This window comes from Ruditapes philippinarum, unplaced genomic scaffold, assembly GCF_026571515.1.
Source record: "Ruditapes philippinarum isolate M1 unplaced genomic scaffold, ASM2657151v2 ctg172_1_1_1_1, whole genome shotgun sequence".
Classification (NCBI taxonomy): domain Eukaryota; kingdom Metazoa; phylum Mollusca; class Bivalvia; order Venerida; family Veneridae; genus Ruditapes; species Ruditapes philippinarum.
Genome location: NW_026851682.1, coordinates 1 through 103,024, shown reverse-complemented (window position 1 = coordinate 103,024; position 103,024 = coordinate 1). Strand labels below are relative to the sequence as shown.

General features: G+C 32.3%; 4 protein-coding genes across 9 annotated transcripts; 1 reads left to right on the top strand and 3 right to left on the bottom strand.

The window, feature by feature from the left end:
* Positions 1-4,645: 4,645 nt before the first annotated feature.
* Positions 4,646-24,482, bottom strand: LOC132736744 (cadherin EGF LAG seven-pass G-type receptor 1-like). 6 transcript variants are annotated; one of them, XM_060723950.1, is made up of 17 exons: positions 24,421-24,482; positions 22,319-22,422; positions 21,553-21,655; positions 18,966-19,116; positions 18,180-18,249; positions 17,719-17,785; positions 17,258-17,343; positions 16,595-16,721; positions 15,767-15,808; positions 15,262-15,357; positions 14,227-14,281; positions 13,730-13,977; positions 10,598-11,128; positions 9,049-9,108; positions 7,716-7,799; positions 7,049-7,221; positions 4,646-6,630 (listed from the first exon to the last, which is right to left on the bottom strand). In XM_060723950.1, exons 1-17 carry the CDS (start codon positions 24,436-24,438, stop codon positions 6,453-6,455), a joined length of 2,193 nt encoding a protein of 730 aa, XP_060579933.1. In that variant the 5' UTR covers positions 24,439-24,482; the 3' UTR covers positions 4,646-6,452. The 6 variants fall into 6 exon arrangements, with proteins under 6 accessions (XP_060579933.1, XP_060579939.1, XP_060579946.1 ...); XM_060723956.1 differs by having other exon boundaries at positions 7,049-7,218; XM_060723963.1 differs by lacking the exon at positions 9,049-9,108.
* A 2,644-nt stretch (positions 24,483-27,126) lies between these two features.
* LOC132736660 (protocadherin Fat 4-like) lies at positions 27,127-89,133 on the bottom strand. Its single transcript, XM_060723850.1, has 50 exons — positions 88,550-89,133; positions 62,924-63,037; positions 60,458-60,580; positions 56,967-57,146; positions 56,331-56,513; positions 56,032-56,166; positions 55,436-55,683; positions 54,275-54,485; positions 53,838-53,965; positions 53,160-53,358; positions 52,738-52,890; positions 51,802-52,046; positions 51,440-51,668; positions 51,070-51,203; positions 50,482-50,701; positions 50,109-50,255; positions 49,512-49,756; positions 48,760-48,988; positions 48,323-48,469; positions 47,671-47,909; positions 47,125-47,332; positions 46,415-46,527; positions 45,624-45,840; positions 45,270-45,422; positions 44,831-45,081; positions 43,912-44,131; positions 43,651-43,778; positions 43,142-43,355; positions 42,723-42,887; positions 41,603-41,832; positions 41,158-41,359; positions 39,865-39,983; positions 39,288-39,501; positions 37,063-37,221; positions 36,205-36,489; positions 35,562-35,680; positions 34,988-35,046; positions 34,394-34,545; positions 33,746-34,003; positions 33,150-33,371; positions 32,661-32,801; positions 32,091-32,207; positions 31,608-31,699; positions 31,044-31,226; positions 30,494-30,565; positions 29,709-29,817; positions 29,154-29,273; positions 28,846-28,924; positions 28,122-28,239; positions 27,127-27,252 (listed from the first exon to the last, which is right to left on the bottom strand). Exons 2-50 carry the CDS (start codon positions 62,988-62,990, stop codon positions 27,127-27,129), a joined length of 8,307 nt encoding a protein of 2,768 aa, XP_060579833.1. The 5' UTR covers positions 62,991-63,037; positions 88,550-89,133.
* LOC132736735 (uncharacterized) lies at positions 57,821-60,400 on the top strand. The gene is made up of 2 exons (XM_060723937.1): positions 57,821-58,256; positions 58,555-60,400. Exons 1-2 carry the CDS (start codon positions 57,910-57,912, stop codon positions 59,513-59,515), a joined length of 1,308 nt encoding a protein of 435 aa, XP_060579920.1. The 5' UTR covers positions 57,821-57,909; the 3' UTR covers positions 59,516-60,400.
* An 8,590-nt stretch (positions 89,134-97,723) lies between the features above and the next one.
* On the bottom strand, positions 97,724-102,545 carry LOC132736860 (ferredoxin-fold anticodon-binding domain-containing protein 1 homolog). The gene is made up of 4 exons (XM_060724083.1): positions 102,320-102,545; positions 101,723-101,879; positions 100,140-100,275; positions 97,724-97,780 (listed from the first exon to the last, which is right to left on the bottom strand). Exons 1-4 carry the CDS (start codon positions 102,504-102,506, stop codon positions 97,724-97,726), a joined length of 537 nt encoding a protein of 178 aa, XP_060580066.1. The 5' UTR covers positions 102,507-102,545.
* Between the last annotated feature and the right edge of the window lie 479 nt (positions 102,546-103,024).

Below are 103,024 nucleotides of genomic sequence, written 5' to 3'. Positions count from 1 at the left end.
CAGACCCATTTATTCCAGATGTTATTCGTTATTATTGTCCAATCGTATCAGTAATGAAATTTTTGAAACCAAAGGGTACCACATACAAACGCAAAATATGACTTTATGACAGGGGTGATTACTCTGGCTACAGAAATGAAATTAACTCAGCAGACTGGCAATCCATAATAAACACTAACAATGATATAGATGAAACAGTCAACCGAATAACTAGTACCATATTAAATGCCGCAGACAACAATATTCCTAACATAATAGTAACAATAAGACCACATGATATTCCATGGATGACCAACAAAATACGTAAACTAATAAGAAAACGCAAACAGGCCCACAAAAAAAGCAAAACAGATGAATACCGAGTTATCTTGGCAACAATTTAAAACAATCAGAAATGCAGTTACCAAACAAATAAGAAAAAGTAAAAATGAACATAAAAATAAATTAATTGAACAAATAAACTCATCAAATACTTCAACGAAAAATGGTTTAAACTGACAAATCTTTCACAAAAAAAACAATCAAAACCAACAATCCCAGTCCTCCTTGATAACGGAATTTCTGCAAATACTGACAAAGAGAAGGTAGAACTACTAAATAATTTCTGTTGTACACAATCAAACACTCACGGTCAAAACACACAACTCCCAAATCTGAGTTTGCATACAAACTCATCTCTTCCCCAGAAGAAGATGTCAAAGATGCTATCTCGTTAATCGACCCGTCGAAAGCCTGTGGCCCAGATCTTATTCATCCCCGATTACTAAGAGAAGGATCTACTGTTCTGTCTAAACCTTTGGCTGACTTTTTCAACATATTACTTTCAAAATGTACCTTTCCTACCTCCTGGAAAATAGCCAATGTCACTGCTATATTTAAAAAGAATGACCCATCTAAGCCTTCGAACTACCGATCCATTTCTCTTTTAAGCTGTACAGGTTAACTAATGGAGAGGTGTAGTACAACTATATTATTATCAACAACCTCCTCACATCTTATCAATCCGGTTTCATCAAAGGTGACTCCACCATTAATCAAATTACATACATATATATCGATATTTGCAAGGCTCTTGACGAAGGCTTGGAGGTTCGCGCTGTATTTTGCGATATCTCTAAAGCATTCGACCCAGTATGGCATCGAGGTCTCTTACATAAGCTTACCTCAATTGGAATAAACGGCTCCCTTCTTAACTGGTTCAGGGCTCGATCCTCGGACCTCTGCATTTCTTGATATATATAAACGATATCGTTGACGATGTAAATTAGAGCATCGGTACCTTAATAAAAGCAAAACAAAAGCCTCCCCTTTATTTAATGTAGGAAGTCGTATAGGCCAAATATTGCACGCACGTCTTCGTTTAGATTGTAGCTCCCTGAAATTTGACCTTCATAGAAAGTCCATTATTCAGTCTCCCTTATGTCTATGTGGCGAAATAGAGACAGTGCATCACTTTTTCTTTTCATGCCCTCGTTATGATATCATCAGAAGCATTTATTTACGCCCCATTCTATGTCCCCTGACACTTAACAATCTCTTGTACGGAGACGAGCGCCTGAGCTTTAACACGAACGAAAAAAATCATTCTTAAAGTTCAACATATTATCCTAGCTTCCAAACGTTTTACTAACTAATATCAACTTTTTTCTGTCCATCACTTCCCGATAATATTGTGTACAGATATATATTCTCTATTCTTTATCTAAATTCAAAATCTTATTTAGATATTATTGTCTCTTTTTCTCTTCAAAACATTCTAAACAAAATCATTTGAAAAAAACATACTTAAATTGAATACTAGTTAAAAACAATATTTTACTTTGTAATAGAAATTGTTTGGAGTAATCTCCCAATATTATGAAACAATCTTGAAACAGAAGTTTTCTTATTCTACTACTTTAGATAATAATGTTCTGATAAATTTATTCATTTTAATTATTTATCTGATTTCCCTTTTTTGTATTTTTCTAACCAAATATGTGCATATTTTTTATTGCGGGTACGTTATGTGTGGAAAGGAATTTACATAAGTCACATTTGACTTTTTTTCCAATCCACGAAATATATCATTGTGATTGTATATGCTTACTGTATATATTTATGTGTGAAATAGAAACAAAATATTGTTTAAACTAAAGTGAATGAAGCGGTTGAAACCAAATAAAGACGACAGTCGTGCAGGTAGACCAATGACTCTTACAGATGAAGAAACAAGGCTGCAATTCAGGAGTACATACTCCGAGATAGACGAGAGTAAGTGTGGAGCACGTGGCAGATAAGTTTGCTATTTCATATGGTACAGCTTAGTGCATTATGACTGATACATTAGGAATGCGCCGCGTTTCAGCAAGATGGATGCTTCGTTTGTTAACGTCGGAGCAGATTGGGGTTAAGGTGAAAATGTGTCAGTAGTACGACAGGAGGTATCGTGAAGAAGGTGATTACTTTCTAAATCGAGTGATAACATGTGATGAAACGTGGATTCACTTTTTGAACCGGAATGCAAACGTCAGAGTTCTTTCTGGAAGCATCCTTCCTCGCCTTCCCCTACAAAAGCGATAATTTCCAAGTCAGCCGGGAAGGTTATGACCATTATATTCTGTGATACAAACGGTGTAGTGCTAACCACTGTGTCCTTCCGAAAACGACAGTCACTGGGAACTATTATGCAACATTACTTAGAACGGAACTCATGGCGACAATAAGGAGAATGCGCCTAGACATCTACTTAGGTCCAGATTCATATTACATCACGACAACGCGCCGAGCCATTCAAGCCACGTTTTTATGGATACACAAGAAAAACTCGACGTTGAACTGTTACCGCACCCACCCTACAGCCCGGACCTAGCAATTTGTGACTTCTGGCTGTTTCCAACTTAAAAAAAAAGTCTTCGAGGTACGAAATTTGAGTCAAGAGAGGAACTGAGATGTGCCGTGGACAGACAGCTGCGGGAGATGTCACATGACGGGCTACAACGCTTGTTCGAGTCATGGGTCGAGAGATAGGACAAGTGCAAATCGTGCATGGGACGTTACTTTGAGAATGAGTAATCATTTTAGGTATTTGAATAAAATTATTTCCCTGCTATTGAATTAGTTTACGAATTGATTGATGCACCCTCATATAGAGCTGTAAACATAATTCTGTTTTTTGCAAAATTTGCCCGTCTATACGATTTGGAAGGGCAATTTTGTTTGAATATTGAAGTGATTACATTGGTCGGCAACATAAAAAAAATATTAATATAACATAATGTACATTATGAACCTCTTTATTGTTTTTCGCCATGTTCAGATTTGTATATGAATAATTATTATTAGAGATACAACGATGCGCTAATGATAGATGAGCAAATTCGACGGCTTTTTCTAGACCAACCATCTTTCTGTTTGACTAACATAATAAAAGATTATACCTGTTTCAATCCAATTTTTTTTCAGATATGATTTTGTTTTCTATGGTACTTTCGTACCACTTCTAAAGTTACGTTAAGTAAACCTTTCAACTGATAAAAAAACATTTTTGTTGTTGTTTTTGTTGTTGTTCCATATCACTTATACCAAAGTTTAACTTAAATCGTCAATGGGTTTCTAAAAAGATAATAAACTTTTGCTATTTCTTGTCTTTATGTCAGAATATAACAAACGATAAGAATGAAAAGTATTAGATAGTTTTAAAAAATATCATATTATCCACATGCATCGATCCCCGGGAGATGTTTTGGTTGTTTAGCGCGGAGGAAAGTAGTCTAGTACTGGTGTAACTCTCCAGGAACGATGGTTAGGAAACTACCCGCCTATATGACTGAAATACTGTTGGAAAAAGGCGTAAAATGAAACAAACAAACAAACAAAATACACATGAAAACATGTTCCTTAAAATTGTGTAAATACAACTTAATTTAAGGAGCATCAGTGTATTTATTTTGACAACAGGGTCGAGTCCTAAATCACCAACTCTGCTTACAGTTATAAAGTCACTAGCAGTTTACATAAAAGCGATTTTCACTCCTCACCTGATAACAGAGTTAAAATCAAGCCTGCAACTTTTTATATGTGTCGTTTTTGGGCGTTCTTTAGAGATTATATATCTAGATTCTATATGTAAGCCTTACAAGTACGCGAAGAGAGTAACTTTGAACATTTATAATTAACGTCAACGTGATGAACTTACCACGAAATACTTAAATATACGGGATGATTTGAACCGCCTCATAAGAGGGTTTGGTGCAGTGCCGTCGCAAATGCATATGCGGAGATTGTCTAGGAGGTGATAATTTACACCAAAATTATGACCAAGGTTATGTCCTATCCATGCAACGACGCTGCCAGGTTATTATCAATAGTCTAGATGGGTATAAGCGATATTAGGGAAATTATCAATAATAAAATAAGTTTGCGACATTTACGTATAACATACCATTACATATAATGGGCATATAGTTGTATTGAAAATATCATATCGTGTCGCTATTGACACCTTAGTGCAATAAATGGTTTACTTCCTGTTAGATTTAGAAGACCTTAACCCGTTACTGCACTTGGCTGACGATATGAGGACTTTTTTATACACGCATATTTTTAAGATTTGTTAAGTGTATTTATCACGATATAATGCTGTAAAGATAAAATAAAAAAACACTTTTATAATTTATAAATATATTTTACTTGTAAAACATAATGTATAAAATCTATATATTTGCACATTACATAATTAATTTTCGCAAACAATAACAAAATTGTTTTATTTCATAACAATGTGATACACGTTTTGAGATTCGGACTGTTGAATGAATATATACATATGATAGTATTTAATACAATGCCTTAGTTTTAGAGGCATCATTTTATCCGGTCATGTCCTTTAACGTTGTTAATGAAACAATGCCCATGATTGAAGTGTTATATTTAAGAACTAGAAGTTTGTGTTTGTTTTGACCAAGAGTGGAGAATATTTCTTATTTCAAAAGCCCAAAATCGTAAGTGGAAAAATAAAAATAACTCTCACTTAGAACTTCGAAGATCGATATATTACATATTGATTAAAACCAAACAAAGTTTCATTTTAGTTTACGTCATATTCTTTGTTTTTTATTCATAAATTAACGAAAAATTTGGCGCCATGTGACGTCATGGAATATATCACTTGTGCGTTTTTCTTTGATATCTTTCAATTTATAAAACTTTAACAAAAATTTCTTTTGTTCCACTTAGTTTGTGATCTAGTATGACTTGTATCTCAACGAAATATTTCAATATTTCATAAACACAGCATGAGCTAAATCAAATTTCTATCAATGTTCTGTCAGTTTAAATCGGTATGACTTATTCATCAACTTAACGACAAAACATCATGGCTGCGTTGTAAGAAAATGTATCTGGTGTGGTTATCGTTTGACTTCCATTTTTATTTCACGTTTGTTTAGTTATAGACACAAAAGTACGCAATGTGTTTCAGTTTAAATAGAGACGTCTTAGGGGTCGTGGACGATAGCTTGCAGTAACAACTACCGTCCATGAACAGACTCAATCAAACCGAGCCTGCAACATTTTCAATTTTGCCGTGTTGGGCTTTATGTTAGGATTCTTTTTCACTCCACTAGATAACCAATATGTGGGAGAGTATAAGACATAAAACTATCAAAACTCGGTGAATTTTATAGCACAAAATTGTACTGATAATTACAGTTGGATAGAGTTCTGTATAAGCGCTAGCAGTAACAGTAACAGACCTACACCCTCGATATAGAGCAAGGCTAGCCTACATCCTCTAATCAGGCTGTATATCTATGGCTACTAAATTTTATTATTAAGAATTCTTGCGAGATAAGGTTAAATAAACATTTTGTTACTTCACATTCCGATTAATATACATGTATATAAATAGTCACACAGATAATGAGACTGATGCCCCCGAGAAAAACAGTCGTCCGAGACAATCCACATAAAATTATACAGATTTAAAAAAAAAATAGCAACACTTTCTAGATGAATATTGTTCAACTATGATTAAACACCTCTCAATTTTCAATGTTAAATCTTAAAGTAAAGACACCATTCTTGTAAGATATCTATGCCAATATTTTACCTTGATAAGCTCTGTTTTAGGTAACAAAAGCATTACCTTTTGAAGCCACGTATAAATCATTCCATGATGATTTAAGGATTTCATCCTTTGCAATTAAAAAGTATACCTGGACATTTTTTGTCTTTTTGATTACATTATTCATGATCGACTGAAGACCTGGTTTTGAAGCAATGCTTACAGTAAATCCTTTCAAATTAAAACAAGCATATTTTACAATATTTCACATCATGCAAACAAAGAAGGCATCCTCATAGAAGGTGGTGTTAAGTCCTTTCGTAAATTGTTAACGGCGAATTTTTACCCTTTACCTATTCCTGCTTATTCCCCATATTTCACAACCACAGATAAATTCAAAATTGTTTCACCAATAGTCTCTTCTATAAGGATCTCTTGCATATGGGTCATAATCCCGGGGATCCCGGGGAGTTCGTGGTTCTCTTGGGCCCCTAGCGTATCCAGCGTATTGGTCCCAATGTTGTTGCTGTACTGCAGGGCGTCCGGTCGGATATCCACCATACCCTGGCATTTGTGCGTATGGACTGAAATTAAAAACAAAGCAATAAAAAGCTTTATAAGTATTACCTAAGTTTATTAATTTTATCGAAGGTACGTCCGTCGTATATAAACGGTATTACTTTTTTGTATTTAATGACATATCACGTGATGATTTAGAGCTGTTTACCATATAGAGTCAAATAACAAATAACTCTTTTTTATAATTAAGTTTTGGTACATGTCTGAAATATTCATTTCAAGGAGGCTACAATTATTTTTCAAAATATCATTGCGATTTTATACGTACATGTGCTCTTTATAGTATCAAAACGAACAACAAATGTCTTTTTAAATGAAATTTTGAATAATCTTTTTTCATTTAAAACTATTACAACGATTATTTGGTACACCATTTTCAACTATTATAATATGCAAATGTACTAATATTAGGTAACGACATACCTGTATCCTAGATTTTGCATATTCATATTTTCCAGACTTGCATGTCGAGAATTACCACCCAGGTAAGTAGATTCGTAGGAATACTCATACGCTTTGGATCTGTCTTTTAATGACGACTTTTTCTTGTCTTTCTTCTTCAATGAGCTCTCTGAATGTTTCTTCGCTTCTTTCTGCTGCAAGGAAATTGTTATTTTTTTAAGATCATTTGGACGTATGTGTACGCATGTCTTTCCCAACAAGTAACATTTGATCAATATATTTACATTTTTCTATAATATAAACGAGTATATAATCAATACAAGGTATTAAATATTGTTAATAGAGCGCAGCTAAACCTAAGAGAGCTAAAGAAATCTCTATCATTCTAACTATTATTTTACAATTTACAGCCAAGCAGTATGCCGATTTTCCGTATTATGCCTATTATCTACAAAATGCCAATCTTCCACAATTTGCCCATTTCTGCGATATGCACATTTTTCTATTACGCCAATTTTCCGCAATATGCCCAGCCTGAATACGCCAAAGCTCCAAAGTTTGCCCAGTCCCAACACTTGTTCTTTTCTACGATCTGCCTATTATATACAGTATGACACTCTTCAGCAATTGAACCAGATGAACCTATTGATCACATGAAGTTATAGATCAGATCAGACATCAAACTCACCTGACGTTTCTTTCCCTGATAAAATTCGAATTTTTCTGGTAGTGCTGTATTTATTGACGTGACATTTTGAGCAGACGACCCACTCTGAAAAAGCAGCAACATGCATACAATACAAAGAAGCATTCTGGCGCTCTCTAATGAAAACAAAAGCTTAACAGAAAGAGTGACAGAAAGAGTGATTAGTAATAAAGACAAAAGCAACTTCACAAAGAAAACATAAAACGAAGGTTTCAACTGAAAATGAAAAAAAAGGCTGACATGTTACCATAAAGTAAGTTATGGATGTTGAAAGAACCTGCATGCATAATATATTTATTAGTATGTAAGAATGTAACTTATCACATTTCGCAAACATTAACAACGGTTACTAAGTAATATTCTAATAAAGTTTCCACAATAAAAAATGTGTCCCAATTTTGTCTTTATTCAGTGGAAATTTTTTTATAACCAATGTACACTAAACATACACTTTAACTTAAATGAATTGAACTTATGAATATTAAAAAAAATTGAGTGCATAGAACAGGGCTAAACTTGATTAGAATGGTGATAGGGGCTAGAAATATGATATAACATTGTACTTGATGTCTAGTGGCTTTACATGTTTCTTCCAAATTCAAAAATTCACTTTTCATTTTTAAAATGTTTAAATCTGCTTAAGCTATGGTTGTATCCATCTACCTTTACTGTCTATAAACAGGTTCGATCGGACCGAGCCTGACACATATTTAATTTTGCTGTTTTTGGCTTTTTTAGGGGTCCCGTTTTTCTCCATTTTAGGTATAATAACAAAATCCAACATTTTTAAGAAAAGTCCCATCCATACTAAGAAAACATTCACTTGTGGGAACTACAATTATTTAATGTATATATATACACGTAAAGTCCCCAAATGTGGAGTACATTAATATTAGGAATAGGTGTACTATATAACAGAACAGTCATTTCTAAAACTGGTAAAAATATTGTGCTATAAGATTATAAGATTTGCACTGTTAAAATATTAGCAGTAAAAGTACAAGGACTTGTTATGCAGAATAAATATCAAGAAAGAATAATTATTTAGACTATATAAATCTCAAGTACATGTATCGAAAAAAATGTAACATTCTATCTAATGAAATGTTAAAGTAAGCTTTTGAGAAGATAGTCTTTACCATTCATCACACAGATACATATTAAACATTAAGACTTGGTGACTTGGTTGTCAATGTAAGATTTGCACTAAAAAATATACAAAAAATTGGAGAAAAAAATGTGTTATTAATCAAATGTTTGGGCTAATGGGAAGGAATCACACAGCACACAATTTCACATGAATACGCAAACATACCAATTGCCTACGAGGTAGATAAACTCTGTGCATCCGAATATGTCTTTCGTAAAGCCTGGCCTAGAAAACCACCAAATAGATCTATATAGAGTAAGCTCGAGAGAAAACTAGTAAAGTAATAGATAAACGTATATAAATGGAAATAAAACAGTTATAAGTATGTTTATGGAAAAAAGGAAAGAGAAAAAAGCAGCAAAGCAGTAGGTACTAATAACAATGCGACTAACAATTTTGGTCATAGTGGCTTTTTGGTATTTCTTCAAAATTAAATATTTAAACATTTACCTGCAGCACATTTATGCAGAATATGCATCTTACATAACTGTTGATAAGTAAGGGCACAAAGATGCTTGTTTTACGACAATACCTATTTGATATTGAAATAAAATGACACTGTCTGCCAATCACGACATAGTATTGTATATGCTGTAATTGAAAGTATAATAATCCTACAGAAAGAAAGACCAAATTTGATAGCCTAAAAAATGACCAAATTTGATAGCCTAGATATGGCATTATAATTAAAATTACGATAGTATTGAAAAAAGGCAACAAATACATAGATATAAATTAATTTGGGAAAAAGGCAGGAAATATAGATACATCTGAATAAAGACTAAATACAAAGCTAATATACGTAAGAATTATTTGGATATAGACTAAATACAAAATTATTGTATGTTTAGATATCTTAGAATCAGGAGTGTTACGCATGCATCTGTTGTTACAAAGGCTGCTAGTATGGTATTTTTCCTGAAGCATTTAAATGATCTTTTAGGAACAAAGTGATCTTATGATATTTGTCGTATACTTTAATATTCCAAAAGTTCCTCGTATTTTCAATTATAGCTCCAACATTTTGATGCATGTTAATTTATAGCAGATTTTTCAAAAAGAAAAGTAGCGCTAGTTTTGGCTTCTTCTGCAGTTAAAACGCGTATAAATGCACATTTACACTTAAAGACACTTCTGATACGCATCACTGTTTTCAGGTATGTATTTTATACGTATATTCCTGTTATTAGGAAATTGATATCATTGTTATGTAAATCAACACCTCAAATGTTTTGACTTTTAATTTCAATGAAGTGAATTGACCAAACACAAACGGTATAGAATCTAAAAAAATAAAGCGCGTCTGTAAAAGACAAAATCTAAAAAAAAATTGTATAGCGCATTTACGTTTGTGACAATGAATGATGCATGCCAATGGCGCGCAGACTTTCGGAATTTTATGCCTTCAAAGATAATATTTGGTGGGTTTTGCGCGAAATAATTATTAGATAAACTTGAACTGGTCATTCGTCATGGATGAATGATTTTATTGAAACCAGCTTTGGTGAAATCTAAATATGATATATCGCGATTTCTATGATTTTTGAAAGTGTTGCCTTTGAAGTGTCTTTCAGTTTATTTCTAAAATGAACTTTGTAACAAAGTTATATAATGCGCTTTTGAAAATGCTGAAACATGTATATTCTTTCTTTACAAAATACCATACAAGACAGTGCAATCTTTCTACAAGACAATGAATTAATGATTATATTACCTCGTAGTCGTCGTCTGTTCTACTCGATCGACCTGACCTTGGCTGTGACCTTTCTTGTGATCCCTCCCGGCGTCTATCAACGGTTGCACTAGTGTTATATCCTTCATTAGTATAGCCTATTCTTATAACACCTCCTTCATGATATTTACTTTTATCTCTTTGTTCGCGCTCTTTTCTCTCGCGCTCTTCATTCTCCCTTTCCATTTTTTCGCGCTCTTTCTTTTCCTTCTCAATTCTATCTAGTTTTTCTTTTTCTATCTTCCTCTGTCTTTCCCGTTCTCTTTCTCTCTCCTTTTCACGTTCCTTTTCCCGTTGTTTTTCTTTTTCTCTACTTCTATCACTTCCAGAATGAACACTGTCTTTTGATGCGTAATTTGCAAGACCCGTTGCCTGTAACAATTTTTCATAACCAGGCGGTTTCTCGATCCCTACTGTTTGCGGGGGACTATTCTTGCCCGGACCTTCTCTTGGATCTATATAGTCATAACGGTGACTACCTGAGGAAATTTGTGACCGAAACATTGGAGTTTCCTAAAAACAAACAAACATATAGAATGCTAGCTTATATTCAGGTCAGATCAGTTTTTGCAAAGAATTCAGAACTGACTTTGTCAGTGGTAAAAAGTGGTGATCAATTATTTTTATGTAATTTCAAAAGAAACGATGATTTTGTACTTTTATTAACATTTAAGCATACTATATAACATGAAAATACATGTAAGATAGTCAAAGTCTTAAATTACAGGCACTAAATATAAAATATATTATATTTTAACAAATGATAACTTAGTGGCTTGTTTCTAACACATGTTTTAGCGAATGTGGGAGCTTTCATGAGAAACAAAGACAAAAAGTAATTTGAAGGGCAGGACACACTAAATAAGTCAATTAGTATCATATGTAGATATGAAAGAAAAATGAATATACATAGAGTGACAATGATTATTCTGCAAGTTTGAATCTCTTGTAAATATTTCATATCACAAAATTACATATTACATAAATCGGCTAATACATATACAATGTAACAACAATGTTTACTTAAACATTAAAGGTGTCTTAAAATATAGAAAAGAAAAAAATAAGAGAGTTTTAACATATTTAATTCAGCATAATATTTGAATGGTAATTGATTCACTGATACCTGTGCAGAAATTTATGAAAAATGTTTTTTTTTCTGTTAACTAAATGTAGACTCGCGTTTTTTTTATAAGGTTTCCTAATTGAAGCAGATATCCGGTGTATAAACGAGTTTTATTACCTCTAAATACAAATACACCTATGAAAGATGTAGTGATTGGATGCAACAGGTGTTTGTAATCACAGGACATGGTATACAATGAATTGTGTAGGCTTGCAAGTCATGGTACTGTGATTTCGTTTATCCATTCCAAGATATTGTTTAAGTCTTTAAACCGGATCATTAAATACTAAACTATAGCCGTTCAAGTTCTATGATTTACTGACATGTACTTCTTTTCAGCTTTAATTGACTTTCTGATTTTTTTCTGATAGTTTTATGCCTAGAATCTTTAAGACTTGACATTCAAACTTGCAGATTATCTGTACACATCAAACAATATACAAAGATATATATGTGACTCATATATCTTGGAGACCATCACACACTAAAAAACACCAGTTGAAAACCATAATACCCTGATCACTGTACACTTGTTCATTTGACCCCATTTCCGTGACTTGAAATTTTGATTTCTTACATTTTATGTTATAGTAAATTGAAAAATGATTTTCACTTATTAACTGAAACTAAATACTTGAATCAAAAATCTTTCAATAATCCTAAGTTAAAATGAAACCAAAAGCTTATAATGTTTTAGATAATATACACGGACACATATACATGTACTTCTTAATCGTCATTATTTCTTAGAACATGCCCAATAACAATGTAATGGACATCGCACTTAATCGTGCTGTAGTAAAAGGTGATTTCTTGAAATTTTAACACAGTTTGTATTCACCGTCCTTATACATTTGCATGAATTCTTAAGAAAGAATAAAAACAGTAATGGTTTTGAAGTTTTTATCACTATATTATGACATAACGGTGATTTTAATGTATCAGAATTTTATATTTAAAAAGTAGCAACTTATTGCAATTAGACAAATAGATACATGTGTGACTTTCCTTTAACATTGTGAGTCACTTGCTATAAGTAAAAACAAGAGAATTATTATTATCATTATGTCCCTGATTAAAACAAACTGTGGGTCAACACCGGATACCAAATTACAAAAATGGCACTCAGTTATAGATAATATTTTTTACCAAAAAGCGAACAAATCTAGAGTGACTTGGATAGAAGATCTCTTCCTAAAATTTCAATTTAAATGTTGTCTTAATGTACTCTTCATTTCAAAACAACAATATTAATATAAAATGATTTAGAATAGATTCTAAATGAAAACAATATAACTGAATCTTTGAATTATTACATCGAATTTATGAAGATTTTCTTGTTACAATCTTTATGATAACAACCATTTAGTTCATAATAGCAAAATAATCTGAAATCTATGAGGTGAATTAGATGCAGATTTGCAGTAATTAAATTGAACTGTAAAGAAAAACTGCAAAAGAAATTTACTTATTATTAGAATTTCTACGAAATTATTCAACATTTTTTATGATCATGAAATGTTTATTTGCCTATGTTGAGATCATAATTTTGTATGTGTTTGTTTTGTGAATATTAACCGAAGTAAACTAAAAACAACAACAACAACAACAAAAAGTTGAACTAAATTGAAGATGATTTGTCTTACATTAAATTATACATTTATATACACGAAGGAAATACCAAACAAATATAGTTTAAATAACTCTAAATTCGAAACTATCTACACATATGAACACGAACTTTTAAATACGAAAACAAATTATACATCTGAAAACATCATCAATTGCAAAACTTATTACAAATTTGATCAATATATGTAGCTCCAATACGAAATAATCCGTGTATAAAGTTATTTCAAATGCCAAATAACCTTTTCAGAAAAATACTGTTAAACATGAAAAGGTCTTTACAATAAAATATCTTTAACTTCGAAACTTCTTACACATGTAAACGAAAGGACTATTTTTTTAAGCAGAAAACTACTTACATTAATTTTGTCATCTTCCGTCCTGTTATCTGCCGGAAGTATTGATGATATACCTGCAGTTCCGCCCATAACCTCTGACTCCCTTATAATATTCGATATCTTCACATCATCTAAATCAACAGCTTTACTTCTATTATCAACCTCTACTTTATTATTAGCTTCAAAATTGTCATTAAGGTTTGTACTTTTCTTATTTTTACCGACAAGCTCTTTCATCTGCCTATCAGCCTCAAGGAATGGATTTGTGGCTGAAATATACGAAATAATTCGTTGTTTTTTCTTTAGATTGTCAAATAGCTTAATAATTGTTTGTCACTCATACAAAGTTTCATCATTCTAAAATGAAAGACAAAAACTTTATGGGGTCATTATCAGGACTTATTGGATGACCCTCGTAGGATTGAAAAAATATTATCGTACATAACATAAATGAATATGCCTCTCGAAATTGTCTTATTAAACCACGGAAACATGTATTAAAATTATACCATACTTACATCCCGTGTTAAGATCTTTATTTTGCTGTAATTTATTTTCGTTAGATAGGAAAGCCTGAAAACAAAATGAAAGAATGCATTATTTGTAAAATTTCAAATTGCGCTTGATAAACTTAAATTTTGGTTTAATTAAAAAAAAAATAATATTTATATTTCCGGTAGCTATAACATAATTAAATTCATAAAATATATTCTCTTTCCCTAAGTTGAAATCTATCATCATGAAAATGTTTGTACTTTTGATACGATTCTTGTAAATGGATGCTAAATAATATCTGAATGACTGAACGTTTAAGACATACGAAACATTAAGTAAAAATCTGTTGCAAATTTTTCATAAGTTTTATTGCGTATTTTGATATATAAGTTATATACGTCGCAACAACACTGTTTAAGAAATAATATATCCCAAACTGTGATTTTATTGCTCAATAACATCACTGTTTTGAGTTCGGGTGCGGGGAATTATATCACGAGGGCGTAGCCCGAGTGATATAATGATGCGCATCCGAACGACAAACAGTGATGTTATCAAGCAATAAAATCACCGATTTGGATATATTATTTCTTCTATGTTCAATAGGGAAAAATGCGGGTCGTGTTAGAATAAGGCTTATACGACGACTTATCCAGCTTTATTGCTTGAGGAAGACCTCGTATGCCCCTTCGTGCATTATTTCCGAACGGGCCCCTGGGTAGAACCACAGACATTCCGCATGTTAGCTGTTTAACTTAATCGGTAAAAAAATTCGGATTCAGATTAAAATCCGCAGCGGAGAGAGGATGTTGGTTTGAAGACAACAATATTCACAGTTCGGCCACGACTTTTAATGTCAAAAAAACTTGATGTGCTAAAATCCCTCAAGAACATAAGTTAAAACTACATGTACATATTCAATATGACACTTATTAGCAATACAAAACTTTAAGATATGAGAAACTGTGAAAGTAATGAATGGATTTTCCTTATAAAACAAACACTATTTCGTATTTAAACATGAAACTCATTTTGAAAATTCCATCGTGTATACTCACTGTTGATCCCGTGGTGGAATGTGGATTTTTAAAAGTATTTTCTATAGACTGTAAACTCTTCTTTCTGTCACTTCGCTGCTTTATTGCTTGTCGTAGCTGTAAATTAACATCAAAAAATAGAATTAAACATTTTGTTATGTTTCCAACAGTCAAATGTTGAAAAAAGAATAAGTTTGTGTAAAATAATGGGTACTCACATATTTGCGCATTTAGAGCAATACATAATTATATAAACTTACTGCTTACTTTCAAACGCATGAAAAGTGTTTGTAAATGAACAAAGCTAGCTTAAGATGTTTACTATTCAAAAAACATTACGCTTCATAGTTTGCATGACATATTCTTATTCTAAAAAGGTGTTTTCAACTTAAAACGATATTTTAAAATTTGATTAATTCCTCTAAAAATATGTAGCTTGCGAGATATCAATTTTCTCACAATTTATTTTACATTGAACAGACATATAAAATAATTTAAACGTTTACTGAAAAACTGTCTTACATACCTGCTTATTAAGGATACAGTGGAATAGGAATATGAGGAATCCCTGAAAAAAATGAAAGCAAAATAAATCAATATATCGACCATCTTCGACGTTGCTGACAAACATCTTCGCTGACCATACATATCTCAAACACAAAAAGAGTTATCAAACTTGTATTTGAGATGTTTGACCTTGACCGATGTGACCTGTGCAGGCCAAGATCAGACACACTGTTCGCTGTTCAGCCAGTAGACTTATTTCGAAATTTTCCCTAAAATGATGAGCAATTTGTACAGATTGAACAATGAACATGTATTTTAATAATAATTAGTTATTAAGGGTTGAAACTATAAATTTAGAGCCTACACATCAGGGATATCTGAGCAGGCGTTGTGCTGCTAGCTGCTAAATTTTATTTCTTCGCATACTCATCATCAGTTCTTTATAATTCAACAAAGGGCACGTTCTTCACGCTAATAAACAGTGTATTTGCAAAAAAGTTTATTACTTTTATATCAAGCTGGAAATTTTAAATTTTCAATAAATATTTATATCACATGTACTTCTATACCTATTTTTCTGGGTATAAACTACAATTATTACGAATTTATTGCACGCACCGAACTTCATACTTCAATAAGTATGATTCTTAACAAGTCAATTACGAAAACCTGCTGGAACCGGAAGTGATTAGCTTTTTGGCCACGACGGACAACATCCGGCACTTCCAAAGATTAAACGTTGCTAATATATAAATAATACCCATGTACATCACATAGTGTAAGATTTATATCAATTAAACAATTAAAAACCTGTAATTTACAACTTATTGAAAATTGGTTGCTATACCTGCAAACTATTGCATATTGCAAATATATACTGGAAGACAACTAAATCTTCGTTGACGGAAAATATCCCGAACACCCAGGTGAGGCCTAATATTGGCAAGAGAACACATATACTGCGAACACCCATTCTGGAAAATTGAAATGGTCAATTAACAGTTATGAACATCATGTTTTGTATATAATTATCAAATTCTCATACCTTTTAATACCTTTTGAAAAAATGTTTGTACTTATTCATACTAAAGTATATAACTACCTAAAGAGAATGAAATTAGGGTTTAAAAGGTTCAGGCAATTTCTCGAAGGTAAATTTAACATACTCAATTAAACCCAAACGGATTACAGGATGGGTGCAATTAAATCATTAATGATTCGTTTTGTGGAACTAAACAGCGCCGAGCAAGGTGCTGTAAAGGAAATATATCAGGGACAAAAGTAGGGTTCAAGCACAAGAAACCCTGTGTTGAGAAACCGTTTTAGTTGCTTTCTAGCAGGCATTACTAAACATGAACGAGTTAGAGCAGCCAAGTATGCACACATATTTGTTTACAAAATATGAAAAGAGCCAGGGGAACGAAATCAGAAAAACAATAATGTGTTAAACATTAAAAGATAAAAATTGAAACCAGCGGATGAAAATAAATACACTGAGTTCTAGACTTACACAGCTTTTTCTTTATCTGACTTTGTCATCATCGCTGATGACTTAAACATCTGTCTTAAAACTATCACAACTATAATAAAATTAATCTGAAAATAGAAAAATGATAGTAAAATATATCAAAAAATAAATATGCTTCAATTCGAAATAAAGAGTTATGCCTTTCCCGAAAATCTGCAGAAAGAGTGATCCTTCAAAAGCATTAATTACTACAAAATTACATGAAAATTGCAGACTCGTTTTGATTAAGTCTGTACATAAGGGAAAATGAAAAAATGCGACATTCATAACGCCCCCTAGCACCGGCCTGAGCGGTATTAGATTGTTTAACACTTTAAAGTGCTGGATCAATAATGAAAGTTGAGACTTGGATATAAATGATTATTGAAAAGTTAAAAAACAGAAATCAAGATAAAACAATTGGAAGAGATGGCAACAAATGATGAACCTGTACAGGAACATACCACAATGATCAAAGCAGCAGGACCAACGAAAGCCCATAGAAGCCCATCTTCTATTGACAACCAACAACTGTAAAGAAAACATTATTGTTTAATATTTCAGAGGGAACAACGTTTACAAGAAATAATTTGAATATTGTTGCTTGTTTTATGAATGAATATAAGTTTTGAAATGCTACTATCATTAAATATGAATTGGTCGATCTGCTTTTGATCAATTATTTAAAACATAAACAAAAAACACAAGTTGAATTATGGTTGTACCTTTATCACTTCAGTATTATTTGATTAATGTGCCATGTAATGCTACTTTTAGAGTTTTCAAAATCAAATCTATAAAACATAGCAAATAATTATTGAGATTCAAGGCTTGTTGGGTGGTGCTTAAAAAATTAAAAATATATTAATATATATTTTTTTGTTGAAGTAAAACATACTAATAAAAGTTTTGATAAATTACTTACAAGCTTTCATTGCCGTAGCCTTCTAGCTTTGTAACACCCATAGATATTCCAACAATTACCAATGGAATACCTGTAATATTATGTTAATGTCGTTACATCTTTTTTAATCTGATACTAATATATGATGATTCTTTCCAAGTAATTTCTATAGCGCCATAGAATACATTTTCCATAGAATGCATTTGGTTATTACGACGGTTGATTTAAAATAAGATCAAATTAGATGAAGCGTTGTAGTTGCCATCCTTTACTGTAAAGGTGCTTGTTCTGAACTTCATTTATTTATAATAGATTGATAAACGCGTTTCTTGTTTTCTTAAACAATCGTAGAACAAAACTACTGTAATATTTGTTTTCAACCCATTTAGTGTGGTTTTTGCACAGTCAAATGGACTTGTCAATTATAATGCAAAGGTGATACAAACACTGATTCTTACATCTGAGCAGCCAATGGCTTACTTGTGACATGCTACAACCAAAAGCATTTAGTCTCTGCAGCCAGTATACGGTCATGCCAGCAAAATAAATCAGTCTCTGTACTGGCGTTTTCTCATTTTTGGAATCCCTTATGTTTCGACTGGAATGTCCCCAAATCAAAGCAGTGTAAATTCATTTATGCAACTTCAGTAAATTAAGGGTAAACAGGGGTTCAGGCTAATACTGCAATATGCTATTTTTGTCTCTGATACTCAAAGGTTTGCATGGGCACTAGATAATACGAAAAGAGGAAAATTGTTATAATATTCATATCTATATAATGGATGTTTTTTATCAAAAAATACCTACCCCAGGCAAGTGGCAGTAACCATTTTATTCTGGATCTTGTTACAAAAACATAAACTACGGAGATGGCAATTTCTATACCATATGCCAGCATCAGAAAGAACACAACCAGGTAAAAATAATGCAGCAGTGCAGAAACAGCAGTACATACATCCTACAATATGTATTTAAAAAAAGATAAATCAAAGAATAATTTTTTCATTTCATCATAAAAAATTGGCAATGAAATATAGCTCATATTTCTCACTACATAACATTACGAATCAATGAGAAATTTGCATACAATACAAAAATGTTATTGAATTTAATATACACAATCTATAAATAATATAATTTTGTATTTAATAATTACGAGATCTTGAAATGTTAAAGTTGATTAGCGCTATATTTTTCTAACAGTCCTAACTTTTTTCTCAGTTATATAAATTCAACATGCAGTTATTTTAATATTCATGTCATGCAAAGATAATATAACAAGAGGGCCATGATGGCCCTGAAGTCGCTCACCTGTATATAGGCCCCTGGAGCGGGGCCAGTTTAAACCCCAGGGCTTTTATTTGAACTAACTTGGTAGACACCCATTAGAAGATATTTCATGCTTAACATCCAAGGTCTAGCTGGTCAAGTTTTTTTCTTTACACATATAGTTAAAAACAATGACACACCTGGGGCAGGGCCAGTTTTGACCCAAGGGCTTTTATTTGAACAATCTTTGTAGACACTTACTAGAAAATGTTTCATGCTTAATATCTAAACTCTAGCTATTCGGGTTTTTTCAAAGAAGACTTTTAATTTTTTGCTATACACATATAAGGAAAATCAATGTCAGCCGGGGCGGGGCCAATTTTGACCCCAGGGCTTTTATTTGAACAAACTTTGTAGACACTCACTAGAAGATGCTTCGTGCTTAATATCTAAACTCTAGCTATTTGAGTTTTTTCAAAGAAGATTTTTTTAAAGTTTTTGTATAACACATATAAGGAAAAGGAATGACCCCTGAGGCGGGGCCAATTTTAACCCCAGGGCTTTTATTTGAACAAACTTGGTAGACAATCAGTAGAAGATGTTTCATGCTTAGTATCTAAACTCTAGCTATTTGGTTTTTTTTCAAAGAAGATTTTTTAAGTTTTTTCTATACACATATAAGGAAAATCAATGACCCCCGGGGCGGGGCCAATTTTGACCCCGGGCTCTTATTTGAACAAACTTGGTAGACATCCATTAGAACATGTTTCATGCTAAATATCATAGCTCTAGCTCTTTGGGTTCTTTAAAAGAAGAGTTTGTAAGTTTTTACTATTTGCATATTGGGAAAATCAATGACCCCCCTGGGGCGGGGCCAATTTTGACCCCAGGGCTTTTATTTGAACAAACATGGTAGACACCCATAAGAAGATGTTTCATGGTAAATATCTTAGCTCTAGCTCTTTGGGTTCTTTAAAAGAATTTTTTTTAAGTTTTTACTATATGCATATAGGTAAAATCAAAGACCCCCTGGGGTGGGGCCAATTTTGACCCCAGGGCTTTTATTTGAACAAACTTGGTAGACATCCATTAGAACATGTTTCATGGTAAATATCTTAGCTCTAGCTCTTTGGGTTCTTTAAAAGAAATTTTTTTAAGTTTTTACTATATGCATATAGGTAAAATCAAAGACCCCCTGGGGTGGGGCCAATTTTGACCCCAGGGCTTTTCTTTAAACAAACTTGGTAGACATCCATTAGAACATGTTTCATGCCAAATATCTAAGCTCTAGCTCTTTGGGTTTTTTAGAAGAAGATTTTTTAAGTTTTTACTATATGCATATAGGGAAAATCAATGACCCCCTAGGGCGGGGCCAATTTTGACCCCAGGGCTTTTTTTTTAACAAACTTGGTAGACATCCATTAGAACATGTTTCATGCTAAATATCTTAACTCTAACACTTTGGGTTCTTTAAAAGAAGATTTTTTAAGTTTTTACTATATGCATATAGGGAAAATCAATGACCCCCTGGGGTGGGGCCAATTTTGACCCCAGGGCTTTTATTTGAACAAACTTGGTAGACACTCACTAGAAGATGTTTCATGCTAAATATCTTAGCTCTAGCTCTTTGGGTTTTCTTTTTGTTGCCATGGCAACCAGAGTTCTGCATGGAATTAAATTCTTTGAACAATTTTTAAAGGTGACCACCAAAGGAACATTCCTGTGAAGTTTAGATGAAATTGGCTTAGTGGTTTATGAGGAGATGTCATTTAAAGCAAAAGTTTACGGACGACAGACGGACGGACGACGGACGGACGGACGGACGCCGGACGAAAAGCGATCACAAAAGCTCACCCTGTCACTTTGTGACAGGTGAGCTAAAAACACAATTCGACACTAGAAATGACGTCATCACTTTATAATGAAGTAGAATCATTTTTGCATATAATACCGAAACAGTTTCATTTACAGTTACACATTAGTTTTACGTAAATTCCTTTTCATTAAAGTTTCTAATAATTTTATTCTTGCTAGAAATGTACATCTCATGCGAACCTCAAAAATAACACTACTTTCGGTGACGTCATCTTTTAACATTTTGACCTACTGACCTAGATTTACTTACCTTATTTTCAACTCTGTCTACTCCAGCAAGGAAAACGATGTAAGATATTATCAGAGCCGCACATAAATTTAGTAACAATACTGCACGATCACTTTTCACGAATCTAAAAGATCAAATTTTATCTCTTTATTTTGTTTTATGTCATTCAATCATAATATGCATTTCATCAAAAGTTTTTCTTTTGATTTTCTAGTTTGATTTATTAGCAAATAGCTTGCAAGTTGTACTGAATGATTTATAGAATAACCCTACAAATAAATTTGGCGATGTTTGATTTAATTAATGTACATCTCAAATAAAATCTATAAGTTTACTGAATATGTAATATGCAAATGGATCAACACGCATCCCTCTTCATGCAGAGTTCTTTGAAACGTTTGAAAGTTTTCAAAACTTTGATACTAATAGTATTCAAATACAGTAAAGATTAAAAAAAAATAAAAAAGAAATGTGCCAGTCTAAGGCACCGACATACAATAATGTATCAAATTTTTATTACCAGCCCATATTGCCTGAGCAACGGGTACTACTAAGGAGGACGAAAGATATTACATTAAGAAATAATTTAAAAATTGAAAGATTCAATTGGAACTGTAACATGTGTAAAGAAAAGTTAAGATATGTATTTGACCTTCTTGTTTTCCTTCTTACTATGTGAAACCACGTTATGTAAAACTATAAATATTACAATAAAATGTAAATCGCTGAAATAAAACTAAATAAATATCTATAGATTTAAAAGACAGTTCAGACAAATGCCTCTTACCTCCAAACTATAAAATGTAGAATAACTGTCAGAAGTAGACAAAGGATGGAGATGCCACAACCTACAGCCGATATAATACTTAGAGCCAAAACATCTGCCGGGGGCTGGAAAATAGAAATAAATCCGAGGTAACATTAGCTGCTCATTTTCTAATACAGGTTATGAAAACTTTAAAACACACACCTGGAAATAAGCTAGCACACCCGGCATTTCACATCAATTCTGAGAGACCACAACTGAAAGTTTAAATTTTATTTGGGCAATGGTACTAACCACCTGTAGTCAATTTGCAACAACTGTCACAAGCTCGGCACCAAGAATGGCAAATTTACGTAAAATCGCATTAGACGCCTTACTGCATGGTAGTATGATGAGAAGGGTTGAGGTTATCATCCGAGCACGTGGCGGTTACACTCGTTATTTAACTTTTGGCAAAATAAAGTCATTTTAGGTTACGAAATCGTCAACATTTACCTAACATATCGACAAGTAAATGTTTTGTAAACGCTCCAACACCATACTTATAAACACTTACATTTTTGGTAAAAACACATTTGCTTATGCTTCAATAATTTGCTGAAGAATAAACTAAACTGATAAACATACTGGTTTATGATTACAATGTACTAAATTTGTATCGCTACTTATCAAATTATTATTTCTTAGCTCAATTAAGCTTTCAATCACAATCAATTTTAAATTTCCGGGGTGTGCTTAATTTATTTCCAGATGTATATATTTGGCTTATTTCATGGTTGAAATAAATAATTAAAAAACAACGATCCTTCGGAAGCAATGAAAATAAAAATATAATAGGAAAATTGCAGACTCGGTTTGACCGAGTCCGTTCATGAGAGTTTATATTAAAAGTGCAAACACTGTAAAGCTGTAAAGTATTACTAAAAATGTCAAGCAATATTATATAAATAGTATATAATAAATATCAATCATATCGTGTGCTGCACCTAAATCGATACACAAGATAAATGTCATATTCGAATTAATTAACTTTAGATATGGATATTAACTAAATGAATGAAATTTACACGGAGATTAGAAAATATACACCACGTTTGGATAATCTATACTTATATACTACATAATTATACATATTATAACACAACGTACTTCCAGAATGTTTCTATAAAATCCACTTACTTCCATTTTATATACATATACATATATACAAAAATCCTCAAAAATTAAAATGAACTACAAATATTTTGTTTCGAACGATCGCTACAAGTAAAGGCTGCAGAAACTACATTGTTTACAAATGATTGATATCACTACTCTTTAACATTCGATAGAGCATGAATTATGTCGAGTAAATCACATTGTTTTACCTTATTTTATAACTTTACCAACGATTTATCAATTTCTTACTTTAAACATTCTTTTTTTCTTTTTTTTTGTCATTTGTTGCCATTTCAGTGTTTTTTACCATCGCTTCTCGCCAACCACTCGCTCCGGATGTAACTTTAACATGGCACCTTTTGTTTGTTTGTTATTTGTTTTTACTATTTTATAAATACATTTGTATATATCTTTAGCGAGAAATTTAGACAACGCATCAATTAATTTATACTTACAGAACCTTGATAGAGAAAGTAGTAAACAGAAATCTAAGAGAAACCCATAGGTGTACTTTTTTCTTGATCTCATCGTAAAGAGGGAACATTCTTTTTCATCGTTTCATCTTTCAGACATTCGTTAACGCTACTTATGTTAACACTGAATAAAATTATATTTAATTCCCCGAAAAAAAAACTAAGTGCATGGTTCTGCTAAATCTGGTAGACGGTAGCTTGCATTTACCACTATCGTATATGAACATGCTTAATCAAACAGACCATGAAATTGTCACTTTTGCCATTTAAGTTGTTATTTATGGATTCTGTTTTTTGTTTTAGTTCAACTGTATTGCAAGACATGTGCGGGTTTTGGAAATAGGCTTCCGTAGTGATTAATAATAAATTTAATCTATTCTGTTTCATTGAAATTCTGGCTACGACATAATGCTATATAAAGATGATGGCAATGATTGAAATGCCTTAAGAAACATTTGATTATATTGTTTAAAAAAATGCTGTTCTATTTACCGTTTTTCCAGGGCTCATCAGTACGGCGAAATTTGTAAAGTGATTGCACTGACATACTGTGACGCCCTTTCACCCAAACAAAAACCAGTTACATCCGTCATTTTAAAAAAGCTTTTCCCAGCGAAAGCAAATTATTTTGAAAAAAGGCAAATCAAACAAAAAATTTTACATTTTAACTAAAAGTAAAAAATTATCAGAAAGGACAGAACTTAAACGACAGATCATTCAAATCGAGTTATAAGAAACTAACCTTATAAAGAAAATGTTTATATTTTCGTAATAGATTATCGTTCCTATCAGTTGCCACAATACAAAAGATATAAATAAGAAATTTATCAAACGCAATTAAATGAAACAAGAGGGCCATGATGGCCCTGAGATCGCTCACCTGTATATAGCCCCCCACCCATAAGAAGATGTTTCATGCTAAACATCTAAGCTCTAGCTCATTGGGCTTTTTAAAAGAAGATATTTTAAGTTTTTACTTATAATACACATATAGTTAAAAACATGACACCCCTGGGGCGGGGCCAGTTTTGACCCCAGGGCTTTTATTTGAACAAACTTTGAAGACACTCGCTAGAAGACGTTTCATGCTTAATATCTAAACTCTAGCTATTTGGGTTTTTTCAAAGAAGATTTTAAGTTTTTGCTATACACATATAAGGAAAATCAATGACCCCCGGGAAGGGGCCAATTTTGACCCCCAGGCTTTTATTTGAACAAACTTTGTAGACACTCACTAGAAGATGTTTCATGCTTAATATCTAAACTCTAGCTATTTGGTTTTTTTCAAAGAAATTTTTCTTAAGTTTTTGCTATACACATATAAAGAAAATCAATGACCCCCGGCGAGGGGCCAATTTTGACCCCAGGGCTTTTATTTGAACAAACTTGGTAAACACCTATTAGAACATGTTTGATGCTAAATATCTTAGCTCTAGCTCTTTGAGTTCTTTAAAAGAAGATTTTTTAAGTTTTAACTATATGCATATAGGGAAAATCAATGACCCCCTGGGGCGGGGCCAATTTTGACCACAGGGCTTTCATTTGAACAAACTTGGTAGACACCCATAAGAAGATGTTCCATGCTAAACATCTAAGCTCTAGCTCATTGGGCTTTTTAAAAGAAGATTTTTTAAGTTTTTGCTATACACATATAGTTCAAAACAATGACACCCCTGGGGCGGGGCCAGTTTTGACCCCAGGGCTTTTATTTGAACAAACTTTGTAGACACTCACTAGAAGATGTTTCATGCTTGATATCTAAACTCTAGCTATTTGGGCTTTTTCAAAGAAGAGTTTAACTTTTTGCTATACACATATAAGGGAAATCAATGACCCCCGGGGCGGGGTCAATTTTTACCCCAGGGCTTTTATTTGAACAAACTTTGTAGACACTCACTAGAAGATGTTTCATGCTTAATATCTAAACTCTAGCTATTTGGGTTTTTTCAAAGAAGATTTTTTTAAGTTTTTGCTATACACATATAAGGAAAATCAATGACCCCCGGGGCAGGGCCAATTTTGACCCCAGGGCTTTTATTTGAACAAACTTGGTAGACACCTTTTAGAACATGTTTGATGCTAAATATCTTAGCTCTAGCTCTTTGAGTTCTTTAAAAGAAGATTTTTTTAAGTTTTTACTATATGCATATAGGGAAAATCAATGACCCCCTGGGGCGGGGCCAATTTTGACCCCAGGGCTTTTATTTGAACAAACTTGGTAGACACCCATTAGAACATGTTTCATGCTGAATATCTTAGCTCTAGCTTTTTGAGTTCTTTCAAAGAAGATTTTGTAAGTTTTTACTATATGCATATAGGGAAAATCAATGACCCCCTGGGGCGGGGCCAATTTTGACCCCAGGGCTTTTATTTGAACAAACTTGGTACACACTCATTAGAAGATGTTTCATGCTGAATATCTTAGCTCTAGCTCTTTGGGTTCTTTAAAAGAAGAATTTTTAAGTTTTTACTATATGCATATAGGGAAAATCAATGACCCCCTGGGGTGGGGCCAATTTTGACCCCAGGGCTTTTATTTGAACAAACTTGGTAGACACTCACTAGAAGATGTTTCATGCCAAATATCTAAGCTCTAGCTCTTAGGTTTTTTTAAAAGAAGATATTTAAAGTTTTTTCTTTCGGTTGCCATGGCAACCAGAGTTCTGCATGGAATTAAATTCTTTGAACAATTTTTAAAGGTGACCACCAAAGGAACATTCCTGTGAAGTTTGGATGAAATTGGCTTAGTGGTTTATGAGGAGATGTCATTTAAAGTAAAAGTTTACGGACGACGGACGGACGACGGACGACGGACGGACGCCGGACGAAAAGCGATCACAAAAGCTCACCCTGTCACTTTGTGACAGGTGAGCTAAAAATGAAAAAACGAAAACATTTTGTATTCTCTTACATAAAAGCAATGACTTTGATAAACATATTGGATGGCAAAATAGTTCATCGGATATTAAAAAGGAATAGATGTTCAGGATTTTGTAATCTTAAGAAAACGACTGGCAATTATTGTTTATAAGTCTGCATATTCATTATCCAGATAAATTTGACTATTAGACTTGTCCTGCATAAATTTGGAACAGTAAATTGTTCGATTTTGGGATTCCATAATCAAATAGATATAACTTAGTTGCCTACAATACAGGGCCTGATCAGACTAAATAGATGTTTAGGCTGGAAAGGTTTTCATGTAAATATGAGGAACAGAAAATAATGGCTACTGGCATTGCATTGATGGTAAGTAAAATAATAAGGAAAAACATACTCTTCTTGAAAGTCCCAGTAACAACATATTGGATTTGAATAATTACTCTGTAAATAAAGAATGATACACAATCATACCATAATGAAAAGCTATTCTTTAATTGAAATAGTGTTTTTATATAAAGTTAATTGTTTATATTGCAATTCTTTAACATATATTAAGTAAACATACACTGTAAAGTATAAGTGTAAATCACAAATAATCCTATTTACATTCATCACAAACATGTACCCAAAACGCATACTCCATTGTTATCATTTCCTAAATTATAACCAATTTTTGTTTCAGCGATACCGTTTGTAACAGCATTACAGTAACAGCCTGCCTTAAATGGCGTATGGCGTATTTTTCCTCATTTACTATTGCTGCCAAGCTTAAACATTACTGAACAGTACCGTGCACCGGTACGTAAATTGTAGTTAATAATTTTATAAATCAATTGGTAAATTATTGCCATTTATTTCTTTATATGGTCATTTCAATTTCAATTCATGATTGTGTGAGCGGTTTAATGAACCATCTCGGTCATTAGCCGTAGCTTTAGGAATAATTTTACTCAGTCAATAAATCCAACCTGGTTTTGTCAACGTGTGTCTTAGTAAACTCCTCCCAGACATGTTTAGTATTTGGTATTTTTTTCTTGATTTGCTAAATGTGCTTAATCGGTCAATTCATTCTTAAGACATACCTCAGTTGAGCCCTAGTCAAGTGATGCCTCAATCAACTTCTTATAGACTTTGTTAACTTTTATTTCTAATTCAAGTCTGTGTCAACTCTTACGTTAATGGTTATTTGATACCTGGCATGGTCAATTAATTTCAACAATATTTTAGCTAGTAAATGAGTAAACATATATTTTGTCATTCAGCACTTTGAAATATGTTTATTTTCGGTAGCCTACATTTGTCATACTTACATCAAAATGCTCAAATGTAATTTCTGCTGGAGGATCCACTTTTGACAAAATCTCTTTAAGTTGAAATGAGACGATTGGTGCATTGATATCATACGATGACGACACATCTGTAACTCTTCTGGAAGATAAAAACGACCCAGGTGTTAAAAGAAGATACAAACCTTAACTTAATAGTATGAAGAAAAATCTTTTTACAATCTAAACACGGGGATATCCCTAGGGAGCAACGATCACAACACATTTATATGAAAATTATTGCAAACTTGATTTAATCTAATCTGTTAATATGATATTATGTAAAATTGCAATATTCTCCACGCCCCCTAGCACCGCTTTATACCCCTATAGGAATAATAGTTTAATAATCATTGTTGACATAAATACGAACAAACAATAGCAACATATGTTGACGAAACGAATCATCTTAAACTCTGCTTAAAAACAGAAACTACAGTCCTAAAATGAGAGATATTAATAAACAATGATAACGAAATATTTGCATTACTCTTTCGAGAAATTAACGATATCATTATTCTAACAAATACTTTTTCCCCCTATTTAAAACGGTTTGAAGGTGTTCATTCATCGTTATAATATGCTTGTAATGTACAATCACAAAACTTTCTCAGAATAATGTGTATCTAATATGAAACAAAAATGTTCAAAATATCAATGAACAAGTTTTTTCTTTAGTTTTGATGAAATGTCAATCGAAAATACGAACCCATCCTTTTTCAAAGTTTTAACTAGTATTGGCGTGATGTTTCTGAAGTATGAACTGGCATAGTGTACATTTGGAATATCTGTAATAATAAAACATTTATTGAATAAAACAACACTATTCTTCTATTCAACTACATTATGAGTACGTGAAAACTTTGTCTTTTTGAAACTCTATTATCTATTGCGCGTAAACGATTTTTTTAAAGTAAGAAAATCGTTTTTTGATGTTCTTTTTTCAGGTTAATTATAGATTCTGTATAATTAATGTAAACTGGTATGTTTTATGCAGCAATATAATGTTTGACATACCTTTGAATGCTTCCCCTTGAATAACTATGCTAGTCTTTGTGGACTTGACCCAATCCGGCGCTGTATTGCTCTTATCCGGGAACGTGTACACATCTCTTTTACCCGCTCCAATCGTGATGTCTGCAAGATTGGTCATATAAAACTATGCTTAAAATTAATGAGACCTACTTAAGAAGGGACAGTACTTTAATTGTTTACCAAGTAAACCTTGTCAGAGTTTTGATACGCTGTAAAACATGTCAATACCTCAAAGGATAATAACAATTTCCATTTCCTCTTTCAATCAAGTCACAAAAATTACTTTTAACATTCACCAAATGGAATAATGTTGAAATTAACTGTTTCATTTATCTACTGTTTCGAATGTTTTGTTGGTCAAAATATTACAGCTAGAAGTGTTAAGAAAAGCAGAACGATAAATGAAAACAAAAATTATACTACAATCTATAACATATTTACATTTGATATTCAGATGCAATAAACATTTCAAATACTGGTAGAAAAAGCTTTTAAATTTTGAAAATCCTGTTTATTATTTATAACACATTTACTTACGTATATTTGGCACTGATAAAATTATTTCCTTATTGTCTATAACGCCATCCATTGACTTTGTATTTGACTGCTCAACAAGCCTAGGAATTGAAATAGCTCCTTTCCGCCGCTGTATAAAGACATATTTACACTTTAGAATAATTTACAAACTCTTACATACATATTCTAAGTGAATGTGTAGGACAAAAATAAAATGGAATTAACCATTTGAACTAGATATCAACATGCAAGATGAATTGATTAGACATGAAAATTTTGGTAAAACAACGGTGACATGGTCTCGAGACAAGTTAATATGGATTTCAGAATTAGTGTAAAGATTTTATTTAACATTCATATGTAATGTTTCTCATATTGAATTACATGATTCACTGATACCGATACAAACACATATAAGGGACATGCTTTAGGAGACAAACGAATCGAGGAAATATTCAGAAATAAAATTTGAATTAAACGGTCGAGCATACACGCATATAAATAAACATTCAAACATAAATACAATTTATTGGCTATATTGATTTCCTTCAAATACATTTATAAATACCAGCTTTCCTGATAGCGTTACTATAAATAGATCAAATATAAGAATGGAGTGAGAGTGATAATAATGATAAAATTTGACTTGAAACTTAGTTTCTCAACGAGCGAATTCATATGTTTCAATATTAGGCTTTTACTAACAAATAAATATATCTGGAAGTGTCTTGAGTAATACATTTCCGTTACTAGTAATATTATATTATTATGTAATTGACTTAATTATGGAATTTAACTTTACTTACCACTTCAATGCTGGAGAACCAAGGCTCCCTGTTTTGTTGTGCTATTAGACTGCTACAGATCTTCAGTATATTCTGCAGATAAAAACTTGACATTTCATCTATGACATTTTCGTTTTGCAACATAAACATGTAACCACAAGGAACATACAAAAATAATCTGTTGTGTCTTAAAGAAAATCCTTAAACTTTGTTTAAACATACTGCAATGTATACTACATGAACTATTATTTCAAGTTTTGGAAAAATATTTGCTGATAAAGATGTGAACACAATCAGTGAAATTTATGGCTTTGCAAGGCAATATAATAATCATAATAATGTGCCCATATTTTCTTCTCATACACATGATTAACACATCACATTAAAGGAACATTGGGTCGAGTCATACTAGAGTCAAGAACATGTTTTGCTCATATGTAGCTAGTACAGATTAGGTATTAAAGTTCCATGCTTACGTTTTCATCAACATCCAACTACAATTGTCAAAACTATATTTAAACTTAACTAAACTCAAAACAATGGATGTTAAATAATTTGTTTAGTTACTCACATCTTTTCGGGTAACTTTTTCATCAGAAGTAGCGTTGTCATCTATTCCAACAGCAATGTCTAGTGAGGTAAGAGTACTATCAATATCACCTATATACAAGGAGTTGTCAGTCGTAGCTTTATTAAGGTCTACAAGAACTTCTGTCAGGTTCAATGGTTTAAATCCATCCTGTATATCTTTTAACTAAACATACAAAAATGTAAATATATTAGTATAAGATCATCGACTGAATTTTACATTTAGCTACAAAAAACACCTTGCAAAGTATATGGTTAATTATCAGTCTGCTGAACTTGTGTAATGCATTTGAACTTCAAGCCGCACTTTTAAATTTAAAGGTGTTTCAATAATAAAATACAAACATTGAACTACTAACAGTATAGAACCTGATCAGACGACTTGACTGAATCTGTATAAGTGACAAAGGCTCATCATAATTGAATCAGGTGAAATAAGTTCAAATAACATTCTGATAACGCCAACGACCTGGAGGACCTAGCATTGCTCGTTAAGAAAATGAATAATCATTATAACTATTTCTGTTAATGACAATATTTTTCTTACCTGTTGTTCGATTGTTGAAAGCTCTGTACTAACACATTCGTAGACGGGGGGATTCCAAACTCCAGTTGCCGAGCACCCTCGATAGATTTCTCCTGATATAAAAAAAAACAACAGCGCAAAACATAAGTTAATATTAATAATCAGACCAAAAAGTTGAACATTATGACAGAGAGTTGAATTAGATAAAATTATCAACTTAACATATACTTTTCTTAGCGTAATACGTAAATCATTTTATCAAAATATTTGAAATAAATCATAAAAATGCGACATGCCAATTTATGTATTAGTATTTTGGGAATCATAGAACATTCAAATTTAGAAAAATGTTGTTGGATTCTAGAAAGTAGTTTCCGATAAGAGCTATAAATGTGCATTGGGAACTCGAAAGTATATAGTTTACTAGTAATGAGTTAGATTATTATAAACGAAATTTATATAATACTTAACAAATTCAAGAGATAGATTATTAACATTGTTTACCTGAGTAACTTTGAGTGTCGTTACAATTTAAACGAACAACAATTCCCGGTGCCGACTGAGGCCACGTGGTACCACGATAGTCTTGTACTTCAGGACACAACTCTTCTGTTGTTGCATCTTTAAAAGGCAATTTTGATAATTTTAATAATACTTGGACCTCAAGTTTATAGTTTTTCTCTTACTAAGGACACACGCGTGAAGAAGGGCGTGAGTTATAATTTCAATGTAAATATAACAATCTTTTCATGTCTCCTCTTCTGATAATTTTCCATTCATATGATATCAAACTTTTAACCGCATACGAAGTAAGTTTAATATAAATACGCAATCATACTGTTTAACAAAAAAAAATATAATTTGATTCCGATAAGATGACAATATCTTTCCTGGCAAGTCAAATGTATTCATTTTATGTATACGTATGCATATTAGAATAGTTTGTTGCTGACCTTTGTATCTAATATTTGTTAAAATAATTGATAAAATAATCAATCTCGAAAATAAATAATCAAGACAAATATCACTGATATAGAAACACTCAATTACAAAATAAAGCAAATGTATATGAACCTTGAGGAATGACACCAATGTATGAGAACACACGGGCACTGCTGCCGGCTTCATTCTTAGCTTCACAACCAAATACAACATTTTCCCGGATTCCTTTTACCGTTATTGTCATTAGGGCAGAGGATTCTGTAATAACTTCATCTACAAAAAAGCACCATTGATCATAAAGCATGTTTCAGTTACTAGATGTATAAACAAACGTCTTAATCATGTAGTCATTTATTAATACATTATTAAAAAATGATAATGATAAAGTAAGACGAAAAAAAGCGTCAAAAACAGCTTCGTTCATTTTCAGAATTGACAAGCCTTTTTTTCTCGCGGCAGCAATCAACTCGATATTTTGTAACAAAATTCAGTAACTTTACGATTTTATTTCCTTTCTTCATTGGTGTGAAAATGGACAGAGAATCTACTAATTGAATCTAGCAATGTATCACACTCAATGCCATTGAATTACGAAATTTATAAAAGGATGATATGACTTACTAGCTTCTTTGAGGAACGGTTCTCCATTTCTGTACCAGATAAAACGCTCAAACGTCCCTGGTATTTCAATTAGCCCACATGTGACATTTACAGTTTCACCATATTTAACAGTAAGACTTTTTGGTGTAATGAATACTGTTGGTTGTGATATGACAGATAATTCAATAGTTTTATCTTTCACTTGTTCCCCAGCAGCGTCACTAACGTGGCAGCCATAAAATCCTGGATCGATACAAAAATGATACTCTATTAACAATTAGAAGAAAATCATCTGAAACTTAAGGAATTAAAAAGACGGCTTTAGAGTATATTACCTCTGCTAAATTATAAACCACTCATTAAAGGTAAACGTGCAAGTGTTTTGACACACCACTCTAAGTCATAAAACAACATTGAATTCGATATCTTAACATAATCAATCAATCGTGACAGCAAACTCGTGCATATGTATTCTGAGCATAGTAAACGGAACAAGAAAGCGAAGAAATTTCTTTACACTTAATCAGTACATAAAACGAATTATGTTGTGTCGACAAACTATATATTTTGAAAGATGCATTAAGAATTAATATGAAGAAAGTATTTATTTTTCTTACCCGACATGTCGCCTTGGATTGGATTAACACGTAGCGTAGAACGTTTGTATTCATTAAACACTTCATCTGCAGATGTCGACACACTATATCGTGATTGGTCATTCGGATATAATCTATTACCTCTGTATGTCCACCAGAAATCAAATTGTTCGTCCTCAGAGTAACCAACAGCGGTGATGTTGCAACTCAGAACGATCTCGCTTCCATTATAAACTTCAGTTGGTCGGTACGTCAACGCATCGATGGAAATAAATCCAGCTGTAGTAAGAAATTTAAAAATCTGGATTTTTCATCTGTTATCAGCAATTAATTTTGTTATGATTTAAGCTAAGTGATGGACTTGCTTTTATTATGCTTTGTTTCAGATTTTGTGATATGACTTTTTTTTTAGATCGAAAAAAAAATCAAAATTATGTTCCAATAATGAAAAAATAATGATATTATGCTAAATGCATTAACCTTCAAGAATCCAAATATGCATTTTCGAGTTTAACTATGGTTTAGATAATATACTTATTTGTTTAGGATTGTTATATACTTAGCTTTGTATAAAAATGAAATGAAACATTTCTATTATATACCGTGTATTTGACATTATTTATTTGATATTTAAATAAAAGAATTAAGAATAATTTGAAAACAAATTACCCCCAACTGCGGCCTGGAAAAAATCTTTTTGTACAGACATCTGATTCAGTTTTCCAGTTGACACTGCCTCTTCCAATTTCTCTATTGTATAATCTACATTACCCGACTGGTTAACGGACGCTTGTATATCAACATAAATACTGTTGTGCCGTCTGAGATAATTACATTAAATAATAACAGTAAAAGAAAATAATGAACTAGAAGAAAACATAATAGATTATTTTTATAAAATTGAACAAATACTCCTGGCTTATTCTGCAATAGCAAATCAGACCAACTGAAAGAAACGAGTGCAGAAAAGTCAACTTCATTTTCCTTTGCTTTGAAATATTTTAATCTATAATATTCTTCGAATCTTTCTTCCAAACATGCATAACATTATCTTAGAGTTTAAATTTAGAAATAAAATGAAAAGTAAATTGAATAAGAATATTCTTATCAGAAACTGAAAAGCGCAATCTATTGCAACGCCATTGACACATACTTTTTATCATTTTAAATGCTTACCAGAATAAAACGCCTACCGACAATTATGCACTTTTCGTAAATACAATTTCATGTCTAATTGACACATAAAAAGATAAAGAATCTTACCTAAAACTGACATCTCTTATTCCAGCAAACCCAGCTGTATCTTTTAGAACATATGAAACCTAGAAACAAAATATGTTAACCATGTCTGTGTTTGTATAAAAATAATTATATATTCACTGGAATCTTAATCAGTAGCATCTGGTAAGATCAGCAATAAGCAATTAACTTTTTCAGGTTTTTTTTTTCTATTTGTTAATTCTAAGCTGGGACTTAAAATTTATAGGATATTTTAAGTTCCATTCCTACATGTACGTGATAATGTCTGAAAGGATATATAAGGAAAGTTTAAAAAATAACTCAAACTCAGGACAGTTAATGTACTATAGCTACTGGAGTTCAGTGATTAATCAATATCTTGATGATGTTTTAATAAAGCTTATAGCTTAACACATTCCACGCTCCATTTGCAGCTCACTGAATCACGCATCGAAAGTGAAACATTCGAACGATGCGCAGGAGAGAAAACACATTCATGTATATGCTAGTGTGGTGCTTAGTGCTGTAGATTGTCTAAAAAGTCTATATTTTGAAAATAAAAATATTTTCTTAGTAAATACTAGACAATCTTACTTACACTCTCTGTAACATCTCTTTTATATTCGTAATATATTTGCGATAAAACATCTCGTAACCTATCGTTGTAGTCCTTATATGCCACAAATATTGCCGTGAAATGGGTGAGCACCGGTATCTCTGAAGGAAAATAAAACTTATTAAACTGTCAATAATGACAAGGTGCTGTTATTGGACTATACCTGTTTATCAATTGTATACTTTGATAAATGATATTTAATTAAAAACAAAACAGTTTAATACCACTCAATCACGTTTTTCTTTCATAACATTGGTTCTAACATACTTTATAATTCTCTTTTAATTAGCATGTTAGATAGAAAACAGAAATTGAAAATATCATTGCGTTGTAGTATCTTAATGCATGATTTATCTTTCAAATTATGTATTATTAATTTCTACGCATTTGAACTATAACTGTACATTATTCTACAGCTCACTCAAAATATATTTCCTAAATATACATGTTATTGGTCAGTAGATAAAATGAAAACGTTTCATGTGTGTAAAAACAGTATATATGAAAATAGAAAAGAACAAATATATTTTATAAAATCAACTTAAAAAGTGATTTACGGACACAATACATGTTTGCCGTTCATCTCATATTTTTTCATTTTTAAATATTTTGTAATTGAACCAACCTTGTGTTGTCACAGGTTGACCTTGTGATGATCGTCTACCAGCGTCTGTTATAGCTTCAACAACAATTATATACTGTGTCTTCGCAGACAATCCCGATATCTCATATGTTTTTGTGCTAGAATCTAGCTCCGGAGATTCCTTCGCAATAATATTTGCCAATGTCAATGCCTTTACTTTAAATCCGTTCGTGACGTCATAAAAGTCAGGCCTTGCATAGTCCCATGTTACTTTAACAGTGTCAAAACTTAATGCGGTCGCTACCACATCTACAGCTGGTGGTAACACTGAAATAATATACACAATGCAATAATATTTCTGATGACTTTGTTATCATCGTATCTGAAAGCCTTCAAAAATATAATGCTTTGGAATAAATGTCGTAACTGGTTGGAAGGTTGCTGTACGTAGTATCTTTAAATTTGATAAAGAGCGGATAAAATCATGTTGATCAAGGAGAATAATGATGTTAAAATGTACTTAAAGCTATATATCTACTTCCTGAAATAAACAAAGAATGATGTTTGTATTTTTAAAATGAATAATACAAAAATACCTGAATAAATAGTTTGTTTACATATTTCCTTATAAGGGAATGGCACATGCACAAAATCTTTGTCAACTGGTTTGAAACTTTTATTAAAATACCATCACAATATTCTTTTCCTGACCATTAAACATTTGTATTCTGCTTACATACAGTATCCATATGTGAAAAAAGACAGAGACATTTTATATAACAACTCCTTGGAGAATCAATCAAAAGATCGAGTCTGTTATTTCCATCAATTCTTTTTTTCGGGCAGATCCGCCTATTCTATTAAATGAATACAAATTCTATGAGTGAAATAACTACATACGGTTTACATTAACGGTAAAGTCCTGAGAAAATAAAAGAGGGGGTGTCCCTTGGTCACTGACTGTGAGTGAGATCACGTATTTGAACGTCAGTATGCTCAACGGCGTCTTAATAGCTACTGATGTGGCGGGATCTCCAACAAATTTGAAATAGACATCAACTATAAACATAAATAAGAAAATCATTAGGTTATTGTAACAATTAATAGAAACAGCATCGAAACACGAGGATATCTGATTTGTACGAGGGGATGTAGCCTTCGAGTATAAATCAGATTGCCGAGTGTTTTGACGTTCTTTTTCTTTTTTATTATAAGCAAAAATAAAAACACGTTCCCTGTTGTTCTTTCTCTATCGCCGTAATAAGTAAACTCCACACAAAATAAGTCAATCAAGGACATGGTCTAGATGCGAGTAACTAATATATGCACTCAAATTAACGCACTGTGCATGTATATAAATACAATTTAACTCTGACAAATTTTAACAAACATAAAGGTCCCCAAAATATGATACAAGATAAATAATGCATTGTTGTATTTCAAAGTTATTCGATAGCATGCGATTTACACATGAATACAAGTAAAATGCTTTTAACAAACTTAAACAAGATATGTTTGTAAAACATGTATGCCCCCTATCAGCAGCCAATTAGTCATGTGAAAAGGTTATTATGCATGACTTCTGACCTAGTGATCAAACAATTTATAAGGGTTATCAAGTATCTACTGGTCATGACTTTAACCTTTGACCCCTTGACCCAAAACTCAATAGGGATCATCTGCTGGTCACGACCAATCATCATACAAAGTTTGAAGTTCCTTGGCCTAAGCGTTTTTAGTTAATTGATCGGAAACCGTTTTAACATACAAGGTCAATGTGACCTTGACCAACCTTGACCTTTGGCCCCTTGACCCCAAAATCAATAGGTCATCTGCTGGTCATGACCAATCACCATACCATGTTTGAAGTTCCTAGGCCAAAGGGTTCTTAAGTTATTGATTTGAAAGCATTTTTACCTACAAGGTCAATGTGACTTTGACCTTTGACCCCTTAACCCCAAAATCAATAGGGGTCATCTGCTGGTCATGACCAATCACCAAACCAAGTTTGAAGTTCCTAAGCCTAAGGGTTCTTTTGTTAATGATCAGAAACCGTTTTTACCCAAGAGGTCAATGTGACCTTGACCTTTGACCCCTTGACCCCAAAATCAATAGGGGTCATCTACTGATCATGACCAATCACCATACCAAGTTTGAAGTTCCTAGGCCTTAAAGTTCTTTAGTTATTGATCAAAAACCGTTATTGCTTACAAGGTCAATGTGACCTTGACCTTTGACCCCTTGACCCCAAAATCAATAGGGGTCATCTACTGATCATGACCAATCACCATACTAAGTTTGAAGTTCCTACGCCTTAAAGTTCTTTAGTTATTGATTGGAAACCGTTTTTGCTTACAAGGTCAATGTGACCTTGATCTTTGACCCCTTGATCCCAAAATCAATAGGGATCATCTACTGATCATGACCAATCACCATACCAAGTTTGAAGTTCCTAGGCCTTAAGGTTCTTTAGTTATTGTTCGGAAACCGTTTTTGCTTACAAGGTCAATATGACCTTGACCTTTGACCCTTTGACCCCAAAATCAATAGGGGTCATCTACTAGTCATGAACAATCACCATACCAAGTTTGAAGTTCCTAGGCCTTAAGGTTCTTTAGTTATTGATCGGAAACCGTTTTTGCTTACAAGGTCAATGTGACCTTGACCTTTGACCCATTGACCCCAAAATCAATAGGGGTCATGACCAATCACCATACCAAGTGTGAAGTTCCTAGGCCTAAGGGTTCTTTAGTTATCACTCGGAAACCATTTGGTCTACGGACCGACGGACCGACGGACCAACGGACCGACGGACCGACAAGTGCAAAGCAATATACCCCCTTTTCTTCGAAATGGGGGCATAACAATACAAAGTCTCAGTTAGAGTTTAAAAAACTAACATGATTACAGTATAATACATATACTCTCATATTAATTTTAAATCAAAATAAAAAATTGTGCATCTTTTTTAATTGTCATTAAAAATAAAATTATCTTAATCAACTCTAACAGTGACAAGAAAATTAATAATATGACAGATTCAAAAAGTTTGTAGAATACAATCATTCATTTTAGCAAAGCCAAATTTAACAAAATGTTAGTATCATCAAAGAATTAAGACTTACTGTCAGAACCGGAAATGTCGTAAGAAAGCGTGCGGTACTCTTTTTTTACATCCGGGTCACTACAAGCGAATTCAATGATATGTGTATCAACCGCTGTACCGACTTGAATGTCAAGGTTGGTAGATGATATTGTGCAGGTGGGTCGCTCGTTTAAGTCTACAACTGTAAGCTCTACCAAAACTGATGATCGTAACTGCGAAACTGTATCCACAGCCTATAATGTGTTGTATACCATGTGGTTATCAAGACATAATATTTACATCAAAAATTATACTAAACATTCATAGATATGAAATAATATACTCAGGAAATTCTAATATATAATAAAAGGATATCAATTACAATATTATCTTTATAACATAAACTGTTCAATGTATAGCATAATTGACATAACTGAAATAAACAAACTGGCCTACTATAATAACCATAATTATTTGACCAATTTTAAATGTTATAAAAAATTAACAGAAGGGTTGTGTACAAATAGGGTGTTGTTTTAAACAATATAAGCTGAAATCAAGTTGGTTAAAAACTGGTTTGCAATGCAAATAAAAAAACGGCGAGTGACTTCCCTTACCTCTACTTTGAGAGTAATAACACTATCAGCTAATGTTTTTATCCCAGTAACTGTTGTTATTTTTCCAGTGGTACTATCTAATGAGAAATAAGTTTCCCAACCTTTCGTTGACACGTCCCCTATAAAATAATAGTAATACTTTACAGGAAATTAACTGAGTATGACAAAGAAACTATTAACAGCCTTACTGAGATATGTGATACAAAACTTCAATATTCTTACAGTCATTTTGAACAGAAGTCCAGTAATTTAAACGCAGTATAATCGTGTCTCTTAAAATACGCGGTTAGGTACCTCAAAGGGCGCCGTTAAATAAGTATTGTGTGCAGTTACTCTTTATAGTAACTCAGAAGTACATTGTTTTTTTACAAATAATTATTTAAACTGATTTTTAACACTTTGCGTGACTTTTATTTCATGTTTCACTGGATAAAGACATGATATGTTTGGCCGAAGTGTATCTGGATCCTTGTCTCTACTGTATATTTATATATGAAATGTATTTTAACACGCTTCACACTATTCTCCTATCAAACAAATAGAAGAATCAAGTGCATTACATTTTGTATTACACGATATTTTAAAAGCATTTAAAAGGAATGCTTACGTACACGTCACATGACGTCAGATATGACTTAAATAATTTTATCACACACCCGTGCCGATTTTGCGACTCCGTAAATATGGTATTGCACGGCCGTGCATATATTTTGACGTGACGTCATTAGCGTTATTCAAACATAGTGTAAAGACGCGCTAAATGTGAGCGTTATACTATAAGCGCGTCAATGAAAAATGACTCTTATTTCACTTTAAATGGTCTTTATTTTGGGTATGTGATAAATAGAATATTAAATTCGTGTAAGTTCATTACTGAATTTATTGCACTCGTTGAATAAAATAATATTATGCTCGCCAGAGGCACGCATAATATAATTTTATTCAACTCGTGCAATAAATTCAGTATTGAACTTACACTCATTCAATATCCTCTATTAATTAAATGACGTCAGGTAAATTATTTCTACGCTTAATGTTGTACAACATACATTTATCATCCCTTTTTTATTAAAATATTAGACAAATATATTTTTCTTGCATTATAGTATTATAATGCACGGTTTATCGTTCAAAAGCTTTGTACTTTATCACTGAGCTTCGTGATTATATTCCTGGTCATTTGAAAATTGTATTGCAACAATGCACTCAGAATTGATATCTATTTCCTAACTAACATTAATACAGTGAAGTACATATAATAGATATGTTTCTATCAGGTAAAACTGTATATACCTAAAACATTATACTGTACTTTTCCAATCAGCTGATTTTGTTTTGCCTCTACCATAACGACCTCTGTGCCTGTCACTGTTGTCTCGGGTATAGTTTTAGTATATTTAGATTCAGTAAAGATTGGCGTTGCCTTGGCATAGCTAACAACTATGTTGTCCGTCCATTTATAAATGCCTAGACCGTTGTTTACTTCTACTTTTACCTATGAAAAATATAATATTTTTTAAAAAAATCTATGTAAACAAGTAAATATAGTCAATAGTTAATGATAAGCGGTTCTGCATTTTCTTTTTATGAAAATTTAAAATTGAATTTACGGCTATTTTTACCTATATGTAAGAAGATATTAAATCGTTATATCAAAATATACCACTTTTCACCAGAAACATGCATATGGTATATTAAAACCTTCTCAAACCCTTTCATATGAAAGATATCATTTTACCTCGAATACACCGCTAACTAGAAGTGTGTAGCACAACTCAATGGTTCCTTGCGAATTGCTTTTCAAATTGAAACCTGTCGTGTAATTACTGTCTTTCATCAAAGTGTATTGAAGATGATCTATGCCGGTTTTGGTAGGATCTGTACAGTCCATTTTTATTGTGACACAATTACCCTGTATCCAAACATCAGGTGGGATGATGACTGGCTTACATGTCGCAGAAATGTTTCCTGAAAAGAAAACGTCTTATTTACGTTCTCGTGGAAGTTCAGTACTTTTTTTTACGAAAGAAGATCATTTAGGCTTCGGCATTTCAAAGAGATCTCTTAAGAATTCACATCTTTGTAGATGAATATTCATTACGGACTTTAACTGTTTAAATGTTGAGTTTTGTTAAAGTCGGACCCAACGAGCATAGACGATTAATTACAATTACCAATGTCGTCTATTAACGGGCTCATATCGGACTCTCTGCAACATTTTTCAATTGTGCCCTTACGATTTTCATTTTTCCTACTTAAAAGGGTATATCATGGAAATAAATAAACAGAAACGAGTTCATGCTTATGTACGTATAAGCATGACAATGCTTGCCACTTCGGGTGTTTGGTTTGCTAGTTAATCCTGTCGGGATCACTTCAGGCTTCTTTGTTCTTGACATTTCCTAAATCCAAACATTTCGGCCGGGCTAACAGTTTCTACTCATTTTGATAATAATTAGTATGTCTTAAGAAAGATTTGCTAGCTGCAACAAACGAGTTATGTATCTTTTACAGCCGTATTTACTTAGAAATTCCATTTGAACAACTAATGAAGTTTGTTACTTAGAGAGTTGCATAAAAAAAGTCGGACAATATTCATAATTATTGATATTTCCTAGTCCAATACCAGCATTATAAAATAGAAAATTTTGTTTATGTTCAAAATACAATAAAAGAATAATCATAAAAGTCTAATAATATATAAACAATAAAACAAATGTTGATAGAAAAAGCAAATTGGGAAATAAAAAACACTTTTATCCCCCTAAACCTAGATGTTTTAAATAAAAATAAAAACCAAGAAATCATATATTGAATGACTGGAATCGATGTTCTCCAGAATATATAGTAAAACTCACTTAATACATCAACAGTCGCTGTGATGGATGTTGATAATGGGGGTGTGCCTGTATCACTAACTTGCACCTGAATATCAGCATTTCCAACGTTATATATCAAATCATCTCGAGGAAGAGGTTTTTGCACAATCAGTTTACCATCTCCGGTTACGTCGAAATACCCATCTGAGAAGTAAATACACCAAAATATAAGTATGGGCACACAGACAAAATTCTAGAAATATGACTGATCTTTTGTTACATTATATATGTATGTGCTTACATGTATTATTTCCACATACATTTAATATATATCATTTAATAGTTATTTATTAAATGTAAGAAAATCAGTTTTACTTCTAAAAATTCTTTGAATACTTTTATTTCGTAAAGCGTTGATTTCAATCAATGGGTTTTTTCAGACATTTTCTTAAACTCACCACTGTCTCCGCCCACTATCTTATATTCCAGCTTGACGTTGTCGGGATCTATGTCAGTATCATAACACTGTAACATGAGAACAACCTTATTCTGCTCAGCAAGAATATCGATAGTTGCTACATATTGTGACGGGTCACAAAACGGCGCTGAGTTCTCGTCTAGAATGTTGATTGTCACCGTTGTTGTCGTCTTTAAACCGCTTTTGTCTACAGCCTGAAAATTAAGAATCATATAAATTATTTACAAATTCAAGGAAATCGCGACATAGGAAAATCAATTCATTAAATATTATCTGTGTACAATTCTTTTGAATTGCCAATGGAACCTTAAGTAATATCTCTATGTCACACATTACCGTTGTTAAAGTTGATATGCAAACAATATGATTTACTTAAATTTTGATATTCTTTAACTTTGACTCGACCAATGGACCTGTTGCACTTTACGTTTTAAGCAGAAATTAAATATATATTGTATGATTATACTTATATTTCAAGCAATCACTTACCGTTACTGTATACTTGTATATATTTCTTACAGTTGCATTAAACTTTCTGTAAGCATAAAATGTCTTGACAGCTTTTAAGAAAAGAATTGAATCACTTAAAGCTCCTCCAAAATCTGCATTATTTGATGCTGAAATAAACATAATAGTTTCTTTATTATTTATTTTACAGCCAAACAAATCATTTTCTCATACTATCTTGAATACAATACATTATTGAAATAAAAATCTAGCATTCGGTAAGATTTTTTGTAAAATACACACCTTCCACTGTTATGTCATCAAGCTCGTAACTTGGGTCCCCCATGCCGTCATCTGGATCAGAGACACTTATTTTCAAAATTTCCTTATTCAGTTCGAAATTCTCTGAAACGTCAATGCTGTAGGAATCTGGTGTAAACACCGGTGGCTCATTGACATTCCTGACCGTGTTATGAAAACTGACAGTCGTGGATGCAAGACCATTTGTTACTGAACCAATTAACTAGAATATAAATTGAGTAAACGGTAAGTATGTCAATAGATATAAACACAAATGAATGTTATATGTATATAACTTAATTTGATGTAATCCGGTGATTGTTTTTTTTTAAATTCAGTCACCGGATTGGTAACTCAGATATACAATGTATTTATTATAAGAACATGCACAATAACAAATTTTAAGAGACAAACTATGTTTATTTTGTGTGTTAATTTATAAGTGATAAATGAAAGAACATAATTTGTATTTAAAGAATCTTATTCACGCTAATTAAGATATATATGAAATCTCTGTAATTTTCATTTGGTTTGTGAAAGAGAACACAGGCGTGTAAGAAGTCGTCTCAAAAGGTTAAGAATGAAATAAGTTCCAATAATAAATATGCAAAATATTTTGATGGATTGTTTGCAAAAGAATGTATGATCAATTTATCATAATTTGAGCCGCGTCACGACAAAACCAACATAGTGGGTTTGCGACCAGCATGTATCCAGGCCAGCCTGCGCATCCGCGCAATCTGATCAGGATCCATGCTATTCGCTATCAGTTTCTCTACTTGTAATAGGGTTTGAAAACGAACAGCATGGATCCTGATCAAACTATGCGGATGCGCAGGCTGGTCTGGATCCATGCTAGTCGCAACACACTATGTTGGTTTTGTCATGACGCGGCTCATTTTAACTTAAAGGGAATAATTACTATATATTCTCCAAACTTGTTCTTCAGACTTGATTTGATACAAGCAGAAAGAGTAAGCTTTCCTGTCTCTTTGTTCGGTTTAATTTCAAATAAATTATTTTCTGCTCCAGATCCAGACTGAGATTCTAACGTGACATCACCCTCTGTTGGATCTGTACAAATAATGTCTGTTTCAACACAGATGCCAACTGATTTTGTTTCGTCCAAAGCCGCCTCTACCTTTTCTGGTGTACATACTGGCGAAACTTTATCTGAAAAAAAAAGAAATATTTTTGTAACTACCTTTATTCATGCAATGTATAAATAGTAAGTATTAAATGCCAGACATAAAAGAATAGCTAATAGGGTTTTACCGGATTCAGTTGTTTAACTTTTAATTATTAATATAACTGAAAAAAATTTCAGCTAGAAGTGTATCAAAGCAAAAACAATATCTTACTGTCCACTTGAACTGTGATAATAACGTGCGTTGAGAAATCCGGATCGGAGGATTTGTCGGAGTCAGTTACTTTGACATTAACCTCGTGCTGTGTTACGTCACGTGGCAGTTTACTTGACAATGTAACATACCCTGTACTGTTAACACTAAAATCTAAAATATTAACAAAAACAATAAGTATGATATGGGTGTTTGATTTAAAATTGAAACGCATGCATTTTTAAGAAACAATATATGGAATGTAGAATGACAACAAATTCTAGTAGTTCAGTTAAATTGAATGATTATTATTAAATCACGTATGAAATGAACTGTGAAAAATAAATACAAAATTTACGAAGCATGTGTACTTACAAGGCGATGTTGTACTGTACTCAAGGACACGAAAACTTGGTGACATGTCTGCATCAGAACAGTCAAGTTGTCTTATCACGGTTCCTATGGCTGTGAGCAGTTGAATACTGTCTGTTACATCAGTTGGGGAACATACAGGCTTTTCATCATTCACGTCAATGATATCAATCTGAACAGACGCTGTGGCGGAGAGTGGTACTGATGCGCCATCTACGGCCTTAAATGATAATTATTTTCACTATGAGTTAACAAGTAAGAGACCATTGTATGATACTATGAGGATACATGATATTTGATTAAGAAATTGTTTGATTTGTCTTTGTATTCGAGTTATAATGTTTTCACGTTATTATTTATATGCATGTTCACATTTTGTGTTTGGCAAAATTGTACAAAAAGGACGAAATAAAATAGGAAAATTGCAGACTTGGTTTGTTGGAGGTTTGTTTGTTCATAAAAGATAATCGAAAAAAAGCAATATCTTTCACGCCACCATAGCACCGGTGCATCGGTATTAAATCTTAAACACTAGTATAGTTTAAAAAAGGTTGAAATTTGCTTTGATTTATATCAAAGCCACACACGCATAGTTAAACCTTATTTAATGAATTTAAATTTGTTTACAATCAACATAAAAATTTGGTACATAATTGTACAAAATATCAAATGGCATAGGCATCGAGTTTTCGTTACCTTAGATTAAGCTCCGTCCAGTGACAATACATGAAGCCAAAGAAAATCTCCGAAATTATTGAAATAATGGTTATGATAAAAAATAATCAAACACTGACCTGAACTATATATGTATACGAATTGGAATCTGATCCGTCTGCATCTAATGATGAGATAATTCTTATTTCCCCGTTATCCTTATTTAATGTAAATAAACCAGACTCTTCGATATCTGTAACAGCAAAAAGAATTATCAACAATCTTATGATAAATTTCCATTTGTCTAAACATATGAACATCGATTAATGTGCAGTCATACAAACGCGATTGTGCGAATATTCGGAACTAAAGAAAATGTCATTTAGTAAACCTCTGTATGTAACACATGTAATCTGAAATAAATAAATAAAATGTCAAACAAGGAAACGTTGTATGTCGTTCAACACACAAAAGAAATTGCTAAAGTCTCAGTTCGGTTAAGCCTTCTCATTAATGACAGTGACTTATGAATACATTTTCCACGCTTCTGACATTGGCTGAAGTAGGGTATGAACATGATAAAACTTGAAATTAAGAAATGTTTTCTGATGCGCTGAAATGGTGGTGAAAATGAAATATTTAATATATAATCTCATGTTGTCCCATGAAAATATGGTAGTGTTGACTAATATTGTTGCAAGAGGTCAGGTTAAATGTAAAATGTTTATTGTCTTTTTAACAGTTCTTGACAAATGACAAATCAATGCATTATTAATTATTTTCCGTCGATATATCTGTGTATTGTATCTGGACTTAAATATTTAAAAATTATCAATCAAACATAGTTTACCTTTTGAAAGGTAAGTAAGTTTTCCAAAAGCACCAGAGTCTTGGTCTGTAGCTAATAAAGTGGTTACGACCGTGTTAATTGTGGCACTTTCAGGAACTTTGTAAGAATAAAGTGTTTCTGAAAATTCAGGAGGATCATTTTTATCAACCACTCGAACAATGCAATTAAGAGTGGTCTCTCCGTGCGATGACTTTACAACCACAACAATCTGAAAACACAGAAGCATTACTATTTTTAAGCGAGATTAGATATACGCAATGATCAGGAATTAAACTTCACACAATCATGATACTCAGTTACAATATTAAGACGGTGTGTTCTCTTGTGAGGGTAGGGACTTAGGTCGCTGCAACACAGTTTAAGACATATGGCGACTTTCCAGCTGTACTGTTGAGGACCACCTCTGATTTTCCTCTGTGCATTATTTCAGGCACAAACGGGCACCTCAGTAGAACCACTGAGTTTCGTAAACTAGCTACTAGTATATTAAATACCAAGAAAGTAAGTTGTAAAACAATTATTTAAAACAATGGTTAAATTATAAACCTTCCATGGTCCATATTTTCCTTGAAGGCTCGTCTGTGTGCATAAATTCAGGTTGAAATTAGTGCTGTCTTTTTCATAAAATAGTGCAGTACCATTGCCAGAAGTGATGTTATACTGGAGAGATTCACCGCGAACAATATCCTGGCAACCGATCTCTTTTAACCGACACACGTCTTTATCTGTTGCTTCACTTATGGTAATTTCAAAATCGGTCATGTTACATGATGGAGGAAAGTCAGCTAGAGTGACAAAAATATATTAAAGTCGTTTTAGTAATTTGAGATTTTTTTCGATCATGATGCATATTCTAAATAAATAATTTGAATAAAAAATATTATATTCCAAAGGAATAATATCACAATTAAAAAGAAGTTTAACTAAATAATGTTTACATAAATATATAATTTATTCATGTTTATTTATCTATTATTTTGATAATAATTTAGCAAAGTTTGATTTTATTTCGGTACCAGCAGTACTTTTCCTATAGTTTGTCCAATAATCATTGTCTTTTGAGATAATTTCTGTGTAATTTGTGATAGTTCCTAAATATTCAATGCGATATGTTTATTAATATATATTAAGAAATATCTGTTAAAGTGAGAAGAAACAATATCACACTTGTCTTGTGATGACTAGAATATGTACTTACTTTTAACAGTTACAGTGACTGTTACAGTTACAGACAAACCGCCACCGTCTTCAACCCTTACAGTAAACGACAAAATATTGTTAGTTCCAGTTATATCAGACAGAGCTTTAGCAAGCTTGATTTCACCCGCATTCATGTTGAAATAAGCTGAAAAATATCACAAAATATCAAAAAGAGCTTTTGTAATGTTTTTTTTAAATGTTACATAGAATAATTTATCTTACAGTGGTAACATACGTTTTAGGTACAAAACAAGTGTTCTGTTTTTCTCTATTTTAGCTTAATGTTTGCAAAATATGTTAACATATTATAAATGTGACGAAACGTATCTTAAAGTAACAAGCACGACATAAAATCTAAACATAATGTGAATTAGGCCAAATGCAGCAATGACATTCTCATATAACTGATGTATATCTACTTTGTTTTATACTCACAAATTACATCAGACTGGCCCTCGAGGGTATATGTTAATGTTTTAAAATTTGCATCAGTATCTTTGTCGGTACAAATGATGTTGTCCAGTATTGTATCGGCACTGTCAGTGGCGGAAGCTTTAATATCCATTTTAGAAGGTGCACATTCAGGAGCATCGTTTTCATCCTGAACACTGACAATGATTTGAATATTTCGTGGACCATAAGATGATTGAACTTCCAAGTTTAACTAAAACAAAATTAATGTGGCATGAATTATAGATGACGAAGGTAACGTTTACACACTTAATCTTTATCTAACGGATAATTGTATTGACATCAATTAGTTAGGAACACCCCTATGCATATTTTTTTCAGTTTCGGGCGCCCAGTTAAGGGGTAACCCCATTTATTTTCCCCGTCATTGGCATAATAGGGGTCGAGGAAGCATCCTACCACTATGCATATTAAATACTTTTGTTTATTCAATTATTCATGTTTAACTACAACAATTATTGATATCTCGACGTTATCATACCAGCGAATATAAAATTGTCCTTTTTATTAAAGGACTTTGACTTAAAGAACCAATCAAAGATTTAGATTTGATGCATGTCAACGATATATATATAACGCTATGAATAAAAACTGCTTTTTTTGTTTGTTTTTTTTTTGTGTTTTTTTTTATTTGCTTGCTTTGTAAAATAAATTGTAATTATATGTGTGAAAAAAAAATGTTTAATGGCTAATTTAAAAGCCGATATTTTACTTACATGCCATTGGCCGACTTTGCCTTTTAAACTTTCCCGTGTACAGAATGAAATTTTATCGTTGTTAGTTGCATCTGAGTTTAATGTAAAAAGCTGAGTTCCATTGCCGCTGGGCTCTTTGAATAGTAATGTTTCACTTTTAACAGGATCGTTACAATTCACTATTACTTCAAAACAGTAGTCTAAACCACTTATTTCGGATACATTTTGAATCACTTCGTATTTTTCGCATTCCGGTGGATAAGATGCTAAAATGAAACACAGAGACACGTGACTTACTCGAATATCTGTCAAGTTCAATTATAGCAATTATTACACTTATTATTTATTGGTTTTTAAACTTAAATAGGGGCATGATTGTACATAGATTACATAATAAGGATTAACTCTATAATCAACTGGTATACTGGTACAAGTATATACTTTTTCAATTATACAAAAATTATCAATTTAATAACAGAAGCTGTATATATAACTACATCCGTTTTTTTATTCATTCTATTTATAAACTTATGATATTTAGAAAATTTATAGGTAGTTTTATTAGCAACTGTAATTGATAGCACATATTTGATTGATTCTGAACCTTCAGCAACTTACTAATGACATTGACTCGTATTTGAACGACTTCTGAAAGGCCTCCGCCGTCATTTACGCGTGCAGTGAATGTAAGTTCTGTACCACTTGTAAATAATGTTAATTCCTGTTTCAATTTAACTTCACCATTAGAGTCAATTTGGAAATAAGCTGAAAAAAAGAAAATCCATTAAATATATAAACCATATGACTAAAGGAAAATAAAGAGAAGAAATCTTGCCTTCGTGATTGCGTATGGTATTCCTGATACTTAAACACTTTTCTCTAAAAATATCTTGTTTATACATGCATTTTATTTTAACAGCATCTATATATTATATATGTCCGTAATGACTTCACAATTAATCATCCTAAAAACATATATTTTCTACATTACCTAATGTATTCACATCTCCTTCAAGACTGTAAGATAGAGTGTTATAGGACTGACTGAAGTCATCATCTGTACATGGCAATATGGTGACAACATAATCTACAGGGTCCCTTACAGTTGCACTAGTGTTAATTGCAGACTGTGTACATTTAGGTTTTTCGTTTATGTCCGTAACTGTTATATTTAAGTTTATCGTATCCGATTCCCCAGCAGAATCCTCTACCTAAACGGAAGAAAATTATAGTTAAATATGAGCTTGATTATTTACCAAGAGGGGTTCTAAACGATTTTCAAAATTTCAATTCTCGATGAGTGTAATTCAAAAAGTACAGAAATAAAATTTGAATATTATAAAAGAAATTTTTAAACTTGATGTAACTATTGCATTTTGACATAGTCATATGAAGAAGCATAAGCTAAAATTAATCTAATCGTAGATCCAATCTGATTTGATTTTTAAAATATCCTAGTAAAAACAAACTAAGTGTTGGGCAATAAATTACATATTCTAGGCAAAAAAGCGGTTAATAAAGATGTACCATATTATCAGCAAAAACAATTTGTTTTGAAGACAACACAGTAAAAGATTACCTTTAACTCTAATCGGTAGTTATGACGTTGTTTAGGGCGAAGATCTTGTGATAAAGTCACAGATACTGCATTTTTGAAGGAGTTAACACTAGCAGTAAATGGTAATGCATCTGCTGTTTCTATGGCATCAATATCTGAAACAAAAACAGTTTTGAAAATCTCCCTTTCCTCTGATATAAATTATTTATGCAATGTACATTATACAACGATGTGACTTTTATGAAACAAAATTTAATTTCTCAATGTTGAATCAGCAGATAATTCAACAAAGCAGGCATGTATATGCTTGAAATAATGACTAATTGTATTTCAAAACGTTTTTCAGACGTATAACATTAGGAAAAACGTATGACTAAAATAATGTGTAAACCTTTAATTGATGCAGTAAGATTGTCAAGGTTGAGGTCAATAGATATATCAGGATCAGCCACAGGGAAAACAGCGTCTGTAAGTGCCATTGGTGGGGTAGATTCCTCTGATATTTCTATGTTTATTTGTTCTACATCTGTGACGAATGTGGGTGGATCATTAACATTTGTTATGGAGAATGTAACTTCAATGTTTTCAACACCGTATGCATTTTGTACTTCGATTGACACCTGGAAATATCAAAGCAGTTACGACTGAAAATTTATTTAGCGCCTGCCAAACATACATAAAGTTCGTAAAAAGAAATCTACGTACAAACATATACATATTGTCGGTTATTCATTAAAGAATATTATATTTTACCTTTTCTTCCTTTCCAGCTTTTTGGTCGAGAGAAGCTGCCGTGCATACTTTGACGTCTGTTATATTAGAAGAAACACTCTCACATAAAACATTGAACAGGTCTGACGTATCTGTGCATGTCTTAGTTATGTTAGCTCGATCATCACACGTGAATGTTGCATCACTGCACGTACCAGTGTCTGCCTTCTCGCTAACTTCTACTGGCCTTTGTAAGTCAGATTGTGTACATCGGGGATTGAAATCCGCTAAAATATTGTAAAATAAGTTCATAATTATTTTGATGAAGTAATTTTTTTAAAGTTCGTTTAGTAAATGGTTAAATACTTTCTAACCGGACATTATGGTCCAGTCTAAACATTTATAAATAATTATCCGTTGTAAGACAATTATGATTGCAATGCATGGGGTGTTTTATTGTGTTAAATCCTGTTGATATAATTGATATCAATATATACAAAATTATTGTTCCATATAAAATCTGTACATATCACTTAACGTTATTATTTTTTTTATAAATGCATATAATTTGCAAAAAAAAAGAAGTTCGATTTATTGTGTGGATCTCATATATAAAAAGAAATAGGTTTTGAGAAATGCAGAATTTAAAGTACGTTATATTTGTAAGCGCTTTCAATGCTTTTACATATCTTCAGACAGTAACGTATAATATAATCATAACTGTACACATTTATAGCAATGACGTAACGTTATAAAAGTACGTGCAACGTAAAAATAAGACGTTGCGCGGCAAATAAAATATTACTTTACTTATTTATGTAATCTTAATATTAATGAGCTTAATGGGTAAAAATATGTCAGATAAACGTAACTTTAAACCCATTTGGAAATGGAAAAGTATTAGTATATATGAATTCCCAAGTTAATATTATTGAAATATATATTGCAACATTATACGAAAAAATATACGAAACGTACCTGCAAACACAACGAAATGAAACGCAGAAGATATTGGCACAGAAACTGTTACATCAGCACGAACATTAATTCTAAATCTGCCCTCTGCATCTGTTGCAGCTGGATTATAAAATATTGTACCGTCTGCCTCTATTACGACAGGGCCGCCTTCGTCTTAAAAAATAAAAAAAAACAGTTTCCTTATGTAGTTAAAAATACTTTTGTTTCATTTAAGTATGTTCCAAACTCGTAAATGTTATTTTAAGTTTTATCAATATTGTGAAAATAATAGTGAAAAATAGGGTATTTGATTGATGACAAATGTGTTTGTTTTCGCTATTTACCGATATATTTATAATTTATTTGTAAAATCTAAGAAAGGTTTTTCTGATGTAATTGTACAACTGTGTTTTTATTAAGCTGTTGTAATGCATCATGTTTACTTGTAATTTCAAAGACAGGAGTTACTGAACTCCCTGCTGCTGTGCACACTATCTGACCAAGATTTACACGATCTGTCGGTACAGGGTCAAGATGAACCATAAAAACATCTTCAGGAACAGTACATTCTAGTTGTTCATATACAAACTTTACATTGATATCACTTCTGTCATCAAGTTGAGGAACACCATTATCGGTTGCCTGGAAAAAAGGATATCGAGTTGATCATCGACAGATCTGATGAAGTAATTACATTTAATTGAAATGTTATAAATTCCGTTTAGTTTATATTACAAATAAGTCGTTTTCAATTTATGAATACTATTATAATTTTCAATAAATTAAAGATTTTTAACTTTATTTGTCAAATTCTAAACAAAATCTGGAAAGTTTCACAAGTTTGTTTCTAGGTAAAATCAATGCCATTCAGATTTTATGTTTTGCACGATTTACTTTATTAATCATTAGATGAGAAGGTCCTAGCCGCGCATGAAAAATAACGGCATAACTTCACTATCGACATGAATATATCCAGTCAAACCAAGTTTTCGAAGTTTCATTTTTTGCGTAATTGGCGATTTTAAAGTTCCCGTTCCACTTTGTAGTTAAAAAATCGGATGGTGTATACATTCTGGCAAAGCTTTGATGCCCATAATTTACCGTGTAATCATTTTACATACCTTAATTTGCACAGTAAATATATCACCAAAGATGCCTGGGTTAGACTCATACAGCTGGATAGGATTGCTAATAACAAGATTATCGTCTGCAATACTAAATTTATCCTCAAAATCAATTCTGCCGACATCTGCAATATATAATGAATTTATTGTAGCAAATCATAAATGTTTAACTATACAAGACAATGTGTATCCAATTTTATTGTTAATGAAATATATTGACAAAATATTATAACCACATTATCTTCATCACAGTGTTACTTGTTAATAAAGTTGCGTTGAGTTAGATATGCTGGTATAGATTTGACATTTAAAATATCTGTTAAAAGTATCGATGACTTTGTTTACTTTTAATTAGATTAATATTTAAATACATGTACAGTAAGTAAGCTATTTGATAAAAATCAACATTTAAATTATTTCAAAATCGTACTCACTAGTAATTGTAAGTGTTAATGTTTGGTTGTCTATGTCAGATGCTTGTATAGGAACGTTCACCGTATCCGCCATTGTAACTACATTATAAGTCAAGGTTTCGTTCAGTGGACTTATCTTCGGGTGTCGGTTGAAAATGAAACATAATTGGAACGTTTCATTAATCCATGGTCGATAATCAATGTCGTCTGCTTCAAATGCTTTAATGTTCACCTAAAATGAAACAGTTGATGAGAAGATTTTATTCAGTGAAAATAAAGTATATGAACACAATGCTACAGTTTTATATATAAAAAAACATAACGTCATGCCTCCTAAAACTCCTCTTAAGCGTAAACTTGTAATTGTCCCTGAAATCGATAACTCTGACGATGATTTCATGCCAACTCCGAATAAATGTTCGCGTGCAACGGGATTTGGCGTGTTTTGAATTGATTAAATTGATTGTTATTGAATGTTAAAATAGAGAGTAAATAATGATGATGATGTTATTATTGGTGTTATTGTTGTTGTTGTTGATGATGATGTTGATGATGATGATTGATGCTTTAAATCTAAAGAAATAATAAATATTTGGTATATTATTTCCATGAAGTACTTTTGATATCGCTTTATTAAATCAAATAATAAATACTAGAAAGTACCGATTAGAAAATTGTGAATGATACTATTCTTAACGCAATCGTTAATTCAAACAGCAACTTTCAAGCAAGCTCTTAACTTGTGATCGTTTCTAAATCGATCACAGCTTCTCAAATTAGAATATAACACATTAGGGATACGCAAGATTAAATATATCTGTTGTAATGCATTATTGTCTGTGACCATTTGGCGCAAAAAATTACAATATTTTATCCCAAACATTGTCGCATAAATAGTTTTTAAAAGGAGAGTTTGAGAAAAATGATTCGAATTTGTACATAAATACGAGACAATGTCTATTTAAATTGCTCATATCCTAATATTTTTACCGCAAATCTAGTGAAACAATTGCCTAGTGTAAACATACAAACACATCGTGTTAAAGTTATGTACGTGTTACGTGGTAAGTTTTGTTAACGTTGTCTCTAATGTATGCATCATTTTGTAAATCGTTAGCCGTTTTCCACTGCAGTATTTTTAATTATGCAAGGTATTGAATCATATAACGTTACAAATCTTACACAATCTTCCGGAATAGTTGGTGCAGCATTTGTGTATGTCAGACAGAATTTTCCTGGTCCAGTGTCATCTACACTTATATCATTGGCACCATCAAATCTGTACGTAATATCTTCATTAGGATTGTAACACACGTTCTCTGATGTTGAGTTCTTCTTCGGCAAACATACCATTCTGTCTGACAAAGTCGGGCTTGACTCAAAATAAATGAATTTCTTTCTCATTCCTCTACATGAAATTGGTGGATCCTCTGAAACGAGTAGAGTGTATAGTTACAATGTAGTTTTAACTAGTTTTTGATCTCTTAGAATTGAATTTAAACGTTAAAGAGAAACGGTCTATTAAGATTCATGTTTCCAATCTAATGCTTATTTAGGAATCAAATTACATCAGCGCTACACTTGAAGTTACAATATTGTGTCAGCAGGTGCGTATTTGACACTGTGTTGTTTCTGAATTACACATTTATCATCGGAAGTTTTTATTGTTGTTGTGTTGTTATTTATGGTGTTGCTGTTGCTTCTGTTTTTCCTTTTGTTTCAGAAATAAGTTTTTTTTTGCTAATTCCCCATCAAATTCATTTTATAAAAAGTCAAACCTTCATCGCAATTTGCTCCTTTCTTTCCAATAGGACAAATACACACATGTTGTTTGTCATCTTCTAGGTTAGCAACACAATCAAGCTGTGTAGCCTCGGTGGGTGTCGGGCAAGGGTTTGGCACACATGGATCCACTGCAATAGAAAGTATTACAATAAGATATGGATTTATAATGTTATTTGTAAAGACGTAATAAAACTACTGTAATTTTTATATATAGGAAAAGAAATTTGATGTCATATGAAATAGCATTCTGCTAGTGAATTATAGTTTTTTTAAAGAAGTAAATATGACATACCGATTCCGCTACATACGGGCTGGATCCCTGTCCACTCTTTGTTTGACTGGCACTCTCTAACAGCGTCACCACTTGTAATCTCGAAACCTTGGTTACAAGTGTAACTAGCTGTGGAACCAAATTCGCCAATGTTGTCTGACAAAGAAACTCGTCCGTTAAGAGGCGGGGCCAGAGATGGACATGCTTAAATAGAAAATGGAATTGATGATAATAAGCGTGTTAAATAAATACATGTATCATCTATGCTCTGCTGAGGTTGAAAAAGACTAACTTAACTTGAGCTAGCATTTCCTCATAGTGTCGTGAAGTTTTCTGGACATCCTTCAATTGGTTAAAATTATTTTGTTAATTAAATCACAACTGATTTACAAAATGATTTGAGTGATACATTAATTCATTAATCAATCTACTAAATGGATAACTGTGGACCTGTCGGTTAAGTGGTTAAGTATTTTTTTATCTTAATAATGTTATCAGGAAAATACTTTACGAATTTCACAATTATAATAATTTGTACATAACAAGAAAACGGGACAATAGTTGCAAACTATGGTCTTTTAGAATTCGTTTAACCAAATGGTCTTGCTTGACCTCATAGCGCTGCTTTTAATACTCCAGAAACATTTCATTACTAACCTATCTTTTTACAGGTAGGCGCTGACCCTTCCCAGGTGCTATCATTTAAGCAGCGTCTTCTAGATGGGCCTTGTATTTCAAACCCAGTAATACATGCATATATCGCTTCATACTCCGTTGTTTCTGTGTTAGGTTTCACCTCTACTATACCATCAGCTGGGTCATCCAGCGCAGGACATTCTGTAATAGAGAAATCAGAAGGATCATAAATGAATATAAAACAACATATATTTATATTCAATTTGAGCCGCGTCACGACAAAACCAACATAATGGGTTTGCGACCAGCATGGATCCAGACCAGCCTGCGCATCCGTGCAGTCTGATCAGGATCCATGCTGTTCGCTATCAGTTTCTCTACTTGTAATGGAGTTGGTAAGCGAACAGCATGAGTCCTGATCAGATTGCGCGGATGCGGAGGCTGGTCTGATTCACGCTGGTCGCAAACGCACTATGTTGGTTTTGTCGTGACGCGGCTCAATTATATTTTCATCTTCAACGATATGTTGTTGTTAAACATGCGATCAAAATTCCTGGTTATACTAGTGTATCATTTGTTCGCATAAAATAATTGCTTGAAACAAATTTTAAAAGCCTTTTAAAAAGAAATCTAATTGAAAGGGGAAATTTATAATAAAACAATCGTCGTGTCTTACAAGAGTAACTAATAAAACAATACTAATCAACTGTAACAACTAGTTGTATTTTAGGAATCAATAACTATATTACAATTCAACACATGACTTAAGTTTAAGCAAAAAGAATGCCTTATGAAAGTACTGATGAAATTTGATATTTAAGGGTAAATGATTTGAAAATACGGTGGACAATTATTTATAAAGGAACTGATTGAAGGTAAAGTCTTTCTATGAATCAAAAGAGAATATGTCGTTTAAAACTGTGAATGTATATATCTTTTGTTATATTATTAACCAAACATTGAAATGAGCTTTACAAGAAAACGCTGGTGTACAAGGATTTTGCGAATATTTGTAGTTCTAACCATTTGTTACTTCTGTTATCACGCATTGTTTAAATGTAATTGGACACCGTTTCCGGAACAATTAGCGCGAAATCAAACATGGCAGCCAGTAAACCAAGCGAGGACCGCATATGTGTTTTCAGCATATTTGGACGACGAAAGGCATGTAGTGATTATTATTGGAGCTATGACTAAAGATCGTGTTCCATATATATGTCAGTTATGGACCTTTGGCGAGGATGGTGTATCGCTCAAAAAGGACATAAGTTACCCAAGAGCTCATATTCCTCCTGAACACCACGATAAAAGGTAAGATTAAATCGCATATCAGCTCAAATGATCTACACATTTACATTGTCTTCAACAATTTAAACTCTTAGTAATAGTACTTTCAACAACTATTCATTCTTTAAAGATGTTCACATAGACATATAAATTTCAGGCCTTAATAGAAAGGAATGACGGTTGACATTCGTTTAATGTCTTTCAGCACATGCAAACTTCTTAATAACTTTCCAAAATCTGCTTGATTTGAATTTAAACGTGTTTAACCCTATTAAAATGTGTTTGTAACAATATTACCATTAACGCTTATTTTATATTACAGGTATGCAATGACCTTATTTGAATGTCCGTACAGATCGGCCAAATATCCCGCGTACGTGTCTTTGATTTCAAATTCGTGTGAAACGCCATTAAATCTCATACACATCGAAGAAACAAAAGTGTCTAGAGATTATAAAATGACTTTTACTGTTTGTCTTTCACCACTGAACTTTCATTACAGAAGAGCTTATGAACTAGTTGAGTGGATAGAACTGAATAGAATTTTGGGCGCTGAAAAGTTCATTATTTATAATCATAGTTCTGCATCAAATGTTAAAGATGTTCTTGAATATTACTCAAAACAAGGATACGTTGAGGTAATACAATGGCAGTTACCAATTCCAGTTGACATATTTCCTGTTTCCAAAACTCAAGCCGAAATTCACTATTTTGGACAAGTAGCTGCCCTTAATGATTGTCTGTATAGGAGTAAACGCCATTCTGAATTCATCGTTAACATAGATTTAGACGAAATAATTGTTCCACATAGTAACACTTCTGTTAATTGGCAAACCATGATCAATGAAATTGCCATTGAAAATGCAAAGGTATTTGTTTTCAAAAATACGCATTTTAGGAAAGATTGGCGAAACTATGAATATTCTGAAAACAAATTCAGGACAAATATAATACAAAAAGCTAAACAATTTAAGTTAACAACATTACAAACATACAGACGTGAGAGAAACATCGACATCAAAGGGGTTAGATCAAAATATATCGTTCGTACAAATGGTATACATTATCTGATGGTACATTTTGTCTTGGATTTACCATCGGCAGTGGATGTAACGGTTTCAGAAGACATTGGTCTTTTACACCACTACAAGAACTTTGGACATTATATAGAGCAGAACAATAGTAAAACGGACTATACAGTTCTAGATAAGTATGGAGAAGTACTTATTCAGAATGTTGAGCGAGTCTGGAACGAATTATCGGATGTTAATATGGTCGTGTAGATAGACCAGAAATGTAGATAACAGAGACAAGCAGCTCCTATATACTCCTTTGAAATATCACTCATGCCTAACAAAAAAGTGAAAAAATAGGCATTTTGTAGCAAATAAAACTTAATGGATGTATATTTGATCCTTTTATATAATACACCATTTGAAAGTTAAATCCTTTATCTGTTGCTGCATGTTAAAATATTGGTAACTTTCTATGCCTTTCACTTAGAAAAACATAGTAGAACATAACCACTGAGCCAGTTTTTCGTCATATGAATAGTTTTGTAACAAAAATTAATGAATAGTTCTCTTTAAAAATTGATGTTTCATTTATTTAAATGGGAACTGTAAATGTTTTTACCTGCAGCCATAGACAAATGCATAAGCTTTCAGAAAATGTATTATTTTACTGACTTTGATATCTAATTCGTAAGTTTTATTTGCTACAAGTTTTAAGTTTAGCAAGCATGCATGCATGCTATCTGAACTGGCTAGGAAGTTGCCTATCTATGTCTCTGGATAGACTTAAGAAAACAAAGCCTACAGTTTACGAAATTATTACATGAATTTCTAAAACAGTATTCTTTAATAATACCTATATGAAAGATATATGTTTGATATAGTTTCTAAAGAGTTGATTTCTTGTATGGGGATGGGGATTACGTTGCACCAGCACTGTAATTGTCACATGGCGACTTTTCATATATCCGTATATTATTTTATACATGTACACGAATTTGCACTCCATCTATATATTTTTCTACAGAAGAATACTAAAAACCCATGATGCATTTCTTATTAATATTCACATTAGGGCAAGCTTTTAAGTTATTTCAATATCCTTATTAACCATTGTTTAACGTAAATAAAGAATTTCAATGTATACATTATGATATCTGATTACTTCAAGATATCTCAAGCATCAAGTTAGTTAATCACACATAACCTTACCGTTAAAACATCCATCTTCTACTATTTTATATCCGGGAACACACTCGCACACACCGCCAATTCCACAGTCTTCATTTTTTCCACATTCGTCTTTTGTACTACACTCTGTTCCAACTGCCCCTTCTGAAACGAAAGTAGTATTGTTATAGCATGCTTTTACTATGCGTTTTAAGACCCACTTGTTTACATTGTTAATATTTTTACAAAACCTAGTGACATCTTTCGGAACTTTAAGAAAGAATACATTTGTACATACGTAGTTTTGTTGTATTTTGGGTTTTGTTTTGATTTCTTATTTATTTATTTATCATTTATTTGATTTATTTATTTACAATGTATTTATTTATTTATTTGTGCATGCCATGTCTTTATTGGGATTACAGCTATCTAAACCTTATGACACTGTTTTGTTATGACTGCTGACAAATCTTGTTTTTGACATTGTCAGTCACAACACACAGAAAGAGCAATGGAAAGGCAAAATACATAAATAATTGCAATCCTGCAGTCATTTTGTTTTTATTTTCCACACAACACAGATTAGAGAATGTTTAAAAACGGCAGATTCATTCTAAAAGCTTTTTATTGAAATTTATTTCCCATATTTTCCAGTGATGATCTACATAATATTTTCAATTTTTTTTAGTTTAGGCTTTTTGACCTCAGTGATGTTATTTTAAATCATCTATGAAGAAAACGCAGGAATACTATTCATTAAACCTTACTTAAGTTATTATAATACGATATGTATGTGCTGTCAACAGAAAAAATTCATCTTTCGTTCATCAAAAAATGAAATTTGTATTCTATTCTACAACAGTATAATACCTTATCGTAACCAAAGCGATGAAGAACGTGTGTATAGTCAACTTGAATAGGTTTTACCTACAATGCATCCACAAAACTGATGGTTTCAAATTATATAAATAGTTTACTAAACCTCCTTTCAACAAATTTGATACGTTGTAATAAGAATATTTATACAAAAGAAACTTCTTTTCCATAACAAAACTAACGAAACAGTCTACATAAATCATTCTATGTCGTATAAATATGAACGCATTCAGCATCCATGATGACAGACAGGGTCGTAAAACGCTTAATTAAATCTGGACAACATTGTGATTATGGCGCTTATTAGATATTCAGCATTAAAAAGCAATATAAAAATGTTAATTTGGTAAAAAATGTAATATAAATGAGTTTGTATCATTAGTGTAACACTTGTTTTTGTTTTATAAACCAGACGCCTTACTTTTGCCACTTTAATGAAAGATATAAATAAATCTGTATGTAAAGTTTAAAATACCTAAATACCAGAAATTTATTTGAAGCTATTAACATATACAAGATCAAATTATTTGCATTAATTCACGCATCATAGTCATGATTCCGTCGACACCCACTCACTAGCACGGGCTTAACAGAATTAAGCAGGCGAGTAAGGTATTACACTAGTCATTCCCATCACAATGTCTATGTCAGTTTGCTACTAGCCAATGTGAGTTATTTTAATGCAAATACAAGTGTTCCTTGTTACTTAGAAATGAGTATTGTAACAAAGGTAACAGTAAAATTCTGGGCACGTTGTACATTTTCAAGACAAAACTTGTGGTAAACAAATCTAAAGCACCATTCAGATGTAGTGTTGTTTTTTGCAATTGCACATTTTTATCCATAGAATAAATACTTTTTCTATCGTCGTTCATTTAATAATGAATGTGGGGTTAAGATTTAAAATTAGATACATCTGCAAATGTGCGCGGCGATGTTCATTGAAGTTTACACTTACATGCCATAACAAGTCATAAAAAGCGGCGTATGGTCCCTAAAAAAAGAAATGCTTGCACAAAACGAAAAAGAAAATAATGTGCACAAATAAAAAATGGAATCTTTAAAATGGTCCAGAGATTATGAAGTATGCGTATCACAGATACTTACCAAAAGACACATTTAAAAGGCCAACATGTCCTAAGGCGGTTTAAAGTGACATTATGTCCATACAAGAGTATATTGTGATTGAACAGCTGAATGTCAAAATAAGTTTTCAATTTGCCATAATTCCATTCAATTTATGATTTACTTTGCATAAGCGATACATAACTCATGTGGCCCAAGTAATTTTCTGTAAATATCCATCAAAGTTGAACTGTTATATATACGTTCACTTTATAAAAGGATGGGGCGGACTTTTTACATTTTAGATAGATTAATATTTTATCATAAACATTTTCTAATATCAACTGTTGGTCAATCACCATTATAACAATCTTTTGAAGTCAAATTCAGCTCAACTTGACAATGAAAAAATGAGCATAATGTCACTTTTAGCAGTATTCAATAGGTAAATTTGAACCAACCAAAAACGATTGAATTAATAAAAATACCACAAGCACAATAATACTGTCGTGCTGAAAGATCATCTAAGACTGGAAATAAAACATCTTTGGTCTATAGTCAACTCACCGGAAGCAAAAGATTGTAACAAAATAAGCATGGAGACTAGAACTCCTGTTGAAATATGTCTTGTCATCTTGATTTGTACACCATACCGGAAACACGTTTCTTTTACCGCCAAATCTGAAAAGAAATAAACGGGAATGGAAATTGTATTATATCATTCATAGCTGATTAAACTGATTAAATTTAAATTGATTTTATTTGTCAATTTGTTTTATTAAGTTTACAAATGCTGACTATATAGTTGCTATATAGGTAATGGCTGGTGTTGTAAGCGTTTCTTTTAGTAAAATAATTGGGCTGATTATTTTATGGTAAGACTTGATTAGATTGTGACTGCTTGTATAAATCCCATTAATGGAAATCTTTTCAAGATAACTATGATTCCTACAGACATTAGTCCGCGAATATAGGCGAAAATAAATGTAACGCGAATGAAACTAGGTCTACAATACTTCTTTTTAAACGTTTCTTTCTCATGCCACTTTAACATAAATTATTTACAATGTTTCAATTTGGATTGTTGACATAATATCAAAGTGTCAAGAATTGTTTTACTTTTTAACACAATTAATTCAGCTATGGTTCGTATAAATGTAGGTCTCTGTTCATATTTCAGCTTTTATGATTGACTATGGTAAATTGATTGATAAAATTGTCATGTTAAAATAAAACATTTTTTGTTATATAACATCTCAATTAACATCTTGTTACAGCATATTTATCATTCATAAGCCTTTCATTTTGTTCAAAATAAATAAGGATAACATTCAACAATTCTCAATAATTAAATTTGAAATCTGTTCCTGTTTTCAAAAGATTTTTTTTCTTTTTAAAGACTTGAAATGGTATTTAAAAAAAAAAAAAAAACAGAAAAAGCGGATGCCTCATTGTAGGCGAGCTGAGTGAGTTTTCCTAATCGAAATAATCGCACATTTTTTAATTAAATCTGGAAAAAGATGTAGTGGAGTCTAGTAAAGTAATTATATACGCTGTTCATTTTTGGAAGGTCTAAATAACAGACTTGACTGTATAATATGACACATAAACGATGAATACAAAATCAGTATGATACACGTTTATTATAAATCAACCAGAACTGGATTGTACAATCGCACTGTGACACCCAGTGGAGCCGTACACATAAGCTTTACTAGGGTCAAACAATTTATCTCCGTGTTGAAAAAGAAATAGTTGTGTTAAACATAGATATAAATAGATTCAAATACTTTATCTGAATCACAGTATTTGAAGAATGCTGCTACAATTTATTTATATGCATATACTCTCTGTAAATGTTTAAGGCATGCATTCGCGTGATTGTGGTCAGCATATTTTTTCAAGGTAATATTTCATATATTCGAGTCCTGATAGTCAATGTTACGATACATTATAACTATTTATTCTTATATCAAAATTTTCAAAATCAATATGGTTTATTTTATTGGACAAAAAAGGTATTAACCGACTTGTATAGCCATAGCGGTGGAATAAGGAAGTATTGGTGATAAATATTCAAAGATTCAACGATTTTATAAGATGTCACGACGACTTGTTATCCAAACATTCTGAGAATAAAAAATTATATCTTACTTAACACCAAATACTTTCAAAGTATGAAAAGTCTTAAATATACTCCACTGAAGGTTTTTTTATGATGGAACTTGATTTTTGCTTTTCAAAATTTTATATCCTTTAATAATTTATGTTTATACCAATAACCTGTGTGCAAATTTACAGATCATTCGCTCGCTCAGTTTTATAAAACTATCATTTTTTAATGTGTGAACAGACTTGAAAATAAATAGCATTTAAATGCTCTCAACTCAAATCGGGCGCAATTATAAATCTCGCATAATATCGATTTTCAATTTAATTCTGAGTATATTGCTATATTATCTTTTTTTTATTTTTTCAATAATAAGTGCCCTAGTTGATAATGTGAGATTTTCAAATGTTTTGTTTTTTAAGCTTTTGGACCTCAATGGAGCTTCTTTAATACATGTTAGCACTCATTGTGTAGTAAATTTTGTGGTAATTTGCTGCACAGTAAGTGCTAACATATGGAACAATACAACCAAGGAAGCATTGTATGTTTGTATTGTTATAACGTTTTATCATTTGAGATGTACAAAATTCAAATTTCATCATATAATAATACAAAGAATAATTATAACATCATCTACTGAGATGAAAATGATTGCATCCAATTTGCATATTTTTCTCTGATTTATGGTATGTACTGGCGTATATATTATGAGTCATATAGGTGTATTTGATGAACCGCCTTGAAGACGGGTTGTTTAGGTGTTTTTACGTTCTTTATATTTTACATATTTATGCTAAATTCTTCTTTAAATGAAATGTTGATGTAATAATGTATTTAGCTACTTTTTTCTTATATATTTATACGAAGAAGTTTTCATTAAGAAAAAAATAATTCACTTACAATTAAGATACCTTATACTTTCAACCTAGTTTCTTTTTGTGCCTTTTTATCACAAAATCACAAAAAAATGATTACAAAGGATATAGAGCAATGCTATAAGTATAATTTAAGTCGGAATTATAAATTATGTAGCTTTAGTAATTTTTTAAAATCACAATTATCCGACAGGCCCTGAGGATATGTTTTGTCTTATATTTCAATGTTTCAGTTTACATGGGTACGAGTGCATATCCAGTAATTACGTTAAAATTTGCTTAAACTACATTACAAAGAGTGTACAATCAAACCTCGATATTCTATTAATTATCAGGCCAATGTTTGTAAATCAAAGATAGATATGAAAACGTACGTAACAGTTAGTAAGGTAGATCCGTGTCATATTTTTTGCAAGAAGTTTGTCAGTTGCCTTGGAAATATTAAAGACATTGTCTGAACTACACACCTTTGATAAAGAGTATATTTTCCATCTCAAAATTTATGTTTTCGTCTCTAACTCTTTGTAAGATATAATCTAATTTCATTATGATAAAATATTCTGAAACTAGGAAGATTGCTTAAGGGCAGCAATCACCTATATTATGTTTTGTCTACCAACTGTTTGATTGAGTTCTTGGTAGGATACAAGCTTATCAAAATAGAGAAAAAACGGATTCTTTAGAGAAGGCCCAAAACAGCAATATTTGATTTAGCAATATTTGAGCAAAACTCGATTTGATTTAGCCTATTCATGTCCGGTATTGTTAAATGCAAGGTGCATCCACGCCCCCTAGCACCGGCTTAAGCAGAATTCAAGTTATACACAAAAATAGTGAAGTTTTATATCGACGTCCGATGAGCATTAAGTGTAAGCCGTGTCACGACAAAACCAACATAGTGCGTTAGCGACCAGCATGGATCCAGACCAGCCTGTGCATCCGCGCAGTCTGATCAGGATCCGTGCTGTTCGCTATCAGCTTCTCTACTTGTAATAGAGTTGGTAAGCGTACAGCATGGATCCTGATCTGACTGCGCGGATGCGCAGGCTGGTCTGGATCCATGCTGGTCGCAAACGCACTATGTTGGTTTTGTCGTGACTCGGCTCAAATATTTTTATTCTGGAGTTCTTGAAGAAGGGTTAACCTTCTATATGTAAATAGGACACCAATGCATTTGCTACTTAAACTTGTTCATTTCGGTAATTAAAATTTGTTTTAAATGGATAAAAAAAACATCTTTATCATTTTTATAAGCATAGTTAAAGGTAGCATTTAGAGTTGAATAATGCCGGTTTATTTACTAATTTAAATCGTTTTATAAACGGCATCATAGAATATGAAAAGTTCATACAAAACATTGTATACAAATACATGCTGGTTTAAATGCCGTTCACTTTCAAATAACACTGCAATATTTTAATGTTGTTTTTTTCTCCCATTCATGTTTGAGTTGAATGTTACGGGTATGTAGTTTTAAATGCCACTTTAACTTTTTATTCGTAGTACTTTTTCAAAATAGGTTTTTTTCTCATTAATTCAGAAAAGTTATTGACCCGTGAAATATTTCAATAGATTTTAAAGATATTATACATGTGTAAATATACAAGTTTATGTTGCGTAAAAATAAATACATAAAGTTCAATTTTTTGATACTTTATTTTCACAATTTTGTCTTTGTACCATTTGACACGAGGTAGTGTATCTGTTCAAAAGTGTATTTATAGTATAAATTCATGATATCAACGCCCTGTGAGTTATTTCATCATAAACAACAAAGATAACAATCTATCTAAATAAATAACAACTTATTTATATTTGCAAGTCATTATGCACACATATCATACAACAAAAACATACAATAATAAACCATTTTGTGATGCTACAAACGTTCATTTATTAAAACTATTAAATGCGATAACATATGTGAATTGGGAAATAAAACTGACTCATAAATACTTGAATCACCGTGCATAGAAATCTAAAATACCTCCAGTAAATTTCACTTAAATATTCTAGTGACAGATTTAAAAATTTAAAAAATTAAATCTCTCTTCATTTTTTGTTAATAGGAGTAGATGTATATTTGTTTTGAGTATACATCGGATTGAATAAGATGTATGACGTTCTTACATTTCAAATACATTTCACGCACATATAAAATGCGTTTCATACAATAACAAAGTTCTTACATAAAATCTAACATGTAAAAGATGTCATGAATAGTTAACGCCAAAATTTTCAGTAAAATTAAAAAATGTACATAATTACACAGAACAGAAAATATCTTGACAAAATAATTTGAAAGACTATCACATTGAAATCAATGATACACGAGGTGTTTATGCACGTTCTTTCAGCAAACATACAAACATGAGTGGTATTCGGACATTCTACTGACGTAATCAAAAACGCTTCTAAAACAATTTTTGAAAGACAATGGTTAAAATCTCATCAGACGAAGGACAACGTAAGCGTGTTCATCATGGTTTCAACCTCTATTTCTCATGCATACACCATTCCGTCATTTGCAATATCATATCAAGTGTAAAACAAAATCGACCTCACACAGCGTCACTAAAAGTCAAGTCTTGGAGATTCCACCGGTTTGACTATTTCCGGAAGTACATATCTTCTATACTCTTTCTTTGTGACATCACTTGGTCCAACCACATAGAAAACGTTTCCCATTCTGTCCTTAGATACATATCTGGTTGCTTGGGGTGGTTTGGGTGGTTCCCGTCTATTGTTGAATAACCTAGGTGATATATGTGGTAGTCCGCGATCTGGTCTCATTTTAGAGTATCGAACCCGTGAGTCTATACTGGCTAGCCAGGCTTCTTTTTGAGGCAAAGTCTGAGTATAGTCACGCGATGTTTCCACATCCTTCATATGTGACTCTAAAATATCATTCCATGTCACATTGTCATACTTCCTCCAATCAACTTTCTGGTGACGTAGATTGTCTACAAACAAATTCCCTGGAAGCTCAGGACTACGGGTGTCTTTAAGTTTCCACAGTGGAGGTCTTTCTCCAATAATCATTCCTTTCTTGACCGTCCGCCTGTTCCCAGCGGGAAATAACTTTTCATAAACAACTTTACGTCCTTTCGTATATCTAGGCTCACTAAGAGATCGAAAAAAGGTTCCATCCCTTTGATACGATGACGTCACATCTCTAGGATCGTCTGGATGGTATTTATACCAATCCACCGGCGTGTTCAAAAATATCTTATTCTTACTCAGCGATTTTCTCCTTCCCGAGTGCTTTCTAGCCTTTATCGGCTCCAAAAAGACTGTCTTTTCACGATTCTTAGAATTGAACTTAAAGCGTCCCCTTGGCGAGTGGTCTTGCATTTCTTCACAAAATGTGTTTTTTCTTTTTCATAAAGCCATTACAAAATGCAAATTATATTAACTCGCGCACAAAAGCACATGCCTAATTAGTTTCAAGTTTATTTCAAATGTATTTTAAACAACACATTTACGTGTTAATATCACCTTTTGTGCATGTTTTAAACTGTATCCAAAAATATTAATTGTTATTTAATTACTGTAATTAAGTGCAGATCTAACACCGTGATATGATAAATATCGGAGGCCATAAACTTAACACATTGTGAATTAATCCGTTTGTAACTTGAATATTTATATTAAGTTGAAAAATCTGGCATCCGATCTATGATTTGTTATATCAAACCATCCTGCCATATGTCTATCGATCGGAGCTGGGTATAGCAGTCTTTAGCGTGAATTAAAAACGACTATTTAACCAACCACTGAGGGGTTGAAAATTCTTCAAAACAGTTTATTCAATACTTATGTCAATAGTTGACGACTTCAATAGAAACTTCATTATATTAGTTTGTTTGCGGGTGTTTACAATTTGATCAATGAAAATAATGTATATAAAAGCTATATAATAATATACGAGTTGATGGTATTTCACATGTAATGAAATACATGCTTTCATCAATATAGACTGCTCATTACTCCAGCATTTCTCAATCAACTATCAATTTTATGATGCCTGACACGTGACTCTTATTTGAGCCCTGGTGGTTCGCCTTACATATCTATAGTCCTTGCTTTGTCTGTTTGTATTCAAATTAGGTTAGCTGTATTAACAATTTACTTTTGTGAATATCAATATATCGCTATGAATTAAAATTCTCAATCGATAGGAATGAAAATAAAATGAGCCGCGTGACGACAAAACCAACATAATGGATTTGCGACCAGCATGTATCCAGACCAGCCTGCGCATCCGCGCAGTCTGATCAGGATCCATGCTGTTCGCTGTCAGTTTCTCTACTTGTTATTGGGTTTGTAAGCGAACAGCATGGATCCTGATCAGACTGCGCGGATGCGCAGGCTGGTCTGGACTCATGCTGGTCGCAAACCCCTTATGTTGGTTTTGTCATGACACGGCTCAAATAAACGACCCCGAGTACTGCCCAGAATGATACAATTTACAGAGCTACACATATTGATATAAACGCTAAACGGTTTAAAATTGTGCTGAAAATATCAATAAAGTTATCAAATAAAGGTACATTTATACTCAAAATGATGACAAATACTTCTACATAATGAAGAAGAAAAGTTTATTTCCAACGTAAAATACCTCGTTCTTACAAATAATGATAAAATAACATAACAAATTATTTATTTGGCATAAAATGACAAAACACATTTTATAGCCAATTCAATGAAATAATGAATAGGGTTGCCATAAAATTTTAGTAATGACGAGCTTCGTAAAGAAATGGCAATAGCGTAAAATAAGAGAATTTTATGACAATTCATAACACATTCAGCTTGAACTTTGCATAAATTTATTACATTATTCCATATTATTTTCCTAAATGTCCACGAAAAAAAGACTTTCTTTTTTAATAGTGATTTGATTTAGGAAAACATTTCCAATATGTTTAACAACTATCGACCAACAAATGGAATATCCATCTATGTTTATGATATATTTATTGCTTATTGCACGTGAGGAGATAAATTACAAAACAGAATCTACATTCGTTCATAGGACCAAAATGCTAAACTTTTTGTGATTTCTTTTTTATTTATTCATATATTTGTCAACAAGAATTTAAACCCTGATTTCAAATTCATTTATTCGTGATAATTCAAACCAATCTTTTGAAATTTTGATAATTGAAAGGGTGTAATCTATTAACATCTGCTCAAACATTTTATCATAGGTCTGTCAAATAGTTTTAAAATGTTATACGGTTAGATAAACATTTTGTAAATGTTTGTTTACATGGTATAGGGTAGCACAACACGTCATTTAACTTGTCCACAACTTACGGGTCATAAATATACACGTATTGTCAAAGAATAGATCATTTTACGAGGTAAACGATTGTTCTGTACCTCAAAATATTTAAACGTCAAAACATTATGTTATATAGTAATGCATCTGGCAAAACCTTATAATTTATTTGATAAAGAAATTCAAATAATTTGAATTTATTTTGTAGCGGTACAAGGTGCTCTCGTGCAGTGGCTAAAGGGACCCCACTGCGTTTGTTAAATGTAGGGACCGAAATTATTTTTCCAAATTTTTATATAACTGGATTAAGGTCTAAACCAATAACTTATGTACAAAATTTCCGATCATTCGCTCACTCTGTTTCCGTGAAATAATCAATTTTATTGTGCAAATTGACCTAAAAGTGAAAAGCGTTGCAACGCTTTTACTCAAATCGGTTAAAAAGTCGCATAAAATCAATTATCACTTTAATACCGAGTATTTATATAGATAATCTATTGCATAATTTTCTTTTTCATATGTAGGACATGATTTACAAAATAATTTCAAATTTTATTATTTTAGGCTATTTGGCCCCAGTGGAGTTCCATTAATAAAGGACAACAAAATCAAAAGAAAAGTGCATTACCGTAGGGTCTAATGGGTCTCTTAAAGCTTAAGTTATTGACTAAAAGATGGATCTAGCAATAACATTAAAAAGTCCTGGTACATTGTTATCTAATTAATTTGAGCAAAATGACTCGAAAAGATTATATGCCATTTAAGGGTGGTTAAGGTGTCTGCCTCTCAACCCGGAGATCATGGGTTCGAGCCCTACTCGGGTCACAACCCATTTCTTCATATGACACCAGTACTGGTTGGTTCCTGGAAGCGGACTCGGAAGTGATTTATATAAGTTGCAAGAACTTGTTTCGCAATCAAGCTTAAATAAATATGTTTAAACCAATACCATTTCATATGTTTGTATGTTTACGATAGGATCTTTTTCTGACAGTCAATGCCATTGGAAAAAAATCCTTTTACATATATTCATATTATTGTAAAATTTAATGAACGAACGCTCTTTTACAGGTCACTGTGTGTGAAAATATATAAATAAAAAAAGAGTTTATCAATACTTTTTATATTAATAGTGTGTCATCATTCCATTAGATGCTATTGTGTGGATATCAATGGACTTATAATTGACAATAAATTTGCTGACAATCAAAACTTATAATATTGTTGCCAACATGTACGATAATCTAACACCTGCGCATTGTAGTAGATATTAATGAAAGGTACACTCAAACTATTCCCTATGATAAAATAAAACTCTCCAATTTTATGTTAATGACGGTTTTTTCCATTTGCCAGTTGTTTCTATAATCATTGGCCTAGTTGGCCTCCTTCAGCATACGCTTTTATCAGGGTAACCCACAAATGGCTTTAATCGTACGTTGTAGACGAGATGGCAAGACTTAAATGTATATCTCTGATAACTTGACAAAATCTATTTGCAATAAATCGGCCGTTTATTGCCATTCTTTTGAATGAATTTATATCGACGAGTATCATCGTGTGAAGATAGCGTTGCATTAACGCTTTGACACTGGCACCTTCATTTATACAATATCTTCAAACTGTACACAAATCAACAATTCAGTTTTCATATTAATTTTGTTGGATCATATTATCATTGTCGTCATTAATTGTAGCTATAAAGTACTGTTTGTCCTTTAGATATACCAAAACTTTATTGTTTTGTTTTTTTCTGTTTTATTTTGGTATGTAAATTATCACTTCTAACTCCACGTCTGGTAAATGCTATGAGACAGCTGTACCAAATTGCCAAGTACTTTATTCGATAGAATAGTTATATTTTTCTCGTCTTTCGGGATCATTGGTTCCAAAATTGCTTAACCCTTAACCTGCTGGGACCGAAAATGATTAGCCTTTGTGATCAGTGTCGGACCAGACGAGTACTTTCCGAATATACTCTTGGTTTCTCATTTGGTACTCTTAATTTTAGGTGCACAGTCCCAAACTCAAAGCATGTCGAATCTATTACACAAATTTAGAAGGCAAAATGTTAAGCAGGTGCTAGAAAATGTGGAAGATGTTTGACTTTTCATTACATTACATCTCAACCAATCGTGTTTGCAATTAAGGCCTTAAATGTTTGTTGTTATTGTTCTTGAAGGGACCTTCCCTTTTCAGTTTGGATTACTTCTGTAATCTGTTAGTTAATTTTGTACTCAAATGGTGATTGTACAAAAAATAGAACCACCTTTAAATATTGAATTCATGTCCATAAAATAAAAGTAAAATAAGAATAAAAATGATACACAAGCTTTTGTGCAGACCGTCATAAATTACCATTGTGTAAAGAAATTTGTAACATAAGTCACTCAAGTCGTGAATAAATAATATTTAATGTATGACTAATAAAATGTTAGTAGCTCGTAAAATTTCTTCTCACAAAACCCTACAAAACATGCTTTAATATGTAAAACGGTTTAGATAAAAACTTAAACATTTCAATACTTGACCAAAAGCAGAAAACAATCATTTTGAATTATATCTTCCAGATAAGTGTGCCTTCTGTTCATATCGTGTGCATTCTGCATTATTTTGACAATAAAATATGTACAGCCATTATAAGAATACATACAAAAATATTATTCAGCTTGTTATATGAATAAAAATGTATTGACCGAATCGAACTTTGTAATTACCGTTATTATATCGTTTATATTTCAATCTTAAGTTAATTCTTACAACCTGTATTACAAAAAAGGTCATCTTTCAATAAATCGACTACAATATTATTTGCAGATGTTACTTCATAATAATCCAAAGAATTAATTATATCGAAATACCACAAGTCTTTGCATCGTCTTAACGTAAATTACCAAATACAGAGGCCAAGAAGTGCAAAAATAGTCATTTCTGCGTTAGTCAATCAGTAAAAACATCATGGTGATAAATACTGACAAATCAGACATTGATCGCACATAATTTGTGAATTGTAACTTGAATCTTGAATATTTTTACTTTTATGAACAATCAGTATATATTTTCTAGTTTGATTTTCTTGAAATAGTTCGGCTCATCTGCAGGCATGCAGCTTTAAGCTTAGATATTTCAATGCTCTACGTGTATTTTCATAAAGTATCAAGAACACTTAGATTATTTAAATCAAACGTCATTGTAATAAATACACACTTTCAAAAATAGGTAGGGTCTTTGAAAAGAAATACTAAAACTTTATTGACGCTGTGGTCATTCTTCTCCTGCCTTTTAACGCCTTGGTATTTTTACAGTAGGCTATGGAACTAGAAGTCCGGTTTAGATTATTTCATTCCACTACACACACACTTAAATACACTGTCAATATATCACTAAAGTCCCCTTAATCTTTTTAAAGGAAAACATGGTGTAAAACGAGTGACCTATCTTATTACTAAAATCATTTTAAACCCAAACCCTTAACACTGAATTCCATAGTTGCCCTGGTCAACACACTAATTAATATCTCCATGATTTGATTTTCATTGAAATGTTTTCGTTTTTATCAGTTTTCCGTAAGCGGTTAACATCACCTGTTATCTAGCCCATCTTCCCATATACTTCAAAATGTCTGATGATTACAAAAGATAACATGATTTTATGCTTAGTTTGTGTCAAGTAGATTGAAATGGTAGTCATAATTAGTTTTTAAGACCCACTATCTTGCTTTTCACAAACGAAAAGTTTGTATTAAAGTATCTATAATTTTAATCTTAGAATTTTGCACATTACAAACTTAACAAAGTGCGCATTTTGTTCAAATATGAATGCATTATATTTAGTCATGACAAACCATCAGTTGTTTAAAATGTATTGATAGCAATAGTTCATTCAGTTTATTTTATCATTAAATTTTACTCCTATATAGACTTTCTAAATTAACACTTTCGTTCACTAGATGTGAATGATATTTTGATCGGGAAGGCCGAGCACTTGCAATTAAGGGCCATTTGCCCTGTCCCATTAGCTTGAAATGTCCTGTGTTAGGGTATGTATATTTAATATAACAATTATCAAATGATACTTTCATTATTAACCGCCTAATTGTCTTAATTCAATAAATAATTTAAACAGATATATTATCTAGGAGATAAATCTCGATTCCATTTAAAATCTAAAATTTAATATCATCAAATGTTACTCTCCCTCACCTTAACTTTAATTCTCGTATTTACCACTATAAACCTTGCCAAATATATAGATATCTAACACTGCTATATGAGGATAAGCAATACTTATATGGGTAAGTAATATTTTTGGACACTCAATGCTTATATAAGAAATAATTGTCAATACATTTGTCGAGTTTGACTCAAAGATACACCTATGAGGGGGACCACCTAGACGCGATAGTTAAAAAATAGAAATAAAAAGTCGAAGAAATGAACAGTGATTTTTATATACTAAGTATGAATATTTTTGTCCGAGAACATATCATTTTATTGAATGCATTAGTTAATATGAAACGAAACAGCTATTGCGATATGATATGATATTTTATTGTGTGTATCGTATCAGATATCATCTATTGATTCATCTAATCAATTATTTGTCTATAGCTGAACGATTTCGTAGTCAGAAGCTTGTCAACATGCTTCTCCAATTTCTCTACATGTAAAAATAATATTGTACTTTTATTTTTTTTAAGTAAAATATTTACATAAAAGTCAACGCCTTTGATAATATTGTTACAAACTTAAGATGAAAATTACCGATTTTACTGCATGTTTTTGTGTATGACGCATTTCGTAATCTCGTACATGTTGTACTATATAAATATCTCACAAAAACACTTGCATGACTTTGTGCAATTTAAACTTCCGTGCAGTACAAAAGATATACCCATTTTATTGATGTGCTAATTATATGAACAAATAACAGTCACTTGTCCAGCTTTTGTACTTTTTTCTGTTCACTGTTACGCTGTACCATTTTTATTGTGTTTAAATTCTAAAGCATAACTGCGTTTTCAGTTTAACGCCAAATTATTAATTATAAAATGATACCAGGTGTATTTATATATAATTTGAACAAGTCAATGCCAATTCTTTTTCAATTTGGATTTATGAAACATTTTCTATACTATTCAGTCACAAAACTGTTGGACAAACGTTCGTAGAGAACATCTGATTTGATTCTATATTCCCATATTGCATCGCAGTAACGTCCATACAGTCTAAGATGTTTCTATACTGTTTATCTCTTCTTGTAAATTACGTTCTCTGAATTTTTATACTTTAGTACGAGTAATCAAAACATTTTAGCAATTAGTTGCAGGAATTCAAATGGATACAGACAATCATCCATTTTAGGAATATGAAATATCTGGCGATTGACTTATTGATAAAGACATTAAAAACAATGTCGTGATTGCTTTAGTGACAACATTTATGTAACTGATTTGCATAACTTTGGGGAAGTTAGATCGCTATAAGAAATAGTTGAAAGTCTTAACATTTTGCTTTGGAGACATGAATTTCAGAACGTGTTTGAACAAAATGTTGTTGGCTAATTAACTAAATGAAATGTTTTGATAAATTATATTCCATGCATATACCACGTTTTATGATAATTGTGTTTATAATCTACTTTAAATAAAAATTGACTATTTAATCATCTAAATTAACCAAAAACAACACTTTAAAGTTCAATGAAGGATAAATAAAGACATTTTCGTTTTAAGTAGTTTAAATACCCCTTAATTTGAGTGCAAATCGGTTTATATGGCGGTCAGTCGAACAAAAGTTCAAGTTGATTTAATATATAAATCGGTTATTACAAATATTTTACTACAGATTGTGCTTCCTACTGATTGTAGACTTAAATTTGTTGTTTTGATATTTTATACGTTGAAAATTGAGTACCGCTCAAGCCGGTGCTAGGGGGGGGGGGCGGTCTTGAGAGATATTGCTGTTGTTTTTTTTTTTTTCACTATTTCTCATGTACAGACCCAATCAAACCGAGTCTACAATTTCCATGTAATTTTCTTATGATTAATGCTTCCAAGGGAACAACTTTATCCAGATTTTATGTTAATAAAAGACTATGAGATTATCATTTCAGGAAAATATGAAATAGTTCGTAAGTTAGGCTGCTCAAAGTTATTAATATATATAAATATAAGGTTCAGATATGGCAATCGAATAACATATAAAGCCTTTGTTTTGAAAATAATTTCATCAACTTTTATAATTACAATAGCAACTTTGATGATTACGTCATCAACTCTGATGATGATAATAGCATCAAATTTGATAATTACAGCATTAAATTATCAACTTTGATAGTTACAGCATCAACTTTGATGATCACAGCATCAAATGTTACAGTTACCGATTTACTTTTGATAATTTGATAATAACAGGATCAAGTTTTATGATTACAACATCAACCTAAATATTCATTTAGAGTTAACTAAAATATTTATTTAGATTACAATTTAATTTAATTTTAAACATTAAGCTAATCTGTCTGACTTTTAATTTCATTTTGACAAAGAACAGTTCACAACGTACAACAAAACTGAGCATTGTACAAAATAAATCATTAAATAATGATAAACATTTCTAAACGGACATAATAATGGTAATTAGGTGCATTTATAATTTCACAAAAAATGCGTAATTGAGCATAAAAAGCACATAAAACGACTTGTTGTAAATGGTTTGCAAATTGTTTTACTGTAAAGCTACATCACTCCAGAAACATAGTAGGCAATGGACTGCGTATTTTGAAAACAATCAATATATTTAATGGAATAGTCGTACATTTAAGCCAGGCTTTAAGTTTGTTGCTCTCTTGCTATGTACGAGTCTATTGCCTTAACTACTCATGATCTCCGGCTTTTAAAACTTCAGATGAATGTTACAAACATTTTTATGTCCAGTGTTACTTCAATATTCCATGGGCTTCTCATTTTATTGGAAGCTTTCTAGAGAAGGCTCCGATGTGTTAAATCTACTGCTTAAATATTAAATAGATTTCAAACAAAAACAAATATTGGTGTTATGATTTAATAGTTTTTTATCACTTTAATTTTTCTTTCTCTGTTATAATATTCTGAAGAAATGATAGCATCTTGACGACAAAAAGGCGATACGCAGCAAAATTCAGGAAAACATTTCATAAGTTTAGAGATATGCTTAAATCAATGATTTCAAATTAAAAGATAAGAGTCCAACACGGGATGGGTTAAGAAATAGAGGGTGTATAATAAGAATTTGTTAATGAAATATGATAGTTTTTGTCAATAACTTGTTGACATGTATAGATAAAAGGTTAAAGATTAACCTGGTCATGGTTCAAATGAAATACTAGAATAATGATAAAGATTCAGATAAGATTGGCAAGGTTGGGTTATTGTCTTAGTGAGACACGAGATTTCATGTTTTTTAGTGGGTTTTTTTTCCAAAATGAATAGATCTTTTACATTTAAACTTTTAAATAAATAAAACCGTTCGTTTTAGTAACACGAAGCCCTAAATATTGTACTATTCAAGCCTCTAGGAATGCTAATTAGATATTTGACTCAAAAATACAAAAATGTAACTGTTCGAATATTAAGTCAAAATATGTAAATGAAATTGTCATAAATACAATTAAAAATCATCGTATAATATTATCCTTTATACCATGAAGTTTGTAAACGGGTTTTTACCTTATCTGAATTTAAAGCTGTCCATGCTCACTAAATTAAGCAAAAACAGTACAGGGGCTAATTGTTCAGGTCGGTCTAGATTTATGTTAACAGTTTCCTTCAATGCAACGAAAGCATCAAATATACCATCTAATATGATATTGATTCGGTAAAAATTCATGCAAATTAAATTGCGTTTCTCTGTAACAAAGTTACTGTGTACACTTAAAACAAGGTATAAATGAAAAATATCTAAGCTTCTGATACGATAATTTATTTTTTTCTCCAGTTGCATTGGTAAGATGTTTATAAAAGTTTGAGTTACTTACTTAAAGAGAACATTCATAAACAATGTTATTTATGACGAATAGCAAACAATTCATGACAAAGTCATCCGAATACCTCGGTTGTCATGGGAAACAAGGAAAACTGATGTGTAAAGACTTAACCGTTATCATCAACCTATGATCCCTTTAAGTCAAAGTTATCTTTAAATTGATCTTAATTGAAAAGTTATTTCCATGATACAAAATGATACACTTATTAAACCTTTAAATGTTGGCGGTGATGATTGTTTGAGCCGCGCCATGACAAAACCAACGTTATGGGTTCGCATCCGCGCAGTCTGGTCAGGATCCATGCTGTTCGCTATCAGTTTCTCTACTTGTTATAGGGTTTGTAAGCGAACAGCATGGATCCTGATCAGACTGCGCGGATGCGCAGGCTGGTCTGGATCCATGCTGGTCGCCAACCCATAACGTTGGTTTTGTCATGGCGAGATGGTGGTTTGTCTCTACTATAAATTTGCGCAAGGTCAGTCGACATATCCATGAAGTCCGACTAGACGCCAAATAATTGTGATGTAATGTTATCATTTTAATTTTAAACCGGCTGAATTTATGTATTGCTGAAATACTATCGGATGGCTGTTTTAAAATATTGTTTCCTTTATGGATTTTGACATAAAATAACAGCAGTCTATACACTCTAAGGATATGTTATATTGAAGAAAGAAAAAAATTAATGACGGAGGGGTTTTAACAGAGTTATCACTTAGTCATTTTCATGTCTACTTGTATTACACACTAGCAAATATAAGGGTACAGCTGCACTGAAATATCGTATCATTGGTCGAAACCGACATTTTATTTCATTTATTTCATGACAATAACTATCCAATTCGCACATAACAAAGTACCCGGATTGAAGATTTTTAAAGATAAAGACTTTTTTAGTGAAATGATCGTGCAATCTTTGTATTTTAAGATACTTAATTTAGCTACAGTCCAAGTTTATAGCTCTATATCAAATTGCGCTGCATTCAACTAAATGTTTTACTGGGTATTGAAATAACGCCCAAAAACCATGATGAACCTTGGAGTTTTTTTCAACTTCCTTGCTAGTTTGTAACTTCAAAGTATATCGTTGTTTGTTTGTTTTTTCTAAGTTTTAGTTACTTTCATAATTTATTGTGTATAGGCGTTATACATGTATTTGTAAGTTAGAGCGTTGAAAGAATACAATTTCTTTCGTTTAAGTTTATAAGAGAATGGTTACTGTGAATATACGTTTATTTGAGGTCATTTTTGAAATGAATTTATTTCTTTTCATTTTGTATTAATAACTTTTTTCGAGATCGTTTTCTGGACAATTATTTACACTTTAAGTGAGGAAACCTTGTATTCGCTCGAGTGGGACTCAGATGGACATCCCTGGGTAAAAGAGGCAAACATGGTACATATAAAGCCACCTCTAAATAAAGTTTACGGTCATGTTAAGATCTTTATTTAAAACTTTAGTCGAATGATTATTATGCACGAAATCTGAAAAAGGGGTCATTTATAAAATGTTAAAGAAGTGCGCATATAAGTTATTTTGTTTTTACCACATATTCTGCACAACCGCAAACATATATGAGCCGCGTCACGACAAAACCATCATAATGGGTTTGCAACCAGCATGGATCCAGACCAGCCTGCGCATCCGGGCAGTCATGCTGTTCGCTATCAGTTTCTCTACTTGTTATAGAGTTTGTAAGCGAACAGTATGGATCCTGATCCTGGTCTGGTCCATGCTGGTCGCAAACGCATTATGTTGGTTTTGTCGTGACGCGGCTCATTCATAATCGGCTACAATATTTGACTATGTATACATATCAAAGCCAGCCTGTAGATTAAAATGGCATGAAAATAACGCACGTTTTGTTTCGGTTTATTAAACACAGCATTTTAAATAAGGTTGAAATTAGTTTCAACACTGTTTAATATGTTAATATACATTGCAGTTTAAGATGGTTTGAAAGAATTAAAGGGTGCAATTACCCTTCTTTGCAATCTTATCTAGCTTTTATAGTGACGAAGTAGATAATTAGAGTTATTTTTTCACTGTTTAAGTCGGTGCTAGAGTGCCGTAAAATGTGACACCTGTCATTACCTCTTATGAACATACTCAAACCAAATCTGCAGTTTTCACCTTTCAGTTTTTATTTTCATACTCTCGAGGGGGATATTTCTTGTACAAAATTTTGAGACGTCGCGAATTTTATTCCAATCTGGCTCTGTAACGCCCGATGTGAAATCTCATATAGATGGAGAGGGAGAACTTATCTTGTATATCCCTCTTGGTTTAGCTATATATGAGTGACATTTGTCTTGGTGTGTAGGTGATCTGGTTCGATTCAGGACTGTAGTGTTTCAATTCGTTTAACTAGTTACATTCAGCATCTGCGGAAGCTTCCTTTGTCGATATCGATGCCGGTATTATACAAGACTTAGTAATGTTAGTGAGATGCAAATGTGTACTTATGTATGTTCTAACACTAAGATTTTTTTCTTTATCTTATATAAATTTCGTTATAAAGTATGTCGCTCTTATTTTCCGTTTAGGTAGCATGCTTGCTTTTTTTATCACGGTTCTTTCTTCAAAGGACGAATTACTAAAAACCAGTCACAGGTGACAACTTTACTTCTCTTTGATTTACTGACGATCTATTCTTAACGAAAACAACCTGAGTTGTGTCTAAGACATTGATTCATACAATTTACAATATTCGTGCTCATAAAAATCAAGAAAATGAACAAGTTAATAATTCAAAACACTTTAAAATGAAACTATTTGGACCGTATTACTTTACAATTGTATTCATTTCTCGTTGTTCATATTTTGCAATGCATGTGTAAGAGATAGGATCGGCAAAGATGGTTCATTAAGATAGCATACAAAATATATAAACAGAAAACGCTGCTCTATGTTAAAATTCAATCTGTATAAATAAGATACTTTACTCATTTTACAAGGAAGGTGAATAAGAAGTAATGTATCAGACTTCAATTGTAAGATCAAAATATTAAAGCAGAAATAGATATTTCAAAGGACGCGACGATGATGTCATCCACTTCAACCACTATTTTGTTAAGCGTTACAGCCAATTGAAAAAAGGCTTCGTAAATCTATTTTCGATGCTATGAATTATACAAGACTTTGACATTTGCTAAAACGACGATAGTAGCTACGAGTCTGTCATGTTAAATGTTCTAAACAAATTCATTCTTTCCTTTAAACATAGGCTTAAAACATGGGCAAACATTGTCTTTAGTCAATGGGTGAGCCTTCATCATTAAACAGGAAAACTCCCATCATTACAGCGGTCAGTTCGGGCATAAACTCTCATTAAATCGTCAAACTTCGGATTCCAAAGGTGTCCGGGAAAAGCAGGCTTAGATTAGTCTTAATTTGAGCCGCGTCATGACAAAACCAACATAATGCGTTTGCGACCAGCATTGATCCAGACCAGCCTGCGCATCCTCACAGTCTGATCAGGATCCATGCTGTTCGCTTATAAACCCTATTACAAGTACCGAAACTGATAGCGAACAGCATGAATCCTGATCAGACTGCGCGGATGCGCAGGCTGGTCTGGATCCATGCTGGTCGCAAACCCACTATGTTGGTTTTGTCATGACGCGGCTCATTTATGAAAATGTTCAGCCGTCAGTCCGGTTGTTATCAGCTTTTTATAATCCATTTAGTCCTGTATTACCAATACACTGCTCTAATTGAAAATTGTTGTTTATTATGTTGATATGGCATTAACTACTTGACCAAGTAAAGCTCCTATGCTCAAACATCTTTCAAAATGTTTGTAATGCTAATAGTATACTGTTTGTGTTTATGTGTGCAAATACAAATGCACTGCTAGATTTTAAGTGTACATACTTTACTTTGTACTGGCATAACGCGATAATCTTCTTTTAGAAAAATTAAGAACGCTGTTTTAATTTTGGTTGTAAAACTGAATCAGAACAACATTGCTGTGTTAAAGTCCATATATATGTTGGTCGAAAGAAGATGTCACTATTTGAGAATTACAAAAACAAAGCAAATATACACAAGCGAAAACAAACGGAAAGAGGACTTCATCTACACGAATTATCCATTTGTCGCAATTGACCTTGATATGAGTCTGGCTAAGTCCTGGATTTTTCCTCGGTTTTTACTAATATGTTGTTTTTTTTCAGATTTCAATGCCAATCTCTTCTCAAATTCAATATTAATTTTAAGGAAGTGGGGATTTCTCTAAAGCAATAAACCTTATGCAAAATAAATGATAAAAACTGAAGTCTTATGTCTATGTTTAGTCTGATGATGAAATACGAAACACATCTCAAATCTCTCTTCCCCCCCCCCCCCCCCAAGCACCGACTTAAACAGGACCTAATCTTCAACAGTAAATACTGGAATTAATGATCCCTGAGATTAAGTACGACTTTTAACTACACAGCATTTAAAAAGCGTAAATCAGTGGAGTTAAATTTCTACCTCTTTATGTCAAAATTGAAATAAAATGATAGACGGGACCTGTAAACCTATGATCTGATAAAAGCCATTTTGACCAGGGTTACAAAATTGGCTTTCAATTACAAAAATGAAACATGATTACTGTTTATGTCAAGATTGTATTGAAATTGAATATTAGAAAACACTCATATAAAATGTTTAACAATGTCTTTTAATATTCGTAAAAAGTTTTCACTTGACACGTAACACCGTCCATTAATATATGATAACACGCGAGTGCCTGTTCAAAGATTCTATACTACCAATTCTTATTGTGTTGGTTTCATTCTATTGGTGCAAGAAGAAAAACGACTTTTAGGTTTAACACCTTATACAAATGAGGATATGATGTCATATTTGTACAAAAGAGTAGAATTTAATGATTAAAAGGTACAAACCTTTTTTATCATCTCATTGAAACCCAGTCCATTTATAAGTTTAAGTACAATATAGATCTCCTTATTGCTTTAAATTAATCACAAATATTGTTGGGACATCTTATAATTTTATACCCACACATGATATGTAACGCAATACGGTGGACATCACATGATGGCGGATCGTATTTTTTTCACAGATAATTAACATGTGGTTTGCATTTTAAAACATGCAAAATCACCACAAATAGTGTTTGATTTATGATCAAACAATTTATAAACGTATAAGATGGTTTTTGATTGTGTAACATTGAATGAGTATCAAATTCAAGAACATTATAATGGGTCGACGAACAAATTTTCATTGATTAAGAGGTTTCGTGTTATTAAAGTTGATATTTCACCTTCAGATATAGTATTTAATTTCAGTACATTAAAAAAATATCAAATATAATGCGGCATGCAATTTTTACTTCACATTAATTTATTTTCCTTATCATTGAATCCAGATAAAGGATGTAGCTAAAATTGTTTAAAACGTTTTATTTCCGTTTTCAATAAAAGAATGTTTGTTTTTTCACATTTTACCACTAACTTGCTAATTGGGATATTTAAAGGCAAATCATAATTCGAGATTGACAATGCAAAGGTTACTTCCCGGATACATGATTATATGTTAACTATCGCTAAACTTATTCATGCGTATGTCTTTATGTAATTTTGGTTTCATAAAGGTGTGTCTCCTCCCCAATATCATTTAATGAACATGCATTACATATTGAAGATAAAAAGAATTATATTTGATTTACGAAATTTACAAAATCTGATGTAATGTATTAGTTTTCAATTTTCGAAACGTTATTTTTTTGTTATTTGTAAGGTAAGTTTCCAGCATAGTCAATGTAATACGTGTTAATAGCCCATCTTTATCTGACTGAAAATGAATAAAGACGACAGTAGCCGACCAGGTTATTATCAAAGTAAAACTCTTAAAAGTACAAAAGTGCAAATCTTGTTATTTAGCAACAAAATCCCCGTGGTAGATACATTCAATAATAGAAACTGTAATGGGAAGGTTTTCATTAAGATTGGATGGGATAGTTGGGTTTTATCAAATACGTACATTCTTATTTCACTACATATATTATCTTTTTTGGCAAATGTTTGAACAGTTAGGTTTTAAGTAATACATTAAAGCTTTTAGCTATTAAGAAAACGTTTCGGAAAAAAAACATCATTCATTTTAACTTGTTACTACTCACATTGCTAAAACAATCAACTAATTTAATGAGATAATTTAAATTCAGCGTATCTGAATGCAAAATAAAAGATTTTCCAACGATGTTTTGTATCATATCTCTTTACGTTTATATATGTAATCTGTATGCGCCTGGATATATCAATTAAAACGTTTAGATATAAACCTACGACTTTATGTACATATAAGATAATATGATAAGATAACTTTTTTTGTACTTTGTCATATTTCTAGTCATATAATAAAATCTTAATGTACGAGTTATATATGAACCGGATATGTTAAAAAGACACAATTACAACTTCTACATTTGTTGTTTTATAATTAAATTAAGTTTTTAAAAACTTCAATAAAGTTTAATAGAAAAAAACAGAGTCCCTAAAGAACGCTTAAAACGGCAAAATTGAAAATATTGCAGATTCGGTTTGATTGGGCCTGTTCATGGACGGAAGTGGTACATGCAAGATACCTCCAGGCCCCCTGGCACCGATTTAAGCCTATTCACGGAATCACATTATAATCACAAACCTATGATATACGTACTTTATATATACACAAGTTCGTTAGATATCATCTGTATAATATAAATAACTATTCAAATTTACCTACTATAGCGACTTGCAAAACTACTAAATATGTTAAAATATACAAATATTGCTGAAATATTTTAAAACAACTGTCAAACACAGTCCTCTTATTTTATATACAACCGTTGGTTATTATAAAAATGATAGTACACGCTGGACACAAAAAAGAACGTTTTAAATTTATATACATGTACTTTATGAGTATTAGCTCGATCTTTGCATTCTCGAAAAAAAATTCGTCTGCTAAAACTGTCATTTGGTTTTCTGTACGTTTAACTTGTAACCTATAACCTTTACTTCATAAAAAGAAGAGTCTGAACGGTAGAATGGTAGAAGAATCTCATGCTTTTAATAAAAACTTTCTTATAAGTTCTTTGTGCTGGTAGTCAAAAATAATAAGATGAAGAAGAAATTTTCGACAGACAACAGATCGTTATTTGCAAAAATTGTCCAAAGAAAATGCTGAGAAGAATTAAGTGCTTTCACTAAAATGTATAAATATATTCGACATGTTATAAACTAGACTCTTTTTGCCATTTATTTCAATGCAATTATGATATATATTATATGTTATGGTTGACAGCGAATGTGTGAAAATGAAATATACATTCATTGTATATTACCCCCATTAACAAGCTTAATGAGCATGCCTATCTGATCGTGCTGGATTTCTTAACAATCTGAAATACTCAAATATTTAATATGAAAAATATTTTCATTGTCACCGGATATGATCAGTCACGATTTCGTTTAGGAGCCACCCCGCTAAAAATATCGGAACTTTGAAAACGCGGTTTGTTTTTTTATCTTAACGTTTTACGCTGAACGTTTGCCATGCACTTACTGGAACGTGAATAAGAGGAAAAAATATTGTCAGATCAAATAAACGATATGTTTAATGATTTCGGAAAAGCAGGAAGATTAATTATAAATTAAAACTGATTAAATCTTTAATCCGCAGAGACCGCATGTTTGACAAGGTTGTTTCAAACTGATTATTGACATTATGCATTTGAATATGTAAAACAAACTGCGAGACTTTAATTGTATCTCCGCCTTCTTTGTAGTTCTAAAGTTCTGTTTTGGTAGCATTTGAATGATTTTACCGACCTTGAGTTATTAACTGATCCCGACTTTGCATAATTATTGAAAAGAAATTAGTGCATATGTTAGAATTAGCTGCTCTCTCTCCCTTTGTTACATTTCAATTAAGCATATAAATTATATTGCAAGGATAAGCTCTCAATAGCGTAACAGTATTTAGTGTTTCCTTTATAAACACGGACAAATCCTTAAACATTTTCAAAATAAATAGCCTACCAGATTTTCACGGATATGGTCAGTCCTTAACATATTTGTGTAAATGAAGGTTTTAACAAATATAAAAGAAACACTGAAGCGTATACAAGCAGGACAAATATGTACTTAATTTTGTTCGACTGGACTGCTGCCTTATACAAAATTACACCTTAGCCCAATCCATCCGATAGACAAGATTTTATCTTCACCGTTTGACCTGAATTTCATTTTTTAAGCTTCCAATGGATCTTTAATGTTAGCACATTTGTTGTCCGTATATATAAAAATAATAACACTATTATCAACCCTTAACCTGGCGGACAACTGTAACGAATTGTCCAGTTTTGAATTAGGAACAATGTTTAAAGTTAAAGGGGTTTCAACATCAAATTACAAACAAACAAAAAACAACAAAAATCAGCCAACAGTATAGAGTCGAGCCTGGTCAGACTGTATGGGTGTCCAAGCTGGCACGGCTCTATACTGATGACAAAGGTCAATAACTTCCGATTCCAGCTGGTAAAAAGTTTAAAGTTCTATATAATTATCATTGTTTGTATATAAACAGTCATTCATATAAAAATGCAGTACTTTAGGAAATGTCTAAAAATGACAAGTTGACCAATTCTTGATACATTGACCTATTCTACAAACAAGATTTTCATATTTAATCCTTTATATTGGTCGCATGCTCCATATATAAGTCTCAGGTGTCTGTATATTTAACGGTTTTAATTGCTCACAATATTCATATAATCAATGTATTTAATGACTCGTATAACGAACGAACGATTTTTTTCTCCCTTGCTCGAAGTATTCTGTTTTTGTGGACCAAGATCAATCTCAATTTGTCTCGTTGTTCGGGATAATAGGGAGTAATAAATCTGTTGTAAATCTATCATGACATCATTCACTTTACGTAAAAAAGAACAAATACTTGTAATGACAAAGTCAAGAAATAATTTCACGGTGTTTGGGTCTGTGATAGGAGACCTTCTGAGAATATGTGAAGAAATAGATGATGGAATGGACCAGGTAATAAAGAAATAGAACGGGAGAAAATACAGCAAAAAAGAACAGCCAATGCCATTCATTTTGTCCATTATCCATTTGAGGGAATGGTTGCATTTGATCAATTTCGGAATATTTCTCCAAGATATCAAGTACAAATGTACATGTATTGTTCATTAAAAAATATTGAGACACGTACAGTTAACGTTGGCTGTAATTAGACCGAATCGGCAGCATACTATCTGATCAAAGTCATCATCAATGAATAGAAATAAAATGTTACTACATGTATTTAAAATATTGTTTCTACCAAGCTCATGTTTGTTAACGCAGAACAAAGTTAACAAATTAGTTAATTGTACAACATGAATTTACTCTGTGTACCGTATTTGGGTATGGTGGGGATGGGGACAGAGGGGTCGGGTTTTATGGGAAATCTTTATATTTTGTATATGATTTTATCATTTTCATTGACATATTTTTCAGTTCGATTAATTTAAATCGGTTAGAACAGCATTAAATCAATTATTTTACACTTATTAACGGCAGGTGTGAATTATTAATGAATGTGAAACAATATACAGGTGTTTCTTACAGTATATTTATTTAAATTAATATGTTCAATATTGTACGTACTATACATGTATCTCTTTATATAGCAAAAAAGAACCTCCTTTCAAAAAAATTGTCATTTTCTTCTTCCTTAAAATAACTCTGGACCCCTGCATGTTTACATTCTATTAAGCCATTTAAAGTTTGTACTAACTAAATGTATTTCTATAAAGGGAAAGTATAAATGGATATATTAATATTTAACACTGTATTGAAAATGGGGCAATTTTGTTAAATATTAAATGGCTTACCTTTTTATGTTATTCCAATAGTCCGAGTTTTATTCCAAATAGTAAATACTTTTATCACGACGTTATGATGATTCACTCTTGTTATATAAACTTTTTAAGCGTATAAGAAAATTATTTACTCCAATACTTTTAAACATGTGCGAGGACTATCCGGCGTTTTGGTTGAATACCGAGTAAAGTTAAGTTCAGTTTTTACTATAGAAAGGTTAAAGGCAAGTAAATTCCACTACGACTATGTTTAAACTGCCCACGGATAACCTATTGAACACTGGAAATCCTGTCAAATCTGTCAAACACTTTGTCCATTTTTTCTTTAACCTACCACTAGCCAAATAGCGAGACTTGTTATGGTTTAAATTATGAATGAAATGTTGTAATTAAGTAACAGATGCGTTAGAATTTAATTGTATAATAGATAACATAAAAAACACCGATGGTTAAAAGGACATTCTATTCTATTAGATCTCTAATTGTCACAGTTCAGTGATCTCATTATTTAAAGTAAGTTGCTAAAGGTCTACAGGCTGTTTTAATTGGCATACTAAATATTTTTATGTCCTCTTTTAAATACAAACACGGCCTGCGTATTCAAAATTTCAAGGGTTGTATACAATAAAAGCGGCAAGTGAGGCGTTTAACTTACTGAGCATGACGAAGTTTTAAACTGGTCTAGGTGTGGTACAATATTACTATGCATTTTCATTACAAAAAAGAAAGACAAGGGAGTTGGTTTTTTGCAGTATTGTGTAGCATAATCTTTTTGTTTAAAATAGGATCGTAGATTTTAGATACGAGCACCATATGTTAACACTTTGACCTTTTTTGTAATGATATATCTGGTTAATTGCCTGACAAGAATTTTAATAGTTTTTTCTTAAGTCATAGTGTTTTTTAAAAAATGCCTTAAAATATTTAGACTATTTAATTTGGCACACAATGTGCATTTCTTATTGCAAATAGAAATATAAAAACATTGACTATATATAGTGAGTCAGCGCCATAAAATATTTAAGGGTCTTATGACTCGAGTGAACAAGGAAAAACATCTGCAAACTGTTTAACTGTATTTTTTCCTTTCGTTCTTTTTGTTGTTGATGATGATGTGTTTTTTTTTCTTTCTTTTTTTTTCAATTAAAGGTACACTAAAGAATTTTTAAACATTAACTAATGACAAAAGATTTCTAATTGTGAACAATATTAAAGTAAAGAAAGGCGTTTAAATGTATTTTTTTACAGATGTTTTATTTGATTACATTTAAGGTAAGTACCATATTTCTGTATCCCGGTACAGAGAATTTGTCTGTTTGGCGTATTTCTAGAGGGATTTAAATGTATACAAGCATAGCTATATCCTTTATATTTTACAGGATTGTTTTGTTTACTTAGGTATAAATAGTCATGTTCCTTCTTTATATTTTTTATTTTCAAACGACACGAAAAATGATAAAACATATTAATGAATGAACAAGACATACCCAACTGAACAAAGTCCAGTATTTAGCATGAACTATTAAACATCCAACAATAAAAAACTTTAAGCAAATAAGATTACTTTCATTTTTTTCGAATTCTAAACAAAACTTTTACAGAGTGGACTGAATGAACAATTGGATTGAATGACCGAGTGGAATTAATGTCCGAGTGGATTCAATGATCGGGTGAATTGAATGACCGGTTGGATGGAATGATCGAGTGGATTAAAATGGAATGATCGAGTGGATTAAAATGGAATGATCGAGTGGATTAAAATGGAATGATCAGGTGGATTAAAATGGAATGATCGGGTGAATTGAATGACCGATTGGATGGAATGATCGAGTGGATTAAAATGGAATGATTGAGTGGATTAAAATGGAATGATCGGGTGAATTGAATGACCGATTGGATGGAATGATCGAGTGGATTAAAATGGAATGATCAGGTGGATTAAAATGGAATGATCGAGTGGATTAAAATGGAATGATCTGGTGAATTGAATGACCGGTTGGATGGAATGATCGAGTGGATTAAAATGGAATGATCGAGTGGATTGAAATGGAATGATCGAGTGGATTAAAATGGAATGATCAGGTGGATTAAAATGGAATGATCGGGTGAATTGAATGACCGATTGGATGGAATGATCGAGTGGATTAAAATGGAATGATCGCGTGGATTAAAATGGAATGATCGAGTGGATTAAAATGGAATGATCGAGTGGATTAAAATGGAATGGTTGAGTGGATTAAAATGGAATGATCAGGTGGATTAAAATGGAATGATCGGGTGAATTGAATGACCGATTGGATGGAATGATCGAGTGGATTAAAATGGAATGATCAGGTGGATTAAAATGGAATGATCGAGTGGATTAAAATGGAATGATCGAGTGGATTAAAATGGAATGGTTGAGTGGATTAAAATGGAATGATCAGGTGGATTAAAATGGAATGATCAGGTGGATTAAAATGGAATGATTGAGTGGATTAAAATGGAATGATCGAGTGGATTAAAATGGAATGGTTGAGTGGATTAAAATGGAATGATCAGGTGGATTAAAATGGAATGATCAGGTGGATTAAAATGGAATGATCGGGTGAATTGAATGACCGGTTGGATGGAATGATCGAGTGGATTAAAATGGAATGATCGAGTGGATTAAAATGGAATGATCGGGTGAATTGAATGACCGGTTGGATGGAATGATCGAGTGGATTAAAATGGAATGATCGAGTGGATTAAAATGGAATGGTTGAGTGGATTAAAATGGAATGATCAGGTGGATTAAAATGGAATGATCGGGTGAATTGAATGACCGATTGGATGGAATGATCGAGTGGATTAAAATGGAATGATCAGGTGGATTAAAATGGAATGATCGAGTGGATTAAAATGGAATGATCGAGTGGATTAAAATGGAATGGTTGAGTGGATTAAAATGGAATGATCAGGTGGATTAAAATGGAATGATCGGGTGAATTGAATGACCGGTTGGATGGAATGATCGAGTGGATAAAAATGGAATGATCGAGTGGATTGAAATGGAATGTTCGAGTGGATTAAAATGGAATGATCAGGTGGATTAAAATGGAATGATCAGGTGGATTAAAATGGAATGATCGGGTGAATTGAATGACCGATTGGATGGAATGATCGAGTGGATTAAAATGGAATGATCGAGTGGATTAAAATGGAATGGTCGAGTGGATTTTAATGGAATGATCAGATGGATCAAAATGGAATGATCGGGTGAATTGAATGACCGATTGGATGGAATGATGGAGTGGATTAAAATGGAATGATGGAGTGGATTAAAATGGAATGGTTGAGTGGATTAAAATGGAATGGTTGAGTGGATTAAAATGGAATGATCAGGTGGATTAAAATGGAATGATCGGGTGAATTGAATGACCGGTTGGATGGAATGATCGAGTGGATTAAAATGGAATGATCGAGTGGATTAAAATGGAATGGTTGAGTGGATTAAAATGGGATGGTTGAGTGGACTAAAATGGAATGATCGAGTGGATTAAAATGGAATGATCAGGTGGATTAAAATGGAAAGATCGGGTGAATTGAACGACCGATTGGATGGAATGATCGAGTGGATTAAATTGGAATGATCAGGTGGATTAATATGGAATGATCGGGTGGATTAAAATGGAATGGTTGAGTGGATTAAAATGGAATGATCAGGTGGATTAAAATGGAATGATCGGGTGAATTGAATGACCGATTGGATGGAATGATCGAGTGGATTAAAATGGAATGATCGAGTGGATTAAAATGGAATGATCGAGTGGATTAAAATGGAATGGTTGAGTGGATTAAAATGGAATGATCAGGTGGATTAAAATGGAATGATCGGGTGAATTGAATGACCGATTGGATGGAATGATCGAGTGGATTAAAATGGAATGATCAGGTGGATTAAAATGAAATGATCGAGTGGATTAAAATGGAATGATCGAGTGGATTAAAATGGAATGGTTGAGTGGATTAAAATGGAATGATCAGGTGGATTAAAATGGAATGATCGGGTGTGAATTGAATTACCGGTTGGATGGAATGATCGAGTGGATTAAAATGGAATGATCGAGTGGATTGAAATGGAATGATCGAGTGGATTAAAATGGAATGATCAGGTGGATTAAAATGGAATGATCGGGTGAATTGAATGACCGATTGGATGGAATGATCGAGTGGATTAAAATGGAATGATCAAGTGGATTTAAATGGAATGATCGAGTGGATTTTAATGGAATGATCAGATGGATTAAAATGGAATGATCGGGTGAATTGAATGACCGATTGGATGGAATGATGGAGTGGATAAAAATGGAATGATGGAGTGGATTAAAATGGAATGGTTGAGTGGATTAAAATGGAATGGTTGAGTGGATTAAAATGGAATGATCAGGTGGATTAAAATGGAATGATCGGGTGAATTGAATGACCGGTTGGATGGAATGATCGAGTGGATTAAAATGGAATGATCGAGTGGATTAAAATGGAATGATCGAGTGGATTAAAATGGAATGGTTGAGTGGATTAAAATGGAATGGTTGAGTGGATTAAAATGGAATGATCGGGTGAATTGAATGACCGATTGGATGGAATGATCGAGTGGATTAAAATGGAATGATCAGGTGGATTAATATGGAATGATCGGGTGGATTAAAATGGAATGATCGAGTGGATTAAAATGGAATGATCAGGTGGATTAAAATGGAATGATCGAGTGGATTAAAATGGAATGGTTGAGTGGATTAAAATGGAATGATCAGGTGGATTAAAATGGAATGATCGGGTGAATTGAATGACCGGTTGGATGGAATGATCGAGTGGATTAAAATGGAATGATCGAGTGGATTAAAATGGAATGGTTGAGTGGATTAAAATGGAATGGTTGAGTGGATTCAATGACCGAGTGGATACATCTGGCAGCTTCACTCCATGCGATATTAGTATAGCCTTAAAGGAGCTCTACTGAGGTCCTTAGACCAAAAAGCATAAGATTTGAAATTCTATAAATAAACTTAAGCACTTAAAACCAAAAAATAAAGTAAATCGTTATAACGAAATATACTCGGAATTAAAAGATTTTCAGCCAAGTGTTTAAAATTTCATTTCCAAATCATTTTGCACAATCAAAATGATAATTCGGGTAAACGGATTGAGCGATTCATCATATAAGTTTTTGTCAAGACATACATCAAATTTTACACAGTTGCCGAACACATATTTTCAGTCCCGTAGCTAAAAAAAACTCAAAGGAGTCCCTTTTAAGCGATTTTAGATATGCTTCTCGAATGAACCACGTGATCAGATTGCTCGCGGGCATATATCTTGAAGCCCTCGAATGTGTGTCAAAATTCGGAGTGAAAACTATCAACACCACCACCACCATGTTGTTCTAAGGCCGAATGACAGAAAAGGCTGACTTTAAATCACTTGCTCTTAATCCCTGCGAGTTCAAATTCCCGAAATAAACTATAAACTATGAGTTCTTTTGTGTGAGGAAGATATCCAGATATAACTAGATGCAGATGATCGATGGTTCAAGTCAGGTACCCTATCGTGCCTGAAATAATGAAGGGACACCTGAGGTTTTCGTCTACCAGTAAAGCTGGAACATCGCTTTATAAACTTTATTTTAAAGTATCTTTAAGGAAACAAGTGAACAATTTAAGTGCATTGACAATTTTTTATGGTAAATGAGCACTCAAAATGGTCTGTTTGAGTATGACAACGTGCAGGCACCACGTCTGTGTAAATCTTTAACTTACTCTTTAACTCCTGCTAATGAAATGAGTGCACTAAGATTGGCATGTTTTTTCGCAAAGTTAATGGAATCACGGACTTCAAGTCCGTGATTGAATAAATGTCGGCGACATTAATAAGTCGCTATAGCGACCTCACATAGGTTACAAAGTACATATCCATTCTTTTAGACTATAAATAAAGTTGAATTTAGCACTGAACATAACATACGATATGTAATGTCTGTAGCTAACAAAAACGAATTATGATTTACGCATACATTATAAGTTCATTTTGTGATATATACTTCTGAGAAAATGTTTCAGCACAGGATTGATGTAATTGTATTCTCATCTTTGATGATACGTTAATGCGAGTACAACAGTTATTATGTGGTATTTAGTACAACATTCATGCATAATAACATCATACAAATTTGTCCTGCAATTTTCGGATTGCGGAAATGTAAATTAGTATCAACAGGGACATATATAGATATAATTTCCTGGTAATCATACTCATAAATTAAGGTTTATACGTTGCTGCACATGCAGTTACAGGTTTCAGTCCACCCTCGTAAATATCAAAGGGAATGCCTTATGCCCACAAGCTATGGATTTTTTAGGTCGAGCATTGGTCACATTTTGACCCCGTGCTTTATAGAGAAGTTGTCAGTAAATTGCTGAGAAACGTTTTAGTTAAGTAAGCCTCATTAAATTAACCAGAGAACAGATCAGCCACCGCATTGTTCGTGGGCAGGCTGTCAAGCAGTTTACCAGTTGCCTTCACTTTCACAAGTAACTGATGACTTCTTTACATGCTAGAGCAGAGGTACAGTGCAAATGACCGTAGAAATGATTTCATGATAAATCACAACGAAAGTGACATGCGCCGTCCGGGAATCGAACCAGGCTCGCCCGACTCACAGTCCAACGCTCTACCTATTGAGCTAACCAGACGGTGCTCTTAGAACAATGTAAGAGATATGTCACTTTTTTAGTTTATTTATTTACTGCTTACTGCTTAGCTTAAATTAGCTGTAATCTTATAGGATCAGTGTTTGCAAGGAAACTATTTCTAATTTTGTTATCAATAATCGCAATAAAATATACATAAACTAAATAGAGTCTTCAATAACAAAAAAAAATAACAAAAAAAAATACAACCGCATATCTGTATTATTTTTCAGAGGAAGAAAATGTTAAGTAAAATTACTGCATCAGTCATTAGACATAAACCATTTGTTCCTAGAAATAAATATTAATCTGAACATACATTATATCTTCGGGCAATGAGCAAATTCTTTATCCAGTATTTTTTATGTCAATGAATTAGTTATCATTATATTTACATGCATGCATACTTAATTGTTAAACATAAATGATTTAATAATGGTATTAAAATATTGTATATATACTCTTATATACTAATTTAATTTTCTTTCCCCTCAAAACAAAACTTTGTTTTGTAGCCTTGGTATCAAAATATTAGAAGTGATTTATCAGCTAGATGATAGTAAATCAATGAGAACTTTGTATAAGAGAAAGACTGGACAGACTTAGGTAACTAAATATGTAATTTTTTTTTTGGTCAGGGTTTAAATCACACCAACAGAGTATACAGTTGGTCATATGGCAACTTTCCAGATTTATTGGTGGAGGAAGACCTCAAGTGCCCTTCTATGCATTATTTCAGACACAAACAGGCACCCGAGTAGAACCATCCACATTCTGTAAGCTAGCTCACTTGAAAGAAGTCCCTGTCATGATTGAAACCCAAAGTGGTGAGGGGCAAGTGGTTTAAAGTTAAAGACCATAACCACTCGGCCTTCGATGCCCCTAAAAAAACTCTCTAGAAAAAACTGAACTTAACAGAAAGATCGTATAACTTTTAAGAGTAAGAGAAAATAAGTTAACAAGTGACATTACTATCTTTTACTTTACAGCTTTATAAGTGTACATATGTATACATAAATGATCTTCAATAGGGTACAAATGTGTATCAGAAAACATATATTTAGATTAATCAATATCCTAACATATGCATACATCCACAGCAAGCACCAGACAGATAGTCCTATGATAGTTGAATTTTTTTTCTCTCATAGAAATACTCATTTCAAATAAATAACCGTAATTAAAATTATAAGAATTCACTATCTCAATTCAATTTTCATATTCTTCTCAACTTCAAGTCGTATAAGACTTTGTAACCTCCAAGACGTGTCATACGACAGTGCCTTGTCCGCCGACTGGAATGTCAATCTGTAACAGCGACTTGTTTTACCAGATACAGGTTCAGTGTATGTATCTAAAAGTTCTACACCAATCACACAATCACCTGCCACATCTCGTATTATGTCACAATACTTCAACCTACAAAATGGTAAGTTCTTGTTCTCCCAGAAACTCATGTCATGAACGAATGTCATCGGATATAAGCTCGGTGATTTTATACCAAAATCTTTGCACTGAAATTTACTGCTTCTGGCTACATCTGCAGCTTTACATTCTGATAATTTTGGCTCACTTTGTGTTCTTTCATTAACAGCTTGTAAACCATTTTCAAGAACAGAACTATGAACAGGTGATACAAGATCTAGCTGAGAAAACATACCAAGTACTCTTGAGTCTTCAGACCACATCAATTTCTCATTTTCGATGCTGTATATACTACATGCAAGTTTACACAGGTCAATGGTACAGAAAACTGTAACAAATGAAGATTTTGATACTAAATTATCCCTGACAAATTTCAATTTGCAATCACCTAGCTTCACAGATTCTTGATCTTTGCTCTTATTATGTACTGTTCCTTCGGATAAATTAAGTGTTTTATCACAGATGTATATGTCAGCCACATCAAAAACTTTTTCTAAATCTTCAGACAAAATTTGAATAAACTCAACATGACCATTTGTTATATCTACCTTCCACCTTGTGTTTACCATCATATCATCAAGTATATGTTTAACATTATGTGCAACTTCATTCGCAGTTTTAGCTAAATTTTCTTTAACAAGCTCCAAATCATCACCATTATCTGAACCTATAGAAACAGGCCATGCAAGTGTCATAATATAGGACACAAGAGACTGGTTCAATGAAATATCACATGGTTTATAGACTGGTCCATATTTTATCCTTAAAATTTCAGGGTCGTCGGGACCTGCAAATACTAATGGGTTCCAGTCTATACTAACATCTTTATCATCCTTGGTCATTTTATTAACTTCTTTTTCATCTATTAGATCACTTAGATCATCACCGACCTCCTTGAAATCTGTGACATCAGATTTAATCAGTTTATAATAAGAATCCTCATCTGACATTAAACCAGCATCACATGATGGAACTCTGGTTGCATATTCTTTGAAAGGGCTTTGAAGTCCTCGATTTTCAACTTTGTTGGTTGTATTACAAGTAAGACATTTCAGAAATCTTCTATAAACTCTTGTGTATTGGATGACTCATATTGCTGTTTATAGACCTGTAAAAAATGACAGAAAATGTTTAATATATTAGTTTTATATATTTAGCTTTCACAGTTAAAAGAAAACATGAAAATTCCCCAACCATATCTGTGCCTTACAAAGAAATTGCAAAGAATTTTATTCCGATTTTCTCTTTCATTTTAAAACATATTTTGTCAATTTATTCTGTCCTAAATTTTTGTGTTGTCAGTGCATCTATGATCAAAATAATTATTTGTGGCATGATTTGTAAGGTTGTGTTATAACTGGCATATAGACCTAATAAACAAAACAAAGGTTTAGTCACAGAAAAACAGAAAACATTTTGTCTGTACACTTTATTCATTACAGCAGATGAACCTAGACACAAATATGGGAATACTACTCCAAAACAGATTATATTCATCACAAAGAGACTCAACATTTGTTTCAGATATAGAAGTGCTGGGAAATACCACACATTTTTCATTTATTCTAACCTCACTATTTAAAAGTTCCATTTATGATCAAATGCATTACTCACCCTTGTTAAGCTTTGAATGAACAGCATTAGTTCTTCCCCTTCCTCCGTTGTTAATATATTTGATAAATCAAAATGTTTTAACTGCACTATTGATTACAGATGTATTATAGTCAACAATTCTCTAAGCAGCAATCTATGCTTATGCCTTCACACACTTTTGAAATGCAATTAGAAATTTAGGTCATCTACCATTAATATTAAAAGTTAAACTACCGTGTTTGCTCTGACTTACTATTAAAACATACTAGATATATATATATATATTATATAACATGTATTTTATAATATTTTTCAATGGCTGAGCAGGTAAAATGTAAAACAAATCCTGAAGGCTCTAAAATGTGAGCATTTTTGTCTGTTTTATATACATTAGAAAAGAGACTTTAAGGATTATAATTCATCATACTGAGTTAACAAGAAGATCTATGCTGAAAAAGCGAATATGTTTTTAATTTCCTAGAAATGTCAAAACAACCAGTTTTTACCTTTATAACATTAAATAACAGTTTGAGCGCATGTTAGATGCTTGGGTACCTTAAAGAAGTAGCACTAAATATGTTATTTATCACAAAAATACAAATGTTATAAAATAGTATTTTGTTACCATACAAAATACCTAAATCCACTATAACTGATCACTAAAATGCCAATAAGAGCAATAAAGTTAAAAAGATGGATCAGTACACTGGACCCACTGATTAACTTTTTATCAGTAATATATTAAAAGTACATCAAAAGGAAAAGCTTTTTAGCAAATAAACAAAAACATTTCTGGGTAAGCAGCGACAAGTCTGTTCTGCAAGTGTCAGTCACAACTACAAAAGAGATACACAAACTGATTTTAGCAGTTTTCTGTGAGATCATAAGGCTGGACACAGGAAGATGTTGTTTCCTAGCTTGATCTTTACCTCATCAGCACCACAGGGACCTTACGGGCTGGCCATCTTCAAACACTAATGTGTCAGTGCATTCTCTCTGTGTTGAAACCTTATCTAAACTCCTGGGATAGAAGACATGAAAATTTGTTAAACATGTGTTAAGCTAAGATTGTTGTTCTTTTATTATCAGAAGAAATTTGTTTTTAATCTTTGATAAAAATAATATGTAAGTCAAAAGGATGTTTATAAATTAATTATTTTGATATATAATGAACAAAAAATCTTCACAAGAGAGACAAAAATATAAAGAGTTTTGAAAATATTTGTTAGCCAACTATTATTTTTGTTTCTTGTGTTAATAACAGGCTACACTAACATGTATTGTGTGTAAGGCCTCTCACACATATACGATTTCAAAATAGCAAAACAACATCGAAACATACAACTTTTTGAAAAATTCTCATACATTAACTTCTAATTCTAGTATTTTCTATTAAAACAGGTACCTCTCCTTTTGCTGTACTGTACTGCAGTCCTGAGGCCTTCCTCTACAAATGACGTTTGGACCTTTTACAATTTTCAAGAAGCAGTGACCTATTACTCAGTTTCTCGCAATCAACTCAGGGAACGATGGCTAAGACTACTGGGGTCATAGCCATATTTCCTTCTATAATGAACAATATGTTGTTGTAGAAGAGTGGTTTTTAATTATAATTTACATGCTTTACAACAAGCAATGAATGTATAATGTTTATCTGTCAATGAGACTAAATAGCAATAAAAAAGATGGTTAAAGAGCACTTAAGATGGAATAAAGATGGATGTTACACATTGTTAATATTGCATACGCAGACAAAAAATGAAATCAGTCTGCTTTATCTAGCATCTATTTTAAACAAATAATTACCTACAATCAGTAGATCGTGTAACCCTGTAATCATCCGCATTAATGGCACATGTAGTACAATATCAGACCAGATTGGCTGCCATGGAAACGACCGGCCAACTATCATGCCAGGCTTTCTCATATGGATTTGACTCAGCTGGGGTCCACCTTGACCCTTTACCACAACGGTTCATTCTTGATCTGAGCCTTTCATCCTTCCAATACCTGAACAGCATTGTAAACATATGAACTGTACAGTCTTAATATAATGCCTCCAACTTTTTTAAATTGCGGATAATTTGAAAACAATGATTTTCATTAAGGTGACTCTGACACATAATCTTTTACACATGGCTGTGTTTTAACCCTTATCACACTAAGAAATATGGATGAATGCGATTTGTCAATGGTTTCAATCTGGACAAACAATTCATCATTCAGGGGAAAATTTCTAAATTAGTATGACATGAATAGTAAGGCCCCCACGTTACATGCTTTAACGGATCCCGTTTCGACTTTCACATTCGTAACACGTTTTACGAAATGGTTACCGTTAATCGAAAGACATATTTCTTACAAAAAATATTAATCATTGCTGTAATCATGAAATTCTACTTAATTCTAATTGAATTGATTTCAAAGTGAAACAACGGAAATTTTGTGCTCAAACCTTTAGACAGGCATCAGCGTGCAATTATCCTCGTGATATAGTTACATTTTTGGTAAATTGATTTACCCTTGTTTCTCAAATGAACGAAATGGGGATACAATGCAGAAAATGTGTTGGACTGCGAATCGTGGTTGAGCCTGCCCACATTATTATTTGTACATGTATAAAAAAATATTAAAGTAAGTCATCATTTGGCAGCTTGATACATGGTGTAGTATAGTACATGATGGTACCACCGTTTTTAAACAGTATCGTTTCGGTCTTAACAATCGTGTAACATTTACAAAAATTGTAAAACGTGGGAGCCTACTGAATAGCAAACAAACTCAAGACAATGCATCAGAACACACATCTAAGGAGGTGATCTTTCGTCACAATGAGGTAGAGTTTGCAACTCGCCAGCAGGATACAAGATCTGTCAATGAATCACAAGAAAGCAATGGTGCAAATTGCAATTCATTCACAGAAGAATTTAAACATGTTACATTGTATATGCTAAAGATTTTCAATTGTAATACATGTACCTCACAGGAGTTTTGGATGTTATTATCAACTTACAGCCACAAAACCTGTTAATTTTTTTCTTCTGATAATGTTACATCTAGGCAGTGTTCAAATTAGCAGTAGTCCGATAGCCCCTGACTACTAAATTTCTCCTCGGGCTACCAACTTTTTACAGTAACAAGCCCGACCAGACTACTGTATTTTCAGAGGAACAATAAACAACTGTTTTGAACAAATGAATCGTGCTAGTGAAATGTCTTTTGGGCTAGTGAATATTCCAATCTGGTAGTCTGACCGGCCTAGTGAATTTAAATCCGAATTTCTTACACTGTCTAGGCTAAGCTAATTGTTAAATTCTTTTATCATATCATACATATCTGACAGACATAAAGACATATAATTGAAAACATCATTGAGATCTTGATAATCATTCAATTACAAAGAAATAAAACTGCATAAGGTCAATTAAGGAAGTAACTTTATATAGTAGATTAATACCTTGCAAAGAAGTCATTGAGAAGTTTTCTGTTTTTCTTGTGGTTAGATTTACCTCCAGCATGTGGAAAGTTGAAGATGATGCTTGAAAACTTTTCATCTCTAGTTAATGGGTTGATGTGTAATTGTGTGGCATCTGTATCAAGTCTGACAGTAACTCCTGTATAAATATTTAAAAATGCCAAAACATTTGGATACAATAAAAACAAGTCAAAGTTGAAGTGGACCTGTGACCCAGTATAGCCGATTAATGTCAGACATTTAAAATAACAAACATTATGCCAATTATCTTTAAAAGTCACTAATAAGGCTGTACATGTAGATATGTCATGAATCTGCCACCTGTGCCTGGACCCATACATCTAGGGAATAGAGGAAAATTTCCAAAGCCCTAGTTTCACCATTCTAAGACAGTCAAATGCCCACACATCCTCCACTATTCAATTTTTGCTGTTTAGACAACCATTGCATTGACTAGGCATTTCAGCAAGAGGTAAAAGGTTGAAACTAACCTCATTAGCACCACTTCCCCAAACACTGCTCTAGGTCAAGAATATATATTTTTTTAGGCCATAATATCCAAACAAATTTAATTTATACCTTTTTCTTTTAATGAATCAATATTCTTTGCGGCATACTGGTGCTTCTGGATAGACTCTGATGTCTCCAAGCTGGTTGCTGTAATACATGTACATTTTTTACCAGGCAACTTCTCTACCATGGAAACAGCAAATGAGAAATCTCCTTCACCAACCAGCAATGTATTACCTTTTACTAACTTTTCCATTATCACATATAAAATGCATCATCTGATCTGTAATGAAAAATGTTAAGTTGATCATCAAGTACTATGTTGCAGTTGTAAAAACTTGCCCAAAACTTAACTTTATAGGCATTATTTTATTTTTTCTGGTTGTTTGGGATTATTGATGCAGATCATTTAGAGTTGAAGATTGAATACCATTTAAGCCGGATCTATGAGGCATTTTTTTATGGATGTTGAACTTTTTTCAGTTTCCTATTAAATGAACAGACTAACAGACTAAATTAAACCGAGTCTGCGATTTTAATCTAATTTTGTTGCTTCTGAGAGATCTCTCTTTTCCAGATCTTTTTTTTGATTTTACAATTTATTGACCTTTTCGAAGACCTAGCTAAACACACTGTTTTCCGGTATGTTGCGGATTTAGCTCTGGGGAATTACACCAAATGAAGTATAACACAGTTACATGATATTTCTATTTTTTATCATTATTTTACCGTTTAAGGTGAAAAAATTAATGTATTTGAAATTTATCAATATTA

What these genes read in the sequence shown, in the direction of transcription:
- LOC132736744 (XM_060723950.1), bottom strand. An exon ending in GTTACTGCCACTTGCCTGGG is followed by an intron (nt 18,250 to 18,965) that starts GTAGGTATTTTT and finishes ATAATATTACAG; the next exon opens with GTATTCCATTGGTAATTGTT. An exon ending in GAACAGACGACGACTACGAG is followed by an intron (nt 9,109 to 10,597) that starts GTAATATAATCA and finishes GTGGTTTTCTAG; the next exon opens with GCCAGGCTTTACGAAAGACA.
- LOC132736735 (XM_060723937.1), top strand. Translation starts at nt 57,910, where the DNA reads ATGAGCTTTACAAGAAAACGCTGGTGTACAAGGATTTTGCGAATATTT. An exon ending in CCTGAACACCACGATAAAAG is followed by an intron (nt 58,257 to 58,554) that starts GTAAGATTAAAT and finishes TTTATATTACAG; the next exon opens with GTATGCAATGACCTTATTTG.
- LOC132736660 (XM_060723850.1), bottom strand. Translation starts at nt 62,990, where the DNA reads ATGACAAGACATATTTCAACAGGAGTTCTAGTCTCCATGCTTATTTTG. An exon ending in TCTTACTGCATCAATTAAAG is followed by an intron (nt 51,204 to 51,439) that starts GTTTACACATTA and finishes TTTTTGTTTCAG; the next exon opens with ATATTGATGCCATAGAAACA. An exon ending in TTTCCAGGCCGCAGTTGGGG is followed by an intron (nt 34,004 to 34,393) that starts GTAATTTGTTTT and finishes TTCTTACTACAG; the next exon opens with CTGGATTTATTTCCATCGAT.
- LOC132736860 (XM_060724083.1), bottom strand. Translation starts at nt 102,506, where the DNA reads ATGGAAAAGTTAGTAAAAGGTAATACATTGCTGGTTGGTGAAGGAGAT. An exon ending in CTCAATGACTTCTTTGCAAG is followed by an intron (nt 100,276 to 101,722) that starts GTATTAATCTAC and finishes AATGCTGTTCAG; the next exon opens with GTATTGGAAGGATGAAAGGC. An exon ending in TTTCCATGGCAGCCAATCTG is followed by an intron (nt 97,781 to 100,139) that starts GTCTGATATTGT and finishes CATTTTTTACAG; the next exon opens with GTCTATAAACAGCAATATGA.